The following is a 116,691-nucleotide window of genomic DNA, read 5'->3' on the forward strand; positions in this document are numbered from 1 at the left end:
ACAGAAACAGAAAATGTCATACACTTTCTCCTAACCATTTTACTATACCTTTGTAGGCAGGGATCAACAGTGAAGAGGAACACAATAATGCCAAACACATCTTGCTCGAGATGGGAGAGTTTTTCCAAATACAGGTAATTAATTTCACGCCTTCTTTCACGTCACATATTGGGTAATATGCTGCAGAATGTACCAAGTGTCAGGGTATGTGGTAAGTAGGGGTGGACCCAAAATGCAGCCAACACTTGGGAGATGGTGCAGACAGGTTTATTAAACAAAAGAACTTAAAAAACAAGCACAGGCAACCAGAAGGAACAGCAGGCCAAAACACGAGAAGCACAGGGGATGACAACAGGCAACATGAACAGACTAAGGACAAACCGGACATGAACAGCTTGGGGACGAACCAGACATGAACAGGCAACGCGACCAGATGATGACAAACCCAGAGATAAACAGACGAACCGACACAGACAAAGGGGAGCACAAAGACTATAGACACAGGAGGCAAGGGTGATTGCACACAGGTGAAACACATTAGGGCGGGGCAGACAATCACCACACAGAAACAGGACCAAGACAGGAAGCAAAAACACTGACACACAAGGAATCCAATTACAAAATAAAACAGGTAGTGCGAAAAGTCCAAACAAAACGAACAAAAGGTGTCTGCCATAGCAAACCATGACACCAAGTTAATAACCATCCCATGTATGTCATTTACAGGATGACTACCTTGACTGTTATGGTGACCCTGCTGTGACAGGAAAGATTGGTACAGACATCCAGGACAACAAATGCAGCTGGCTGGTAGTGACAGCCATGGAAATCATGACTCCAGAACAGAGAGCAGAGCTGGAGGTGGGACTAACAACCCTTTCGATTTAAACACTTAAAGATATGCTTTGATATTATGTGGCTGAGTTGCAAAGATTCTGTGGCTCAAATATATTCAGATAAACTAAAGAAGTACACTAAACTGTATGGCAGCTGATAATATTCAATCACTTGTCCAGATATACAAACAATACAAACAAAAATGCATTCAAATCTCTGCAGCAATAGAAACTTTTGTCATCAATTATTGTCTGAAATAAATGATTACGATCAAATCTGATTATTCGCTGAGACCAGGGCGCCCTTGTTTTTATCCTTTGACTCCTCCATGTTTCTGATGGCTACCCTCTGAAAGAAAGATAGTACAGTCACTCACTAGCATGTTCATTTTCATCTCCTCCTCAGGCATGTTACGGGCGCCACGATGAAGCCAAGGTAGAAAAGGTCAAAGCGCTGTACAACACCCTGCAAATGCCAACACTGTACCACAAATATGAAGATGAGAGCTACCAGCGGCTACAGAAACTCATCGCCTGTCACGCTCAAAACCTTCCTCACTTAGTCTTCCTCAACTTTGCCAAGAAAATCTACAAGAGGAACAAGTGAGAGGGAATGATGAATGATTGGAAGTTATACAAACAGTGTCAGGTGCATCAGCCTGGTTCACTTTTGACTCTTATCATGATGCACAAATGAACACCTCTCGAGATAAAGAGAGTTGGCCAGGGGCTCTCACCCAAACAGGACTGTGACATTTCAAAGTCCTGCTGGCAGTTTCTTAGCTTTTCAGTGATTTGTAGATATCTTTGATGTCTTTTAAGTTCTATTTATTGAAGCCAGTGCATAATGTACAGTGTAACCAGTCATTTATACGATAGGATAAATGACTCCGGATGACTCCGGGCGGACTCACATGTGGATTGATCTAGTTTTCATGTTTATCTGCTTTGGGGAAATGCTTGGCAAGATGAAGATACACATTAAATAATATAGCAAAATGGTTTAGTGATGGAAGAATAGATTTATTAACTGATAATAAACTAAAAGGGATAGTACAGATATGACAGGAGATGTATCCTGACTACGGACAGAGGTTCAAGCCTGATCAGCTGTGTTAATTCCATTTATTTTTATATTGCTCCTGGATGTTATTGCTTTTAATAAAAAATATATGTCCAGTATTTTTCTGTCTTTTTCATCTTATTGTGCATGTGTGTGTGTGTATGTGTTAGCTAAAATGTAAGCTAAAGGGTTAAAATTAGCTAAAACGTTTGCATAATTAATCAATTAGACAAAACAAAAGAAAATACTGCAACAATTTTGAGAACTGATGAATCATTTCAGTCCTTTCTTAAACAAAACTGCAATTAATTCTCTGCTTTAGGATTCTCAAATGTGATGATTTGATTCTTTTAATTTGTCATATATGAGAGTAAATTGAATATGTTTGGGATTTGGACTTTAGGTCAGATAAAAGAAGCTATATAAAGATATTATCTTGGGCTCTAGGAAATCATAATGGGTATTCTGGCTATTTTCTGATTGACTAAATTCATCAATTTATTAAGAAAGTAATTTTAAGATTAATCACTGATTAATATAAATGGTAGCAGCAGCCCTAGCTGGCTATAGGTGAAGTTTGCATGTTAGGTAATTTCCTTAAAGACAGATTAATGAATGCATGAGTGAATTGCTAATGGGATGATTTAAGACAAATTAAAGGAAATTAGGTTCTCCCTGTTAACACTCGGGCTCAAAAAATTAATTTTGGAAAGGAGGTTAAGCTGAAAATGACTTAAGATAAATTGAATGTGATGATAAGGCAAGTAAGGGGTGTGGTTTGGTTGGCATGGGGGGTGAGGGGTGGGAACGTTGGTTTGTTGGATGCTCGCGAGAAGACGGATGCTGAGGCTGTAAACGTCGGAGAGCCTCACATTCACACGGAGGACTGGGATGCGAGAGAGCCCGACGAGATGGAGACCTTCATCCATCTTTACCTGAACCTGATCGTGAGTCGAGTGCCATTTTATTTCACTGCTGTGTTTTTATTGTATGTTTTTAAATGAGCCTGCACGGTCGGGTTCGGCTCAGCAAAACCTCCTGTTCCCACACAGAGGCTGCGTAGATCTGGAAACGTGCAATTCGGCTCTTAACTGATATTTCTGCAACGCTTTTAATGCGTGAATGTGCTACATGTTATGCATGTTGATGGGAATTCTGAATATTATGTGTAACATTTGAGTTACAATATGGGTGGATGGGCCTGTATATCAGGGCGATGCGGTTGGAGGTACCCCCTCCTCCCCCTCCTCCTCCTCCTCGCCCTCCTCCTACCCTCCCTGTCTCCATCAGCTCTGTGGGATCAATAAATGCAGGGGTAAATACTGTGCTCAGGACGGGTTAAATTACATATGATGATATGATGTTTTTTTTGTTTTATTTCAAGGCTCTTTTGTCTTTAATAGCCATTCAGACGAAGGCCCAATGTAAGCAATCACTTGAGTGATTTGTATTCCTCAGTGATGTGAAGGGCACTGTGGAGGAATATATGAGCAATAGCCTTTGGTAGATGGGCTTTAAAAGAGGCAGACTTGGAGTTGGTCAGTGCCGCTGTCTGATTATTTCATGCTCCAGTTAGATTTGCCTTATGTTCAGTCATTGCTCTAGGTATGGTGTTTTTTTTTTTTTTTTTATAAAAAGCAAAACGTCATTTCTTTTTGATCTAGATCTTGCTGCCTCTTGTCTGCCTGTAAGGATGGACATGGCACAGATGGAGACAGCTTGACTACTGTAAACTCATGAATATCAGAGCTCAGTGAAGCTGAACAGAACAGATGAAGACGATGAGTGACATTTATTAGGCTACAAACTAGCTGATGATTATTATCATGGGGGACCATTTCATGTGATATGTATGTGTGTGGGTGTTTGACTTTGAATAGATACTGTATATAACACCTGGAAACCAAGAAGCACAACAAGGTGGACACATACATTGAAAAAAAAAAACTGCATACAAATGAAGCAGCTCTTCTCTTATGTACATACAATTATTTATTTACTGAACTATTGCAAAACCAAATTACTGTAGCATCTCAATGCTGTCCCCAAAATGGTGCTTCAAAATTTTGAATTCAATTACACATATTTTTATAATTATCATTAAATGTCTTGTTATGTGCATGCAACAGTCCAAAATCCAAAGATACTCAGTTTACTTTGATAAAATGCCATGAAAACAATTCACAATTGAGAAGCTGGAACCAACGAACATTTGGTATTTTTGCAACTTTTAGCAATTATTCAATTATTCTCATTACACACAATTGATTATGAGAATAGTTGTTGGTTAATTTTCTGTTGATTTATTAATTGACTAATCATTTCAGGTCTAATTACTTTCCTTGAGTGGTGATGCCTGAAGATGTGTTTTTTTTGTTTTTTTTTTTTACAGGAATGTGTTTGAAACAGTGTGTGCGTTCGTATCACCGCTGTGTCCTCCCAGGACTTGGGCTGTGATAATTATAAAACGGAAAGCCTAAAAGCAATTGGGTTTTAATGAATTGTCCAGACGATGGATTTTTAACTTCAAAGACTTAGCCTAATATAAAAACATCGTAGAGCAAGAAAATGGTCTTTGATGAGCAGAGTTTGCTCATAGTCGTTCACTGTGTGTCTCCTTTGATGTTACAGGATCTTGGGAGTGAAGCCAAGATGTGACCGTCACGGCGCGTCATTGTTTGGATCCCTCCAGCCTTTACAACACTTGTTTCTATAGCAACAGATATATCACAGTATCCTAAAAAGTCCCATTTCCACAATGCAGTCCTCTAGCAGTTCCTCTCAGCCTCCAAAGCCGCGGCGCTTTGACGTCAGCAGAAGGACCAATACCTTAGCTGCACCAAAGTCTCATGGCCCTGGTTTTCAGAGGGAGGATAAAAACATGAACACAATCACCACATCCTCCCCACGCCGGCCTACTAAAGGCCCCGCTGCACCCACCAGGACCAGGGTGGGAGTGCAGCCTCGAGCTCCAGTAAACCAGTCCAGGTTTTGCTCTCAGAAACAGGGTACCACCATCTCCAAAGCAGCTAAACCCAAACCCAAGAATGCTCGTGCATCTGCAGCAACCAAAATTGCACCTGCAGCTGCTCCGCCTCCTCCGCTTCCATCCGTTCTCCCTCTTGACCCGAATTGCAACGAGCCGAGCCTCCCGTGTCTGTGCTGCGATGGCCGCTCCCCACAGGACAACAACAGTATGTTCAACCATAACCACAATAACAACAACACCATCTCTCTCAGACAGCAGCTACAGCTTCCTCCTCCTCCGGCCCCGTTACCCCAGGGGCAGGATGGGACGGGGGCCAAGGAGCAACGTCAACCTCCATCACAAGTGCAGGCCCAGCTGGAGCCCTCTGCCTGCCCACCTGCCAGTCTGGAAAATGAAGACAAACATGCAGATGAAAGCGAGGACCTGGATAACAAGAAAAATTTAAAAGTAGAAGAAGAAGACGACGAAGAAGAGAGCAGTGGGGATATTGATATCGATGATGATGAAGAGGAGGCTGACAATGATGACGACGACGACGATGATGACACTCTGGTGCCCTCATGCTGTGACTGCCCCCCCTCCCTCCTGGAGTTCTCACTCTCCTCTTCTACCTCCTCATCCTCCACTTCCATCAGCTCCTGCTCTGATCTGGAGTCTGACTGTGCAGATCAATCCGCCTCCATCTGCTCTTCCCATGACCAAGAAAATCTCTCCGTCGCTATGTCCCCCAAAGACCATTCTCTTCCTCAAGCCCCTGAATGCCAGCCTCCTGCGCGCTCACCCCCATCCCTTCCTCTTAGTCGCAATCCCTTCTCCTTAGCATCACATTCCCCGATTCCCCCTTGCTCCCCAGATGAGGGCTACCCCTCGGCCCTGGACTCCCCTTCTCCTGATTATTTAGGAGTCAAAGGGGATTCTGAGGTCACCAAACTAGGTTTGCTCGACTTTCTAGAATCAGTAGGGGAGTTTGGGAAAATGGAGCGCTTCAGCCAGGTGATCCAAGTGGCTCGTTGGGATCTGGAGGGGGAACAGCACTGGGATGTTCTAAGGGATCGGTTAGATCACCTGGATCGCTTGGAGAAAGTCAACCGAGAGGTAAAACTGGCCTACATCGCCAAACTCCATGAGAGGGGATTTGATCTCGGAGACCTGGAGGAGCAGGACCTCTCGGATGTCATGGATGAAATGGGCAACATCGACATTCCCTGGAAATTGTATAAAAACCGCGGGGGAACGATGGGAGACTCTCAGGAGTTTTCAGATGCTGGGGTCGACCTCACCGCTCCATCAGACTGCGATGATCCCCTCGTTCCAGATTCCCTCACCCCTTCCCCCGTCGAACCGCCACCTAGGCCCCCGAAACCTCCAGCGCGTCACGCCAGCGTGAGCTCTTACCTCCACACCTACATCAATATCAGCAGGGAGACCACTTCCATGGCTGTCTCCACGTCTCCTACACTGTCTACTTTCTCCCCTAACTCATCATCCCCCACGTTCACCACTTTTAGGTGCGAGAAACCCCTACCTCCATCTCCACCATCAGTTCCTCCTCTCCCTGCCTCTAAACCGGTACCTTATCTCACCCTCTATACCACTCCTTCTCCACCTCCAGCTATCCCAACCCCAACCCCTCCCATCCCTCCCCCTCGGAAACGCCACCTTGCCAGGAAGGAGGCACAGCGGCTTGCTGCTCTTCAAGCCGAACAGGAAAAGACCCCGCTGTCCCTACCACCTCCTACCACGCGGCCACCACCTCTTCCTCCTCCACCTGTAATCTCTATCTCCACATCCCCCCCTGCCATACCACCTCCACCTGCCCTGCCTCCTCCCCCCTCCTTCCATGCCCTGGATGTAGAGATTCGGAAGTTATTGATGCTTGCAGGATTGACCCAAGCTGAGCTCCTCAAACTCAGCCCAGAGCTTGGTGTCTGTGTAGGAGGGTTAGAGGATGAGGGAGATGGAGATAATCGTCTTCCGTCTAGATCCATGGAGTCACATGAGTTCAGACTACAAGACAGGGAGGAGGAGAAGGAATTTGACACCGAATTCGTGGCTAGAGGTGGATGCAGCAGCAGAGGAAAGTTGGATGGAGATCAAAGAGTAGATATTGCTGAAGAAGGCAAAACGAGAGAGGAGAGCAAAGACACACAAAGGACCACCTCCTTCACAGAGATGGCAAGAAGAAGGAAGAGGAACGGTGGTGTGACTTCCGACCATTACTACAGCACTGGTCTTAGCAATACACAAGAGACTAAAGCACAGAGCATGAGCTTTGAGACTTTCCATTATCCTCCTGAGTTACCAGATTCACCTCCCCCTCCTCCTCCTCCTCGCCCCTTACCACCAATCCCCCCGTCTTTGCCACCCCTCAAAGTCAGCACTCTCCCTGCCAACTCTGCACAACCTGAGCGATTTGACTGGCTCATAGCGTTCACACCTGATTGTGACGCCCCGCCACAGCCTCTGGCCCTGGAAATGAGAAGATCTCACATGGAAACCCAAAAGAAGCCCAGTTCGTCAGGGTCATCTCCAGGGTCAGCGCCAAAGGTCACAACCTTCAAAGAGCTGCGTTTCCGCAACAAGAGCACTTGCCCCCAAACAAAGGTGATCACTGACCCAGACCCTGACCCCACAGTCATCACTCCAGATGCAGATATACTGTACAACCTGAAGTGGAGGAGAGAGAAGGCAGGCACCGATGGCAACCAGTGGGAATACACCTCTCAGGCTCAGGCCCTGTTCATGCAGCCGCCGCCGGCTCTCACCTCAATGGCTGCTCTGAAGGAAATGCTCAAGAGAGCTGACGAGGAGGGCGGTCAACCAGAGCTGTGCCCATCACAGAAGATTGGCTGCTCAGTCAGTGACAGCAGCCTGTGGACCATGGGCAGAGAGTGGGAGGGTGAGGAAGTTAAGAGGGAGGAAAAGGAAGGGAAGGAAGAAGAAAAAGAGGAGGAGGTGGAGGTGAGAGGACGTGCCGATGGAGGAAGGACTTTTCAGTCAAGAACTACAGGTGAGTATGAATTCCATGATAATGCTAATAATGACAAAGATCTTCGTTCGTGTATGTGCATTTTTGTGTGTGTGTGTGAAAGAAAATAAATACATCAGAGTAACTTAGTGTAACTCAGTGGACGACATGACCAACCTGAGATGGGCAGATGATGAGAAACAGATGGAGAAAGACAGTCAGCGTGTTAACTTTCTCAGTGGAGCACAAATAACATGCTTGGACAGAACAGTAGAAGGAAATAGAAAACCAAGGGAGATGAAAATGTAGACTCATTTATGGACATGATAAATGGAATGAGAGCGAAGAGATGGAGGACGAGCATGAGTCACAGAAAAGGATGATGCGTGATGATGTGATGGATAAATGATGACGAGGGATAAACAGAGGGTGATTTCAGATGGAGGAGGCAAGTAAGACAATAGAGGCAGGAGAAGAAGAAGTATGAACAAGAGGGAGAGATGGAGGGATAAAGACAGGGAGTGGGGTGGAGGTAATATGAGGAGAAAGGGGAGGTTGGAAACTTTCCAGCCAGTATTTCCTGTACTGGTTATCAGAGTGTGATGTCACCACTGCCTTATTCAATTATTCATCCACTCTTCAGACCAAGGGGAGGGGGATAATGGAGGCCCCGCTGAGCTCACTACCTTTCTCTTTCTCCTTTCTCCCTCCAACTCTCAGCTCACATCTCTCTTGTTTTATCTTTCTGTCTGTAAAATTCTATTCCCAATCTTTTTCCCCTTTGCAGTAGTTTTAAATCCCATCAGCTTTGGATGTTTACATGCTTTTCTCTTGCTGTCTATCCTGTCTCCTCACCATCCCCCCACCTGCTCCCCAGAGTGGCACAGATAGCTCAGATCAAGTTACCCATCTCAGGCAGTGCTGCAGTAGGCCACATAGAAATTAAGGATTAGATTGGCAACATCTAGCTACAGTAGGCTGTAGGTTCATTTTAAAAATCGGCTGTTAATGTTATTAGTGTAATAATTTCTGTGACATTTATGTCATTACTTTATTGTCATTATTTCACAAATTTCCCTGTGTATTCTAATGATCAGATTAATGAAAGTTATGTGCTGTGGAAGTTTCCCCCATATCACTGCATTGAGGTGTGGTGGCCATGGCATCAGTAGGTGTGTACACCTTTAAGAGCCAGAGGGGTGGATCTTAGTACATGGACCAATGGCTGAGAGCCAGTGTAGGGGAAAAATAGGAAGTATCATGTGTTGGTTACAGTTCAAAGACAGCCCAAGTCTAACCAAGGTATGGTTGCTTTCTAGCTCATTTTATAGCCCACAACTTAGCAGTCTGTCACAGGTAATTGAGTGTAATGAAAACTGTGTTGCCATAGTCTCTGAAGCAGAGACAGAGACAGTCACAGTGATTGAGCAGGAACGGGCAGAACTCTGTTATCTGTTGACTGACTCAGCATTACACTGTATGCTGTACCGGTGGAGAGGGGAGGGGTAGCGGGGAAGGAGCTAGAGAGAGATAGAAAACAAAGGCAGAGAACAGGAAGTGAGAGAGAAGGTGATCCAGAGGTGATGATGGCATGCACTGCAGTAAAGTATGAAACATTTAGCGTAAGGATTGGCACCCACTGTGGTGTCTTATACTTGATATTCATAACTGCATGTTATGTTATGAAATAGAAAGTGAAACCAGATGCTTTAAACAAAACCTGGATTGTTAACCTATGATAACCCTTGGATTAATAGTGGCATTTTCATTATGGTGAATGAGTGTTTCTTCTATTTCTACTATGCAGCTGTTAGACTGCTCATGAGTTATTCTTGCAGTAGTATCATTTCCTGTTGTGTCAAACCCTTCTAAGCGAAAGACTGTCGTTATTGCCCTTCATAAATCAGCTCCATTGACTCTCATACACTGTCAATTTGTAACTGTCAATCAACTATTTTACTTGTCAAGAAACTGCATTACTGCATGATGTTACATGATGATGATTTCTGCTGGAATACATTCATGAATGTGCATTTTTCTCTCGACTGACACTAACATTTTCTGCATCTCTCTCTCCTTCCCATTTCTTTGCCACATTTTTTATTACTTTACTCTTCTTTATTTTCCTCACCTTTCCATCCCATTCTGTTGTTTCCATTGTTTGTCCATGGTTCCGCTTCGCTCCCTCATATTACTCTGCTTGTGCGCCTGCCCTCTCCATTTGGACTGCTGCACCTTACAATTTTTGGCCTTTTGACCCTTCCCTATAAGCAGTTTCCTCACCCCCACTCTCCCTCGCCCAGTCCTCCCAACCCTACTTCCTCCACACTGCCCTCCCTTCCTTTCGCAGAGGCTACTGTAACTCCCAACCCTTTGCAGATCCAAGGCCCCACAACCATGTAGGCAGGGAGTCTACAGACAAACACTGCAGCACACAGTGGACCCCTGCTGCCAGCTCAGCTTGTATCCACAGAGATGATTCCAGCACTGATTTAAGCTGTGGGTTTAACTGCGATTCCCTGGCTGATCTCAGTGTAGACTCTCCTCGTGATTATGGGAATATCTCTAAGCAAAACACACTCTCGGCATACCAATCTATCAGCGATTCCAAAACTAACGACAGGGAGTTTGTGTCTGACTCCATTTGTAAGTTTGACTCTCTCTACCGCAGTGACTCAGAGAAGAAGCATGACACAGACATTAAGTCAGATACACCTGTTAGTGGCACCACTGAGGCACCAGGTTGCACCACTCCATATAAGAACATAGATGTCATGATGACACATTCAAACAGCATCAGTGCTAAGGATTCCCTGTATTCAGAAAAGTGCACACACTCAAACACTGACCACAACAGCAACAAGGCCAGGACATCCAAAGAACTTCCTCCTCTCCCCACTTATTACCTGTACCACCCTAAGAACTGCCCTCTGCACAGGGGTGCCCCTCCACGCCTCTCCCCTATCGGAGCCCTCTCCCCTCCCCACCGCCCCGGAGTGCCCCCCTCAGGCGCAGCAGGCTCCTGCCTCAGCTCCCCGCTTTTCCCCCGCTCGCACACCTTGCCTGCCCTTGCTGCTCCCCTCTACTATCCAAACCTCTACCCTCCTATACCGCCCAGGGCGCCCCCCCTACCCCCAAAACTCAACCAGGCTCCTCCGCAGTCACGCGTGGCGAGTAAGATTTCTCTCTCTCTTCTCCCTCCCTACATCTTACACTCTATCTCTTTGTCTGACATCTAGCTTGCATGCGTGTCTGTCTGTCTCTTTTACTGTCTGTTTCTGTCTTTGTTCTCTGCTCTGGATGTGGTTGCCCTCACACTTTTGTCACTTTTTCAACCTGGGGGATTTGCAGATTTGAAAGAACTGGGTAACTCTAGCTGCTTTATGTATCAGAAGCCTGCTCCCTGCAGGTCATCTGATACGTCTTATCTACACTGTCCTTTCAAATTTGCAAAAGGCCTTCAGAAGGGTAACAGCTGTTCTTGTTAGAGGTTGTCTAGAGTCACACTCATCACTCTCTCTTTGTCCGCTTTCTCCGCTATCTGTCTGTCCTTGTGTCCGTCTCGTCTTGTCTGTCTCCATGTTGTTGCACGCTGTGTGTGAAATTGACACATACATTTCATGCAAAGCACAACCCAAGTAGCTGGTTGGTGGTGTTGTAATGTAAAAAAAAAAAAAATTGAGGCCCACCGCATCTTGTTCATTATATGAATGTTTGCATCTATGTAACTGGTTTATATAACTCCATTTATATAAACATGAGTATGTATACAACAACCACCCTTTGCACATGTGTTATTGTATCTGAACTGATTCTTGTGGTACCTCAGTTGTTTCCCTTCTTGCTCAGCAGTTCTTCCTATGTATGCTTACGCTTATACTAAGTATGCGTGAGTGTTAGTGTGAGTGTATCTGTGGGAGTGAAGGTTAATGCATGGGATCCTGATGCAGACCCTGATGCAGACAAGAAGTTGTCTTCACAGATCCAGATGTTGAACGCTCACCACAGTGAAACAGTATTTGCAGAATGTGTTCACACACTGTTTGTTGTCAGTCGTACCATCTGCTTCTATCTGCCTTTATCCAATGCTTCTCCACTGCTTAATTGCTCTTACTAACAACATTGATATTTCAGTTACGGCATTTCTGTCTGTGGTGATTCATTTTGCTTATGTTGAATTTGTTTGTTTGTTTTTTTTTTAATTTTTTTTATAAACATTTGTACACTTAGTAATTGCGCTTTCACTGTCGCTGTCAGCTGTTCGCAGTGTCTCATTCGCTGGCTCCGTACAGAGGGGAGAGACGTCCTGGATGGGCGAAGATGTGAAGTTTCCAATGAGAGGTCTCGGCCTGTCCTCTCTGTGTCTGCAGGAGAAGAAAGGTGTGGGTTGTCCCCTGCCCAGCTGTGCATCGTTGTCTTTGACTCAACCAATGCTTTCTGTGTTTAACTGTAGACCATTGTTCTTCTTCCAGCTCTGGTCAGTGCGGTCAGTGTGGCGGTGGAAGCCATTTTGGCCCAGTTCAGCTCTTCTCGGACTGTAGTTCAGAAGGTCAGTCACCGCTGAATTTCCATCATTACGGATATTTCTTTTCTGTTTGAATGACTAAATTTTGTTGTTTTTGTTTGTTTCATGTGAAGAAGTTCTTCGTCCCAACAGATGTCATTCTTAATTACATATTATCAATGTCTTTATATCTAGAAAAAATGTCATGTTGTGATAAATGTCTTGTTTATCGCTGAAAATGATTTCCCTCCCTTTCTTCTTGTTCTGACTCCACATGTTTTGTTCCGTCTCTCTTCAGTCTCTCTCAGTTAACAAGGTACTAGAATATCTTTAGATAACCCAGTCTCGTAGATGCAATAATTTCTTTGTAAACTAACTCCAAACTCCCGTCCCAAATCACCTCTCATCACATCATACCAACCCTCATCGCCCCGTTTCTCTCAACCCCTATGTATGTGTCCCATTTTCCTTCCCTCCTTGTCTTGAGTCATCCTTTCTGATCTCTTCCCCTGTCTCTTCGTATCACTGCACATCTTTTTCCTCACCCTGTCCCATTTCACCCCCACCATGCGTTCCTCCCATGCTCCTCATTCCTCTCCTCTCCTCTCCTCCCCTCTCCTCTCCTCCCTTCTCCTCTCCTCTCCTCTCAGGCCTTATCAGGAGACAGCACTATAAATCCATCTCTGGGCCGTCTGGTGCTGCAGTGCCTCTGCCCCGCCCTGCACAGCTTGCTGACCGATGGCTTAAAACCCCACCAGAGTGACCTGATTGCAGGCAGGAGGCCAAACTCTGCCTGGGGCCTGGTCCAAGCTTCCACCAAGCCAGGTAGCATAGCAAGGATCATAGAAAAATGAACTTATTTAGACTTGGATAAGATTAAGATTTGGATGTTAGGAGGTAATTTCTGTGGGTTTTATTTCCTGGTAGATAATAATAAACTCATGACTTTGTCTGTTTGTCCACACATCACTCAATACTTGTTGATTTTAGTGTCTAAAATGCTGAATAAAGTGAACAGCAGGATGCAGATATTGATTTGCCTGTGAGTGCCAAGCATCATTGCAATTTTTCACTAAACTCTATAAGTTCCTCCGTTGAGTCCTTTCTCTGTCTGCACCTCTTCACGTGTATTTTCTCCTCTTCCTCTCAACCCATTTTTCAAGGTCCTAGAACGCAAGCCTTGTTCAATCTACAAGCTCGAGTCGGGGAGCTTCCCCAGCTCAGACAGAGCAAACACAGGTTCAATGCGTTCCTCCTTGGCCTACTGAAGTAAGTATTCCTCTCTAGTCTCCACTGGTAGCACAAATCAATAGTTAAAAAATACAAAAATAATTTTTCCACTCTATTTTGAATTCATTGCAGATTTCCTCTTTGTATTCTCAGTTTTCTTCTTCTCTCTATTTTTTCTTCCAGTACCAAGTCTCTTGACTTCTGGCTGTCTCACCTTCAGTCCTGCAGTGGTAAGTTTCCTTCACTTCCATGTGGTGACTGTTTTGAACGTGAATTTGAGCAACAGTGATTTCTTCTTTTCTCAGATGTGTTGGAGACATACTACCGTCCCACCTCCTTTATGCGTCTGTCCCTGACCACCTGCCAGCCTCTGTTCGAGGAGCTGCTGCTCGTGTTGCAGCCTCTCAGCCTGTTGACCTTCAACCTCGACCTGCTTTTCCAGCACCACCATTTGGAGCCAGACAGTCACAGCCCAGAGATCCCCAGTCCGCCCTGTCAGGATGCAGGGTTCCAGAAGTCCACAAAGGGGTCCCAATCCAAAATCACAGGCAGCAGATATATGGAAAGCCTCTCAGAATTAGACTTTGGAAGCCCGGAACGTCAGGCAGCTAAAGAAAAACCCTCAACATTAGCTGATCCAAAGAACGGAGGATCAGGGGAGTCGACACAACTCGGTGCTGCTCCCATAAAGGCTTCGGTCTCTCTCGGTCAGACAAGTCCTCAGCTGTTGTGGGTGCAGGAGAAGGAAATTGGAGAGTTACCTCCTCCTGATGTTGAGGAGGACAGCCTTGCTCAGCAGGCAGGACAGGTAGCCACTTCTGTGTGACTGTTCAGTATTTGTAATCATTTATGATTGTGTGATCCTGCAGGGCTGACATGTGGTTCTTTTTTTAAATCACAGGTGATCCAACAGGGTTGGGGGGCGGTGATGCGCTGGGGAGGTCGATTTAGCCAGAACCTGGCTGAGCTGAGCCTGTCTGCAGGGAAGAAGGAGGAAATGAAGACAGATTTGCCAGACCTCCAGACCCAGACAGGAAGTGACTACACTCCGGTTAGCAGTGGTGGTCAGGTTCCCTGGGGTTTTGGTCGGCTGTTTGGAGCCTCTAAAAGCCCCAACAGCCCAACAGGTCACACACCGCCAACCAGGTTAGTCAATGAATGTGTAGCATGCTGACCTGCTGTGATATACAGTACAATACAGCAGCTGATTTCAACGATTAGTATACCTTCAGCCAAATAATGAATAAATTAAATCAGCTACTGCTGATTGAAACTTGAAACTATTCAACCTCACAAATAACCTGCATGAATAGTCTGTTTGTGATTTCCCCGCTTTTTTTGTATTCTATACCTCTCCAGGCGTCCCTCTCAGTGGTTGGCTCCTGGTGTTACGGCACTGACCAGAATGGTGAGCAGCAGCTCCACCCCGATGATGAGGAGGGCCGCGGAGCCTCAGGGAGAAAGTGAGCCAGAGTCAGACAAAGAGGTCGACACACTGGAGATGAAGGACAAACCCCGACCACTCAGGTACAGGAGAAATGAAATGATGGAGATGGTGATATGAAGGATGGATTTTTGCATTTTTATTGGCTGAGACAGAATGAAATTGGGTGGGAAGTAATAGATCAGGCCGGGTCTGTCCTTCAATCCATCATGCCTTCTTCTTTCTAGTTGTGGCATGATTTGTCCATTTTAAAATGACTTCTTTGTCACATCAGGAGCACCAGTTGGTGTAAGGGACACTAGAGACTGGTTATCATTTTTGCCTTTGAAAGACTATAATTGGTGACTCACCAGTCTGATTTTGAGTGATCCTGCACTGTGACTCATACAAGATTGGATTACATCATAAGCCGGAAAAAAATAGTTGGTGTATCATGTAGACCATTTTGTCTGAGAGAGTCTCTGCTGTCTGTTCTCAGGTCAGTACGAACGCTGTGCGACCACACAGGGGCGGGTTCGGAGCTCAGCTTCTGCAAAGGCGAGGAACTCGTGGTGTTAGGAGGCGTCGACCAAGACTGGATTCGCTGTCGTCAGGGAGACAAAGAGGGGCTGGTACCTATTGGCTACACGTCCCTCATCATATGACTTCGGCACCACAACTGCTGCACTCAATCAATAAAAAAAATAAAATAAAAATATATATATATTTTAGGCGAGTATTGAGAGGTGATGGTGAGGCACCTCTACTCTGAAAGGGATATTTCACACTTGCTTGGTTAGAGTTTGAGTTGAGTTCAAACGCCATCTGTTATGCTTTACGTTCATCAGGAGCAGTCTGCAGCCCTCTCCCTTTATGAACATATGGGAGGCCCCCCCCCCCCATCACAATCCATCCAGTCTGGTAGCATTCAACTAATGGATTTTAGCAGCAGGAATGCAGCAGATGGTGTGAAATAATGACTCAAGTCAAATTTAGACCATTTCACACTGGAAGACCTTTGATCTCGGAGTGAAGTATCCCTTTAAATGCCCCTTTCTCAGTTTCGGCCTTCCTCGCCTTCAGCCACTGATCTGAGAAAAAATGATCACAGGGGAAATTCTGTGCAATCAACCACTAGCAGATTCAAGTGGTGTCAGATCAGCGGCTGCCTGTCGTGAGGAGGCGACAGTCGACAGCCTGGTAGTAACCGCGTAAATATCTCTTTTCGTCAGCCGCAGAGAGTCGTGGTTCGCAGGCTGTCGAGGGGAGAGAGCATGTCAGAGTACTGGGCCGTAGCTCCTGTTGCATACTGCGTAGTAATGTAGTGAATTGTAGCTGTGTAGATCTGTGTTCTATTGCCCTTTCACCCCTCTTGACTTCTCACCTTTATCGCCTGGTTCATGTGTGTTTTGACATGTTTCTGCTACTATATTTGACTGTATAAATATACATAAAAAAAAGAATATATATATATATATAAATATATATAGATACATAAATTGAGATTGTTATTACCAAGATAGATAGAAAAGATAGATGAGCAAGAGAAAGCAGGTAGTGAAACACAAGCAGCAGCTTAATACCGTGGCCACATAGAAGAAGTGGATGATTAATAATGAATGGATTAATTCTTTGTCTTCACATCTGCAACTTTCCACACACATTAAGTGGTTGTCATACATGCAAAAAGAAAGGTGTATGTGTTTGTTTTAAGTATGAAATCCAGTATCTTCCCTCTTGTGTGCTTTATGTATTGCCATTACCTTGACATCATATTCATCAAATAATTAGACATAGTGTTATTCATACCGTTAAACACTGTATGCATTGCAATGTGCCATGAATGCTTCGAATTAATGCCAGAAAATATCTTTCTGTCCCGACACAGTTATAGAGGATAGTATCAGACAACAGCAATCTGTAGCTAAGCTCTCCACTCGTCCAAAACCTCACAGGGCCAACGTGGGTCACAAAACTATGCTCAGCTCTTGTTCAACACTATCTGAACTTAAAATTATATGAGAAAATCCATGATGTATGTAATTCATAACTGCTACTGTAAAGTCTGTAGGTTTGGTGGCTGGTCTTCACCTTGTACCTCAGCTTTTGTATTTAACTTTTACCCCTTCCTGCCATGTTTGCTGATCATAATCATTGGTATTAATGATAGTGGTAGTAGAAGTGGTAGTGGTGGAAGTGATATGTTGATTCTAATGTTGCTCATATGAAATATGTTGCTTTGTGTCATAGATTTATTAGTTATTCTCTAGATTCTGTATTTATGACTATGCATATGGATAAATGTACAACTAAAATCCTTTTTTTGTTTGTTTTACAAAGCCATGATTATAATTTAATGTTCTCATGCAAGTTGCCACCTTAAGGCCTAAAGTAATATCTTAAATAGTTTAAAGTGAAAATAAGAGTCTGGTTAAAAAAAAAAAAAAAAAAAAAAAAAAGACCTGACACTAAAGAGCCTCCATTGAATTCAGCAGGAATGTTTCAGTGCTATCGATCAGGGAAAGCTCAGTCCTTCAAAGGTTCCTCATGTTATTGTGTCAATGCCATGTAGCATGAGATTACTGTCACTATGGCAACAGTCGAGTAGCATTATGTTAAACCAGTGCTCATAACTTGTAACTTGTGATCACAATAAAATGCCATCAAATGGATAATACCTAGGTGTTTACAAGAAATAACGTCTAGATAAAGATAGTATATGAGTTGACACATTAAGTTGTGTTAATGCTTTTTTTCTGTTTGTTTGTGTATATTCTTTTTTCCAAAAGTGAGATTATACTCTAAATGCGTTTGTTTGAAAGCTGTTAATTTATTGGATGTACTATTTATTGATCTTGAGGTTTTTTGAAAGGAATAGCTCTCTATTTGACCCATCGGGTGTCTCTATCTATCTGGGTTCTTTGTGTGTGAGTGAGAAAGTGTGTATGTGCGTGCACATGGCAGCATATGAGGCAGTGAAAGCAGCGAAGAGTGTGAGCACATCTGTGTGTCTGCACATCCTGCACTTTCACTTATGTGTGCATGTGTGTGTTTAACAATGGGTCCTGTACCTCCCTCTCCTCCTCTCTTTCTCTCACTGGTGTCATGTAGCCTGTAGACATCCCCCTGTGTCCTACTATTGCATTTAGTTGAGTGCCCCTCTAGTGTCAGTCACTGTCCACCTCCTGCATGTGCTTGTTTGTAAATACACCAAATAAAATGATCAGTATAAACCAATCTTGCTCAGCTGTTTGAGTCATATTTTTGCATTATAGCTCTTGTAAAAAAAAAAAAGCCTTAATCAGGAGTTAATATGATATGCCACTGTAAAAAAAAAAGAAAAGAAGAAAAACTATGAGACAATTCAAAATGTTCAACATAAACGACATGTCCTGTATTTGTTGTTGACTCAAATGTGACAGGAAGCTACCTGCACGTGTCAGATTGCAAAGGAAGTGAAGGCTCTTGATTGAGCTCTCTGCAAAACACTTAATACCAAACTAAACACTCTGTCCCTTTTAAGCTCGAGCTAGGGGAATACTTCAGGAGACTCCTCTCACTTCTTTGCTCAGATCAAAAGATCCAAGGATGCCCTCGGATTGTTGTGAAGGACAGGAAGAGGAGAAATCTCCTCAATCTCCGGAGTGAGCTGCAGCCCTCCCCCATCTTGTAACCGTGTTTCTTTGATAGTGTCCTCCATTGTGGGTCATTATGGAGGACAACACAGTGTGAGATATACAATCTAACACCACTAGATAGCACTGTTAGCTCAAGCTGATTAACGTCACTGCAGTACTCCCTAAAAAACACACACGTAACAAGAGGGAGGCTTTGTAACTGATACACAGAGAGTCTGCTGGGTTTAGTACTAGTAGACATAAAATGCTTTTATTATTATGGATAGGCAAAAGGTCTGAGCTGACATTCTATGGCGTTGAGTTATAACTGTTTTTGATGTTTTGTTTTTCAGATGCACATTATCAGAGGCAACAGGCAAAGGTTACATGTCATGCAAACTAGATAAATAACTCTTTATATGTACCTTTGCTATAAAGTTAATCATCCACTGGCAATAATGTAGTGCTCTTAGTTAAAAAAGGAAAGAGGAAAAATATACATACAGTATGTAAACAGTCAAAGAAATTGCACTTTCTTGGCTTGTTATTAGAAGCCACACTACTGAAAGAGAGCAGAAATTTAACACTGGAAAAACTAACTCACTGTCACTGATTGTCTGACCAATTTAAAAAAAAAAGTACACTCAGCTAAAAAAAAAGACAAATTATGTAATTCTACAAAAAAAAAATCATATACAATCATAGTCAATTTTAAGGAGAAATGTCTGATATATTGGTCAGCTGTATAACTGGTTAAAAACACCTTAGTAAAATGAAAGATTTGATTATTAACCTTTATGTATAATCCCAATAATATTGTCATGTATAGTACTAATTTTACACGCTACTGCTGATAGAAGGAAAACAGGTCTCTCTCTATGTACATTCACATGAAACTAAACGCTTATGGTTACTTCCACTAAGTGGATTAGCCCAATGCTCCTAAGATGAGAACAATCTACTATGCATCTGTACAGAAAAATGACCTCCAATCCTCAAATATTCACAACTTAAAAAAAAAAAACATAACAAAGGAAGTCCTTATATAGTCCTTATCAGAGGAGATATTGCTTTTAAAGACTGCATGAGTTCGCTTAGGTACGTACACAAGACAACATGGCACTTCTACAGAGCATTTGGGGCGAATCAATTCTAGTTTTCATTCCCTTTCCTCTCTCCTTTCTCCCCCCGAGGACATTCTGATTGTCAATGCTCTGAAGCAAAGAGCTAAACATTCTCAAAGGCAGTCTGAAGTAAACAGAAACACTTTTTACCCCTCTCCCTCCCTTCCCCAGGAAGCAATACTGAAAATAGTCAACAATAAACATTCCTATCGTGAATATATTTTATCCATTTCTTTAGCAGACAGTACTCAAGCTCTTTTCTCTTTTTTTTTTTTTCAAAAATAACTTCTTTCTTAAAACCTCATTAGAAATTCTCTTGCAGCGATGCCAAAATTCCTATCACTAAGCCCACCCCCTCCCCTGCCTATTCACTGGTACATAGCAGACACTGTCTTGGTAAAGTGAAGAAAAACCCTAACACTGTCTCAACTATTTCAACCAGCTCACTTCTCCTTGTGTCATTTCCCAAAGGTGCAATATGACTTTGAAAGCCTAACGAGTAAATGAGGGTTCAATTTTGACCTACTTAGGGCCCAGGCTACATTTTTGTTCCCCCGGGCAGCTCGTGAGCTCCTTGTCTCTTGGAAAACTTCAGAGCCGAGATGCTGAGTACTATATATGTTCACTTTCAATCTCCGAGCAATGTCTGTCTTTCCCAGTTTGCTTAAGGTGCTGAAGTAAGAGCGATCAAAGTGTATGTGTGTGCGTTTATAGTGTGTCCACTCAGCATACATACAGTCTTTAGTGTGCTTGTTCATCCAGCACTAGTGCAAATTCATTTCAGCTGGTCTGTTTCTTCCTTTCATCCGAGACAGTCTATCTCTGTTTCTCTCATCCCTCGCCGCTTGGACAAAAGATGCGTTGCCATGGTTCCATCCTTGGTGTGATGCCCTTCAGAGCGCTAGGTTCAACACACTCATCTGTCAGTGTGTGAGATGTCTTTCTTGCATTTTCAGTCACTATAATTCTCCCCCTCTCTTCTCCTTTTCCCGCTTGTTCTCTGCGGCACTACTACTGTCGGTAGCGGTGTTGTGACATCAGTTCGTGTCCATCTGTCCAGTGGTGGGCCTGGTCCCTTTCTCAGAGTGGTCCCACCTACATAAATGCAAGATACGATCAACAAAACAATGCATATACTTTGCCTCTCCGAGTCATCCCTCTTTCTGTATCTGATGCTCGACTTACCTCCCTCTGTTAGCTTATGAATGCTGCAGGGTCAAAAGTAAATCATTGAGCCGTCTCCTCCTCTGTTCTCTGCTGCAGACCTCTTCTTCCCCTCGTTTTTCTTCCTCTCCCTCCTCCTCTTCTCTGCTCTGGGTTTTGGTGTGCTGCGGTGAACAAGTATGTACAACTAATTGCGGGAGCAGATTTTTATCCTTGTGGAAATTTGCATTCATAAAAGGAATTTTTTTTTTTTCCGTGGGTAGTGTTGTTAACTCACACAGGGGCTGGCAGTGAGCAAGCTGGAGGTGTCCTGACTCTGATGGTGGGGGTCACTGCTGATAACCGTCACCTCCTCCCCCACTGGCTGATCTAAAGGTCAGAGGTCAAACAGTATGTTAGTGAATGCGTTAGAGGAAGAAAAGAAAACAGCACATCATCTCTTTTACAGATATATCTGTAATTATGCCAGTGTCCTTATTTTCCCTTGATTCCTATCCGCAATCAGTCAGGGAGCCTTTGATGGAAACTGTGTGGTTTCACTGTTAATGGGGAAAGTTGATGCCTGCTGGGTTGTTGGACACCAGCAGTGGATGACAGAAATGGGGAAACATTTCTGCAGGCTGAAATTCTGTGGTTGGAAAACTGCTTAGTTTGTGCTGTTGAGTATGATATGGAGAGACAAGCCAAATATGAAGATGACGGGCTGTGAGCAGAGCACACACACACACACACACACACGCGCACACATGCATGCATACATATAGTAAAAGACACCAACACGGGACACAAAAGGAAGTCTATACAGATGTACGGTAAAAATGAAAATGTATAGAGTTCAACCACGTACACGTATGCAAACACAAACACCTACAGAAACAAAAACTAACACACACACTTGCTTCATGGACCTGACTTGATGTGGCTGTCGTCCCCATTGGCTCCATCACAGGACAGACGTCGTGAGTCGCCCCCCTCCCCCTCCGCGTCTCTCTCTCTCTCCCTCTCTATCCTCAGTCGGATCTGTCTGTCTCTCACGAGCTCCCAGTTCCTCACGAGGAACACGTGGTGTTTCACCACAAAGCTCCTGGCCCGGCACACGGGGAGAAATATTAAGTGACATTAGTTCAGTAACAGCGCATCAAGTGGTTTATCTTGAAATGTGAATCGCTGTGTTCTTTCCATACCTCTCACTGCTGGTCAAAGGCTCCATGTCGAGATGAGGGAACAGGCTGGTGATGTCACTAGAGCTCTCTTCCTGCACAATAAAAAACAAATGGAGGGAGTTAGTTTTAGACTTTTAGAGAGCAAACTATTAAAAGTTACATTCTTGACCGGCACAAAACAACCTCAAACCACATTAACTCACCGCCATCTGGTGAGAGGAAACCGTCCTCTCCTTCAACCGGCCTGAGTGAAACAGTGAGAGAGAGAGAGAGAGAGAGAGAGAGAGAGAGAGAGTAAGATATTGTATGAGGATACTGACTGGATCCATCAACTAAACCGGAAGATAACACATCTAATACTGGCAACTCACAGTAACGTCGCTTCCTCTTCAGTGGGACAGCAGGCTGCCTGTGAAGCTGCCACCAAACAACAGGAGAATTACATCCGTGTATATTTGTAACAAAATCTATGCGTAATACTCTCCTCTCTCTGTATAATGGGGCACTACTATACCTGGTTGTGCTGCCACAGCCACATAACATCATAGGGTAACTGGAAATGAATCCGCTTCAGCCTCAGGTATTTCCCTAGAGGACACAAAGGCAGTTTAGATGGACGGACACAGCTACAACAAAGAACAGCAGTGTTTGCATTTTCTTATACACTCACCAACATGTATGGGAGCAGGTAAAAGGGTGTACTCGTGCTCCCCTGGTGTGTACTCCAAACTCTCTCTGCATATCTGCTGGGCTTGAGATGGGGGGCTAGGAAATACACACCGTACATAAATAAACACGAAACCTGATAACAAAAGATGTTCTCATAGCTTGTTTATGAAATCTATCAACTCACTCTGTAGTCTTGTAATCATCCGAGTAAAGACCTGCCATCAGAAACTTCTTCCTGGGAGGACCATCTGCTCTCTCCTCTCTTTGGATGGTTACTGGTTGGGACGGAGCCTGGTCCACATCTGATTGGCTAAAGCATTCAGGGGGGGTGTCACACTCAGGTTTATCCACGGCGACACTAAAAGGAAAGCATGAAGAGAGAGATAGAATGATAGAGAGGAAAAAGAGAAAGAAAGAAAAGGCACTGGTTTAGCACACAGTGCTGAAAACAATAGGTTAATATAGCAATAGTGAGTGGTTGTATTGAATTTTCAAATCAACCAGCTCAGGTGCTTTTTAATGCAGTTGTGAGCGTTTACCTCTGATGACAGGGGGAGTCACCATGTTTTCTCTTCCGTCCTCTCTTCCTCCTGGCCTGCAGCTCCAACTCTGTCACCTGCTGCACTGTGTCGCCTCCTCCATCTCTCTCTGGCGCTCTTTCTTCTTCTTTTCTCCCTCCCACTTCTCTTCCTTCTCTGCTGTGACTGTGTCCTGGCAAGAGGTCGAGTGATGACATGGAGGGAGCTGCGGATGAGTGTGTGGGGGAGGATACAGTGAAGGGCAGTGGGTGCTTCCTGGGCCGTCCTGGCCTTCTTTTGTTTTTGACCGCCACACTGTCTGGTGTTGGCACACTTTTCTGCTGCCCCCGGCTTCTTGAGTCACCTTGTAAACCTGCAGTCATTGAAATAGAAAGAGGGAGGGAGGGGTTGAGGCACGAGGGGGGAGGGGGGAGGGGTGGGGGTGTGTAAGTGGCAGAGGGGAAATGAGACAGATGTGGATCAGCAATTGAGGCAGCAGGAGGTGTGAGGTGAGGCCAGTCTAGGCTGAGTCATGCAGATGGGCCACAGATTAGGTGAGTCACGACACATTTCCTCTGACCAGATCACTTCTGGGAAATGCATTAACCATTGATTTATGTACACACTCACACACGCAGCAAAAAAAACAAAAAAAAAAAACAAAAACCACAAGAATGGACAAAAACACTGTGCGCCATGCATACTTTTTAACGTGAGCATGCACACGTATGCACTCTTTCACACAAAGTGTTTTTGCACATTCAGTTAATGTGGCACACGATNACACACACACACACACACACACGCGCACACATGCATGCATACATATAGTAAAAGACACCAACACGGGACACAAAAGGAAGTCTATACAGATGTACGGTAAAAATGAAAATGTATAGAGTTCAACCACGTACACGTATGCAAACACAAACACCTACAGAAACAAAAACTAACACACACACTTGCTTCATGGACCTGACTTGATGTGGCTGTCGTCCCCATTGGCTCCATCACAGGACAGACGTCGTGAGTCGCCCTCCTCCCCCTCCGCGTCTCTCTCTCTCTCCCTCTCTATCCTCAGTCGGATCTGTCTGTCTCTCACGAGCTCCCAGTTCCTCACGAGGAACACGTGGTGTTTCACCACAAAGCTCCTGGCCCGGCACACGGGGAGAAATATTAAGTGACATTAGTTCAGTAACAGCGCATCAAGTGGTTTATCTTGAAATGTGAATCGCTGTGTTCTTTCCATACCTCTCACTGCTGGTCAAAGGCTCCATGTCGAGATGAGGGAACAGGCTGGTGATGTCACTAGAGCTCTCTTCCTGCACAATAAAAAACAAATGGAGGGAGTTAGTTTTAGACTTTTAGAGAGCAAACTATTAAAAGTTACATTCTTGACCGGCACAAAACAACCTCAAACCACATTAACTCACCGCCATCTGGTGAGAGGAAACCGTCCTCTCCTTCAACCGGCCTGAGTGAAACAGTGAGAGAGAGAGAGAGAGAGAGAGAGAGAGAGAGAGAGTAAGATATTGTATGAGGATACTGACTGGATCCATCAACTAAACCGGAAGATAACACATCTAATACTGGCAACTCACAGTAACGTCGCTTCCTCTTCAGTGGGACAGCAGGCTGCCTGTGAAGCTGCCACCAAACAACAGGAGAATTACATCCGTGTATATTTGTAACAAAATCTATGCGTAATACTCTCCTCTCTCTGTATAATGGGGCACTACTATACCTGGTTGTGCTGCCACAGCCACATAACATCATAGGGTAACTGGAAATGAATCCGCTTCAGCCTCAGGTATTTCCCTAGAGGACACAAAGGCAGTTTAGATGGACGGACACAGCTACAACAAAGAACAGCAGTGTTTGCATTTTCTTATACACTCACCAACATGTATGGGAGCAGGTAAAAGGGTGTACTCGTGCTCCCCTGGTGTGTACTCCAAACTCTCTCTGCATATCTGCTGGGCTTGAGATGGGGGGCTAGGAAATACACACCGTACATAAATAAACACGAAACCTGATAACAAAAGATGTTCTCATAGCTTGTTTATGAAATCTATCAACTCACTCTGTAGTCTTGTAATCATCCGAGTAAAGACCTGCCATCAGAAACTTCTTCCTGGGAGGACCATCTGCTCTCTCCTCTCTTTGGATGGTTACTGGTTGGGACGGAGCCTGGTCCACATCTGATTGGCTAAAGCATTCAGGGGGGGTGTCACACTCAGGTTTATCCACGGCGACACTAAAAGGAAAGCATGAAGAGAGAGATAGAATGATAGAGAGGAAAAAGAGAAAGAAAGAAAAGGCACTGGTTTAGCACACAGTGCTGAAAACAATAGGTTAATATAGCAATAGTGAGTGGTTGTATTGAATTTTCAAATCAACCAGCTCAGGTGCTTTTTAATGCAGTTGTGAGCGTTTACCTCTGATGACAGGGGGAGTCACCATGTTTTCTCTTCCGTCCTCTCTTCCTCCTGGCCTGCAGCTCCAACTCTGTCACCTGCTGCACTGTGTCGCCTCCTCCATCTCTCTCTGGCGCTCTTTCTTCTTCTTTTCTCCCTCCCACTTCTCTTCCTTCTCTGCTGTGACTGTGTCCTGGCAAGAGGTCGAGTGATGACATGGAGGGAGCTGCGGATGAGTGTGTGGGGGAGGATACAGTGAAGGGCAGTGGGTGCTTCCTGGGCCGTCCTGGCCTTCTTTTGTTTTTGACCGCCACACTGTCTGGTGTTGGCACACTTTTCTGCTGCCCCCGGCTTCTTGAGTCACCTTGTAAACCTGCAGTCATTGAAATAGAAAGAGGGAGGGAGGGGTTGAGGCACGAGGGGGGAGGGGGGAGGGGTGGGGGTGTGTAAGTGGCAGAGGGGAAATGAGACAGATGTGGATCAGCAATTGAGGCAGCAGGAGGTGTGAGGTGAGGCCAGTCTAGGCTGAGTCATGCAGATGGGCCACAGATTAGGTGAGTCACGACACATTTCCTCTGACCAGATCACTTCTGGGAAATGCATTAACCATTGATTTATGTACACACTCACACACGCAGCAAAAAAAACAAAAAAAAAAAACAAAAACCACAAGAATGGACAAAAACACTGTGCGCCATGCATACTTTTTAACGTGAGCATGCACACGTATGCACTCTTTCACACAAAGTGTTTTTGCACATTCAGTTAATGTGGCACACGATCTCGAAGAGCTGAGCAGACAGAGAGAGAGAGAGAGAGAGAGGGAGAGAGAGAGAGAGAGAGAGAGAAAAAAAGTGTGTGTGTGTGAGCGTGCCCCTGCTAGCATGCTGTACTTTGAAACACATGTGTGTTTAGTTAGATGATGAGCTGATGGCAAATGTATTTCACTTCTCGCAAAAACAACATTTTCCCCTCACAAGCTCTCTTTGCCCCCATTCTGACCCCAGCGCTATTCCTTCATCAATCACCCCTGAGGTCATCTATCTTTTTGTTCCATTTTCCACAGTCCCTGACAAGACTGACCACTCTTTCCTTATTGGATTTTTCCAAGTCAAATAGGCCCTGTTGGCCAGCAGTGAGGGATAGGCCAGGCTTTAAATAGCCAATCTGGTGGTTAACTAATGACTGTGTTCACTGGGTAGCCCCGGGCTGCAACAGTGTGCGGTTTGCTGCAGACTGGGAAGATTTCAAAGATTTTCTGGCAGATTCCCATCAAGATGCTGCCCTCCTGCTATAACACTTTTTTTTAAAATTCCAACTGAGAGTGGTTGCTGAGTGGTTGCTGAGTGGTTGCGTTTGTGCGTGTGTGTCAGGCACATCCCCTGCACAGCACAGGGAGTCTGAAATTGGCTATAAAAAGAACGGAGTCTGATTTCCTCTCAGACACCCTCCAGGCTTTGATGTGTGGCTCAACAACACCTGAGAAAAAGCAATGCTGTCACTATATTGGGCAAACTCTTGGTGCCACAGTCTCGTCTCCACATTGTGCAAATATAAAAATCTGTCATACTGAGCAAGTGAAAAGAGGATCTTGGCATAAAACCTCTTCACTCAGCTTGCTGTCAGGATTTGGTTGCTACTGTTGTATTTCAATGGAAGTTGATGTTACATTTCCCATACTATCTAGATTACTGTCAGTATTCTACATATTCATATTTTCTGGAGATGAAAAAAGCAGAATACAACTGCGCATTCACATAACTCAAGGAGCATTTATCAGCACAGTTTCCAGCCAGTGAAATACAAACACTGCTCCTCGCTGCCACCAGCTTTAGTACTGATGCTAACATTATCTCACTATGAGCCATCACACAGAAGCACAGACAAGTCACGCATCTATTCATTCACATATCTATCGATGAGATCATTCATGCATCCTCACCTGCTTCTCTCCTCTCTCTCCAAGCTGGCTCGTCTCTCCTCCATGACCTGTCTTCACTTCCTGAATTCCTACTGGACAATCCACTCCTTGGACCCCTCCCACCTGTTGCCATGGCAGCGGATGTGAACAGGTTGGTGTGTGTCGGTGAGGGAGATGACCTGTACAGGTGTGACTCTTGAATATCCTCAGTGTCTTCGTCCTCTCCGTCTGATGGGATCAGTCCGCCTGCACGTTGCTCCCCGGTGAAAGTTCTCCAGCTGGGGTTTGAGTTTCCAAACCCTGGCCCTCCCAGACCCCCGAATTTCATCCAGCTCTGGCCCAGGCCGCCCCAGCCTCCTCCAAATGAAGACAGGTGAGAGGAACCCAGCCCAAGTGAGGTGAGAGATGTGTGTTTGTACCTCTCTGCTGAGGATGATGATGCTGTGGCAGCAGCAGCAGAGGAGAAGGAATCATTTCCGTTCTCACATAACCAAGGCGATTCTTTGGACAGCATGCTCCCCATTCCTCTTGTCCCTTTCCTTCCTCCTTCTCCTTGCCCCAAAATGAACCCAGACCGTGGCTTTGAACTGGCCAACCCCTCTCTCTCCATGCTGTCTTCCTCCTCATCCTCGTGTAACTCCTCCTCATCGTCCATGTCTCGCTCGCAGTGCCGGTGACGGTGTTTATGTTTGTGTTTGTGTTCGCTCCTCCCACAGCCACAGGAGAGGCTGGATGTGAACCCTGAGCTGAAATGTGGGCCTCCTCCGCTGCCTCCTCCCATATCTCCCTCAACCTCTCCTCCCAAAGTGCCCTCTCTCAGCAACCTGCTCCTGCGCCTGTGGAATCTGGCGGGGTTGAGGAGGAAGTGGGCATGGTGGGGCTGATGGGGCGCATACTGGTGAGGAGACGGAAGCGGGTAGGAGCTGGGGAGGTGGTGGTAAAGTGTTGTGGGTGGGGGATAGCTGCTGTAAAAGCCCATATTTTCAATGGTCTCCTGGAACTTTGACGGGCAGCCACACTGTCTGCGGTCCGGCTTCCTGTTACAATGCACTGGCTGGCAGGGGTAGAAAGGCTGGGGGGAGAAGGAGGGATTAGTAGGGTAAGACGAGGGGTGAGGCGAGTAGAAACCATTCAGGTTGATCCTGAAGATATTAGAGCGGAGAGAATGAGAGGAGGGGTGATGGCGCCTTCCTCCAGGAGCGTTCCCACTCCCGTCAAAGCCCTGTCCCAGTCCTGTCCTCACCCAGCTTCGCCGTCCGATATGGACCTCGCTGAATTGACCAATCAGATCTTCTAGTTCAGCCAGAAACTCTGGATCCTGCATGTGCAGCTGCTGGTGCTTCTTCTTATGTTTATTTTTCTGTCTCTTCAGTGCATTATGCCCAAGGCAAGGATAATAGTCTGAATGAGTGCACTTATTGTGGCCTGGGCAGGGGCAGGGGCACAGGCAAGTACAGGAAGAGGAGCAGTCGTACTCCCTCCGCCTGTGCCGGTGTCTGTCTCGGTGGCGCTCCATAGAACTTGAGTTGCTGACTGGGTTTGCATGTCTGGGAATATGAGAGGGGGGTGAGGAGACAGGGGAGGGACGGTCCACAAGAGAGGAAGGGTGTCTTTGTCCCCCGAGCATCACTCCTGACCCCTGACCCAACCTGAGAATGCCTCGAGGGCCCCTCATCTCCCCTCGCTCAGAAACACTGTTGTTATCCGTTCCAATTCCGCTATCGCTAGGCAGCGTCTCTTCGCTGTGTGATTCACTCCTGGGGGAGGGGGTGGCCTCTTTCAGGTGGCCAGGAGAGCCAGGTGTGTGATGCAGAGGAGGGGTGGGGCAGGAGAGCTTACATGAAGACTGGTGAAAGGGGAAGTGGTGCCTTCCCTGACATGGACAACTCTTCTTCACAAAGGGAGAGAGGGATGAGGAGGAGGGAGGACGCGGGGAGGTACAGGATGATGACGGGGAAGGGAGGGAGAAGGGGTGAGGGAAAAGTAAGGAAGATGTTGGTTCTGTGAGGCTGCCTTCACTGTAAGGACTCTGGGCCCCACTGGAGTGGGTAAGAGATGGGGAGGGAAAGGGGTGAGAGGAAGGAGGCTGGGGTTGGCTAGACGAGAAGAGTGAAGTTTCAGAGGGATTGGTGAACAGAGACGACTGAGCGGAGTTCTGGGAGCTGGAATTTAGGTTCGCTGTTTGGACTTTGGGCTTCCGTCCTCGCCTCTTGCCCATGTAGATGGTCCCCCTCTTACTCACATTGATCTGAGGGCCCAGCTTACTCCCAAAGGATGAGGACAGGGCTGAGAGCGTGTGTACTGTTGTAGCCTCTATTGATTTACACATTCTCAGAGAGGTCTCGCCATCTGCTGCCTCGCTTCCCTTTCCCTCCTTTCCTACATACCCAGACAGCATTACCTTGTGAAGTCTCCTCTTCTTCCTTTTCTTCATCTCATTAATCAGCCTCCTGATCTTTAGCTGCCTGTTCCCCTTTTCAGGAGGGTGAAAATCTTTACTCCTGTCTGTATCATCATTGTGATTCAGTGCATCTCCACTCTGGTCCTCGGGGAGGGGTCGTTTGGGAGGACGGCCACGCTTCTTGGGGCTGGACTTAGACGGAGCAGCACACTGCAGTATTGGACTTGGCTCCAGTACAGGGGCTTTCTGAACTCCGTTACACCCCAGAAGAGGCACCTCAGCTGGGATAGTGGTCGTTGAAAGTCTTGGGGGAGGCTCGTCCAAACTGGAGCTGTGGGATTTAGGGCGGCCCCTTTTTCGGGCTGGAGTTATGGTGCATCTGGACGCAGGGGGGCTAGGGTCTGATGTTGGGTGACTCTGCTTCGGGGATGGAGGTTTGATCGCAGAAGAGAGAGGAGAGGAACTGCTGGTTAAAGAGCTAGACGGAATTGGGTGTGACTCATCGGTCTGCTGAATAGTGGCCTTGGCAGGAAGGGACGTCTTAGGGTTCTGGGGAAAACTTAGTAAAGGATTATGTTGGGAATCTGAAGGGGCTTCCTGATTTTCCACCCTCTGAGCCCGGTGCACCAGCTTGGTCCAGCTGGGCCGTCTGGCTTTACGTTTCTTGAGCGGTCGGCTGTCTTGCTCTTGGGGGGAAGAAGGGGGAGAAACAGGGGCACGGGCAGAGGGAGTGGGCAGAGAGGGAGGAGCAGAGGAGGAGGGGTGGCTTGGAGGCACAGTAGAATGTCTTGAGACGTCTTGTTCTTTTGATTTACTGGTATCACCTGTTGTTGTTGCTGGCTCAGCTTGTTTAACTGGCTTGCAACTGTCATCTGTCTTGTCTTTTTCTTCTGGTCTGCCTGGATTCACCACTTTACAGATTTTATCTAGTTTGCCACTATCGACTGCTTCACCACATTTGACGTTATTATCTTCTGTTCTTTGTCTGTCTGGACTAAGCTTATCCCTCTTTTTCTCAGCCTTTCCTCTTTCAGTCTTTAGGTCATCCCTCCACATATCATCTGTCCTGTGTCTTTCAGCTTTTTCTTTAGCATGCCTTGATTTTCCATCCTTCCCTTTCTCCTTTTTCTTCTTCTTGCCTTCCTCCTTTCTGCTCTCACTCTTTGCTCTTTCAGCGTCCAATCTATCTCGCTTTGATTTTTTGTCTTTCCGTTTCTCTTTCTTTGCTTTCCTCTCTTTCTCTCTCTCTTTCTCTAGTGTGGGCTGTAGAGAAGGATCCTGATCTTGGGACTGGGAAGAGGAGCGATCCACAGTGGGGGAGGACTGTGGTTTAGGGGTAACTGAGGGAGAGGAAGGAGAGTCTGGCCTACTCTTATTGGACAGGCTAAGATCTTTGTGGGAGCTGGTGGAGACTAGAGGTCTTGTTGAGGAGTCCATGGAAGAAACAGCGGAGGAACTGCTGTGTTTCCCAACTTTGATTTTCGACGAGGTGGAAGTGCCAAGGATGTCAACAGGGCCTTTCCCATTCGATAGTCCCTTCTGTCTCGCTGTCTGGACCAAACCATTATGTTTCTTGGAGGCGTTTCCTTCATTTCTGGTCTCAGATGCAGAGAGAGCCTGGATGCATGGTGTGGAAGGAGTAGCTGAAGCGGTCTGGTCTGGTGCGGTTGAGCAGTGTCCTGCAGGAACAGGCTGGCCATTGACATTAGGAAGCTTCTCTTTCTTCACTCTCTCAGATGAGCCATTTGAATTCACCTCTGTCTTATCGGCCAGTTTGATAGGAACCTGAGGAATGCAAACATGCAATCTCTGTCATAGGCAGCAAAGGCTGTGACATCCATTAGTTTGCTGTAGACAACAGTGAAGGACAGTGGCGAAGAGACAATAACCGAAATGCTTTTGTTTTTGTCTGCCCATTAAAAGAGAGAGGAGGACAAAATGACTCAATCAGGCAGAGAAAAGAGGGCATAGTGAGGAGAAGGAGAGAGTGAGGTGATGGAAACAGGAATGGGGTTGACACAGAAAGGAGAAATACAAAGGCAGAGAAACAGAGAGGAAGGGAGTGGGACAGGGACAGAGGGGGAGTGAAAGATAAATGAGAGCAGGTAGAGAAAAGAGGGGATGTAAAAATAGAAGAGAGGGACAGATATAGAGAGCCTGGCAGAGACAGAAAGAGAGAGAGAAAGCTGTGCTATTGGTAGCTATAAATTGCCACTAATACAGATGAGAAGGCTTGACATTTCATACTTGTCCTGTAATTTTGGTATGCTGCAGCCTGAGTGGCGTTTGTGCAGCTAAAGCAATAAGCTTCCCCTTGGGTGATTGTCATAAGGACTGATGGACCAATGTCTGTAATAGCTCCAAGTGGTTGCTGTGCTGTTGTCCTATTTATAGGTCTGTTTATTTAAATGTGCTGCTTAAGCCTCAGTATTGAGACAATAGCTCATTTGACCTTATTACAACTGAGCACAAAGTTGGGCGATTTAGCACCCATAAGCCTGTCTGGCGGTTAACTACAAAAAGCAAAAGTCTTCAGTCACTGTACCCATTATTGTTTTCCATTTCATGCTGAATTCAACTAATAGAAGGTTAAATATTGGCGCCTGACACGAGGGAATCTGTGTGTGTGTGTGTGTGTGTGTGTGTGTGTGTGTGTGTGTGTGTGTGTGTGGAGGGTGTGAGGAGACATTGCCCTTGTCTTTAACTTACCTGTTTGGCAGACTTCGTCCCTTGGCTGGCTATGGCAGGGACTGAGGCTTGGGTGGAAGCTGTAGTAAATGTTGATGATAACGACAGTGGCTGCGATGACGAAGATGATGATGACGATGATAATGATGATGATGCAAGCGGTGGTGAGGCAGCAGATGCAGTTTGTTTGGATGTGGTCTGGACACCATCCAAGCCTGAGCGTTGCTCTCTGGTTGTCTCCTCTGGGGTAGAGCTGGTTTTACTCTGCTGCCCCACTCCTCCTTCACCATCCCCCTTCAGCAGTCCCCCCCTGCCTTGTCTCTGATAGGTCCTGATGGTGGGCTTGCAGACGTAGCTCTCCAAAATCTTGGGCGGTTTCTTGGTGCGTTTGGCCTGCAGTCCAATCCGGAGTCGTACATTCCCCTCAGGGCAGCTGGTCTCTCTGCCAGAGATCTGAAGCTGCTGCTGCCCTGCGCTTCCACAGCGCCCCTCGATGAGCAGCTCCAGCACTGCCCCCTTGTCTCCTTCTCTCTTCCTCCCGGCTCCTCTTTTCTCCTCCTCCTTTTTCCCTACGTCTCCATTCTCCCCTTCACCTCTTCTCTTCTTCTCTGTCACTTGGTCCTGCTCAGAGTCTTCAGGTGCAGAGGTGGGCTCCAGATTGGAGTTTGTGGCTGGAGGGGTTCCCCCCTTCACTCTCTGGTCCATCAGAGAAGTCAGGGGGGAGAAGCAGGATGCTGTGGGGTTCCCAGTCTAACACTCTCAAATGTACCCAGTGGGGTTAGTGGGGTCAAGGGCAAAGAGATGAATGCAGGTGTAGGTCAGTAGATTTCCAAAAGAATATCCTATAACAGTCCAAGCACAGTTGGGTGCCTTCATCCAGCGAAGGTCTCTCTCTTCTCTTTCAGGCTCGAACTGAGAGGGAGTAAGATTGAGGCACAGAGAGAGGGAAGGGACAGACAGACAGACAGACACAGAGAGAAAGATAGAGAGACCAGTGATTAGTCATTTCAGTGAGCTCAGATGCTGAATAGTAGCAGTACAGGCATTGAGGGGAAAGTCCCCTTCCTGCAGGCAGCTGTAGAGAGGTGCTAAAGTCTGTGTCCACAGAGATGATCTCATCGTACAGAAAGCCCAAGGGGCCAATCAACGCTGCTGATTCCCAGAATGTCGGCACTAACGGGAAGAAAGACCTACTCACGTTCTTCAAAAACACCATCAGCTAGTTTTCTCTGAAAAACTGTAAATAACAGCAGCTCTGACAGACTCCTTAAACCTCTACAGTTCTACTTATGTCCTAATCCTTACTCTGCCTCTTCTTTCCCAAATCAATATATCAATCAATCAGCTCCTGACTAATTCAAACACTTGATCCAGTCTCCTCCCCTCCTCTCCCCACTGTCTTTGCGCCTTCTGTTCTCAGCTACTCCCACAAGCACTTCTCCTCCCACCCTTCCCTCTGCTGTACTTTCTTTTCTCTCCGAAACTCCCCTTTTCATGTTTGGCAGAAAGCTTTTGCATGCATTCTCTATTAGTCCCATCCACTCTCTCTCTCCCTCTCTCTCTCTCTCTCTCTCTCTCTCTCTCTCTCTCTGTAGACCACACAGTAAAATGGTCAACTCATACACTGTATCCATGTTAATCAGAACCATATTTCCTCCTCCACTTCGTTCTTTTTCTCCTCTCCAACCTAAATCCCTCCATTCACGGTCCGACCGTTCCCCTCCTCCCCTTTCAGTAGTGGTAACACAAATCCGTAGGAAAGGGTAAAACTTATTTTTGGAAAGGAGTGCAAATTCCTCCTCCTCCCATTGCTTCCTCTAAGTCAAGTAAGCTTTTCATTGACCCCATTGTAAATGGACTTTTAATGTGACATTACAGCAAAGTAACACACCCTAAAATAACATTCTCCTTTCCACCAGAAAAACTTTCACTCTCACTCGCACCATGTTCAGCCCAGTTTCTAACCTAACGTATCAAAGGGAAGCAGCATCTTCTGTCACGCTTCCTTCATTACAGTCTCCCTCTCATTAAGGGAGACACTCATCCATTTTCTAATAAAACACACCCTGCCAAGCATTCTTGCAGATCTCTCCTGAGAGCCTCTTATGAAATAGCTCGTCTGTCCCTCAACGCGCTGAACTGCCCCCTTAAACTTACAAGAGCATCTCAGATAATGTTTTCATTTAAGAGCTCAGTGGGCTATCTCTCGTGCCTCTTGGTCCCTACACACCCAAACCCTTTCCTTGAATCATACTGAGCTCAAATCAACATCTGTTCCAGTAACTGCTGTTATGTAACCGTATTGGAAAGCATTTCCGAGGCCAAACCTCCTTACAATAAAATAAAATGAGCACAGAGATGGACAGTGGTCCTCTTAAATAACAGCAGCCACTTTTTGTCGTGACCTCTAGCCCAGACGCCTGACCCGCGAGATGAGAGAGCAGAGTGAAGCGGATCCAGGCATGAGGAGAAGCTTGAGTCATATAGGTCACAGTCGAGTTGTGCAAAGTGACTATAAGAAGAGAATATGAGTGGCAGGTTTTCAAACTTAAAAGGGCAAGCCCATTCAACATCAGTCAAAGTGCATACTAATAGCTTTTTATACTCTCCAGAACTATACCTCTAAAACATAACTCAAAATTATTCTAACATTAGACCAGAAGCTATTCCCAGTGACAGGATGATGGGTGGACTTGACACCGTAGTCAGTGTGGTTCCTCGGCAGCGCTGAGGCGACGATTAAATCATGATAATGGCCCACCATATTTCCAAGCCATCATCATCACCATCCCATGACGGTGTTATCATCAATAACTACAACACACCACTGTCATCTGCCTGACAACAGCAGGAGCACAGCAGCCCTGCCCCCTGGAAATTAGGGTGCTGTAGTGATGGCATCTCACACACATACTGAACCATGAAGGCTCACACGGTATAGGTGCAGCCTGAACTCCTCATATACAGGGGGAAGTTTCTCACGTGAGTCTCTCCCTCCTCCTCACACACACGCGCGCGCGCGCACACACACACACGCACACACACACACACACATTAGTTAGTGTATTAGAAGTGTGTTGGTCGTACATTGTGTACCCAGGTCGCAGCTGCGTAGGCTGACTGATGTTGCTACTGTAGATACAGTACGGGCAGTGGGGGTGTTACCGCACTGGAGCAACCTATCACTGCTTTACTGAGGACGTCAACAGGAGCTTCCTTCTCCATAATGACTTTGCGCACCTCTGAAAATCACTATCCGCCTGATGCTGTCGCACTTACAAATGATACACACATGCACGTGCTGTTGTTGTCGTCACTCCTGTCTCGGGAATAAAATATATCGCACATTTCAGCGTCTTAAAAAACATTCACAGCTGCACACTGAAACTCAACATGGAAGTGGGGGCTACGTAGCACGAAAATGTGCTTGCTGATGGTGTTTGTGATGTGGATTAGTCCCGAGCCACCTTTTTCTCTTCTATCTGTCCTCTGCTAGCCCTTCTGCTGGTGTCAGCAACACTGAAATAAGAAATATCACCACGCACGGAGAACAGAGGGGAAACACACTCAGCAACAAGGGATAAAATTAGCGCTACAGCGGATGCACGAAATTCTCTGTAACCTACTGTGCTTTGAGCTGGCTGCTGATGACAGGCCTGCACACAATAATACAGACTGCCATGACAAGCTGTAATAAGGCTACGTAGGCTACTTACCCGAGAGCGCGTCCCAGAGCCAACTGCGTTTAGGCAGGAGGTTAAGGTGTTGCTGTCCTGCTCTCCTCTTCGCACCAACAGCAATCCACAGCTTTTGGTGCATTAGATGTTGCTTTGATTACATAACTAAGGCCAGCGGAGGTTAAAACACCTCCTAAAACCGAGTTTCAGTCCCATCAGAGCGCAGAGCCTACTGTGCAACAACATTGGCGCGGGTGTTTTCATAATCATACACTCGACAGATCTCCGTCGGCGCGTCTCCGCAGCTAGGTGGCGGACTGGTTACACTCCTGGAGCTGTATTTCGCCACTTCTCTCGGGGAAAGTTACATCGCTCCCGCCTATGATAATGGCTCAGATCGGGCTCTCGTATGCGCACAGGCTGTTAACGTGTCAGGGCTGAGGGCTGAAGGCTGCAGCAGTGTGTGTGTGTGTGTGTGTGTGTGTGTGTGTGTGTGTGTGTGTGTGTGTGTGTGTGTGTGTGTGTGTGTGTGTGTGTGTGTGCGCTACAGTGGTTACAGGCTGACGGAGCAGAGGGGTTGGTGGATGTGCGGGAATGCAACTGCGTGGCCATTTTCATGTGGCCAGAGGAGGGGATAAAACGGTGAATACAGCACAGGATCTCATTGCGGTTCATAATAGGCGATTGGGGAGGGCTATTTAGACGCTTAATAAAATGGCGACGACTTGGCAAAAATAGGCTGCTGGTAGGATCCGAGGAGCAGCTGAAAAGTTGCATCGTGTAATATAATACGGGATTCATCTTACACAGTGTAAGAGAGAGGAAAGAAGGGCAGACTGGGCTGAGCACTTATTAAAAAGTTAATCTGTGAGATTGTTTATCATCTATCACGATGCAACAGAAAAAAGACTGATCGTAAACTGCAAGCAGTGTTTTTCATGCAGTGGGAACAACACATCTATATAGTGCACAACAAAACAATCTGATTATACATATTTTAAAAACATATTTTAATATAAAGATTAAAATAAAGTTATAGCTAATCGAAAATACTATTGATAAAACGATTATAGTAATTATAGATTTATACTTTTATTCAGTACTAGCAGTAGTAGGAGTAGTAATACCATCATTTCTGCTATTTTGTTGTTTATATGTCTATGCACAGAACCAGATTAACACACTATGGATCCGCAGTAAAAAAAAAAAAAAGAAAAAAAAAAAGCTTTTGGGCTTTTACTTGCCCCCTGTGCATTGTCTATGTACACTGTAACCTCCCAGTAAATATACAACACTATACATGAAGTTCACCCATACCCAGTTGACAAGCCGGAACTACCTGTACAGGGTTGCTGTTTGTCCAATAGATAGCTACCGACAATCAAAATGAAATATACAATTATTTAAAAATATGCACTAATGAAGGCGATATCACCTAAAAATAAAGTTTTTAAAGCTGGATTTTGATTTGGGTCCCATTATAAGACAGATCCTCAGCATGCTGTAATGATGCAGGACTTGCCATAAGGCCCCTAGTGTTTAAGTTAAGTAGAAACCAACTGACACCCTATCATTAGCTGTCACTGGTCCATGTGGCTCAAATCAAATCAGATCTTGATAAAGAAAAAGGCTCTGCTCACTTAGGTACAATAACAGATGTACTTAATCAAAAAGAACCACAGCTAGACTAAACTATCTAAACCACAACTAGATTTTGACACAGATTAGATGAAAATACACAAACACCTTTGTTGATATTGTATTTTAGCAGTGCATATTCCTAAGCCAGTTTGAATGAATTCAAATTGTGTATAACTTGTGCACAAAGAGTGAACTTTTTGAGCTCCTGTGGCTTTGAGCCTTAGAGGCAGTTTCTCTCTTAGCCTGGCTGGTAATCCAGCTGCTACTTTACATTTCACATACAGTCAATTATTTGTATGATGTTTGCTGTAGACTGTATGTGTAGCACACATCATGATTGCAAATTGTAAAGTTCTAAAAATGAAAAGGAAGATTAAAAAAATTGTCACACACACACACACACACATATTCACACACAGTGTGCAGTCAAATGCTTAGTTACTATATCCAGACTGTGCATAGTGCATCTAATGAAATAGAGAAAAATGCAAAGATATATTTTTTAGAATAGAACAGAATTTAAAGAGCAAATTCAGGTGATAAAAAGTTGAAAAAGCAAGTATGTAGTCCTAAGGAGTTAGTAGAATGTAAGAATTGAGTAAAAATTGAATGTAGAACATGGAATATGACAAACGCAGCAATATGGAGTGTGAAAGTGTGGTACAAAATGTGGATATTGATATTTCAAAAGCATAACAAATATAGAGGTAAGTGTAATGTAAGTTTGCTCTATGATGTTAGTATACACTGTTATTGTTATCTCCTTTGTAAAAGTGGCTTGTAACATTTTTTTCTTAATCTCCCTATTTCCACTACAGATCTAGTAGTTAACTCCCCCACTGGGCCTTACTATAGGTTTAGAAAATAAAAAGTGGGCAAAATCTCACAGGACTCCTGTCAAAACAGCCATGTTTAGTGCTTTTAAACTGGTTATTACGCACTGAACACCTCCACAATATGTTTACAGCTGTCATTAGTCTACCTGCATGGATTATTATTACAGGTGAAACATGTCAAAGTCGGATAAACTCCATTTTCCTCTGTTGTTGTCGCCTGGCTCCTCGCACCTGATTGGCCAAACAGATTTGTGATGGCGTCACGTCACTTCCTGCTCAGCGCTGCATGATGGCGGTGTCCATGGTGGCTCTGGCACATTGACTTGGCCTGGAGGTGTAAGGTTTACTCTCTGCCTAACGTAAAAGCCAGGACGTTTCTCTCTATATGACATTACCCGAAGACCTCGCCAGTGGACATTTAATGAGCTGAATGCAGGTAAACGGCTTCATGTGCTCACATAGGTCCGCACTGCTGATGTTAGCTGTTAGCTAAGGGTTTACGCAAGGTTACGGGACTGTGGTGTGAGTTTGCACATTACCTGCTGCTTTGGAGCCTGAGGTTTCCTGAAATATGACTTTAATTCATGTCTTCCTCCGTGTTTCAGATCATGGCGCTTCACAGACTGTCCTTCAGACTACGGCAAACGGTGAGGTCACTATTAGCAAGACGTTGAAGTGAGAAGCCGCAGACACATAACCTGTGGACTGTACAATGACAATAATCCCTTTTAGACATTTTGACCATGGGCAGCTGCTCTGTTTACAACGCAAGGGAGGAAATTATGTAACTGTGCATTAATTTACATGCCTGTCAATAAACCCTCTAAAGAAATCTAACCATGGGTAAGATAACTGGTGTAGTTATTTTCAAGGTTTGGTGTATAGTGTATCAAAATGTACTGCCTCATAGGTTTAGGTAAACTCTCATTTGGTAACTATGTAAAAATGGTCAAAAGGAACATTAAGTAAATCGTTAGAAAGCTTTCAACAGCTAATCAACAGAAAAATAATCACCAACGATTTAGATTTTTTTCAAGCAGAAATGGTTAAACGGTACCAAATAGTCTCCGATATCAGTCTCTCAAGTGAAATGATTTTCTGCTGAGAATTTCATTAAAATAAAAAAAATAAAAATTGTCATCTGTCATGTCTCTGCAAAGTACTGATGGGCATTTATGACATTTTTTGACTTTTAATGATCTAAATGATTAATTGAAAATGGTCTGCAGATTAATTGATAATGAAAATATAATGAATAATGAAACTGTTGAGGTATTTATGTACTCATTTAAGACTCAGCATCTTTCTTTTGAACACTCGGTGCGTCCATTCAGTCCAAGAGGAGCTGCAGAAAGATTCACCTGTGTGATTTAAGTTTGAAATGCACTTTAAATTTATCATAAAACTTGAGTTAAGCTTTTTCTGAAAATGCCTGTCAGATGACATGATGGATAAATGTAGATCACAGTACATGTTTACATTGAAGCCTTTTGATTTGGCTCAGTTTAAACTGAAGGCTTTTCATCAGTGTATTAAGGTATTGGATTCATTTTTTAGGTATTATATCTAAAAATATATTTTGTCACATATTAACACACATTACTATTTGTTCTATTTGTGTTATATTTCTTGACCCCCTGTATATATTGTGCTTTCAGTGTATGACTAAATATACCAAAAACACAATATATATAAATTGTGAATAAGAATATTCCCTCCACTAAACATTAACAGGTAACACATGTAAGGACCCTCCATACCAGTGGGTGTGGGCAGCAGCAGGAGGCTGTGGCTGTAGAGTCAGAATCTGAGCCATTCTCAGTTTTCAGAACGCAGGAGAATGATCCGGTGAGCAAAGTGTTCAGACAACTAATATCCTCACCGTGGTGTGCTATGATTGGTGATCTATGATTTTTTAGCTGGTGAGCTCACTGTTTGTGTCTCTCCAGGCATGTCAGTCTGAGAAACATATAGGACAGTATTACACTCTGCCCTCTGCACACATCCACACGCTGTTCCCTCGTGGCCTCCCCTGGCGTTATCAACAGCAGGTGGGTTCCTGTTTGTATCTCATGCACAATATATATTTGTTTTAATGGGTCATGGATAATATTTTATGACTTGGTAAAATGTCTACAATTAAGACATTTTTTCATGTATGATTTTATAGGTGAAGGCGTTCAATGAAGCCTGTATAATGGTGAGGCAGCCAGCTCTGGAGGTCATCTCGTACCTGAAGAAAACAGATTACAGCAAACCTGCACAGCGATATTTATTCTGTATCCTTCAAAAATACACAGTCGCCACACACAGACAGAAAAAATGAACACACTCCTCTTGAAGATCCTGATTTGTTGACTATTGTTGACCTTATGAAGTCGTTCAGACGGGTTGCAGGGCAGTGGGAAGACGATGTCTCTCTGTCACACACTCCACTTCTGCTACACACAGGGATGGCTGGTGCTGCATATTCCTGACGGTGAGACAACCACTGTCACACATAACAGATTGCTGACTGGTAACCAGAAAGTTTCAATAGTTAACCCCTTCTACGTCTTCTCTGTGTGTGTTTTTTTTTTTTTTTTTTAAATTATACAGCTCACATCTGGGTGAAGAACTGTAAAGAGCTGCTGCCCTCATCCTATAACACCTCTCGCTTTGACCAGCCATTACAAGCTGCTGAATGGTTACGAAGCTTCAGGACCACCAATGAGAAATTCCTTTCAACGGTAACAATTTTTAGGCAGTTTAGTTCATGAACATCAGTCTCAGTTGATATTTACATTTGCTGCAATTTTACAATATAAACTAAATGATTCTGAATATATGTATAAGACTTGTGGAGTTTTACAAGATTTGTCACATTATTAACAAGCGCTTAGGCATTAATGGGCATTAAATGAGCCGCCACTGCGTCTTCACAGCAGTTACTGATATATGTTAAGCAGTTAAACTGCTTGATGATACCACCTGAATCTACCCATGTGTAAAACTAAAAAGAAGGCGTTGGCACAGTAGCAACAGCAGCATGATGAAGGAAAAGTCTGACATTTTATTGTAATCAGTACAAAGTCAGACCCTGCTCTGTTGTGTGTCAAAATGAAAATGGATGGAACAGGTTTGCAGTCAATATAAACACCTTTATCAAAATACTGTCTGGCTTGTAATAAGGTAAATAGTCACATTATAGAGTAATCTGACAATGTTTGTTAAAGACAATCTAGGAAGTTAACTCTACTCAGCACTCACATCGCATTTTGCTCAAGAAAATCCCCACAAAGCAACACAGTCTTAAACATGTTGACACACATGCAAGTAATGTGACTAGAAAGGAAACACTGAGCAGCTTAAAGATTCTCGTTTGAGATATTAATGGATGTAATTATTGTCGTGGAACTAAAACATTTATAACTTTATATGAACCTCGATCCTTACTTCCCACATTTCCTCTGTGAGGAAAGAAACTCAGATGAGAACCTAGTCCATATAGAACTGGTCAGTGAAACTGTGCTGTTTCTTTCCTAGATAAAGACAAAGCATCGTTATGTGTGGACAAAGAGAGAGTTCACTGAGGAGGGAAGTCTACTAGGACAGTTGGTGGATCAGGTGAGTCCTCACAGTGTAGATGAGTGGGAGCCTGGATGTCCTGCCTTCAGCTCTTTATTTTTCTGCTTTTGATATTTTTGTTCACTGGAGATGTGGTTTATCTCCTCCTTCAAGACATTTTTCATATTTCTATCTGTTACCTACTGGACTGATTTCCCCACAGGGATCATTAAAGTTTCATCTATTACCTTGCCTGTGCTTAGTGGTGATCAATATTCGATGAGCTGGGCATGGTGATGGATCAGCACAATATTTTTGTACCACACATGTACAAAGGACTAAACGAGCAGCAGATTTATTTGCAGCCTGTGAATCTCTCACTTTTTGTCATTTTGCTCAGCTGTTGTTCAGCATATCATTTGCTCTAAGATAAGGGAAACGTTGGGATATTAGTGCTGCTACAGTGTGTCTGACCTGTCAGTGAAGCTATTTCTAGGTGATTGCTGGTGTTACTGTGAGCTTGTTGTGGTGTATAAATGTGGTTAGATCTTATACTGATAACCAGCCATCTGACAGGACGTTACTTGACAAAATAGGTTAGACTGACAGATGTTGTATTTTCTTTCTCACTGAATCTGTTTCAGAGCTCCAGTTTTGGCATCTGTACTGAACAGCACAAGATTAAAAGGACAGAAATTGTGCTATTTGACTATAACTCAGTTGCTCAGATTTATTGTTACTACTGTTACTATTTCAGTCCTTAAGATTTCCCCTACATAATATATCAGGCTTTGATGGAGTTTCCTTTGCCGTAGGGTATATCTCGTGTGAAGAGCAGCAGTGATGTGGTGGGGGCGGTGATGAAGGAACTGAGGCTGCAAAGCGGGCAGCCGGAGTCAAACTTCCGCCTGGCCGTGGCTGTGGATGGTGTCAATGCCCTGTGGGGAAGATCTACCATCAAGAAGGAGGATAAGAGCGCTGTGAGGAAACATATTCACAAAACTGTCATGCCTCATACTTGTCTTAATGTCTCTGTTCCACTTTCCATTGACAGGAAGTCTTATGTCTCTCCCTCTCTCGCTCTCTCTCTCTCTCTCTCTCTCTCTCTCTCTCACCACCATCAGGTGGATCCACATGAGCTCACTTTGGTTTATAACCTGAGGAAGATGATGAAGAACGACTGGGTGAGAAGAACACACTAAAGGCGTTGACCATAGCTACATGAGAATATTATGTTTCTTTTTCTTTTTTTTTTCATTAACACTCTCACTCTCCTGTCTCAGACTGGAGGCGCCATCATCGCCACTGTGTCTCAGACGGGGTCTCTCTACATTTCAAAATCTGCCTACTTGCCTCAAGAGCTGCTAGGAGAGGTATTGTACTTTTTTTTTTTTTATCCATACCAATTGCCTTCAAGCTCTGACAGTAGATTAGTCTTTTCTTCTCTTTCCCTAAGTTTGGTCATTAGTCAAGAAATTGCAATTCTGACCTGAAGGCTGCATCACTTCAATCATCAGGGTCAGGGGCATATAAGAAAAGCCTTGTGGAACAGAAACTTGACCAGAATGAATTTTCGAATGTGTTTCCATCTTGTCTGGTTTGTTCAGTTCGTTTTGTTGCTGAAAGCTGTACCTGTTGCCAGCGTTGTGTCGTCATGTTGTCGTAGTGGATTATAATATTATTTATTGCAGTCGTATTTATCTGATGTCTGCTGCATGTCAAAAGATCAATTTCCTAATGGACAAGTAAATCCATCATCGTCACCCACCTCTTCCATTTATGCTGGACAATGATTGAACTATAAAACTCAAAGTAGGGTCGTATACCAGAACTCGTCTCACCAAATAAAAAATGTTGATGTTATAATTGGACAAAATTAATCATTTAGACCTCTCTTCATGACCACTGACCATGTGGGCTTAACTTGAACTTGTCTTTTTTTAATGGGTTTATACACATCTAAAAATATGCATTACTTATTTCTTCCCACTGTGCATCTGAATTATATAAATACTGATATCTGTTTTTGTTTTATTATTATTATGATTATATTATGACAGGGCTTGTGTTGTATATGGACTTTCTTGTGATCATGCAAATGAAACTGACCTTGCTTGTGATCATGTTGCATCTCTGAACTTGCTATTTTAACCAATGATGGATTCTTCTGTCAAACACACCTGAAAACGACAGCTTTGATTTCCTGTATTTTGACTTCCTGTCTGTTCTGCTCATCAGAGGGGTTTTGACACCATGGACCCGTTTGTCCCAATGTCTGTGTCCAACTACAGCGAGAAGGAGTTTGAGAGCTGTTACCTTTATTATATGGACCGCCAGTGGCTGCAGCATCCACAGAGTAAATAATAATCATGTTGATTGCTTTGCTATTACATACTAATGGCATGCAAGTGCTGATTTACTAACTTGAATTTTTTTTTGTCCATCAGGCCGAACAGAAGAGGGGAAGAAAGAACTAATTTTCTTGAGCAACAGAAATCCAACGATGTTGGAAAGAATTTGTGCCTTCCTGTGAAGTCACAGACAGACTCAAACCACACACATACAAACACAAACATCACACAAACAATATCAGTGTCCTGGAAATACATAAACATACAAATGTCCATGTCTATAATGTGTAAATTATGATGCATGTGTGTTACTTTGATAATAAAATGTTGAACAAAGTAAAGAAGTACTGTCTATGTTTAATTATGAAAACAAATTTAGTTGGAATCCACTGGGAAGAACTCTTTTTTTTCTTCTGAGAGTGATACTGTTTATTAAATTCAAAATGCAATCTTTAATCACAAAACAGATGGATTATATTAATCCCAAAGAGAAATTGCACAGTCACAGCAGCCACTTCACAAAAATCTAAAATGGATGTACATACAGAAACCAGACAATTTAAGTGTAAATTACATCAAATAATTAAATAGACCAACTTAAATCATGTGACCATGTGAAACTGAAAAGTTTTTATTTTTGAACAGTGGTGTTATGGCCATTTATTTTTCTGCAAATGACACTGTTTGGAAACTAGAAGGAAAATTGCAGCAGAGATGGAGCAAAGCTGTCATAAGATAACTTATTATTAAAATATTTCCCAAAGCCAATTTTATTTAAGCAGCTCAATTGGATCAAAAACATTTGTAAACATTATAAAAATAATTTTGAATGTGATCAGAATAGTCCAAAAGGTCAATAAAGTATATTCTTTTTTTTTTTCTATGACCTATTTGTAGGTACGGCGCCACCTGGCTGCAGGGACAGATTGCTGCATGGGTGTTCACGTGACAGTTTACAAAGTCACATGACACATGCCAGAAGTCCATTTCCTCGCCGCAGCAAACTTAACGGGGAAGCGGTCTCCGGTATGGCAGACCGGACGAACGTGAGGTGACGGTGGAGTGTAGATATTTGAATTACCTCACAGGGCATGCCAGAGTTTCTGTCAGGCCCCTCTGAGGTGAGTTAATCTGCTGTGAAGTGCTCTGAAAGACAATGAAATGTGTGTGTGTCAGCTAAATAAACACAGCAGCTGGGTCATTGTTAATTTGTGTTTTGCTGTTTGACGCAGATTTAACCCGTGTTTAGTTCAATGTCACCTGGATCTACTTTGTTTCCAGATAAAATGGCGCTGTCGTTGCCAGCAGCTGTGCTTTTGGCTCTTGTTTTCCTCACAGCACAAGTGACCCTCTCAACAGGTAACACAACACAATACTATTACTATGACTTTCTTCACCAGGTCAGTGTGTGACAGAAAAATAACAATACCCTCTTCTCCTCCCAGAAAGCAATAAATGTGTTGCCAGAAACTTTGGCCATGACTCAGTGGTGTGTGAGTGTAATTCAACATACTGTGACAGTGTTGGGTCCGTAACCCTGCCTCCACTGGGTCAGTACTCCTCCTACCTGAGCAGCATGGCGGGCAGCAGACTAGAGCGAGGCCAGGGCCAGGTCCAGGTGAACAGCACGGGGGCAGGTGAGTGATGCAGTGCGCTTTTACTGTGCTGTCAGTGGCGTTGGAGCAGGTACAGAGTATCTCTCCTGTTTATGTGTCTCTGTCAGGCCTCAGGTTGACTATTGTTCACTACCAGAAGTACCAGAAGATCAGGGGATTTGGAGGAGCTATGACAGACGCAGCAGCCATCAACATCCTGTCCCTGTCTGCTGGTGCACAGGACCAGCTGCTACGACAGTATTTCTCCAGTGAAGGTACACTACACAGGCAAAAGTATGCGGCCACTTATTTCCACTGGTAGCTGCCTGTAATACCACGGTAATGCACCAGAGAAGCGTTATGTTCATGTTCTTCCCAGGTATATTCAGGAATTAGATACAAATTTATTATTCTTACTTGTGCATTTTTCATATATGAACATGTAGAAATCAGTGTTTGACACAAAGCAACAACTCAACATAACTTACAACATAAATTACATTTCACACAGTCTCAGAGGTGTCTATATGTAGCTAATTTGGGTGACACATCATCATCATAATAATCATTATAAGAATCCACATTGTCCAGTATAAGCAACAATCGATCGTTATTGGGGCTGGGCAATATGGTTTACAGCATTATCATGGTTTCAGTAAGGCTGTTTTTTTTTTTTAAGATATCACCATAATGTATGAAGAATCACTTAGAAAATATTCAAACTAATGTTGAGAGTAATGAGCTGATCCACTGTTTTCTCCCTTTTCATGAGACCAAACTCTCATGAAAATGTGTAGAACAAAAGCTTCAATATCCAATTCTGGGTAAGATTTTATTTTAAACCTCCCTACTTAGCATAAGCTCTATGGAATAATATAAATGGTTTGTAAGACACTATAATGTCGTTGTAAGCAGATATAAAGTGTGTTAATGTACAGTAATTACTAACAGTAATGATTTAAAACATTTCACGTCATTACTGTTTCTGTAGGCTCCATTAATGGCGGCCCACAGAAGGCGTTATAGTTGTTTACAAATGCAACGCTTACATCGGCTTACAACTATATTACAAAGTGATAATATCCATTAATGAACTTATTGTTATAAATGCTAAATAGTGGGGGTTAAAGTAAAGTTTAAAACAGAAATATGTTTTTATGAATTATAAAACACACACGGCAACATACTGTATCTGTGTACAGAAACAAAAGGACACCCATATTGATCACCCAGCCTTATTTGTTACTGCTGCTGTGTCTCTGGCAGGTATCGGCTACAGCGTGGTGCGAGTCCCCATGGCCAGCTGTGACTTCTCCACCCGTCTGTACACCTACGCTGACACAGCTGGAGACTACAACCTGGACAACTTCACTCTGGCCCATGAGGACATCAACATGAAGGTCTCTTTCTCTTTCTTTGTCTCACACACATGCGTCCATCAGTCCTTCCACTCTCATCTCACCTCTGCTTCTTCTCCTCAGATCCCTCTGCTGCAGCGTGCACAGGCCTTGTCTCCTCACCCCCTGTCCCTGCTGGCTAGCGCCTGGAGCGCCCCCGCCTGGATGAAAACTAATGGTGCACTGATAGGAAAGGGCTCCCTGAATGGCCATCCTGGTGGCAAAGAGCATAAAACATGGGCTCAGTACTATATCAGGTGACATATGGCTTTGCCTTAATGTGATGTCACACATTGGTAATGTTTGATACAAGGGAAATTTATTCTGATGGTTGCTTTAATCTTTCCTCTCAGATTCCTTGAGGAATATGCTAAATATAACTTGACCTTCTGGGCTTTGACCACAGGGAACGAGCCCTCTGCAGGACAGATGACAAACTACAGGTCTCTCCTCAATTCATTTTGCAACTGAATTTTAATACGAAACAATATTAACCATCCTCATGGCTTCACAACAGACTGAGAAGTGTCTTTGTCTCACTGCAGTTTCCAGGCTCTGGGCTTCACGCCTGAGGAGCAGCGGGACTGGGTGGCTCTGGACCTGGGCCCTGCTCTGCATGCTTCATCATACCCACACACTCACATCCTCATACTGGATGACAACCGCCTGCTGCTGCCTCACTGGGCCAAAGTGGTGAGTGCAAGGACAGAAGTAGTGGGAGAGGCCATACTAAACTTTATTATACCTGGGGCTACACTGGTGTTGCAGAAAACAAATCAGAACTCTTCAGTATAGAATTCATATAACAACAGAATTTGATAAAAGATAACATCTTAAGATCATAACTACTTTATGCTCAACAAAGTATAGAGGATTTAAGGTAAGGTAACAGTGTTTGAATGCTGGGGGAAATGTAAAATAAGTGTTGTTAGCTACCATTCACTCTGTGGTGACACAGCTGTGGGAATAAAGGAGCCTTTACATCTTCCTGTCCCACATCTTTGGGATCAAAATCGTTGTCAGAAGGAAATAATCTAGGGAGGAAACATCCTAAACCATTCCACAAGAGACGGGACAAAAGATTAAACAAGGCTCTGTCTACAAAACAGATGTCTGCAGAGTTTGCCAAGTTAAATTTAAGGCTTTTTTTCAAACCGTTTTATTACCGCACAATTTAATACCTCGTTTCACAGTCAAACCACCCAAAGGATGAAAGTATGACGGAAAACCAGTAGGAGCAATTTAGCCTAGGATTATTTATTATTATACCACTGAACTTCCCAGCGGTATATAACAATAATTCCTAATGATATAATCAGTTATATTAATGCGACCTGGATAAAAATGATAAATTTAATTTAAGCTTTTGCCAAAATCAACTCTTGCTCATTATGAGATGATAAGCTTTCTAGCTACTGTAGCTAGCAGTAGTGATAGTGTTTGCTGCAGCTCCAGTGGTGCTGACTGAAACATAAAATGTATTTTTTTAAAGAGCATCCTGCATGAATAATCCACTGTTGAAACAAACTCACTTTTAGTTTATTGGTCTATAAAGGCGATAGCCCACAATAAGATGCAAATATGTTTTTAACTAATAGGTCAAGGACACTTCAACATACTGACCTTCTGATTAGCGGACAACCTCCTGTGCCACAACCCATATCATTAAAAAAGGACATTGGTGCCTTTTTTTGCCTGCATTTGATGTGGAAATTTAGTTTTCACTCAAGCCTTTTCCTTCCCTTGTCCCTGCAGGTCCTGAATGATGTTCATGCAGGAAGGTACATTCACGGTGTGGCAGTTCACTGGTACATGGACAGCCTTGTCCCAGCTGGGATAAGCCTGGGAGTCACGCATCATCTCTATCCAGAGTATTACCTGTTTGGCACGGAGGCCTGTGCTGGGTGGAGCCCACTAGACAGAGGGGTGAAGCTGGGGAGCTGGGAGAGGGCTGAACAGTACGCACATGACATTATAGAGGTATGATCAGCTTATCTTATGCATGAGGGTTCTGCTTGTTCAGTCAGATCCACGGTAACAGATGTGAGATTTGACAAGCTGTGAGTTGTTCCAGAAAGGTGAGTCACCTACCCTGATGCTGCAGTGCAGGTTTACAAGTTGCACTCTGCTGCACATACTCTTCAGAAAGTGCCTGCAGGCCATCAAAGCAAGCTGGAACTGGTGTCTTGTTTCTTCTGTATTCTCAAAGGAAATTGGACTCTATCCATTCTATCCATTTTGCATGGGTGCATTCAGCCTCTAGATGTCTTGAGAATCAGGAGGGATTTGTTTATGTAGATGTGCTGTCCTTGTCACATGTAAACAAAACACCAGGCTCCAGTCTGATGGATTAATTTAAACAGAACAACACATCTCACTACAGTTACACAGCACAGACTAGATACTAAGCTGTGGCTGTTTTCTCCATGGCAGGACTTAAATCACTATGTGGTTGGCTGGACTGACTGGAACCTGGCATTGGACCAGACTGGTGGACCAAACTGGGTTAAAAACTTTGTGGACAGTCCTGTTATAGTGGACGCAAAGCGCGACATCTTCTACAAACAGCCATCTTTCTATAGCATGGCCCATTTCAGGTAGTACATGATGTTTGTTCACACTGTATGTCGTGTTTCACCTGTTCCGTCATCACAAGGTGTCAGTCCAAGGAGAACGACATAAATCTCCTTTTTTTACACAGTAAATTCCTGTGGGAGGAGTCTCGGAGAGTCGGGGTGTCTGCCAGTCAGAAAACAAACCTGGAATACACCGCCTTTGACAGACCAGATGGCTCAGTGGTGCTCATCGTGCTCAACAGGTACTGTACATTAAATCTGTTTGAATATGTGTGAGCGATAATGGATTGTGCTGAACTGTGGGTGCATGTTTGTTTTGTAGGTCATCATCAGTGATCCAGTTTGAAGTCTGGGATCCGGCTGTGGGCTACATCACTTCCACTGCTCCGGCTCATTCATTGCTCACACTTGCTTGGAACACACACTGACCATAAATGCACGGGGATATAGGTATATTTCTACCACCTGCCCTGCTTTTCAGCATAGCACAGATTGATTTCGTTGGTCACTTAAAATAACATTGACTCATTTGACAGGCAGCCAAAATCTTAATATGCCTTTTCTTGTGCACCAGTTCTTATCAGGGATGGTACCTGGAAGTAATGAATGTATCAACTCACCAGAATTACCTATGCTCAGGCGTGCCTTGTGATTTCCAGCTAATAAGACGCTTTGTGTCCTCACCATGTCAAATCTCAGAAGAAATCATATAAATAATGTACAGAGCTTGTATATGCCTTCTTTTGTTGCTATTTAATTTTTTGAATTTTAAATAAACCACACATTGTTCTAAAATATCCCATGTCACATCTAATGTTTTATGTATCTTTTGGTGCAGAGAGGATATAAGATGATGTGCATAAACAGGATTGTGAGCAATGAAAATTAAACTATGACAGTTTTTTGGTCAATTTATTAATACCTCATAGACATTTTTTTTTCATATATATAATATACAGTTTCAATAACCAGGTATTTCACATTTGTGTCTCCATTCTCAATGTTTTTTTTCCTTTGCAAACCGTAGGTAGTTGGGACTAAAATTATTTACATCAAAAAAATGTGATAAAAATGTGAAACAAAAGACGGTCATAAACAGAGGAATAAAATGACAGAGGGGTGCCATCTGTTTATAATATATACACCAGAAGGAATATGGTGAAATCATTATCATAAAGCATTAAATGATGGGCTGAGCGCTGTAGATTTTTTATTTCATTCCCTTACTGGTACGTTTGTGATTATTCTTTTCAGATGTAGAAGTGTCCCGAAAGATGTGAGGAATCCCTTGCTTTCATTTGATGTCAAAGCTTCCATTTGTTGCCATTAAACAGCAGCGACTCAACATGATTCCTATAAAATACTCCTGTGTTCTTTGCTGAATAGCAGCACTACAGAGGATGGACACAATAACTTTAACACCCTTACAATGTGATCCAATTAAACACCACCAGAATAAATAACCACAGTTCAATCAACGTCTTCCTGACACAATCTCAACAAAAATGTTACATTAAACCCTTCATAAACAGAACATTTATTGCAGGGCTATAGGTGTTCATGTTGTTAGGTCCAGGCTCTGTAAATGCCAAAAGTGAAATTAACCCCTACTGTATTCCCATATGCCGTACAGGGCTCAGTTGCAGGTTTCAGCGAATCATCGGGTGAGTAAAGAGGGAATGGTATGTGATATAAAGTCTGGCATTTCCCCACAAGAGTGTATTGCAGCAGTGCATTTCAAGAAAGATGGAAAAGGAGTTTGCTGGAGAGGTGGAAGTACAGAAGACATGGGCTTGATCATCATCAATCTAGGCTGGTTTGTTATTAGGCAAAAAAAAAAAAAGAGATCTAGCAGACCTCAATGGACTGTTAAGACGTCTGTTCAGGTAACTGTGTACATGGTTGAGGAGAAAGGCATTGAAATAGAAAAGAAAAATACAAAAGAAAAAAAATCAGACTGAGATGATTATGACTGCAACAGAGATGAAGAGCGGAAAGTGAGAAGCGTTTTTGTCTTCTCGGTGTGTTGTAGAATGTAGGCGTGGAGAACCGAGGGATGAGACAGGTGGGTGTCTCAGAAGGACCATCTCTCCTGTGTGCGAGGGTCCATAGAGAGGGAGGGGGACTGTGATGGGGGCTCGCTGCTGCTGTCTTCTCCGTTCAAACTCTTCCTACACACTGGACATGTGTCATGCTGCGTGGCCACAGAACAGAATGTACATTACATTAGCTTTGGGCAGTTTTCTCACAAGAGTTTTAACAAGTGGGCTCCCTATTTTAGTCCTGTTTTCCATGATAATTTGGTTGCGTGATCTTCCTGTCTGCTCAGTCAAATATACATCAGCCAATGTCAAATGACTAGCGGCGCAGGGCAAGTTCAGCATGGGTAAACTAATCCTGGATTTAGCATTAAACAAATGTTTTATTGATTAAACATAATCTGAACATGTATAATCTATTAAATATTTCTCTAATGGAAGCAAAAAGGGTTGGGCTTGTAATATTCTACACATTTTCTCACTGTTGATAAATCTCATGAGAGGACTCAAACCAACAATGGATGGATCCAACTAACTAACAAGGCCAAAGCCTGACACATCTTATTCCTCTGTGTCATAGCCGCACCGCCACACTGGACGACATGTTCCTTCATTACCATAAACAAGGGAAATGTTTATTTTGAGTTCATCCCACATGCATGGTCCTGCTGCTGTAAATACTCAGTTGGGCACCAAATGAATCCGCAACTGAAAATAGTCTCCATTAAAATCCACAATGCACTGCTACCCCACTTTGAGTAACATTTGCTAAAAACTGCAGCACCCAGCTGTTGTTAAATGAAAATAATTTATTCATGAGGCATTACTTAAGATTTATGTCTTCAGTGTCATAGACAGGACGTTGGATTAATGAATTGTTGGTTTTGGTCTTTTTATTGGATTTGTTGACAAGAACAGAAATATAGACTATTGCCAGGCTCACCCTCTATGAGGATTACCAAGTAGCCAAAGCATGTGTTCAAATTCGCTTTAGGTCTTAATATCATCATGAGCACTGTAAATATCTCATATACTGTACGCCACTACATGTCATTAAGGATCAGCTCATGAGTTCATTCTATTAAGTTCTGCTTTCTTTGTAGTGACTCACCATTTCCAGCCATGGTACTATACAGTCTGAATGAAAGAAGTGGTTACAGGGTAGCTGTCTGACCGGCTCTCCAACAGAGAAATCCTCTTTGCACACCGGACATTCCATACAGCAGTCTAAAGGAGAAAGGATAGACCTGTTTGTCTGTTTGTTCTTTAATCATTCACTGATTTCTGGTGGTAATCATCAGTCACTTTGACATCCATCAAATCATTACAATCAAAACAAGTTTGCATCATATTTAATTACTAAACACACTGAGACAAAAGCCTGAAAAAAGCACACAGACCATTATCCCAATAAGTCAGTTATCAGCAGGCCTGCAAAAGCTCAGCTCCATAGCTAACCACACAGTTACAGCTCAGTGGTAAAACAGGACAGCATATACAGAAGAGGAAGTCAAGAGGAACAGTTCCAAAACAGGACTGGGAGGAAAAAAACACTGGCAGTGAAAGACCAGTGAGCAAAAAGATGTAATTTATGTAACAAACGGATACTCTCAAGGTTAATGAACATCTCGTCCCAAACAGACACAGTTTCAGAGGCTTCTCTTGGCAGGTGGCAACAGCATATAACACAAGTGCCTGTTCATGCTCTATCTGAATGCTAAACAGACAGCATGTATTTACATTATGACAAATGTGTTATTAGCCATATTTTTTTTTTATTTTTTTTTTTTTTACAGAGGATAGATGAGGATATGTCCCCATGTATGCATATACAACTAAACAAAATAATACCTAATTTACAGAGGACTGGTGTTTATTGCTTTGCCCCTTGAAAGTGTTATTTCTGGATATTTTTATGTTAAAACTTATCATGCTGCAGTGACTTCTGTCTCAACTGCTGATTGCTTTGTGACTAAACAGCATATAGCACGAACAGCTTTAACAGGTAAGACAGCTTTTTAGTGGTGCAACCCAATTTTATTTTCTACTTCAAAACTAGCCACCTCTTTACGCAAAGACTTTACAACTCTTTACAACTAGCTCCAGCTTTGTATTTAGCTCGTTGTCCAGCTCCAGCTGCAAGAAATGCTGAAATTTTTAGTTAAGGATGCACAGCAAACAACACCTGCACAGATAAATTTAGAGAAAAACTACGAAGAGTGTCTGACCTGCTTGTTCCTGAGAGATATTGACAGTTGGGAGAGAAGAGATCTTCTCTTTCTCTGCTGGAGGAGGTCCTGTGTTTTCCAGCTGACATCGAGTCTACACACACACACACACACACACACACACACACACACACACACACACACACACACACACACACACACACACACACACACACACACACACACACACACACACACTTGTAAACTGAAGAGAAATTAAAAGGTGACACAAACGCAAAGTTGGTAAGAAGCTATATTAAGTTTGGTTTACCTGCGTTATCACGGCGTCTAACCCTCCCTGTCCCCAGGCGTAATCCCCTGGGTTAGAGTGCAGCATCCCCGTCCTGAAAAAAACACAGATGACTCAAGCTGATAAGAAATAGCTGTAAGACTGTGACACTGGCAGTACCACTGAGGAACTACTCTAATGTCATCTTACCATGAGAGCGGAGGTGAGCCAGGGACTCCAGAGTTGGCAAAGAGGCCAGCAAGAAACTGTTGCACAATCCTATCACACAGAGAAAATACACAACACTTAATGGCATTGCCAAAAATAAGAACAGTTAGGATTGTAACAGCATAAATAGCACAGTCATTATTATAAGTGGGTGTATGCAAGGCAGACAAGAGAGCCAAGAGGATGGTGATGAAAACAGAAGACAGTTACTCACCCTTCTACAGCAGGCGAGCGGTCTGGCCTGCTGCTGCCTCTGGACCGGTATCTCCTCTGGCTGTGCAGGCGAGGGGGGCGTCCTGGCCCCCAGTGTTCTCCAGCTCCTAGTAGACCCCCCATGGGTCCCCCTAGGCCTGCTGGGACTGACCCCCCAATTGGTCCCCCTCCTAACCCCCCCAGGTCGCTGAGACTTCCCAGGCGTCCTCCAGGGAGCCGAGGTTCTGAGTCAGGGGTGTCACTGTCTGTTGTAAATGGCCGCTCCAGTAACAATAGGTGCCATAGCTACAGGGACGTTGGGATATGACAGAGGAGGAAACAGGAGGCCATTGGAAGAAAAAAGGATTTTTAGATAAAAAGTGGGATTAGGAAAGGGAAAGCAGGGAGCAAAATGGGATATGAGAAAATGCAAAAGCAAATTAAAGGGCCAAAGGAAAGGTAAAAGGAGAAGGGAGGGGAAGAATAAATCAAAACACATCAAATGATTAAAAATCAATCCTCTTTGCCCCCTTCCCCACCCTGTTCCCCCCAGAATCCCTCAGATCAACTCGTACCTCTGCAAACTGTGTGGCTGTGTCATCTATCCCGTTAGCGCCACCCTCTAGGAGACTGAGGGAAACAGTGGAAACAAGGGGACAAAAGACACAATATTAGCAACATTCACTAAACCCTACACACATGTTCAAGTTGAGTGTTGGCCTGGGACAAAACTGCACAGTGAGCCCTCAAACTTCAACAGCATAACATGTAGGTTCTTTGTAAATAAGATGAAGAAAACATTTAAAGGTCCCTCAGCATGCTTTTGTTCCAGACAAACACTAACAGGCCTTAACATCTCATGCTGTCTACAGACGAGATGTACAGTAGATAAGAATAATACAAGTGTTACATGTTACCTGGAGTCTTCTGTTACTTCCTCTATGAACCCTGAATCACATCTTGGACAGATGTACTCCTGGAAAGAACAACAACAAAGACTGAGTCATTCCCTAGAATGCCCTAGAAACCAGGGTCACATATTTGTATGTCTTGAACCTGAAGCCATCCAGTTGACAATGATATAAAGTAGTGAAAAGCAGGAAATTCTCCCAAATTTCTCAAATTAGTAATTACAATAAAATTGCAGTTAAAAGAACAACAAAAATCAAGGTTGATATTTTTGTTTTACACATGAGAAAAGTTTTGTCTGATGTAATGTCTGGAAAATATTCTTCCATATTCACCCAGCCCTAGAGGGGGAACCATAAACTCATTGTCAAGACCTTGTGCTGACTGGCTTTGTCAACAAAAGAACACTTTGACAATTTGCCTTTGAGAGGATAATATCAACCAGATTTGTATGACTGCCTGTATTTTATGAATGTAACCCAGGAGGTAAAGCTGGTCTGCCAACCACACCTAAAGTGTGCTGTGTTTTAGAACCTGCTGTAACACAATGAGGAAAACACTCCACTGCCACCTGGTACAGCTGGATCATATGTTGTCCACTCACTGTAAGCCTGGGTTTCTCAACCTGGGGTCATTTACTATACAGACAGAGTTTAGACTGATATATTTGTTTTATAGTGTGTTAATGAAAAAAGTAGGTCACAAAAATAACAGCCTCTCATATTATATTATATATTTGTATTATATTCTATTTGGAGCTGATTGAGTGCTTTTGAAAACAGAATACATATTAATACAATTTTCAAACTCATATGGAAATTTAATACCTTCTATTGGATGGTTTACAAAACTCTGTGGCTCTGAAACCAGAGTCGCAAACAAAAATGGTTGAAAAACTCTGCCATAAGTAAAAACAGCTCATGTCAATCGTATGTCATTTGCTCAGAGGTTATATCATCTGTTGTATAAAAGGACACATGACTGAGAGATGGTCCTTTGGATATACTATAGAAGTGTGAAGTGATAAACTCGGGTGTTGCAGTCAGTTGGCTCAGTGAAGACATGCCACAGGATTGAGTGTGCCTGAGACAAGCAGGCCTGTTTAGAGTCCATGACAGTGCAGGCAGGAATTATCCTCAACCATATCATAAAAATAAAGATTCAGTCTGCAGTCAACAAGATCCTCTGGTGGACTGACTGACAGACACAATGACTGCCAGCCATATGGGCAATGCAATATACACTTGACATACATACAGTTTTTTAGGTATATTTTGTATACCATATTCATATCAATCATTGCAGACTAAATACATAACCTCTGAGGGTGTAGGCAGCTATTAATGCTTATTTTCATTTTTGGTTCTGCCAGTCACTTAATTGTTTAATGGATAAATCATTTGGTCAATATAATTTAAAAATTTTTAAAATGCTTATCACAGTCTCTTAAAATACAAGTTGCCGTATCAGATGAAAACCAAAGATATAAGGTTAACTATTGTGGAAGTGTATGAGAACCAGAAAATCCTCACTTGTGAAATGCTTGAAATGGAAAGAAATCTGACATTTAAGCTTAAATAATTAATCATTTATTAAACTTGTAGCTGATTAATTTTCTGACAAGTGACTAACCGATTAATCAACTAATCATTTCAGCTCTAGTCAGTAAAAGTCAATACAATCATACCACAAACAACAGCTTCCAAAATGACCACAAAGTTGACTCAACACCTCTCTAAAACAGAGGTGCCTAAACATTATAACCTATATGAATCTGGGATTTACTGCAGGGCTGTTGTGTTAAGACTAGATTAGTTTTAGCTAGGTGTACCTGACAAACTGGAAAATGAGAGTAAATGTGAAACTTTCACAACTGTCTACGATGTAGATAATAGTTTAAAACATCCAGAAATGAATAAAAGTCTGTAGAAATAATAGGTCACGTCAACGTCCAGACATTATATTGGTCACACTTCTGACTTTAAAACTGAAACTAAACATATTTGTGTTCTAGAAAATTCCCCAACTCCTCCTGTCAAGTGTGTTTTACCAGAAACAACTCCTGAAAATGAAGATAGCCTAATATCATCCAACTAATAATACAGTAAGATGTAAAATTAAATGACAAAGTAATAACACAGACCTTTCTCTCAGCTGTTAGTGTTGTTTTGTGCATAACACAACAACCCTAAGCTGATGTCAAGTGTCGAGTTTCCTGGCAAAACTGTCTTTAACATGTAATCTAATAAAACCTGTCGATATTTGCTTTTGATGTCTTATTTTTGACGAAGACATCTGCGAGTGTCACGAGTTTATTTAGTGAGTTAACAACAACAAACGCCGCTAACTGCTAACAGGCTAGCTAGGGTTTAGCTGTAGCAACCAAGCGAAACAAACGGTATTTTGGACAAAGACTGACTTGTCAACTACACGTATTAAACAAGAGAGTGTGACGGATAAAGAGAGAAAATCGTCTGCCTTACCGGGAGTTTGGGGTTTACTTCTCCTTTACAACAGTGACAGAAAAATCGATGCGGGGGAACAGCCGCAGCCTCCGCCATCTTCCCCAGACCAGCACACAAACACTGACGTCGGTCCTCCACAAACGGAGGACAGCTGTCCGCCTCCAGCCCGGCATGCACCGCGCCTCCGCCGGGCAAACCCGAGTGAGTGGAGCCGTAGAGCGGAAGTGTTCATGTGTTGATAACGAGAAACCGCATGTGTTCAAGCTGTAGTCTTTGGGATGCTTGAAAACGACGATTGCCTCTGTCCAGAAAGGTTTGTAAAAATATTAGTGAAGCATTAGACGTTTTGGATCACATTATCATAAGTTGTATTAGCCATTAGCTAAAGTGTTTGGCTTGTCTGGTCAGTATCATTTCGTTCATTTCTAAGCGAAGCTAAAAATAATCTTACTGGAATTTTATTCTTTTAAAACAGTCAAACTGTTTATTGCTGTTTGTTGTGTGTAGACTTCTGTTTATACTGTCACTTCATCTATGACAAGCCCTGTCATTTACATACCTACACTGCCAAGCACAAGTTTCTGAACTATACTTATAAATACATTAAATAAGTTTTAGGCACTAAAAGTCAAGTGAGGATGCTTTCAAAAATAATGACATGACCAGAAAACTTCATAAAGAAGTTGTAAACAGAAAAAAAAACCTAAATCAAATCAATATTTATTGTGACCACCTTTTGCCTTTAAAACAGCACCATTTATCCTAAGTGCACAGTTTTTCAAGATAGTCAGCAGCTGTGTTTTTGCAAGCATCTTGGAGAACTTGCTGAAGTGCTTCTGTGGATTTAGACTGTCTCAGTGTCTAATATCTCTTCATGTAATCCCAGACGGACTCCATGATGTTGAGGTCAGGGGTCTGTGGAGGCCAGAGCATCTCTTACAGGACTCCTTGTTCTTCTTGTCTCTTAGGACAATTCTTTATGTCTCCGGTTGTATGTTTGGGCTCGTTGTCATGCTGCAGACTGAATTTTGGACAGATCAGAAGCCTCCCTGGCGCTATTGCATGATGGATAAGAATTTTAACATCTAAAACAGGGCACCAGGCAATTCCCGTCTATAGCAGTTCGATTCGGGTTAGGAGGTTAGGGGACTCTTAAAATATATGTATTAACAAAAGAAAGGTCAAAATAAAACAGCAGAGGCCAAGATGATCTAATTTTTTTCATATATGAACATAGTAACCAGTGTTTTTCACATAGCAACAATAGCCCTCCTCGAACATAATAAAATTAAATACATTTCACTTTTAAAAATCTTACTATTCAGTGAGTGACCCTTTAACGGGCACACTCTCTGGTCCTAACGATGCTTTTAATTGGTGCTTTATTAAATTCAGGTGTTCTGGAAAGGTTGACCAGTCAGCCTAAGCCCACAGTACATATACTGCATATTAAAAGCACAGCTGTGTTATATTGATTATTGTGTTGATACAGGTGCTGAACATTTGTTTGTAAAACTTGTAGTGAGCCTAAACATGAGCCATATAATCCGTGCTGTGTGTGTGTGTGTGTGTGTGTGTGTGTGTGTGTGTGTGTGTGTGTGTGTGTGTGTGTGTGTGTAGATGACGGCCCAGGAAGTGCGTCTGTGCGGTCTGCTGCTGCGGGAGCACTTTGGAGAAGTGGTTGCAAAAGTGGGAACACACCTGCTCAGAAGTGGAGCACAGAATTTAAGAACAATTATTCATGAGACTGGCATCTCTCTGGACCTGGTACCGCTCCTATTTTTACTATCTCAATGTTTTTACCATCCCCACGTCACACCATGGAAACATTATTATGCTTTATATATTTAGTATTATATAAACTGTTTAGCAGTTCACCCTTCGAGGTGATGTTGGCGGTCGATCGATCCATGCTAGATGTAATATCAGTGTGTTTACATGCACTGTAGTTACCTGATTATTCTGCAGCAGTAGTGCAATAGTTGTTTTTTTTTGCATCATTTGTTTAAATGCAAAACCTGGTATCTTTTTACCTGACAGTCAGTTACTGCTCCAGAAACCTGATTACAAGGTCATAACCTTAGCTAAGGTAGAGGTCAGTCTTTTATTACAGGAAAATCTGATCACCGACAACACTGATGTTTTAATGGGATTCTTGAAGCAATACGAGTAGATCAATACATGCTAATACATTACGTCCAATATGCAAATACATTTTCTGCTTTAATTTGATAAGTGAATTGTTTGTGTGCTTGTAAAGAGAGTCATTCGTTCTATCTCAATGCAGGTAAAGAAGTCTCTGTGTGTGCTTGTGCAGCATGGGACCTGTGTGTTCAGCGCAGGTCGTAAAGGACCTGGGAGTCCCACAGAGTATCAGACCAGCTGTGATCGAATACTGAGAATTCTGCGTTACCCACGCTACATCTACACGGCCAAGACACTGTACGGTGACACCGGAGAGCTAATCATAGAGGAGTTACTACAGAGAGGTCACATGACCATGAGCAGCACTGTTAAGACGGTCGCCGACCGCCTCACGCAGAACATGGAGGGTCTGTATCTTGATGTCTGATGACAGTGAATGGAATGTTTTGAAACCTGAATTTGGTTAATAACTCATGGTATCCATGAGTCCAAATTTGGCAGCCACCGTGGATGATTGCATTAGGCCATGACACCCGTCAATCAACAAAACAACTCCCCAAAAATATAGTTCTTTTTAAATCTTAGAATCTAGGTCCTCCAAATCACCACCATATGAGAAGGGATTTTGAATATTGAAACTTAAAGATATAGATAGATTGATAGATACTTTATTTATCCCCTAGGGGAAATTCATGTAAAATTGAAAAGCTGAAACAAAATTTAGTTGCATTTTTCCCATGACTTCTTTAGAGTTGGAGTTTCCTTAGAGCAACTTGTGGCCTTGCGAGCAACTGTCGATTAAGGCTTAGAGTTAAAGACAATGATTCGATGTTTGGATTTGTGCTGGATGTAATGATGGAAAGTCACTGTTTGCAAGGTCACAGCGGTGTTCTCCTTGTATTTCCTGTGGTTGTAGAGGGGCGCAGCATGGATTACAGTGAGGTGTCTTCTGCCTTCTCCAAACTGGTGGAGACTCATTTTCTTCAGCGCTGTCCTCCGCAAGCGGGAGCAGGAACAAAGGAGAGCTCCACTCCAGCCACCCCTGCTACCCCAGCTGCCCCGTCTGCCCCCGCTACCCCTGTTAGCAACACCCAGCCCACACCAGAGAGCTTCCCCGACTGCTACAAGGTGCCACACATGACACTCATCGGGCGAGGCAAACGCCAACTCTCCAGTGAAGATGGAGAGGACCAAAGGAATGCAAAGAAGGCTAAGTTAGATTTAGAGGTGAATCTCTTTCCCCTCTCCTTTATCTTACATGTTGTATTGTATATCTCTTTCTCTGTCTCCTTCATATGCTCTCTGGCTCTCTTTTGTTCAGACACATGGTGATGAGGGGATTTACTGGCAGGTGAATTTTGAGAGGTTCCATCTCCACTTCAGAGACCAGGCCATCATCAGCGCTGTAGCCAACAAACTGGACCAGGTCAGGTTTACACACGGAGGCTTGAGACAAATTTTTAAGAACAACTCAACAAAAAAAAAACAGTGGGCTCTAGGGCTTTTACCGCTTTGTAGTGATCTAGCCACAGCTTCAAGTTCCACTGTGCTGATTGGTAAAGAGAGTATTAGAATCTGTTAAAGTAGAATTGAGTTCAGAGGAATGTAGTGAAGTATAAAATTCCGTCTTGTTGATTTCTAATGGCTCTGACGGGACACTTGAAATAATCTTAATTCGCAGAATTAATTGAGACGACGACATTTGATGCTACTGATGTACCGATAATTTGCTTGTTCCATCTCCCTGTTCATTAAATTTGGACAGAGAATGACGTAGAAGCTCGGTAGTGTATTGTATCTTTATATATTTCTGGAGATTTAGAGATTGCATAAGGAGAGTCTAAACGAGACATATGTTGTGCTAGCCGAACAAGTTTTTCTTTCCTAAGAGATTATCTCACCCCTGATGAACGCCTTCGTGGTTTCCCACAGTAAGGAAGCTGTAACATCTGGAGTATTGTTAACTTTTAAAAACATTCCCAGAAACAGGCACGGTCTGATAAAACAATTGGATCTTATTTACAACCAGAAAACAGATGCAAGCAGTCTGTTATCCACCAAAAAGAAACCAATGTGTGTGAAAGTGTGGTGGACTTGGGAAAAAATAGTATTCCTTTTTAGAAGGATAAATGAACTGCCAGGGTTCAACAACATTAAACTCCTCCATATAAGTTTGAATTATTTTAGCAGATTTGGACTGAGCGCTTGGGACAGAGGGAGATCGATCCAAGTAAGGATTCAACCAGCAGTTAAAATCTCCACCCAAGACTAACTGGTGTGAACATTAATTCGGTAACATTGGAAAAAGCCTCATCATCCCAGTTGGGAGCATATACATGAGCCAGGATTACATTAATTTCATAAATCGATCCAGCAGTAATAATAACTCTACCAGTAGAATCAGAGACAGTTTTAGCATGGACGAGAAGGGATAGATTTATATGTAAAACAATAGCAACCCCTCCTGATCTGCTGGAAGTGGCAGAGAAATATACTGTACCTGTCCAATCCAACCTCGCCTCAACCTGCAACTACCTATATTTCTCAAGTGGGTTTCTTGTAAATAAATTATATGAGCACCAAGACGCTGTAAATAATGTAAAAGCTTGCTGCGTTTTATCGGGTCGATCAGGCCTTTGCAAGTCAGACTGGTGAATTTAATGTTGATGAGGTATATATTCTGGAAGGAAGAACAGATGCTTCAACCATCAGTTTAGTTTTGAGGAAGTGGAGAAATTGTCTCGGTCAAGCTACAGTACATCTAAACACCGAGCATGGCTCTTTTCCACACACGGTTAAATTGGTATTATGATTGTTTGTGATTGCGATGATTTATCATCTTTCTAAATCTTTTCCCTTTTACAACTCAGACTAGCAGTGAGATAGTGAGGACTATGCTGAGGATGAGTGAGGTGACGACTTCGCCCACAGCCACCTGCACAAAGCCCCTCTCGGCCAATGAGATCTTTCGCTCGCTCCCGAGCAGCTATAACATCGCCAGACCCATTTTAGACCAGTACCTCACTCTGCTGGTGGATGACCCGGTATGACCTCCGCAAGGCACGTTACACGTTTGTGTTCTTCATTTTTATCCACAAGAATTTTTATTTAGATCCGCTTGTCCTTTTTTCTTTTTTTCTCTTTTTTATCTGTAGATGGAGTTTGTGGGGAAGGCTGGTGAGAGCGGAGGAGGGATGTATGTTGTCAGTATCCTTTTTATTTAAGCATGTTTTCATGAGTTGCCACACTGGTTTGTACCATTGAATTCATGAAACACAAGGTGTTGGTGCTTTTCTTAACTCATCTCTCAGATCTGCACAGAGCACTGGCCAATCTGGCACGGGCCACACTTGAGTCTGTCGTACAGGAGAGGTAAGTCTGTGTGTCTGTGTGTGTGTGTGTGTGTGTGTGTGTGTGTGTGTGTTTGAGGTTTTAAATTATTCTGTCATCAAAAACTCATTCGTTTATTCACTTTTAATCTGTCATCAGATTTGGCTCCCGGTCAGCACGCATTTTCCGTCTGTTGCTAAGGAAACGTCACCTGGAGCAGAAGCAGGTGGAGGATTTTGCCATGATTCCAGCCAAGGAGGCTAAAGACATGCTCTACACGCTGCTTTCACAGAACCTGGTCCAGCTACAGGTATGTGCTTGACATGCTAAGATGCTTTCGCTGTTCCTTTCTTTGCATTCAGTTGTTCTTACCAAGCTGTTACCCAACTCAGTCTCTGATTCAGCAGTTTGAAATCAGAAAGGATGATGGGTTGTGGATTGTTTCCAAAGCATACAGTAGGTTTTGGATTGATGAATGCGTTTTCCCTTCATTCCCACAAGAACTTGAACACACCATGGAAAAGCTGCCAAAACTGTCCTCATTCTTAACTGCTACCACACATGATTTGTTACTTTGGTAAAAAATAAGGGGACATACTGATCGCTGTGATGGCTTTAAATATACGAGGCAGGTTTCAAATCTCTTCAAGTCAATTTTCTTAGTGTATTAACATGAGTGGCTGCCTGGAAGGAAGTAATCCAAAAAATATGTGATCCAAAAACCTACTTTGAAAATTATTTGGCACACATGTTTAAGATGCACTAAGTGAATGAGATATTTTAAAACCACACTGTAGCCTAATCTTTCATTACTGGTTGTTCTGTGAACAATGATGCAGGGAGACTTTAATAGAAGTGGCCATCTGTCTATTTCACTGACTGACTGACAGTTGGAACTGACACACTTAGATGATTTGAGTCATCAAATTAAAGGCAGCAGACACTGCTTATTTAATCTTCCTACACATCATCTCTGAATAACTGTTATATATATTTTTTATTATTCTTCAGGAAGTCCCAAAGACTCCTGACTTTGCTCCCTCTCGTACCTTTTATCTTTACACCGTCAACCAACTCCCAACTGCAAGAATGCTGCTGCAGAACTGCTACAAGGTAAAACAATGAACATAAGTTATTCTCTTCAGTTCACACAAGCTTCTGCCTTCATTGATTTCTTGTCGGTGTTGTACATTTATCTCTGTGCAGACCGTGGCCAACCTCATAGAGAGACGCCTGTTCGAGTCCAGAGAGAGCAAGTGAGTGTCTCGTTATATCCTCATGTTTTCTGTGTGTCACTGCCTTTGCCAGCCTGATAATTTGACGTGATCGGTTTTAAAAAGTTGTACGGCTCACACACCGTGCCACTTATGCTTGGTTTCATGTTTGATTGACAGGCGTCTGCTGGAGAAATCCCAGCGAATCGAGGCCATCCTGGCATCTCTGCAGGCCAGCGGGGCCGAGCCGGAACAGCTGACCGAGGTTGAGGAGATGATCACTGCTCCTGAAAAGCAACAGCTGGAGTCTTTACGGGTCCATATCAATAAGTAGGAGCACAAAACAACACTACAATTCTCTTTTACACAGATGTCTGTCATCTCTGTGATCTGGCAGTGTGACCATTTGCACTATTTTCCTTTTCTTTTTTTTTCTTTTTTTCTTCCAGGTTAGATTCAGCAGAGAACCAGGTAGATGAAACCATCTTTCTTCTAGAGTCCTACGTCAACTCCACTGCCACATCCACAGGTTGAGTCGGATTTATGAGCGTTGCAACTCACCCATCATACTTAAGAAGATTTTGCTCTTACTTTTTGTGTATGAATGCCATCAAATGCGACTGCTTTAAAGTTTATAGCTAGAAAGTTTCAGTTTGGAATAAAGTGCGTGTTTTTACTGCTTGCATCAGCAAATGAAAAAACTGAGAACATGAATACTTTTCAACACTTTTAATTTCATTACAGAACAAACACAAAACTGAATGACAAACATAGGACAAAGTGATTGCTTGAAATGTAAAACCATGAAGATTTCTGTATATTAAATAGAAGTATTGTGGTTTAATACACTTTGGTTTTCCTTAGAAATTAGAAAAAGATTATTTACACAAGTGCTCCCAACCCTGGAAATAGTGGGTAGTGCATTTCTGTTTGACCCTCGTGATGCTTTCTTTGGTCCTGAAGGTCCCTGTTGCATCTGTGTCACGAGTCCAGTCCCAGGACTATCTGTGTGCCTGGTGGGAAGTGGACTCGGCTCATGTGGTAGTTGTCATAGTAAATGACTGTTGTCGTGGCAGCAAATGTTGGGCTCAGTCCTCATGGTTTTCATCCTCTCCTCTGTGTTTGCGTGTGAAGAACCCCAGCTGATGGGAAGTGAGATAAAGATTGATATTCTGTCCAAGGCACATCCTGGTATTTTCTTTGTTACGTAGATTTGGATAATGCTTCAGATCACAGCCAGTACCAATGAAATGTTTTCTAGGTATCTGCCAGTAGGCACAAGGGTAGAAGTACAGGGTATAAGGGGGTAACAAATTTGTATTTAGGTGGGGCCTTTATAAATGTAGTACTTTTTAAATTGCTTGTTTGTTTGTTAGTATTTGTATTTGACTTCATACTTGTATTTGTATTTGACTTCATACTTGTATTTGTATTTGACTTCATACTTGTTCATGATGTGAAGATATAACAAATATAAAAGCTGGTCTAGGTTCTACATCAGTGCTGTTCATCAGATGGATCTTAAAGTTCATCCTTTTGTCCCAGGATTGGTATGGAAGAAGTATGTTATTGACCCCCCCCGCCCCCTCCCCAAATAAACTATATAACACTGTAATTTGCTGTGATCTAAAGATATACATAAATTTGAAGTGAAATGTAACATGTACCTTCCACAGTGCGAAAATGATGAGGGCCAGTAGCAGTAAACCTCCAATGATGCTGCCGATCAGAATCCAGAGCGAGATGGGAATAGCTCGGCCCTTTAGCACTTCCAGTACAGTCTAGAGGAAAACACAGGAAAGGAGAGTTAAGAGAAAGTACATTGTATTCTCATTGTGCCACTCAAAAAACCAGTGTAGCCATCTCACCTCCCTCCAGACTGTTCCTGTGTCCAGAGTGATGAGGTTAGTCTCCTGAGCTGTGAGGCGATAGGCTCCTATTATCCTCACTGACTTATATTTGGCCTACAGAAAGAGACATGGTGGTGAACACCAATGTTTGTATCACAGGGCAGAAGGATTGTGTGTGAGTGTGAGAGAGAATCTCACTTTTCTGAAAAAGTCATCGTGCACTCTGCGGCTGACGCGAATGACAGCAGCCTGCCCTCTCAGAAGTTGCTGGACTTCACACACAACCTCTGTGCACCACGACCTGCTACAATTCTAGACATGTACATAGAAATACACGCACATATTAACATGTATGCTGGTGCTGCACACTGCTCAGTAGCTGCTGTGCTGCCCGGGGCCTCACCAGTATGTCATTCTGCATCATGTCTTCAGGATGAAGGGGTCGTACGTCTCTCTGTCTGGCCTTCAGCTGGGCCAGATCACTCAGCACGCTGCAGTTCACTCCTGTAGCCTATGGGACGATTTAAATTTGTCAGATATGATGGAAAAGAGAGATACAGACACTCGGGCAGAAGAAGTACTCACGTTGTATGAGAAGACATCAGTGATAGTCATGAAGACACTGTCTCCTGCAGCCACAGAGGGCAGATGCAGCCTCAACTCCAAATTACTCACAGCGTAACAGCCGAGGTTCTGCAGCTACAAATGTAAACAAATAATGCTCTGATTTTGCCCCATCTTTTTTTAATGGAAGTTTCACAAAACTTTTTTTTTTTTTTTTAAATGAGCATGTGAGACATACCCTGAGGTGCGTGTAGAACTCTGGTCCTATTGCCTCTGACACTGTTCGAGTGGGATGAACCTCGTATCGGTTCAAATTAGAGTCACTGCACAGAAAAACGGGAAAAAACCGAACATAAACACTCATATGCATAAAAACAAGGAGAAACTAAAATATCTTTATGCTGTGCACACATACCTGCTGACAAAGAGGTCTGGTTCATACTGAACAAAACTCTGTAGCTGAACACTGTTGTCCCCCAGAGTATCCTCTCTCTCCACGCTGTCACTGTAAAAGAACCAGATGGTTACACAAACTGGTTCCTTTCAAAGAAGAGAAAACATTATCAGTGTGTTCTTGTGGAATCAAAATTACAAATGAAATGTTTATTGGAGTATCTCTAAAATGTGTGCATGATGGAGTACGCAGAACATGCTGCTTTGGTGATCTACCTGGCAGCATTGAGCTTCATCTGGACTCGATTGTGCAAAGATGTGCAGCTGAACTCAAATTCCAACATGAAGTTGACCTGCAAACACAGAGGAGAAGAGGCGGCTGATGTGACACATTTCAGCTGGAGGACGTGGAGTATGAGTGGGCCGAGTCGAGAGTGATGGAGCCTTTTCCTTGGCATGGACGTACCTTTGACTGGGAGCGAAATACTGGATAGCTCACATTACACGAGTGGCTGTTAGCACCAAGCGCTGTACACTCAATCTTAAAGTGGGCATCCTCCTACGATAAAAGAGAGATGAAGAAAGAGAAGTTGTGTTAGGTAGCACATGTGGATGCATGTGTATGGTTAGTAACACGTGGTGCTGCATGTGTTTAGCGGTATACGACTGTTGTCTACCCGAATGCTGAGGCTGGAGAAGTGCAGGTTGCGTGAATAGTGCAGCGTCAGGCTGGTGTTGTAGGCGTTTTCCAGTCTGTTCTGGAGCTGTACCTCCACCGCCAGACGCCTACGAGGGCTGCGAATCACATAAGGCTTCTGTCTGTGGAGACAACACAATGAAAACTCACTGAAACCCCAACAGCTGAGAAGATGCAGCGAAGAGAGGAATGTCTCAAATCTGTACCTCGTCCCAGAGATGTCCATATGAGCCTGCAGCACCAGGTCTGTGGTGCACACGTCATCCTCACCACAGTCTTTAAAGAACGGGATCTAGAGAGGTACAAGGTCAGAGAACGGCATGTTTAATGGAGAAAAGAGGAAGGAAATGTCATCCAATAAGAAATCTTGTAAAGGTAACAGTCAATATTATGCCACTCACAGATTTCTTGACAGTGGTTGGCCAGCCTTCATCCAACACCGGACCGCTCTCAGTGTTGTTGATCTTAAACCGCAGCGAGAAGCTGATTGGACGGATGTAATCTGCTGTGTCCTACATCAAAGATAGAAATAAATAAAGTGTCACTCTGTCTGTCCTGATGCATGTGTATAGAGGCTGGAAGGTGTTTTTGAATGTGGCTGGTGTGTGTACAGACGCTCACATAGACATGGAAAGGCAGTTTGTAGCAGAGAGTTTGTCCTGTGTGAACTCGGACTGCCAGCTGAGTCTGTCTGTGGGAGCTGTCATCAAACAGGGCCCGGGCAGACAACTTCCTGTCATCCAACATCGCTGACACCCACAGATCTGAGGAGGGAGCCGGTAATTGAGACAGATGGTGAGTGTAGGAAATTTCACATTTTTAATAATAATTTGAGTGCCTGGCCAATTTACAACACTTATATTTCTCATTATAAGGATCCGAGACTATAAGCCTGTGAATTTGGGGTTTATGGAAAATACCAAAGCTGTTGCTATGTGGTCCAGGGGAGCGGGAGACAGCAGTGAAGCAGGCAGTGGCATTCAGACAGGCTGATTCTCTGCCACCCCTCTGGCAGGTCTTCTGAATGACGTTGATGGAGTGCGGTTGGAAGGACAGACTCACATTGATCTGGACTATGCTTCGAGAGCTGCGGACAGGAGGGACAGTCATTGAAAAAAAAAAAACAATAAAAGTGTTCGCTAGAAGCTATTTTTTTTTTTAGCAAGTAGATTATTTGAATTTACATAGTCAATCCAGTTCTTTTGTATTGTTTATTATTCTTAATGTGGAAGCTTTCTGGCTGTAGGTGATGCATTTAATGTATTGCCTAGATTCATTATATCCCAGTGCTTGCAGCTATAAAATAAAATCTGCACAGGCAATGACTTTCCCTTTTCCTCGTCTGTGTCTACCCACCTGAGCAGCACAGCACTGCCCTGCGCTCCCACTGCCAAGTCTATTAGCTCATCTCCATCCAAGTCCAACCGAGCACTCACACTGCGGCCAAAATACTGCAGGGAGGGAGAAATCGATGACCCTGGAATACGCTGTGAGGATGGGAGAGGCAGAGCCAAAAACAAAAGTTAGTTGATAGTTGATTTCTGAAATGCGCCGGCGAGCTTGTAGTTGTAGGTAAATGGCAAGTACCTGCTTATAATTGTGGTTGATGTAAATACCGTCTCCATGGTAGACATAGATGGCCCCCCTGTGCTCGTCCTCCAACGGGGCTCCAACCAGCAGGTCAGTGAAGTTGTCATGGTTGAGGTCAGGAGTGGCTGCCAGTGCATAACCAAACCTGGCATCCTGGGACTTTTCCTCTGACTTCAGAGTACCATTTAACACAAACACCTCTTCCTGAAAGATAAGAAAGAGGAGGGAGGAAAGGTGAACAAGTTGGAGGTAACTTGTTATGGAAACCTCCCAAGAATTTGATAAACGTTGTGTGTTCTCATAATGACTGTGTAATCATCCCCATGGAGAGGAGTGATCGGCGTCACTGCTGTCTTACCCCACTGAGGGTGTAGATGTAGACTCTACCGGCCTCCTTGTTTCCTGAGCCGAGGTACATTGGTGCAGCAACCAGAAGGACATCAGTGATGCCATCCTGGTCGATATCCAGCCCACACACCTCACTGCCATAGTAGGATCCAATCTACAGACAGAAACATGTTATTACAGCTTACTGCCAGTAGATGGAGTCCTTGCTTTAACCTCTGACAAATGAGATTCCCGCTGTTTTCTGCTCAAATAAATGAACAAATGAAAGTGACTGAAAGGAATGAAGAGAGACCCGAGCAGAGTGCGTTACCTGTTCTCCATTGAGGGCCTGTACAATGTTGACATCGCCTTCATTACTGAGTTCAAACAGGATGACTTTGCCTTTGTGTTTGAAGCGGGGAGCCCCAGCTACATACAGTCTCCTCCAGTCACCAACTATCACAGATGACACCGTGTAGCCTGAAAACATGTTTACATACATGTCATTTACACACTGCTGCTCAAATTTTGGCCTTCAGTAAAGAGTTGCAGAATCATACCTGATGTTTATGTGTCGTTTAATCCACTTACTACAAAGTGCATGTAAAATAACGCTCAGATAAGTAATGTGTCACATCTTGTTTTCATTTTCTGTCAATGTTTACATTTATATGTTCATGCGGTCTAAAGCTTGGTCTTGAAAATCCCACTGGGGTGGTGTGTTTAGGTGCGCGTGGAAAGCTCCGTCATTTGTGATTTGAGAGTGGGCTGGAGAACAGGAGTGCATTCACAGGTTGCGTTTTCAGAAAGTTACGTTGAAAGAACAACAATAAGTAAACAAGGATGTTTTGAAAAGTATCACATGTATTTTGGAGCTTATTGGAAAGAAAGAAGTTTCTGTTTTGGAAACAGTTAAAGCTAGTTCACTGGAGCACCAGACACTCAGGAGCCACAGAAAGCCGCAGGTTCACTGTTCGGCAGTTATTTTGCGATAACTTGATTAAGTGCAAGTTTGGACTATGAGTCAAAATTTAGTTTTACTGTTGGTGATATTTTAGCTGATATCAGGCGTACATAGTACATTTTCTTAAATATGTTTTCATTAAGTCAAATTATATCCAAACTAATTTGTGGGCAATTAAGGAGTATTGTGTCTGAATTGGGGCCCGCGGCTCATTTTTGCACTTCGAGATTAGCCTGGTGCCAGACCTCTGAATCACCACCCACATCTCTGATTTGTCCAGTGATGTATATAGGGTGAATAGAGATGAAAAAGAATAGAATAGAAAATTAGAATAGCAGAATATAAATAATATAATATTAAGCGCTAAAGGAAATAATAAAATGAAGTGAAACAAGATGGCAACTCAATCTGATTATCAGGCTACTGTGAGGTTAATCCAGCCAGTCTCTCATGTTGGAGCTTCCCAACAACATAAATGCACCACTGTAAAGGACAGACTCCTCAAGTCACTCCACAGAAAATCTGTGATAGTAAAGCATCAGCACATGACAAACATCAGTAATGATCCTTTGAGTACTATGTTGGGTGCATGACATGTTGGTACCTAAATAAGCAGCATGATTTTTGAGCTCCAGTGGAAACTCGCTCTCAAAAGCCTCTCTAGGCGGCATGATGCGTCCATTGGTCCCCTCCTTCAGCACTCCACCATCCCAATCATAGGCACCAACCATCCCAAACAGAATGCCATCCTGAAGAACAGAGCAGCGCATAGGTGAGAAACACAGGCAAAACGCTTTCACTTCACACACAGATGAAAAACTACAGGTTGGACTTACATCCAGCATGTGTGTGGAGAAGCCGATCTGAGACATCTCCATGTGGAAGGAGCTCTCATTGTAGCCCAGTGTGCCTGTAGGTGGACGGAGACAACAAGTCAGCGCTCTCCGTCGTCATGTTGTTCTTTACACATACCCTCCCTTCCTTCCTCTCACTCTCAGCATCTGATCTAGATGGCATCATTATCACCCTCACCCTGAAGACCACAGGTGGCAGATGTGCCTCGCCCTTTCCTTTCCTCCTGTCCTTTCCTCTCTGATTTCCTTAAACATTCACAGGGTGGCATCACCTTTCATCAGCCTTGCTCTCATGTTCCCGCAACTACAGTGATAGCTGTACACTCCCTCTACTTTTCCTTTTCTTGCTTTTTCGGCAGGACCGCTGTTTATTTTTTCACATTTTTCCCTCTCTTCCATTTTCTGCGCTGATCCCTCTGCACTTCTGACTCACATTCCTGTGCTTCCATTTCTTCTCCTTTCTCAGACATTACCTCCAGGTTTTGTTTCCTCTATAATGATCAATCTGATTGAACCAATAGTGTTATTGGGAAAACTATGGGTTCAATTTTAGTTTTTGAGTTTATTTGCTTTAATTGTCATACACTGTAAATAAAACCAACTAACTAACTTAGGTACATATTGCCACCATATCATTTTGTATATAGAAATCCAATATTTTACAGATTAGTTGCATGACAAACCAAAGCTGTTAATTAAAGCTGTTATTTTTTCTGGTTGACATAAATAAATCTGTACTTTAAAGCAGAGAATGTGTGGTTGAAGTGGATCATCTAAATAATAGTCAGTATTTGGATTTGGTCATTTCCTGGCATTGATACATCTTACAATGACTTACATAATGAAAAGTGTCACTGTCCCAGCTATATACATTATACAGTAAATATCTGTATTTTTATGCTTTTGCTTGTGACAAACAAAATACAACGGTACATATGCCATCATGTGACAAAACTATATATGAATTTTGATTTGAATTTTGAATTTTTCTCCTGCAACACCAGTGATCTTCGGTGCTAATCATTAACAAACTGTTACACTGCTGCTTTATTTCTTTCTTTTGTTTTTGTTTTGTTTTTGTGCATCTTTCATTCACCCCCTGACTCCTTCCCTGTTTCACACACCTTCCAGAGTGAAGATGCGGTCTCCCAGGGCATCCACAATGTCATTGAGCGCGGCTTCATCAGTCACGTTGAAAAAGTATTTGTCATCAGGGTTGCTGGCGATATACTTGATCTCATTAATGAACGTCTCAGGGTCCTGCTGACGACGGATGTAATGACCCAGAACCTGGAGCCCAGCGTGGGAAAAAAAGAGAGAGAAAATGTCTGTGAGAGCACACTCAAAAACACTGTGAATGAATAAGCAGATAACACAGGTTCAATAAAACATTGAGGGATTTGTGCTGGAAGCAGAGAAAGGTAGTGAAAGTGAGAAAAACAGAGCCTAAACAGATACTTTGGCATGTATCAGAGCAATTGCTTCTCCACCTTGAAGAGAGAAAGAGAGATATCACAGAGCCTGGAGTTTGAGGGAAGACAAGAGAGGGCCAACACCACCCCCTAATCTCTGAAGTATAGCACACAAGTAACCTGGAGCTGCAGGATTTAACTCTCCAACATGAAAATAAACACACTTCATAGCTGTGTCACTGCCTGTGTAATTTACCAGTAATTAAGCAATACCTAAAGGCAACAAACTGACTACAAAACATAAGACAGAAGGAAATGGCAGCCACCAGGGATTTGTAAATGAGGTGCACAGGCCTGGCGGAGAGGTGAAGAGATGACTGATGCACAAGATATATTGTAGCAGCAGCGGCCTATGGCTTGACGCCTGAAGTACAAATGAGAAAATTCCATAAGAGAAACCAAACCCAAGAATCTCCCCCTGTGACTCCAGCTGCCAAGCAAACTAAGGAAATCCTCTGTTTTCAAAGGGTAAGGGACGGAGAGGGGTGTAGTGTGTAATGCGAAGAGAGTCGACTTATAAATATGTACATTAAGATAGAGGTAAAAATTCCACTCAGGCCTCCAACCGCTGGTGGCTTTTACATGGTCATGAACACACAGAAAAATAAAGAAGAAATCAGAAAAATCCTGTTAAAATGCAAAACAAATTTATAGATTTTAACTATATTTTTATTTTTTATATTTTAATTATATTTAAATAGTTGTAAAGAAAAAAAAAAAAGTTACAATACATACTACACAGTTCTACATGAACTGCTCCCACACAAACACACATTTCTAGCCCCTGACCTGCACTGATGTATAAAACAGTTTGCATTGCCTGTGCTCTTTTGAAAGCTCAGCCCTCCCTTGTGAGCCATTTTCACTGCACACACACACACACACACACACACACACACACACACACACACACACACACGCACACAGGGGCAGCAGCACAAAGAGCAACATCAAAACATGGCTGCTGTTACAAGCACCACTTACCTGTCATCACTTTGACTTTTTGGGCAAACACTTGAACACAAAAAGCAGCTCATTCTCTGTTGTTTTCATCATCCATTTTTGTTTGTTTCTTTTATCATTCAAGGCTGTGTGTACAATTACCTTCAGTTTCTGCATCTGGCTGTCAGTTTCTTTATCTCAAACCAAACTTCTGTTGACCTAACACATGTCAGATAGTTCAAGTAGTTATACCCAAACCCACAGTGATATGACCATAACAGCGTGTTTTAACACAGTTAACCTTTAGTCTCTTCCTGTTTCCCCCCTTTAAAGCTATCCACTGTGAGATCTGTGGGTTCTCCAGAGTAGTACGGACAGTATTAGTGGCTCTTGAATCATTCATGCCCCCCTCAGGACGAATTGTAATAACTTTGGTGATCCTCTGACTTTTCAGGGAGCGCCACCATCAGATCAAAGTTTCCCTTCATCTAATACTTTGGTTTGTAACCACATACCCACAAAACTACTGGCACTAATTCCCATCAGCCTCAGCTACACTTTGTGTTTCATACTCAAATGTTAGCATGCTAACACTCTAAAGATGGGGGGGTCTTATACCTATTTACGATCAGCATGCTATTGTGAGCATGTTAGCATTAAGCTCAAAGCACTTCTGTCAAGCATAGGCTGTACACTCTTACTTTGATTACTTTGGGCACTACAAACAACTTCTTCATCTCTGTTGTATTAGCGTGGCAGCAGAAATCTCAGAGGACATCTCCAAACCAGGGCAAATAAAGCCAAAAACAATCTGCATGGTTTGAAACCACTAAAACTAAGTGTGAGCTGTCTTTAAATTTGGCTGAACCGATGCCTAAGACACAGAGTGCATTTAATTTCCCAAGATGTATTCCTTTAGTGAGGCAAAAAACAAAAAACAAAACATGGGGGCGCCCCAGTGGCTCAACTGGTAGCGCATACCACTTAGGCTCAGTCCTTACCGCAGTGGCCATGGGTTCAAGTCTGACCCATGTCTGACTGTATGTCATCCCCTCTCTCTCCCCAACTGTCACTCTCTCACTGTCCCTATCCGCAAAAATTGCCCAAAACAAAACATGGTCTATAACAATATGGTAAATACAAACCTTTCATTTTCTATGCTAAATCGTCCAGACAGATTCCCAGCACACAAACTTTATAATGATTCCAACATCCGCACAAACACAGACTTGTAACTGAGCTTCTCCATCTGTCGGTCACTTGGTTTATCTGATCTTCACCATCTACACATATTCCTATGGTGGCACTTTTTTGGCACACTCTCAATGGTGGCTCATGTTCTCCTCTTCTGTGGTTCCAGTGGAGTCTGAAGGTTCCCCAGTTTCTCTTGAGGGATAGGGAGGGGTCTGCGAGCAGTCCTGCCACTAGAGTCTGTCTGCTCCTCTGAGTCTGAAACCATACAACCACTCAGTGCGTTTCTGTGTGTAGAGGGGGTCGGGTGGGGCTGGAAAGGAAGAGTTTTTGTTCCCACTTGGCTATTTTAGTAGACCCAAGGGGTTCATTTGGTAATTTGGAGATGTTATTTTTGTGGGAGTGGTGGTGGTATTGTGCAGTTGCCTGAGGGTGTAGAGTATATGGTCAGCGTACCTCTTTCAGACAATGTGCTGGAATGTCAGGGAACATTTTAAGCATCAGGAGAAAGAAGAACCCGGAAATTATGATATTTCAGCTCCTCCAAGACAATGACCCATTGAGACACGATGAGATGTACTCACAGCAATGGCGTATCTCGTAATGTTTCTGTTCTCGCACTCCGTCAGAGCGTCTGGTAGCTCCTCCCCATCGTGTGACTCTCCATCTGTGACTACGATCATCACCTTGGTGGCGCCCTCCCTCGCTCCACGCTCAGCGCTGAACGCCTCTGTGCTACAAAGATGGAGAGAAAGTGAGACAGACAGATATATCAAAAGATGTTATTCAATCATGCCAATTATGAAATCCTGGCTGAACTCAATTTGATTTGAGACAGAGAGCATGAGAGGAAAAGAGAAGAAAAGTATGAAGTTAAAGGATTGAAAGGGCCAAAGGGAGAGAGAGGGCACCAGGGAGTATCCAGTCAGTTTCCAAAAATCTCAAATAAACGTCCTCCATAAGATAACATACAATTTCAAGTGCTTCTCTGAGAAAATGAATAGCTAGTAAAACAGTGAGACATTGGATTTGAGTCGCTTCCCATCAAGTATAAATGGTTCAAAACACAACTGGGCCTTTCCAAGACTATATTGGTCATGCTTGACACACATACATTAGCTGCCAGTTGACTCGAATTGGTCACTGCAATGTGCATGTGTCACTGCATACAGTGACCGCATCTGTGCATTCCCATCCGGTTGTGCCATGATAGAGAGGAAACCTTAATGACAAACACACACCAACAGACCCAGGCCGCACCCTGTTTGTCTGCAGGAAACCTGTTCTCAGCAGGACCTGCTTCAAGTGTTGAATAGGGTTGGTAAGCCTCAGACCAACACACACACACACACACACACACACACACACACACACACACACAACTGGGAAGAGTAGTCACTGCTAGTGAACTCAGTCATTTTCAGGCCTAACTCCAGCCCTTGCCTAAATATAACATTGTGGTCAGCCGCAAGAAACTCAGAGTTAAAAACAACTGTTTCCCCTATGCAGTCTGCAAATTACATAGGGTGCAGAAAAGGAGAGGACAGGAGAAAACAGAAGAGAGGAGTCAAAGTAAAAGAAAGGAGAGGAAAAATAGATGACTAAAAGAATGGGGAAGATGATAAAAGAAGTAGGGAGACTGCAATCGTTGACAGAATGAAAAGATAGCCAGAGAGAAGGGAGATGAGCAAAACAAAAAAATACAAACAAAGGTAACTGAAAAGAATAAAATGGGCCTGTGAAACTATTTTAAAAGAACTGAAAGAATGATAAAAGACAGTAAAATGGAGCCAAACAGTAAAACTAATAAGTGCAAATCCTGCTTTGATGTGGTATTAAGTTCGTGTGAAGTGTTCAATGAAATAAAACTGGTAGAAGAAAGAAAGAAACCAAAGAGCGAGCAGGGCAGTAGAAGAAAGCGGGGGATAAACGACGAGCCAAGACAGATATAAACAGGTAAAAAAGGAAGGTAGAATAAAAACAAACAGAGGAAAGCACAGAAAAATTAGGATGAAAGAAACAAGGAGATGGGAAAGAGGAAAGGGGAGATGAAAGAGGAGAGAAAGTGAGTAGGGCTAATTGGGAGGCCTGGTTGTATTTACTAGCCATTTTATGGAGTCACAGTAGTACGGTAATGACACAGCGCAGCGGCCTGTGTGTGTACTTTCATGTGTATGTGTGTGGGTGACTGAGAGTGTCTCAGACGGGTGGAGCAATATAAAAATCAGTGGCTAATCCAATTGTAGAGGGTTGTTTGATGTTCATGCATGAGTCTGTCATCTACTCTGCCTTGAAACTGTACAACCTACAGTCCATTACTGTCATTTACATGTCGACATTACACTTTGCCCTGGTGCCCTACTGCACAGGAAGATGAGTGTCAAAACAGACGTGCCGTTCTTGGTAACTGTGTGTACAGTGTGAGGAGACACAAAATGCATTTAGTGTTTGTGGTGTTCAGTGTGTGTGTGACCACAGGGGGTGGGGTGGGGTGGGGGTGGGGGGGGTGGGGGGGGCGACTTGCTTGAGAGTTTCCTTTAAAGGCTGAGACCAATTCGCTTCAAAGTATAGGCCTAATAAAGAAAGCAATAATTTGACAACTTTGGAAACACATTTTTTTTCACTTTCTTCAGTTGGACGAGAAGATTGATACCACTCAGTCTGTATATGTAAATATTAATCTACAATCAGCAGCCTTTAGCGTAGCTTAGCATAAAGCCTGGAAATAGTACAACACAACTAAGCTTTGTTCAACTGTAATGAAATCCGCCTATCAGCACCTTGAAAGCTCCATATTTAACATGTCTTGTTTGCTTAATCCGTACAAAACTGAACTTTAATAATGACCCGCTGCAGTGTCACTGGGGGTTTTGTGCCAGACTATTTCTTGGCAGCAAACCTGAAGCTTTAGAGGTGAGCAGATATTGTTACCTGCGGACAGAGCCTGACAAGACGAGCTGTTTCCTCATGTTTCCAGTCTGTACGCTTAACTAAGCTATGCTAAGTTAAGCTAACTGGCTGCCTGCTGAAGCTTCATATTTCCCATACAGACATTAAAGTGGTATCGACCATCTCATCTATCTCTCAAACAGAAAGTAAACAAGAGAGTCAAGTCTCTTTAAACTGTTATTTTCTGCGGTTTTACAGTGAATTTTTTTTTCTTCTATTGCAAACTGTTGCTGCTTTTTATTGTTTTCCATTTTTTTCCCCCATTTGTTTTCCCCTGTCATCACTACACTTTTAGCATTTGTGAATCGAGTTACATAGTGTAGCAGATACAGGTGATACGAGTGGTTGTTTTTCTACTGACTTGGCTGAGATGACAATTAAACTACCATCCGTTTCCGTCATCTTCCAAGAAGACCCAGACAGTCAGGTCTTAAGTGAGTCAGAAATCGGATCAGACAATTTGAAGTCTAAGTTTTCTGTGATTTTACCTGACTAAAGTCCAAGTGTAAAGTTTCAGGCCAGCTCTGTGTTAGTGTGTACTGATCATCTTGACAAGAATATGAATATCAAAAATCTCCAGAGAGAGAGAGAGAGAGAGAGAGAGAGAAGGACCAGTTTGCACGTCTTCTTTTCTTTTAAGAGCTATTTTAGCTAAGTGCTCGGGTTTAGGGTTAAGTTTATAATAAGGACAGGGCTAGGGGTAAAGGTTAAAAGTCAAACATGCTGTTAAAGTTGAGGTTAAGGGGCCACGGAACGAATGCAGTCAATGCCTTTGATGAGCATAAAGATTAAAACTATATGCATGTGAATTTGAAGTGTATGGTGTCAGTCCCTGATGTGTGTGGGGGTATTCATCCATGCATGTGTGTACTGTACATGTCTGTGTGTGTATTTTTACAGCTGTAGCAGCACTACTTGGCTGACCAGGCTGGGTCAGGCCGTGCCACACCTGCAGCCGTGCTGAGCCAGCAGCCAGTTGGTCCAGCTCAGCTAATCTCACTGTTTTTCTACCCCGTCACTTTCCTGCCCAGTACCAGCACTGCTATCTGTCCATCTGTCTGTGTGTATGTGTAAAGGGGGAGTACATATGTTTGTATAAGTCTTAATGTAAATTGTTATATTTTGATATAACCTCCTCTTGATATCAAATCAATCTAAAATTATTTTAGAAACTGTAACCTAGGCCTGATTTCTTTACTCTGGCACACACACCAGGATGAGAAAACTTTCAGTAGCTTGGGTGCTATATTTCTTTTTTAGTAATGGGCACTGATGAGTCTACCGACACAGTGTTTTCACCATCTGTCAGTGGGGGAAGCCAGTGACAGTAAGAGGCAGGGAGTGGACAGAGTGGGTAGTGGTGTTGTCTGATTTTCCTGTCGCTGGCGTTTTAAGGCCACAGTTACACAATTTTAATGGCTCCATTTTCCAGTCACTGCTTTTCAACTACCTTTTAAATGTTCCTCCTAAACCTCTCCAACTTTTACCTTTAAATGTACCAGAAAACAGGAACTCTCCAATTACCTGTGTGTGTGTGTGCGTGTGTGTGTGTGTGTGTGTGTGTGTGTGTGTGTGTGTGTGTGTGTGTGTGTGTGCGCGTGTGCATGTGTCAAAGTAGAATACCTCTCCAAGACACACATCCCAAAATGGAAGTCGTGGCCACACATCAGGTCTGGGTGTGGTGCTCTATGTGGGTATGACTTTAATAAAGCAGGAATTTTATTTTGAAAAGAAAGGGATATTTTAAGACTTAGAGATTTTCACTGACCCTCAACCTATAGAGTTGTTTCTTTAGACTTGGGTTACAGTCTTAAACACCCCCAACATATTTCTATGAAGAAAAGTCATGAAGGTGATGACAGACCAAGCAACGATACAGCCAGGAGTAATGAAGAGGAGAGAATTTGAAGACAGTGGTGTAAGAAGTACTGAGATTCCCTGCTTGAGTAAAATTAGCAATACTACATTGAAAAAAATTGTATTACAAGTAAAAGGCCTGTATTTCTAATTTTACTTAAGGAAAAGAACAGATATATGATTTTTTTTTAATCCAAGTAACAAGTTACTTGGATTCAAAAAAGGAGAAACATTATCATTCATTCAGAGTTGTGTTTGTGTTCACCTGGCAAAGTCTAATATTCACTTTTCTTTTAGTTCTCCTTTGGTTTCCACCAACTTTAGCTGCTAAATGCTCCACTGTGTTCACCAGCTAGTTTCTAACTAAGTCTGTCTGCTGTTTGGTGCTGGGTGGGTAGCATACAGTGGCCTTGTCAGAGCTTTTTAGCTGCAAACAGCTGCCTGCTACAGCTGGAAATGTGTTTCATGAGAGCAGTGCAACTGAACCAAAACAGTAAAGTTATGAACCATAATACCAAAACAATGGGCTGAAAGATGTTAAAATGACTTGATAAAGCGGAGGATTTATCATACTTATGTATAGGTCTGTCACTACAAGTTACTCCTTTCACATTACATACAGTCATGTGATCCACTGTTAAACTAAAAATATTAGTGTTATCAAAACATTGATTAGAGGAGCTCTAAGCACTCCATGATGTTTAATCTAATTCTTCTGATAGTCTGGTAAACCATAAATCAAAAGCAGCCTGATGGGATTATACTGGAGCATATCATTAGAAAGAAGAACAGACTAGAGGCAAATAGACCTGATTATCATTATAACTACAAATTATATACAGATATTTTTGGAGAGAACTAGAAAGATGTTACACCAAAATCTAAACAGCCAGAGAGTTTCCATTTACCCAGCCAAATCTACAGTATGTTCTAATACAAAGAAGAGGAAGGATTAGCCAGTAAGAGTGAAGTAACAGTGATTGATGGGCCTACCAGGCCATGTGGATGGCGTATGCAGTGCGTGTCTCTCGTCCCTCTTGACGGCTGATGTTCTTGGCAGCCTCTACCACCTCCTGTGTGGTCTGGTAGTCCTTCAGAGACCACTCGTGGACTGCTACCTCGCCATACTGAAGTATACCAACCTGAATGCACACACACACACACACACACACACACACACACACATACACACACACACACACACACACACACACACACAAACACGCAAGCATTTCAACAATGCCACATGTTCATGGTTGTGCTGGCACATAGTTGTGGAAAGCAACATCTGAGACTCATGTTTCTGGGGTGAACTATCTCTTTAAGTACCAATCCTGTTCTTAAAGCAAACAGTGCACTTGGGGAATTTTTGAATTCATTCAAAAACCAGAGGTATTTCCTCTTCACCTCACATTGCCTGCTACCCCCTCTCTCTTTTCAAAACCCAAACCCCCTCTCACTCCTCTTGTTGTTTGGCTCAGAATAATGTCCCAAGATCCCCCCCTGCCAGCTTCCATTCCTCCTCAACCTCAAGCTAGCTCAGCTCATGTCGCTTTACATTACTACTGCAATTCATTCTGGTCATATTTGCCAAACTGGTTCTTTATATGTGTCACACTGTGCATGTTTTGACTCAAGGGACTAGCTTGTCTTAATGTTCTGGGCAACAGCTAAGGGGTTCCAGAGGTTTAAGTGCGAGACAAAACTCAAATTCAAACCCGCAAGTTTCCATTACCAATGTAAATAATATTTATAAGCAGCGCAAACAAACGTCGATTTGCACTTTTACCTGCATCTGGTCCGAGCTGATGTGGAACTTGCTGAGGATGTTGCTGAGGAAGTTCTGGACCTCATACCAGGGGTAGATACTGTTGGAGCCATCCAGCACGATCACGATGTCCATGTATGTGGAGCACCCTACCACATGTGGGAGTTCAAAAGTATTTGGTTAGCTAAGACAGGCCAGTGCAGCATGTTTCTCTGCCTCAGTGTGTGTGTGCGTGCATGAATGTGTGTGTGCGTGCATGAATGTGTGTGTGCGTGTGTGTGTGTGTGTGTGTGTGTGTGTGTGTGTGTGTGTGTGTGAGAGCAAATGTGTGGTTACTTTGCGCTGTTGGAGCGATGGTCTCCCGTGGTTCTAGGTCATCGCTGACAGAGGCACAGATACCAGTGCTGAACATAGACGTACCACACTCCTGAGACCACAGCGGGGCACATGCCTGCCAAACCACAGGCACACACACATACATACACACACACACACACACACACACACACACACACACACACACACACACACACACACACACACACACACACACACACACACACAACAGCATCTGTTTTACAGGTGAAGCAATTTCGGGAGCATTTACAGTCAATTTGAGCAGTTTACATTTCTAATTATTTCTGTTCCGCTCTCGAGACGTGTAGGTGGTTATTTGGTTGTTATCAAAGGGTTTAAACACGTAGACATATGTCACCGGGTGACCCAAGTTTAAACACATAAAAAATACAAAATGAGGATAGACATGGAACAAAAAGAAAACAAGTCATAAGAAGGAATAAGTCATGGAAAAACTACAATAGTGTGGTTTAGGTCACAGAAAAATGAGGGAGAGGCAGAGAGACTATTGTTGACATGTTGGCAGTCACTGTTGTCATGAGTGGTTTAACAGAGCTGGAACACCAGACCGGTAGAGCAATTTAAATCTGATTGTGCTAAATGTAAGGGGGTGAGTGTGGGGTGGGGGGAGGTATCACATTTCAAATATTTCTGTCTTCAAAGCATGCCGTTTATTTGGCTTTCATACTAAGAGGGAAGAATATGGGGAGAGTGTGGACAGAAGAGATAAAAGAGAAACTCATGCATTCAGCCGAGAGACAAAGGAGGTAGACCAAAAGTGGGGTGAAATGGGGTAGAATGAGAGAAAGAGAAACATCCTGGTTTTGCTTGCCCTGTCATTATGGACGGGTTTCTCCTCAGGAACACAGACAGGCAGGGAGGAAAGGATGGAGAGAGGGATGAGAGAAAAGGAGGAAGATGGAGAAAAGCGAGAGAGGTGCTATGGCTTTTGGTAGGTCTGTCATTAACAAAGGGCCGGAGACGCATTCCGATCCTGTTATAGACCTGACCGCTGGGGTTAAGATACACACACACACACACACATTAAAGTGGGTTATGCTGGCTAGCATTCATGAACTGTGCACGACTGCACACCCGAAGCAGCAGTATAAACCTGGCAGACACTAAAACACGCCAGCACGATTGCCTAACACACATATATACAGTATATGCACACATATTGAAAGAGTAACTAACATGCACACACACATACTGCGCGCGCACACACACACACACACACACACACATACGGTTGCAAAAGTGTGTTTGTATGAAGGCCAGGCGCCTCGGAACTGGAGAAATCAGGATTGGAGAGCAACAACAAGATGTGTGTGTCAGAGCTGTATTTTGGAGATACTAGTCACAAAGTTATCATCACACCAAGCTCAGCACAGCAGGGACTGACAATAATAATGTCCCCCATTACAGGAAGGTAGACTACAGGTGGATGCCTGGGTGGAGGTGGAGCTAAAAAGATTAATTGATTTATCAGTTTGTCAAATGAACAATTTGAAGATGACACCTCAGGCGATGACACCTGGCTCTTTTCTTTTGCAAGTAGGGGATCAGTGAACTGCACATGGTGGCATCTAGAGTCAAATAAAAATACACCAACGGAAATGATTCATTCAAATTCAAGTCAAACAAACAATCTGCTCTCACCACATCCCTTCAGGATCCCACATACAGTATGTCTCACAATGCCCACGTAGCAAAAATAAAAATCCCCGTTTTCCAGTGTTTAGACTACATACCAGGAAGCCATCAGGTGAGTCTGGAGTGAGGGTCATTCCCAGGTGAGAATTCCTCAGGTTTTTGGAAACGTTCTGAAGAGCAGTCTCACCTGAGACAGATGGACAGACCAGTTTAGCATGAAGTGACTTACAGTATGTCTAAACTTGATGTGAATTTTTTCGGGGATAGCCCATTTTGTTCAGGTTATTCGTTTCTCTTACCTAGATTCACTTTCCTGCAGTTTGAGTTCCTCTCCTCTCCCACAATGCATTTATACACGTCTCCTTTCCTGTTGTTGGGCGGCCCATCCCAGGGGGCACCAACCAGCATTCTTCAACATAATGACAAAGCCCATTATCACCAAAACATCATCACGCACCCTCTTTGTGTAAGAATTATGACAGTTTAATTATGTTTATTTTTCGCTGTCTCTCTTTCTCCCTCACAGTCTCACACACACTTACGACTTCTCTCCATCCACTTCATGCTGTAAAACAGAAAAGCCAAACAGCGCGTCCTCTGGACCCGTGAAGATGCGTGGATGCTTTACATCTATGTTGAAACACTGACACAACTCTGGAAGATATAACAAAACATATTATTACACAGATAACAAGTAACAAAGAGACAACAAGTACAATGTTTTTTTTTTTAACTGGCATTCCCATAACCTTTTAAACACAACTGACTGGTTGGTCGGCCACTAAAAACTCTTACTGTGCAGCCAAACTTCGTTCAGTCACACAGAAGTCAATTTTAAATTCTGGTGAAGATCCCAAAGTTTCCAAAAACAACAAATATGATATAATCTTGAGGACATGTATATAAAATGATTCATAAGGCATCAAGAATATTTCCATTTGATGAAGTGCTGCCTCTGCAGAAAACAATGAATCTTCAGTTTGAATATTTCAAACATTGCATAGCTTCAAAGAAAAGTTCGAACAAGCTGATACAGAATATTGATGACGGACTGTCACACAGTGTGGAAGTAGATTTCTTTTTTACAACGTTAAAGCTACTTAAGGGGAATTAAAAGGGGGAAACTGGATATTAAAGGACACACTTATTCACTTTCTCGTAGAGAGTTGGAGGAGAAGATCAATACATTTCTCACATCAGTCCATTAAATATGAAATTATGGCCAGCAGATGGTTAACTTTGTTTAGCACAAAAACTGGAAACAGGGAAACGGCCACCTTTGTCCGAAGACGCCAAAAAAAGCCAACAAGCTCCCTATAACGTATCACAGATTAGGACTTTATATCTTGTGTGTTTGATACGTATAAAAACCAAAGTGTAAAATTAATATTTGTTTATTTGTTTGTTTTTTAATGACTTCGAATTTAGTGAGCAGACATGAATGGTATTGCTCTTCTCTTCTCTCTCACATGAAGAAAAATGGAAAGTGGAAAGTGTTTTTAGCAAAATTTCTAACTTTTCCTTTAAAACAGTATAAAATATGATTTGACACATGCATAACACAATAGCCATTAAAGTGATTTAAAAACACGCAAAACATGAAACTGTAAACTGTAAACAACTGATGTTACATCTACGGTGCAGAGTTAGATTATTATTTTCCCTCTTGGCCTTGGAGAGTGGGCTGGGAGAGAGAAGAGGAGGGGGGTTGAAAATGTGGATAAACAGAGTGACCAAAAGCAATCTCTGAGGAAAAAGGGAGTTCAGTCTGAGGGGAAAGAGGGAGAGGAGAGGGGAGAGAAGAGAAGAGGCAAGGCAGAGAAGGGTGTGGGTTAGAAAAACTATGGAGTATAGTAAGCCCCCTGTTATGACACACAAGCCTGCCCTTCATACATAGAGAGAGAGAGAGAGGTGAGGTAGACAGAAGACAAAAATGGTTGTCAGACAGTTCACTGAGTTGTGAAAATTTAGGTGTAAACTGACGAATGAAAACTAGTTCTAACTGGCAAAACGAAAGACACAGCTTGTTTTTTCAGTCTGCAGGAAAATGCTAAATTCCAGTGACATAAAGGTACATCAATTAACTGTTTCCTGCTAGGATTATCAGAGTGAAACTAAATGAATGAATAGTTCAAAATCAATTATATCCAACTAAGGATAGACTCTTTAGCTGTAACAAAGACTTCACATTTCAAAGTAAATTTTGTTATAAGTTCAGTGCAGCCCAGAATTAAATTTCCTGCACAAGTCGCACAACTCTTCTCTATTACATTATACTTTATTCATCAAACATTTAGGGTGACCTTGCCCTCCTGGTTTTAATTAGTCATGCTATTCTAAATATGAAGCTATAGCCAGCATCCAACAGGCTATATGTTGACTAGCTTAGTGTAAAGACCGGTAACATGGGGAAACGGCTTGTCTCTGTTCAAAAGTAACAAAATCTACCCTAACCCCAACCAGCACCTCTAAAGCTCATTAACGTGTTGTATGTATATCGTTAGTTTAATCTGTAAAAAACTGAAGCATTAAAGTGAAAATTCACTGTTTTATTGGGGGGGGGGTTGTTACTGTCACTGAATAAGTATATTTCCCAAATATCAAATGTCAAACTATTCCTTTAATGTTTTACAAGAAAGCTATAAATGACTTGAAGTCATTTATATCAGCTGATTGCTCTTACTTACTTTTGATACACTCACGCCAAGACTGTTTGCTGTCACAGCTCCCTCCTTCAGACCAACCTTTTCTTTATGTGCTATATTTTTGGTACTGTAATGTAACAAAGATTTAATCTTCATATAATACAAAGGGGTATTTATTCTTCAACCAGAATCTTCACTGCTGGACGGATTATTCAAGAGCTCCCTGAGAGAGCAGAGTCTTTCTCTCCAAACCTGACAATTCCTTCCACGAAAGTCAGTCTCAGAAACACCATGAAGCTCTTCACAGTAGGTATTTAACTATCTGTATATGTGTATCTACTGTATGCTATTTGTAGCCTTGAAAAGCAGGGTGTGTTTTGTTAAAGGGACTTTTTAAATAAATTTGACTTGACATGTAATTTAGCAGCATCCGGGGGTACAGTAGCTCTCATGCCGTACATAACTCAGTGATACCACTGGAGAAAAGTAGTCCAGGATGGGAAACAAGACCAGAACACTGCTGCTGTGATTATACACCATCTACTCACACACTTGTATACAGATACTTCCCCACAAATACACACAGACAGTTACCTCAGCCAGGCCAATCAGAGGGGGGATTCCACTTGGTTTTTGAGTGAGAAACTAGATATGTTCACCGTTTCTCTTCCATCTCTACTCCTGCATGCACATACTGTAATTTCTTCATCTTGCTCGTTCACTTTCTCATTCTTACAGATGTTTTTCCTGTAATGTCATTGCATTTTCAATCAGGTTTCATGCTTTTTATTGTTCCCAGATTTACTCACTGGACACCCAAAGCTACAAGGATGTGGGTTTTTGGATGGCAATGTTGGTCCTTCAGTTGGTCTTGATTGAAACATCTCAACAACTATCACATGTTGGAGATGCCCTGACCTCTCGTCTAGCACTACCATGAGGCTCATAAGTTTTGTGGTTTTGTGTTAAAGGTAGAGTAAGTGATTGTAATCTAATACACTCTTTTAATCAAATTAAGTTAATATCTCTTGATGGTTAGCTAGCTATCCCTTCTCTGTGTGTACTGAAAAAAGACTCAGGTGTTCCTACACAGCCCTGGCTCTGTGCCATCAGGTCAAAATTTGAATTGGTCCAGTCCTTTGGTTTATGACTACATATCTAGAACTAACAACATTTCCATCAGCCTCAGCTTTACTTTGTGTTCAGTACTAAACTAGCTCATTTCAATATGGTAAATTGCTAAACTAAGATGGTGAACATGGTAAACATTATATCTGCTTAGTATCTGGATGGTAGCATGCCAGCATGAGCGTTTTGTACCTCTGTGCCTAAATACAGTCTCGCAGAGCCGCTAGTATGGCTGTAGTCTCTTAGTCTTGTTTCTGTTCATCTTGTAGATCTGTATGAGCTCCCAATATTTCAACCTCCAAACCCCCAGTGACTTTGAAAATCGGCCATCTCTCTGATTCTACACAGATGTTTAATACACTCCACCAATGGGAATATGCGTAGGCAAGGATACAATAATTCCTTAACACTAAATCTCCCGTTTTCATGGCTAGAATGAATAAAAATCTCTCTATCCCAACTTGCTGCAATAAGTTATTCCCTCTTATTCTCTACCACCACCCTTCTTACACACAGCTTTGTTAAATTTGATTGTTTTGTCTTGTCTTTTCTTGTGGCAACATCATCCACCCTTTCCAATTCCAAATTTCTGTCCACAACAAACCAAGCCTCTGATAACAACCTCTGCTACTGATTTTCTCCTTCATCCTCCTAGTTCACTCATTCTCTCATAAACCATAAATTGCTCCCCCTTTTTTACCCTCTCTCCTATAACACACAGAAACACACACTGTAACTCTACCACAAGGCCCCCCTCTCCCTTGCCAACCCCTCAGACTCCCACAAAACGGTACCATCATTCCCTGTTTTCCCTGTCCTGTCCTCCCTCCTCTGGTTTCATTTTCATTGGGGTTTATATATATGACACTGTACCGCAGGCTGTCTGACCACCCATCGCCATGACAACTGACGGCAAACATTTATCAAGCCAAACTGAGTCCAGATTCTCTCAACCACACATTCAGCTCTGGGCACTACTGCTGCTCAATGTGTATGGTTGTGAGTGTGTAGTAGGCTATATACATATGTGAGTGTACATGTTTAGGAAAAGAAACTGAACTTCATACTACAATGTACAATCTTCCTGGTCCTTTGCTCAGTGTCTTTAACTTACATCGCTGACTTATAGCACCTCTGTGAAAGGTCCAGCAGTAGAGATGTCTGCTTGATTGTCTGTTTCTATCATCTTTATTTCTGACTCATAATGTTTCCCGTGCACCCACCCCAGCTTCACCTCTTCTTACTCTTTCACAGATTTTCTCTCCATTATCTCAAACGTGTTCTGTTCTCATCTCTGTCACCCTCTCGTGGGGAATGGGGGTGGAAGAAAAGGAAGAGGGGGAGTATAGGAATGAAAATCAGCAAATGATAGGAGAGTAAAAAAACACAAGGAGATAGTTGGGAGTATAATAGCAAGAATTTATGAATGACCGGTGAAATGGAGTTCAACACACATAGGCACACACACCTGTGTTCGACATCTCAGTAAAGCATAACAGAGTGTAACAGACATGGGATTCCTGCTGCCCACATCAGGGGAGCTCTGCTGAAACCATTAACATTACACACATACTCCCTCAACTACATGCTCCTGTATGACACATGCACAAGCTAAAAACATCACACACATGCAAGAACACACACACGCACACACACACAAACTAAAATCACATAAGCTAAAGCACAAATTAAAGCACAGGTTAGGTGGTAAAAAGAGGGGGAAAATTACCCTGTACATGCTTGATTTCAACAGCTAATGGAGGGTAATGTATAAAACCATACGACAGGCAACATTTGGTTGCTGGTATGTGTAAAAAGGTGTGTGTGCCTGTGTGAATAACCTCAGTGCTATATGCATTCCTTGTTAATTACTCAGCTACTGAATGAGAAGCACTTTGCATATAGCCTGGATAATCAGGCTTTAGTCTAAAGTTCAAATTTGGCACAAATGCCAACATCTCAATCTATAGATCAACTTCAGACACTGTGTGTGTGTGTGATTCAGTGCAGATATGAACTCAACATGCCTTGCACAACATAATATCTCACCCTGTTGATCTAATTTTTCTTAATGGCTGCATGCTGTAATGCAGCAGTTTAACCGCTGCATAAGTTTTGGTAGACAACAATGGTCTTTTTCTTCAGTTTCTTCCTGGTGAGCAGGAATGGCTCAATGAGGTGTGTGAGGCCGCTCTGCCTCAGTGAACATGAGTAGTTGAGGGTAGCTGATGTTCATGTTATATGGAGAAAAGACTCGTGGCACCGACGCCTTATTAAGGGCACGTTAGACATCAAGTCTAAGAGATGGAAATGGCCGATGTGACCCGTGAGGTCGTGTTACACAGCTGCCAGGGTTAGAAGGTGTCAGCTGTAAGCGGAGATGAACCAGTAACCTTTTGGCAGAGGATACATGCAAATATCTCTGATGGCTCCAGACATCTTCTGGTAGCTGAAGGCCTCCAAAGAGAATGAAATACTTCCTCAGTATGGACATCACTGATAGATTTACTAAAGGATTAGACTTTGAACCAGGAACCATCACTTTGTTGGACTCATGCGCAGCTTCCTATACGTTTGATCTGTTTGGCAAATGGAGTGTGGCCATATGTTTTAATACGCCTGCCTCTCTGCTGCACCGCACACAGTCATGTTAGGAATGTCTTCAAGGTCAGTCGTTTACTGTCACACAGAACAAAGCTCTTTGGGACTCGGGGAGGCACGTGTGACTCCATTATTCACATATGTTGTCTGTTAAAGAAGAAAAGTTGTGGAGGTTAATGACCATATCACCCAGTTAGACAGCACTGGAGGGCAGGATAGCAACTGGGCAGGGAAGAAGCATCAATCATGGACGAGCGTTTGACTTTTCATAGAGTTTAAGGAGCTTTAGGATTAGTGACTGGAGTATTTGCCTTCCTGCTCAGACTCAAATAATTTTTTTTTTTTCATATGTAAAAATTAAATTGTAGTTGATTCTTTTGAATGAAAAATTTGGGAAAAACATAAATAACACTGAAAAACTGGACTGAAAAGTAGTTCTTACCTTTAAAAAGGAGGAGGAACCCCAGGCACAACAGGTATTTACGCAACTCCATTTATGAAGCAGAGTGAAAGCAGTCTCTCTTTCTTCTATTTTTGTTCCTTTTTTCCCCTGTTTACAAAGTGGTCTCCCCTGAGCTGGTGGAAATGCAGTACATTGGCGTCCACCACACACACATACACACTCACACACACACTCACACACACACGCACGCACAGACGCGCTCTTTCAGCTCTCTCTTTCCCCCAGAGATGAGTAAAATCCTGTCAAACGGTGCTGCAGTGGCATGTCTGCTGTACTTGTGTGAGGTTCACTTCAGGACCGATCCGTTCACAAAACCAGAAAGGGGGTTGTCAGATATAGATTAAGATAAAAAAAACAATTAATAAAAAGTATTCTTGTCCGTGGTTTTTGGCGTGTTCGCGCTTAAAGTCCCTTAAGGAATATTTTTTACTGACACCACGCTGGATAGGTATTGTGATGTCTTAAGGTTAAAATGAAGCAAAAAAAAAACTTAATTGACGCTTCAGTGACCCATGTTTCGGGCGTGAAAATCACTGCACCTGTCCCATCAAACAAGAGGCCGCAGTTCAGAATCATTAAACCATCACTAACGTGTAACACCTTCCCAAACAGTCAGTCAGCAGCGCGCTTTATCCGACTCCGGAGCGCGTCTTTGAAGATCAAACTCTCCTGTGGACACAAACTCCGTCCATCAAGCCAAAAGTTTGAGGTGAGTTGCTGAGCGCGGTTCCTCTGATAACTTGTTATCCATGATCCTGTCCGGTGGTTTTCATAATTTAACTTCAACCCCCTTTTTCCCCGTGCGTTCCTGTCGATGTAAATATGTGCCTCCAGTAACGGATTTCTCTCACTTTGAAATGAAAGAGCGCATTTATCCTCAGAGTTCCCCTCCCTCCATCCGTCCTCCTCCATCCACCAGACTCCTCTCTGAGCAACTGGTTCACATTGACAAAACCTCAAACCCACATCTCTCTCTCTCTCTCTCTCTCTTTTTCAAACACTCAAGATTTCTCTTTCAAAATCTTTCAGATTGCCCACTTATGTCTTTCTTTAAGATGTATTTCACAAATAAGATCTCCAACTTTATGGAACATAATTAAACCTTTTGGGACCACTTTAGGTCACCTTATGTAGTTTATACTCTGTAATTAATTGCTCCATTAATGGTTGATAAATATAAGCAAAACATTCACAAAATCGAGGTTGCCAGGTTGTGAAAAATCGTGCTCCATGTTACTCACATTCTAAGAAGCCACAATCAAACGTCAAGCACTTGCAGTTATAAATATAAATACTAATAAATCATTAAGGTCTTTGACAACAATCCTTGAAGTCTAATTTCAGTTCAGTTACCCAACTACCCACTTCTGGAAGTTAAGTGGTCGAACAGTCCAAAATGACAGAGCAAGACAAGTGTCAGCTGGAAGAGGACTTGCTGGAACCTGGCAACTCAAAAGTTGCTCTTAGTCATGGCTTATAGTTTATGATTCATTAATTATGAATAAATCCCTTAATTACAGCTTACGAAGCCTCTGTAAAGGGTGTCAGAAATAAAGAAAAAAGGGTAAAGGCTTGAATGCTTGATCCCAGTGGCTCAGTTATGCATTGGGGGGCATCTTCTAGGCATGGTCTGGGTCCACTGACTTGCTAAACACAGGTGTAACTAATAACACAATCAAATGCTACAGTACATCACAATACTTGCTGGAAAAGAGCAATCGTTAATACTATTCACACCACCTGTGTTTTCTCTGCTATTAAAAGTCAAAATGTCTGATGTGAAGAAGATCTATGAATCTGATACATATGGGGAATGATGCTCTGATACTCATAAGCCTATCAAGATTCAGGTGAGAAAAATCAATTCAATGGAACAAAAAAAAAAAGAAAAAGGAAAGAAAAAAAAATTGGTGGAGTTTATAGAGCAAATACTTCAATGTCTCAGGTTTAATGTCAACATAAGAGGATAACTTTGTGTCTTTTGTGTGAAAAAACAATTGTTTGGGCTGAATTTTACTTTTACTCTAAGAAATGTGCATTCATGTTCTTCATTATGTGATTTTTATTAGTGATTTTCAAGAGATTACTTTAATTCTATAATGAAACCAGGATGACAATGCATCCTGGTTTCATTATAGTATTGTATAGGTATTGTTAATGTGTACATATTAATGTTTCATTATTAAAAGGAATAGAAAGGGGAATAAATGCAATGATGTAACACAATTTAAAAAGGCATTTAGCTATTCAACATCCATGTGATACATGGATAATGACTTACCCTTCATCTGCCCTGCTTCTTGTAAAGCTCTTGGGCGCCACTCTCAGGCCTCAACAGTTACTCCTCCATGTGTCCACAGTGGTACAAGACACAAAGATACAATTACACCAAAAGGGAGTGATTACAGTCAGTTGCTTTAGTGATGCTATTTGCTGGACATTTATTTTAAATCACAGTATGGCTACAGTCACATGTGTTTATGCAGAGAGGCATTTTCTTCGTTAAGTCAGTGACACTGCATCTCTAAATTTAATAAGAGCATTAACCAACATCCAGTCATCACCAAAGTGAAATCAGTTTGAAGTTGGATATTCAACAGACACTCAGTTCAAAAGACCCCCACACATTTTAGAATTATTTTTGAACCAGTAGGTCACATGACACGGAAGCTAATGAAGAAAAAGATATTAATTGTAAGATATTGATACAATATTATAAAAATATAGATTAAGTACTAACACACAATATAAAGGAGTGTGCCCTGATTGGGCCATGTAGTAACACATTAGAATAGATTTTTAACCAATAGGTTACATAACATGGAAGCTACTGAAAATGTATGGTGTATGGAAATAGTTTTGAAACTTTTCAAATTACATTTTTATTTATTTATTTTTTTACTATTAATCATCATGCAAGTCAGAATGAAGGTACAGAAGAAATGTGTCTATGAAATATTTCAGTCAGATTTATTTACAGATTATGCCTAACGCAATTTTATCATGGTTTGGTAGGTGAGCTCTTGTAACCGTTTCCAGCCAGCGAACATCGGTTGCCTGGAGGTTTTCAGCACTGAATATCTGTTGAATATCCAATGTGAAACTGATGATACCGCGACCCAGAAATCCCCTGACGAGAGGCATTCTCCACTCTGCTAAACTCTACTCTGGTGCCGTTTCATAAGCTCCTGCCAAACTCGTAATGGCTGTTAAAGGCTATCATGTAGAAAAGATTAACATAACCTTGTCACTGTTATGGAAGCTTTATAGTATTACAACTTTCTTTGCGGCTGTTTAGTATTGCTGTCGAAGATTAACTTCCTTCCACTGGTGGCAGTACTGCTCAGCAGCACAGTTAGCTATCGAACGAGGAAAAAATGTCTATGCCATCTTTGATTTAACGCTGGCCATTTAAACCTACAGAGCAAACAACCACCTTTCCATCAGTCAGTGTTATATTTTATCATTAACTTCTTATTTATATTTCTTAAATTATTCCAGCAGTGAATTAAATTAACTCCTAATAGATTGAAATGTTCCGTTTCTGCTGAGAAGCATCAGGGAACGTTGGCTAGCTGCCTGAACGCTACTTTCCCAGCACCGAGGTGAGTGACAGGTGAACAGCCTGGGACATTTATGATATTTTTAAGAATTGGTCGACCAAACTAGGGCAAAGCATTTGGGAATATTGGACTTACATTTCTCCGGGTTCTAGAAAGAAGACTTGAAGTTACTGACCATGTTGCATCCCTTTTCTGATAGATGTGTACCTCGGCTAACAACTTTCGAGGCTACATGCTTATTGCTCATTTCTGTGAGTTTGCTTGGAGTTCTTCTGACCCCTAGAGGCCGTGAAACACTAAAGCAGGCAGTAACTGTTGAGTGAGATGACCTTGTGAAAGCCCTCTGGGGTTCATAGATTTTCCTGATGTTAAAGAAATACTCTTATTTTGCTAGCTGTTTCCCGTGTTTCGAGGCTGTCAGTAAACAAATAATGCACTTAATTATGAAGCAGGATGTCCGGCTGGTATGAGGATTTATGAGTATGCCATTGGTAGTTCTATGATAGTGGCTCTGTGAGGTTGTGATGAAATGCCTTGTGATTATGCTGCAAACCAGTTTCCCCACAAATAAATATTGTGATAAGCTAAGTTAGCTGGCTACTGATGGTATCTTCATTTTAAATGTAAAAGTTAGTTGATGTTAGTTGTAAGTGGGGACAATCTTCAGAAAAAGGCACAGAAGTGTGTCCTGAATGTAGGTCTTTTCCTCTAAAGTGTTAAGAAAAGCATGAAAAACATAGTATAGTCCACCTCATTGCACTGCTCATGTGGCCCTAACTTTAACTGAAGTGGGCAAACCCCAGATCCCCAGGCCTCCCAAAAGCCCCAAGGTCACACCATATTATTTGGGTACATTTCTTAAATTATCCTTAATTGTGCAAGACCAAATGTGATACAGAGAGATTTTATGAATTTATTATTATTTGTTCAAGTCAAGAATTGCATTAATGTAAAGGCCAAGGTCCTTAATCTTGTCCCAATTGTGCTTGTAGTATATCTGTTGACAGGGGAATAAACATCCTGAATACAGGAAAATACATTTTGGGACTGAATAATGGCAAATGATCAACTGGGGTAGTTGGACGCCTTCTGGAAAATTATGTTTTTTAAGAGTTTATTTCAGCTAGAAAAATTGGTGTCCCTCAGTTTTCACCCAAAAGGCAAATTAGTTTCACCTCTTTTGGAAATAAGGACACAAGCATTGTCAAGAATATAACGTTTAATTACAGCCAAATATTAATTAGTACACTCATCAATTTTAAAACTGAATAGACAAAGCAGAGTGGATCAAATAGTATCCACCACTGTGGCAGGACTATACTCTAGGTTAGAAATGCCTTTGAAAAAGTACATTGTTAATGATTTATCAACAACTTTTATAGTAGTCTGCATGTTTTGTGTTGTTGTGTTTCATGCAATTTTTGATGTTCGTGTGTTAGCCAGAGAGGTTTTTCGGTGTTATGCTTGCAATTTTCAATGAAAAATGTGAAACAGCATTTGCATTAAAATGTGCTACTCTTGGATGCTGCTAAAGCAATTTTCAAGTGACACCACTTGGTGCCGCTCTGTTTCAACTAATGTATTTTCCAAGCCTGCCTGAACAGCCTCGGTGTGCTTGAATATTGTTACAGCTGCTTTTACAGCTAATTGCAAAGATCACCCAAGGCCAATTTGTGACTAATGATGATCAACTGATGTCAGATTCATATTATGCTGAATTCCTCCTTTCACATTTGTAGTTATGTTGCTGAATGGCTTCTTCTGTCTCTTGTAAATCAGCTTTCCCAGTCGAGGCTCATCATGTGGTGATGGATTTCAGCCAGGACCGGGACAGAGAGTGCAATGAGTTTGGAGAGTACAGATGTAAGTGGCCAACACATTTTGAAATGGGAAGAACTTCATTAGCTTTGATTTATGAATCCAGTGGGTGGAAAAGATTATGATTACTGGATAATTGACCTCTGTCTCTCCATCATTGCTCTTACAGTAACTGCCTAATTGACATTGGTCTACATCAGTGTCCTTGTTATTATTGCCTTCCTCTTCTTCTTTTTCTTCTTCTCTCTGATATTTCTGTCTTCCTTCTATTGGATCTTAGTTGTTTCAGTTCATCGCAACCACAGATAATCTCATGGGCAGCATTTGATGATATATAAATGATCTACTATGATTTGAAGAATAGTACTCACACCAAGAGACACATAAACTTTTTACATTTGCTGTGACCCACATTATCATTTTTTGGCAGGCGGCTGTCACTGTAACACGACTGGGAGCATAGTCGTGCTGAGTGGCAGCTCTATGTAAAGTCAGATGAGCTAGCTCACATGCAACCAAACCTCACTGTACACAACTACAGATTCCTGCACTGAGGTGGAACCCATGTAAGAGCCAAAACACACACACACACACACACACACACACACACACACACACACACACACACACACACACACACACAGTCTGTTTCACACTAGTGGGAGCTATGTGGGAGCCCATTAACATGAGGCATAAAATCTAGTTCTGAGTTTCACTGCAACACAACAGTTTTAATGTAGACTAGATAAACTTTAATAGTGTAGATTACTGTTTTATACTAGTTCTCTGATGCATGTTTGATGACTGCTCCTGTGCATATTATTTTAATATGGAATCATGCATTTAAAAAACATTGTGAAAGTGCATGCAAGCAGCAGCAGAGATTGGATTTTGACATCTAATCCTCAGTGTGCCCACTTTTTCCTTTCAAGGGAAGTGCACATTTTCAAGAAGAGCAGCAAAAGGAATCTCCACTGGGCGTACTACATTAGTTGGCATGTCCATGGGATATTTTGCCTGCTGGATGATCAGTAAATCAACGTCAGACATAGAGCTTGGCTGTGTAGATGGATAGATGGAGGGCAGTAGGAGACCATAGCACCAATGTGTTACATATTATCAGTGCAGTACAGTGGCTATGATTTGTGGATAAGATAGACGGTAGTGACAATGTAGTGTTAGTAGACGAGCCTGTTTTCTATCCGTCACCAGGTGCTCCTGAGACGTCATTCTTGTTGGGTTTGGCAGGAGCCGTGCCAAGATTTTACACCAGTGGTTTACATGATATTTTTCTGCCAGTGTGCGTTGATATTTCTTAAGAAGACAGACTGTTTTTTCCTCTCTCACACATACAGCAACTTGTGGGTAGCGGCTTTAGGGTTTTTTTCGGGCACACACGTGTTTCAGTGTGTGTGTCTGTGTGAGTTTGCATGAAGCAGTCCATGTTTTTTTTTTTTTTTCTCTTTTACAAGGTGTGCTTCCTCCACCCTGTTTCTCAAATCACAGTCCTCTGCAACCAATCAAACGACACCACAACACACCTCAGCCAGCACTACACTGTGTCCAGCTATGACATGCTGGTCTCCGGTATGCTTTGGCTTGGCTGCCGTCTGGAGCTGGTCAAAAGAGGAAAAAGATGGAAAGGGTAAAGGAGGGAGAGGAGGAAAGAGGAAAAGAGAGACAGGGTGACAAGCTGAACCTCATGTGTGCAGTAATCAGATGCAGGCTCTTTAAAAGTAACACTGATGTAACTCCAGCTATTACTTTTCCTTTTAAATTTTCTAGATCTTTTACCCCTTTTGACCCTCTTTGATTCCCTCGAGGCTCACAGGGATCACTTGAAGCTTAATAGATCGAATGCATTCATCTCCAGGTTGTTCTGAGTAAAGAATCAGTTGATCCATAACAAAAACACAGTAGCTGTGGAGGATACATTTATACTAACAAAACAAGTCCTGGGTGAAATGGGAATAGGCCTGCATATGTGTGCACCTGAGTGTGTGTGTTCCTTTGTGCATTGGTGTGTGTGTATATTTACAGTGAGCTGATACTATAAAAAAAGGAATGAGTCATGGAGTTATGACAGTTGATCACCCTGTAATGCCTGATGATCCTCCCGGGCGCCTCCCTTCTTACTCTCTCCTTCTTTCATATTGTGTACATGTTATATGATCAAAGGCCACCTACATCTGTGTATAAAATACAGTTATATTTTCCACAAAAGTGTTCCCCAACTTTCCTGTTTCAATATGACAAGACCCCAGACCAAGCTCACTGATGCTTTTTTGGCTGAATGGGAGTAAATCCATGCAACCAGGTCACAAAATGCTGTGGAAAGTGTGCTGCCAGAGTAGCATATTAATGCTTGTGGTTTGGAATGAGATGTTCAACAATCAAGTACAGCTGTACTGTTGTGGTGATGAAGGAGAGGTACTGGGGAATATTGCAAGCCCCCCACAGTTAATGTGATAGATAGATAGATGATGTGAGAGAGAGCCACTTTGTTAGGTACACCTTTGCAATCTAATACAACCACTCTGTCATAAAATCAAAAAATTAGAAATGCCTCCATACAATGTAGTCCAGTACAACACCACCATTAACTATGATCTTAGTAATAGTTTTTTTACACATTTCTGAACATTATAACTGTTGTATAGATAGTTTTTATGACAAAGATGCTGTACTGAATTGCAACAAATTGTACAGGTGTAATGAATAAAGTGGCCAGTGCAAACAGAGCTGACAGCCTAGTGTCGAAATGTTGTGGGAAAAATGTAAGAACAATGTGTGCAATGTTGCATATTGTATGTATGTTTTTTGCTAGTATGGAAAAAAATGGATCTGTTATTTATCTTTGCCCGAAAAGTTTGTTGAATTTTTCCATTTTTTGGGAGCTTGCAATATAATCAGTTTGTGGGCCTTGCTTGTACTCTGTCTTCAAACAGCTTCTTCCATCTCCCCTATCTCCATCTGCCTATCCAGAGGTCAGCGTTTGAGTCTGTAATCAGATTTATTATTACATTCTTCATCTCTACAAAGACTTCATTCAGCCTACCTCTGCTAAACTGTAGGAACATTGTCCCACAGTTAGTGCAAGAGGAGGATGATGATGCTCATGCCAGACAAGTGATATCAGTTCGGGGATTCTCTGACGGTAGATCTGTAGATGTCTGAGCAAAGTACATAATTAACCTTTAGATTGTGTGTTAGTGAATGAATCATCTTTTATAAAATTAGACTAGGAAGTTATAGGAAACTTTCGACCTTACCTCATCCCTTCTTTACTTTCTGACTCAGCCTCTCCATGTCTGTCCATTGCGCTCCTCTTTGGTTTTATTTTCCCAAATGGAAGGATTCTCTACCCAGGCATTAAAGAGAAGAGGTTTTGAAGGCTGTTGCTTTTAGTGTCCTGTGTGGCTCAGGGGGCTAAGGTGCCAAACCAAGCCTTGACTGCATGCCTTTCCCACTCTCTCCTGTCTTTCCTGTGTGTAATTTAATTTTAAAATCATATGTAAAACCTCATTTCTGTGTGTGAGCGTGTGACTGTATAAAATTGGTGGTCTACGTGGATGTCAAGAAGGCCAGTGTGGTTTCTGTGATTTATTTTCTCTACTTTCTCCCGTAAACATTCAAACTATAACGATGTAAGAGTGGCAGTGTGTGTGTGGTATGCCCTCATGTATACTATTCTTGACCAATGTTTTACAAGAGGCCTCAAAGGTTCCTGGGTGGTCTAATTGCGCTTGCCACAGGAGATTGGTGCACTTTTACCACTGTAAAGTGTGTATGACTGTTGTGTGTATCCGTTTGAGCAGGCTTGCAGGTGTGTGTGAGTGTAAATCAGTATCCTGAACAGAGACAGTACAGTATGTGAGGGTGTTTAATGACGTTCACCTGTCATCACACTGTCACATGCATGTTCTTTCTATGACTATGTGTGTGTATGTGCAACAGCTAACTATCATGAAGATATGTGGGCTTGTGCCTCTTTTTACCCATCATCCTCTCCCGCTTTGCCACCTGCAGGGCATTTTCGTTACAAGGCCTCCCACTTCTTTACTATCTAACCCAGAATGTACTTGACCCACATGGCAATAATTGCTTCAACCAGATCACAAATCACCCATTTTGCCTTTTGTGACAAACGCTCAAGAATGCAGACAAGTACACACACTCCACTCCTACCTTCACGTAAGTCTTCAAACTGTTCAAACTGCACCCTGACTCAGCCATGGCCCCAGGGCACCTAAAGTAATCTCCTCTCACATAAATGTTGGGTTTTAATCAAGATATCTGCTAATTGCCTTTGGTTACCTTGTTAGACATATTAAAGGATATCAGATTTCTACTTCATTTTGATGGATGATGTGCATTAGTAATGTGTTGGTGTATTCATTCATCATACAGGTGTTTTTTATTTAGTTGGTATGCGTGCGTGTGTGCGTGTGTGCGTGTGTGTGTGTTTACTCTTTTCTATGGTATATCCCTGTGGAGTTCTTGGCTTATGGAGTGTATGGGTTTATGAGAGTATATTTGTCCCGAAATTGCCAAACTCTTCATGCGTCTTCTCTTTCTCGTTACGTCGTTTTCTGCAAAGCCAACAACCTGCAGTGATAACAGTGCTGTCAGGATGTCACAGCGAAGATGGTGTGCTCAGTTTGCTCTTTGTTTTTGCAGACTTTCTTGTGGTGCTACATGTTTTAGGTGTTTTTATAGGGCTTTGTGCACCATGCAGTTTGTCTGAAGTGTTTTATGAGCTGCATGTACAGTGTGAGTGTTTGATGGTATGTGTGAAGAGTTCCCAGAATATGTGTTTTTAGTTTGGTATGTGAATGAGTGTGTGTGTGTGTGTTTTTTTCTTTCTTTCTTTTTTTTTTTTTTTTTACAGGGGTCCGGTGCAGGCCAGGCGTTTTGAAGGGGGCCAGACAGCTGCCTTTTACTGCCCCAGGGGGTAATAAACAGAGAGGGAGGGGTAGTTATTTACCCCTTTTATTAGGGCAGGAGGCAGAGGAGGATACTTTATTGGGGTCACACTGTAACTACACACAGCTGCAGGGCAAGAAGAGACATAAAAAAGAGATAGTTTGTGAAAAAAAATTTCAGCATCCCCAAATTCCTATCTCAGGAATCCATCCTCATCTAGTTTTTACTTGTTGTATTACTGTATGTATATGTGTACGTGTGTGTGTGTACGTGTGTGTGTGCGTGTGAATCCCAGGTCATCCATCTTTCTCCCCAGTCCCTTTTCCATTTCCAGGTCCCTTAACAGCCCACTCCTTGTTAAGCACATCTGCTGTCAATCAGCTGTACCCTGTAATCCAATTGGCATTTCCTGCTGTTGGGGACACGCCCGCTGATCCTCAGTCTCTGACCATTTGGTGATTGGCCAGATAGTTGACTGTCTGACCCAAAAAGGTCCCAGGTTGACCTCTATTTGTCTCACTACCCTCCTTGGTTACCATAACAACAGATGTTCCCTCCATGAGGATGTTTAAAGGAATATGTTGACATACAGGTATCCTGTTTCTTGCCCAGAACCAAAGAAAATATTGATGCTGTGCTCATATCTGTTTACTGTACAGACTGAAAGTACTGATTGATTGATATCATTCTTCTTGCTAACTACTGACAAGAAAACATGTTTCCCAAAAAATCAAACCACTCCTTTGAATCACTGAACTAACCATCAAATGAAATGGAAACAGAGCAGGGTCTAATAGTGGCATTGTTGCTCCTGGCTCTCTGTGTGTTGCTTCACATGCCAAGAGAAAAATTGCAGGGTGAGCAGAGCCACATGAAGTGTGTGATAAAAGTGAGCAGACAGAGAAAAAAATGAAATGGAAACATTTTCCGCATTGACGCATAGTGATAGAAGAAGAACGAGGGCATGTGGCACAGAGATGATTGACAGAGAGAGAAGGAAGGCAGGGATGGGAAGACAGAAAAACTGAGAGGGAGGCTAGTAGGGAGGGGACAGACGAGTTATTCTAGTTGCAGACAGCTGACAGAAAGCCTAAAATAAGATGGAGCCATCTAATGTGCCCATATTCTACAGCTACACTCACAAACCATAAAACATATGCACTGTTGAATGCTAAATGATTTTCTGTACAGCCAAGAGCCATGAGCCAAGAGTTGACGTCAAACTGAGTTAATATCATGCTTTATTGTTTTCCCATAGAAAGTGTTGTTTCCTATGATCACATTTCATATAAAAGAGACACAAAGTAAAAACCTTAGCAGTATTGTATCAGACTCTAATGTAGTAATAAATACAAAATGTCATCATGAGATAGAAAAGGTTAAAGTTGTGGGACAACGCTAAAGCAACAGAGAGGAGGGACACATCAAAACTGACCTGAAACTGGAAGAGCTCATAGATTGGTTTACACATCTACAAATATAGTCTCACACCTCTTCTGCTGCCACACACACACACACACACACACACAACACACACACACACACACACACACACACACACAATGCCAACTACATGAGCTTCCCCTAAGCAAATCTAACAAACAATGCAACATACATTTTCCTGTTTAAAACCCGCTGGTCACGTTTGAGTGAGCTGAAAAGACAGACACATAACTCAGAAACTAAGACTATTGTGTAGATATGTGACATACTAGATACAATTACTAAACTTATTATGTAGTGAAGCTAAGAGAGATACTGGAATAAAACTAAAGACTGCTATCTCCCAGCGCTGCCTTGACAAAAGGGAGTAGTGACACAAGTAGTGATGCAGGAGAGGGGGGCTGGAAGGAGGAAAAGTGAGAAGTGCTCTTGTTCATTGTCGTTCATAGACTCTGGTGCAAATCACATCATCAGCTCTCATGGTCTGAAAAGAAAGAGGAAAATTATTTTTATTATGGATGCTTTCATGCACTGTGGCAAAAATACTGGCACAGTTAGTTATCTTATTCAGTGTGAATTCATATTAAAAGTTAAGTATTTTGCAGAACATGCATTTAATGTTGATACTCTGAACCTCCAAACTGAGCAATTTGTAATGTCTCCAGCAGTTAAGGCCAATATACTCTGACTGTGACAAACTGCTTTGGACTTGATTCTTACCATGTCAGGAGTCTTAGACCCTCAAGCAAGCATTGCCCCATAACTATTTGCTCTATTTACAGTTTGTTCAATTGAAACACAATTTATTCCAGAGAGGACTGTGGAGGATGTGTGTGTCATCTCTGGTTTACCTGGTTGGACTGGTTTACCAATACTTCTTAAAGGTTGTTTCAGTCAGCCTGAAGTCTCAGCTGGGGTTTCTTATTAAATACAGGTCTGTTGCTGGGTGGGCACCTTATCAACCTTCACAGTCAACATCACTAATGTAATTATTGGTGAAATTAACATTAACAGCATAGATGCTGTCTGCACACTCACTTTCGTGACTTCAAGCTGAAGCCTGTACACGTTTTGTAATCTCGACAAATGTTCTTTCATCCTCGGCCAGGAGAATAATTAGATTGCCGTTATCGTGCTATAATTATACATTCAAAGGCTACACTTTAGACTATAGCCTGCAACTTGCAGTGTAATCATGTTTTACAAATGCGGGAACTGATAAAATACTTAGTGGCAGCTACCAGTACTAAAAAATGTCAGTACAAGGGGGAAAGACCAGAATTTACTGAAAATTAAATAATGATAATAATAATGAAAAATAATCATTTTCATGTTGAAAAAAATGCACTGCAAGTATTTTTAATTACCAGGTACTTTTTGAATGTTGTTGCAAGATACAGTAATATCTGGGTGTCAACTCGTGGAATAAAGTCTTTAGAAGTTTTTAGATATGGCAAACAGGGTGTTAAATAACTACAATGTACATTCATTTCGTTACTCAGTATGTGAGATATGGTTGAAAGCTCAAAAAAAAAGTTAGTCAGTGGACCTGGAGTTAAGTTTTTCTTTTGTCTTATTGTCATGCTACTCTTTTCAAGGTCAAGTATTAAATTCAACATTTTTTTCTCTGGGAGGAGTTAAATAATTTCAAATCCAAAAATGTAATCATGTGACCCAAGTCCAAAACTACAGACAGATACACTGTAATTTCTGCTTTGTAGTCTACAGTGAAGTATAAGCCTTGTTGGTTTCTAAACTCTGGCTTAGTGGATAATTTCTGTGCTTTACCAGGATCAGCTTGCCGTCATTGGTTATCTCTCGGGTCCAGGATGTCTTAGGCCCCTCTCCTTTCTGCAGAGTCTGCTCACAGCTGATCTTACTGTCTGTTTCCCAAAGTGGAAAACTCTGAGGACAGAGAAGGAGAAAAAAACATTAGAGGCATGTTAATTGTTGGATGTATAGATGAATGGATGCACAGATGAATACAATGCCATCCAATGGGAAGAGGGGGTACACAGGGAGTGGCTAATAGTGAGAGAAAACAAGTAAGGTGGAGCAGGGCGATCACTGAGAGGTGATAACTTGTGATGCGCTCATCATTTGTACAGCAGAGCGCTGGCTGGTTGCATGTGTTTGCTTTGGAGACGGCCAAACAGAGGCCGTCTATGGGAAAACGGGGAGAGCAACGTGGAGAATTAGGGAGGGACAGAGGGCAGGAAGGGCAAGAAGGGGGAATGGAGGGAAGACGGGAAGTTGAAAGGGGTCGTTAAGAGTGTGAAGGAGCGCAGTGTAGCATGATAGGCCTTCAGAGACCAGGAGGGGTAAAGATATGCTATCAGTCCAAATATGATGAAAAGCCAAATTAAACAGATTGATGTAATCTGGACCGCTCCCTCCCCATATGCCCATTACTGCTGTGTGTGTGTGTTTGGTTATAAGTGTGTGCATATGCAGAGAAAGTAGAACTGAGAGAACATTTAGGAATCGGTCCGTGTCCATGTGTTGTGTACCGTGCAGGGACGTCCGTCCACCGTGGCCTCATTGAACTCCTGCCCCACAGTGAAGGTGATGTGGGTGGTGCGGACTGTGGTTGAGGTTTTAATAGATAGAGTCTCCTTGTCCTGCGTGATCTCCACCAGTGGCTTGGAGGCTGCCTTCACCGCGATCTTGCGCAGCATCACGTTCACATCTAAAACACAAGGAGATAATGATAAAGACTATAAGAAGAGATGTGGAGCTCATACAAACAACAACGCACACAAGGACACAAGTAAACACTTTCACCATGTGCTGTAGCTACTTTGAATATTCCCATGCAAGCAGTACACACCTACAAGAGGTGAACTAAGTTCATGAGGACCGTTGTGTCACACAGTATTGGTTTATAGGATAGCCTTAAGGAGCAAGGCAAACTAAACCTGTTTGTACCAAATTATGCAAAACCACTGGCCTTGGGCTGTGTGTGTATGTGTGTGTGTGTGTCTGTGTGTGTGTGTGTGTGTGTGTCTGTGTGTGTGTGTGTGTGTGTGTCTGTGTGTGTGTGTGTGTGTGTGTGTGTGCGCGTGCGCACGCGCTGTTTGTTCAGTATTCTCCTGCACACTCAGGGTAAAAGGAGCAGCCTTGCATTGCACAGCTCTATCCAGCAATGATGACAGAGGAAACAATGAGGTCATATGACAAAGCATGCCCAGCACATCTGCATTCCCCCCAGACTTGATCATCTCACACACACACACACACATACATATACACTTACACACACACACACACAAACTTACAACTGTGATTCGTGACTCAGACTGACAGACTTATATGGTGACTCGTACTCTATGGTCTGTAGTTTGAATATATTTATAGTTAAATCACTTTTTTAACCTTCCACAAACACAGAAAGCAAGAAAGCACCCATATTCACACAGAGTGATACAGTAGTCTGACAAGAGTTATAGTTGTAGTATATTCATCCCCTCTGTGTGTGTGTGTGTATGGTAATGTATGTGTTTGTTATAAAATACAGCAGGAAGCAGGGAGAGAGCAGGGATTTAGATGATGCTAAGCCACCTAAACTCTGATTAATTATCTTTTTTGCACAACTTACAGCTCCTAGTTCAGATATTGCAGTATAAGTATAAGAATGAGAATAAATATTTTGAGAGAAAATAGGAGAGGGGAAAGCTTTGTCAGATACTGTGTATCTGAAAAAGGGAAGGAGCGAAACTGATGATACAGCGTGGGAAAAGAGATGAGCAAGGAGCAGATCGGTGTGGAAGGAGGAGAGAGGAGGGGGGAGCCAGACAGATGAGGGGCAACGGTCTGTGTGTGGTGTGTGAAGATCTCTGTCCAAGTGTGAGGGGAAGTGTGTGTACGTCGTTCAGCATGTATCTGCCGTCGAGTTGGGTTTCGCACTTCTCACCTCTCTCACATTCCCACCTGTCACCAAGGGTAAATATATACACACTCAGAAATGCACAGTCATTCAGCATGCATCAGGATGTCCATGCTGTTCACTGTGTGCACTGCATGTAGAGCGCACACAGCACAGTATGCATGTGCATTGTCATTGTCTAGTGTGAATTTCATGCAAATTGCATTGTGTAAAGTGAAAGTGTAGGGACATCGCTAAAAAATGAAACACTTTAGGCACTTTGTTTCTTGTTTTTTTGTTGTTGTTTTTTTGTGCTGTGCTAAAATGCTTTTTTTAGGAATTTGTACTTTTCCTCTGCGTTTCACAGGGAAATACTGAAGTTTGAGAAATATAAGCTGTTGATAAAATGTGACGCATTGTTATAAATTAAACCATCCAATTGTACATAAAGTAGTTAAAGTCCCATCATTACAATTAACAACATTAAAATGGTGGTTGCATGTTTATACAATATAATAATGATTCAAATATGGGCCATTCTGTGTAGTGTGGAGTGTAAAATTCATTTCCACCCATTTTAATAATCAATTATTCATTTAACTTGGGCGAAAATGTCAAACATGTGCTTGCTCCAGTTTTTAAAAAAGTTATTTCTGTTTTATACAACTTTAAATGACAAGTGTTGCAAACTAGCAATTATGAGATGTCAGAATGGACTCTGGAAAATTGTGATGAGCAATTTGTACCATGTTGTCACGTTTGAAACAATTGAAATGATTTATCAATTAATTGAAAGAAAAATTTCACGGATTGTGGAAATTAGAGTTAGTTGCAGCCTTATAGACGGGCTTCCATTTGGCAATTGTTGAGTAACAAAAATAATTAAAAAATTTAAAAAATCAATTAATTTATTTTATTAATTTTTTGTATAAATAAGGGTGAACTTTGAACGGTGAGTAAAATTGATCTGGAGTTGAACACAGTACATTGTTACAAAAACCTTGCTGCAGAAATCTTTGTTGAAAATGTACTGCTTGAGGAAAGTGTCCTTGCTAAAGGTTTAGATTATTTCAGGCAGCAAGCTGACCTGCAGACAGTAACTGACCTCAGTCTGTTGGCTTGGACACAGGAGTAAATTGCTGGCCTGTGGACCATTTGGGAGCCACAGAGGGAGCTGAAGCTTCTCAAGTAACTGCCAGTTGTTGGAAGTTAGAAATTACCTGGAGAGACTTTTGCAAACCTGCAAAAGTCTGCCCACATGAGGACACACACACTCACACAGATAGACAGACGGTCAGGGTCAGGGTCAGAGGTCAAAGAGCAGAGGGCAGAGGAAGCATTTGGGACACGGGGAGATGAGGGAAGAGGGGAGAAGAGCAGGAGTGAGGAAAGGAAGAAAGGATGGAGGGAAGGAGGAGGGTGGGTGCTGACAGGCTGCGTCCAGCTGCGCTCTGCCCCCCAATGAAACCAGGGGCCATTCCTCCCTGTCAGTCATACCAATGCACAGGGACATTATAGGAACATGCTGTGATACATGTCTTTGGCTGTGTGTGTGTGTGTGTGTGTGTGTGTGTGTGTGTGTGTGTGTGTGTGTGTGTACTCTTTTAAGAAAAAAATTCTTTTTCAAGAAATAATGGAGCAACTGCAGGAGGAATGCAATGTTAAACTCCGCTGACACACACTCAGACTCAATCTTACTCTGCCTCTATCATTCTCTCACACACAGACAGAAGGGGATGGAGATGAACAGAAAGAATTACAGGCACATTAAAGGCTAATTGGTGCATCTGTCAAACAGGAAAATTGGAATTTGTTTTTTCTGGCTCAGTGGTGATGTGTCTATATTCAGAACAATAGTGTCATTTGACAGCTATTTATTAACCTCCATAAATGTGTGTGTGGGTGTGGGAGAGATAGAGACATGATGATATGAATTCCAGGTGTGCACTGGCAAGTCATCCAATGGGAATTGGCTACTAACGACAGACGGCTCTGACTCTGCGCGCCCGCATGTATACACACACACACACACACACACACACACACACACACACACACACGCACTGACGCCTGCCCAGACTACAATTGTAGCAGTGATGGGGCACAGACGCAGACCAAACACTGAATCTCAGCAGCAGGTGTTTGTTCTTAGCCCCGACTGTCACTTCAGATAAGGATGCGACTGTCCTGCACTGTATCGTGTCATAACGGTCCTCATCAACAGAGACACACACACACACACACACACACACACAATCTGGGTCTGTGACACAGACAGATGTGCCGCCGTTTGTCTCTATTGTGTTAGCAGGGGAGGCCAAAGGGGGAGAGGAGAGAAAGAGGGGTGAGGCTGGCTAGGGGCCAAGCACAGAGTTTTGGGTTGTGCAGAATGACAAAGACTCCCCCCTCCCACCACCACCACCCACTACCCACCCATGCGGTACAGAGGGTGATCCTCGCTGGTGCACGGACACAGAGAAAGATTTGACCTATAATGTGCTGAGAACGCCACAGTTTGAGCTGACACATCTGATCTGTGTCATCATGCACAGAAATAAAAGCTTCGTGAGAAACCACTCTTGCGCAAAAACAAATGAATCAAGCTGCTACATTAGGCCATGGAGAGTTTTTAATTATAACTTCCATCACTTACTCAACGCTTTCAAGAGCTCCTCGAAGTTTTCAGAGCTCTTCATTTCCCAGGTGCCGGAGAAATCGGGGATTTTGCGCTCCATGCTATAGGCTGCGGGTAGTTTGCGGATAAATGTAGGTGAACTGTCAGGTCCAAGTCTGGCCCCTGCGCTGCTGTTCGTGCGCGTCTGTGCCTCAAAAAGCTTCACTTGTCCCGTCTGGTCTGGGTGTGTGGGCGCGTCCGTCGGTCCGACTCTGTCTGTCCAGTTACTTCTGCCCTCTTACAGGGATGAGTGGCCGACTGTCAGGGCTCTTTTCTCATCTATGTGCCGGCGCACGTTATAAGGTGCTGCGCTCCAAATGAATGGCACGGAAAGCAAAGGTACTTGTGTAGGGATGCACACGCCCCTTTCTATACGGACACGCCCCGGAGGGCCAACTGGCACGGACCTCAACCTGACCACGCCTCTGCAGGCAGCATGTGCGCCGCAGAGCTGCCCCACTCGTCCAAGCGCGTACCTTGAATCAGCGATAGTGACCGCGCTCCGATGGTCCTGTGCGCTTTGGAGAAGCCACTGAATATAATATATAAAATATTTAGGTGTATGATGTGTTTTGCTATTGAGATACAGACAACAGTGCCTTGGTTGAATGAATGACATCAGTGCAGTGAACGTTATTAGTGCAAAAGAGGGAGGATGTAGCCAGGCCAGTCTGTTGACAGAACATGTCGTCTTGGCAGGGCGGTGCGAAGGAAGAACCAGTCAACTGCCAGACCGGCAGACTGAATGGATGGCAGAGCGGTGTGTGCGTGTGCGTGTGCGTGCACTTGTGAGAAGAGAGAGAGGCCACGTTCACCCCCAGCCTCCTGTGCGCCACCGCGCTGTGTCATAAAAATAAAAGCGGTGGTAATGGGATACAGCTTCTGGCCTCGACCGGTGGACTATCCATTTAACGGGGCCCGCGTCAGAGGAAAAAACACCACGAACCCATGAGGGGGGAGGACAGAAAGAAGGAGATTAAAATAAGAGGTGGGATTGGCGCAGGTCGGCGGTGTCTGCTCAGAGCTTTTTGCCTCCCGCTGTTCGGACGGAAGAGAAGGGAGCAAGGAGGAGGAGAGGAGGAGACGCGGGGGCATTTGGAACAGCGCGTCAGACAGGCCAGGGTCAGGGGCCCGCGGGGTCGGAGGTAGTCCTATAAAGAACACACACACACGCATTGTATGCATGCGCACACGCACGCACGCGCTGATGATGGATGGTAACGGGACAAAGCCGACGTTAACTATTGACTCTTGATGGATGATCCCATCCGCTACACTGCACGGCGAATTAGCGCGAGGTAACCCGGGCGACTTGCAGGAAGGAGGGGAGGAAATCAGGAGAAGGTCCCTCAGTAAGCCATATAGGCTTCACGCACACACACTAATACATCGGCTCAGTGTCAGACTTATACAAAGACACACTGACGAACAATGGTAGGCTATATAACAGTCTCAGATTGATATAAGGTAACGCGATATGCGCTTTTACGCACAGACCTGTATCCAAATCCAGCGGTTTGCATCGGCCGGCGGGGCCGTTTGATGTGAACAAAGCTTGTTCACATTGTTTCCTTCTTACACACACGCACACACACGCGCACACACACACACACACACACACACACACACACACACACACACACACACACACACACACACCTCTTTGGCCACACACCATGCCACAATCACAGCATGTCCTCACAAGTTCCTCCTGGTCCAAACAGCAGAGGTGATCCTAGCCATATCAGAGCTATATTCCCACTACAGTCTCCCATTATCTCTTTTTTTTCCTGTCAGTCACTCTTTGTCGCTGTCTTGCATTTGTTAACCCTTTAAGGGTTTGCTCTGACGGTACTGAAACAAAACAATCTGTCAGATGAAAGCAGAAAAGTATCATTTACAGGCCAGGTGGGTCCAGATCTAATGCAGTCTAAATGTTAAAGCACAGCATTAGTCTGACTTACTGCTGCCATGGTGGTCTGTCGAACATGGTCTGTTCAGAAAAAAAGGGAATTGATCATGCCCCCAGTTTGAAAGTGACTGATGCAAACACAAAGGTTACAATAGAGAGCTGTCTGTGTTGGGGGAAAATTCATCTTCAGCCTCGCCGCAGGCCTTTAGCATAATACCATGAAAAAACAAGAAATGCATCAAAGGCCACTGAATCAAACAGGCATCCGTGCAGTATAGCACACTGACAGCCTCACCCATCTTGTGTGTGTGCTGTGCAGAGGGCAGGCTTGATAAAGAGCTCTGAAATGTGTGTGATGCTGTATGTCAGCACGTGATGACAAAGCACCGCTCAGTATTCAGATCCATTCAACCATGCTCTGCTCCTCTCAACCTTTCTCTCTCTGCTCATTCCTTCCCTCCATTTCCCCCTTTTCCTTTCTGCCTCTCCTTTACCTCACGCAACTTTCTCTCCCCCACTCCTCACCACCCTTCTCCTCCTTTTCTTCCTCCTCCTCCTCCTGTCAAGCTTTTGTTCTTTTGTGCTGCTCTGACACATTCCTCAAGCACGTTGAAGAGAGGGAGAAGGAGAAAACAGAAGGGGAGAGGATGGAAAGGAGAAGAAGAAAAGGGGGGAAAGTTAGTGAGAAAGTTAGAGACTGGAGTGCAGGTCATTTTTTATCTCCTTGTTGTGGAGAAAAGGATAGGGAGAGTGAGTCAGCAAAGAGAGACAGAGACCGAGAGAGCTAGGAGATCAAAGGCAAACAGATAGTGACAGAGACGGAGAGGTTGAGAAACAGTGAAAGAATGAAGACGACAGATATGTAAAGAGAGACTCCTCTGTCTTTGGAGGCACAGGAAAGTATTAGTTTGCTTCTCTGCTGCCAACTTTATTTCACTCATCTTCATTTCCTTATATTCTCTTCCAGCTATTTTTTACACGAATACTGTTCACTTCTTTTGTTTTGTTATCTTCATCTTTCTGTGTTCTCTCTAAAAACAAGATCTTTGTTGGTAACTGATCTCACAACTGCCAACACAAAGATTTACAGGCTGTACCACGTGTAAACGAAACAAAGTCTATTATGACTTGTACACAATAATGATCGACTCTTACCAGCCTGAGTTCACAGCAAAGACACTCAGCGTTACTAGGAAGATTAAGGGGAATAAACAGCAGTAATAATATAGAAGAAGAAAAGGGGAGTTTTCCCTTTTGGGAAACCTGATACTTAAAATAATATTTTATAGTGTTGAAATGATTAGTTGAAAGAAATTGCATCGCTGACTGCTTGGATAATCATGGTGTTTCCAGCCTCTCCAAATTGAGGATTTGATGTATTTCCCTCCTTTATATCGTGTGAAACGGAATCTATTAGGTTTGGACTGTAGGTCAGACAAAAGAAGTGATTTGAAGGCCACTCCTTGGACTTTGGAAAACTGAGATGTGCATTTCTCTCTATTTTCTGACATCATACAGACAAAATGGTTAATGAAAAAAAAAAATACTTGATGAAACAACAATAACAAAAGTTGATAGTTGCAGCCTTGACATTTAAAGATCTCTATATTTGATGTATTTCCCTTAATTTCTTTCTGCTATAATTTAATCAGACAACTACAAATTCATAATTTTCAATATATAAATAAAATCTGTACTTGAGATCCAGTTAAATCAGTAGCAGTAGAGAGACCATAATTATCTGTATTTCTCTCTCTCTCTCTCTGTCTCTCTATTTGGATTTGTGAGGACTGTGCCTCATTCAAATCAGGCTGAGTCTTGTACCAACACTTTCACTGAGGTGAAATGTACCATATCTCCTGCACACTTACTTCCTCTTGTGCAGTTTATTGTTTCCTATTTCCTCCCCTCATTCAAATGACACAGATTTGAACCATATCTGAGCAACATCCAGACTGTCCACAGACTGTTTATTATCCCAAAGAACCACTATCTCGGTGTGGAAGGGGAAACTTCACCCATCATACAACCACTGTTAATGCTAAGGTTGCCTATCTACCAATGGCAAAACATACAAATGGCTCCCTTTAGTGTAATATGGTGGCAACTTGTGCTGTGTGTTTAATACAGTGGTGTCCTATCCCAAATGTGGCCCCTATCACATACATGTTGCAATCACAGTTTTTGAGAAGGAGCAACATGTCTGCACAAGTTGGAACTTGTACGTGTGAACGTGCGTGATCAGCCTGTAGTAAAGTCACACTTCAGTGGCATTCTCCACTTAATCATCCTGATGACCTCCAGTAAAAAGCGCTCACCCCAGTAACCCTGGTAATCCCAGATGTGAACTTGACCCTGGCCTTCCCCATCGCCAACTCCTGGAAGTCATTATCACTGGCCTTTACCCTCAGAGGAAGCCACTGGACAAGAAGTGCAAATGCATGCAGACAAAAGTGCCACCACAGATTGCTGTATCTTTCTCTTATGATTTAACTCTGCGTCTGTGTAATGGTCAAGGCCTCCCCAAGGGGTTGTAAAATGAATCTGACAGGTCGAGGGAAGATTAACTGGACAGGAAAGAAGAAAAAACATTTCTGTGACACATAGTGGTGTCACTTTCTCTAATCTTTGCACTTTCCTTGTGAATTACTGGACAGATCTACCTCTTACATTGTGCAATGCAAAAACCAGTCACAGCTCAAAGACATATATCACGTCTGACACATTCAAAGTGTGACACAGATGCAAAAGGATGTTGGAGTTTAAGAGGTCACAAGCCAAAAGGTTTGGGAGCCACTGCTTTGTGTGATGTGCACAGCAACTGCACAACAAACAGCCACAGTGACGCACACATTCACAGCCAAAAGTGTGTGCAGCACTGTGGGCTGCTGGCATGCTGACCGACCAAACCATGTGGGTTTGATTAGAGCAGAGGAGATGGCAGCGTTTAACTACATATGTGGAAATGAGAGGCAGAGCATGTGAGAGACCAACGAGCAGACAAGGAAAAGATAAGAAATGAGGAACTGAGAAAGAGAATGGAGGCTTGTGTGTTTTTGTGTGTTTTTGGTGTTGTGCATGTCATACGTGTAAACCCCTGTCTGCCAAAATCCCACAAAAACTGGGGCAAAAGTTCAAGACCAACCTCGTGTGAATGCTGTAAACACAGGATGCCTCTGCTTTGTCTACATAAATGTGCTCATGCAGGCTCCACCAGACATCTATTACTCATTTATTATTTTTCTTGGATGAAGTCGTATCTTACAGGAATCAAACAGAAACAGTCAGATACAAATTATTACTTCATAACCTGCCCCCACACTCACCACATCACATTACCCAGAATTTCTTTTATTTAAAGTATCAGCATATCAGATTGCAGTGTGGGTGTGAGTGTGTACATGAGTCTGGCTGAGTCGTCTTGTGTACACAAGACGAAACCTCCAGATGCCTGGGCAGTTGCTCCCAGACGCCTGTATTACTCACACTCTATTCCTTTTGTCTTTCCGCTCCCCCCACCCCCCAACAACTCCTAAAATCTCTCTGCCCTCCCGCTCAAGTCTTTGTGGTTCTAATTATCGCGCTCATTTGTTATGAGCTGGTCTGGACAGAGGGAGAGGGAGAACAGAGAGAAGTTAGAAGCTATCTTGAATTTGGTCTTGTGTCCGTCCATCTCTTCCAAACTTCCCTTATGTTTTTGCAGTTTGTCCAGTGCCACCTACAGTTTAACGAGGCCACAGGCTCCCCTGAGGCACTACGTGACAACAGCACTGTAAAACAGCATTGTACTAGCTGACTGAGGCTGAATTGCTTTAAACTTGACAGGAAGACGGAGGACAACAGAAGGGAAGAATTTAGAAGAAAAGAGGAGAAAAGGGAGGTCAGGTATGTAAAGAAAGGAAGTGAAGTAGATGGAGATGTTCATGAGGAAAGTTGTGTGAAGTTTCGTGAGTCAAAGTAGATGGGAGACGATGAAGGAATGAGAGAAAGCTGAGAAAAAAAACAAGCCCTGGTTCCCATACTTTCTCTGCTTTTCACCTTATTTTATGTCCATGTGTTTTGTTTTTCTAAAAACCACCAAAAAAAAGTTCAATAAAAGTGCAGCTCTGGTTTTATCGTGTCACCCCTCCTTCTTCTTGCATCCTACTGCTCTGCCCCCTCCACCCTCACACTGCCTCTCACTCTGCACTCATTCTTTTATTCTCCTGTAGCCTTTCCTCTTCGCCCCAAGTCAACGATTGTTGTTCACTTTGGCATTTTCCTCAGCCATGATGGAGTGAGTGTGTGTGTGTCAGCAGTCACTGTGTGTGTGTGTGTGTGTGTGTGTGTGTGTGTTGAGCAGATGGTGCTCTTCTCTGTGTGACTTTGTGCATGTCTGTGTGTGTGCTGATGCCTATGTGCCTGTATGAGTGCATTTGTACACATGTGACTATGTATACTGAGTGTGTGTTTGTGTGTGTGTGTGTGTGTGTGTGTGTGTGTGTGTGAGAGAGAGAGAGAGAGAGAGAGAGAGAGAGAGAGAGACATTATGATGTCATGGATTAGGTATGGCCATAGTTAACTTCAATGGTGGTCAACTTTTGGTCACTGTTACTGTATGTGACCAGTGTGAGTCCCTTAAGTCTCAGAATTACCTGATGAAATGGTGAGATATTTATGTGTTATTGTTTTTTTTATTGTCTTGAATAGCACTCAGCTGACTTATCCTTCCCTGTGCCTCTGGGCAGAAAACAGAAAAATAACATTAAGTTTAAGTGCGTCCTGTGATTTCTTCATGATCTTGTGACTTTGCCAAAGGCCAGTGAGAAAATGAAAGGATAAGAAAGCTGAATTACAAACTAAAAAAAAAAACTGTATTTCCCTGTCTCTGCAACAGAATCTCAAGGCGGAAAATTACAGAAGCTAACTACAGAGAAAAGGAAAGGATGT

The 116,691-nt window shown here is 42.9% G+C and overlaps 9 protein-coding genes across 12 annotated transcripts in view; 5 read left to right on the plus strand and 4 right to left on the minus strand.

Moving 5' to 3' along the window:
- The window catches only part of fdps (farnesyl diphosphate synthase), a 10,795-nt gene extending 8,792 nt beyond the window's left edge, over positions 1 to 2,003 (plus strand). Inside the window, exon 10 of the mRNA XM_022756730.1 lies at positions 1,243 to 2,003. Within this exon, the coding sequence (XP_022612451.1) occupies positions 1,243 to 1,443 (201 nt within the window). The 3' untranslated portion in view covers positions 1,444 to 2,003. The remainder of the gene's footprint in view (positions 1 to 1,242) is intronic.
- Positions 2,004 to 2,766: 763 nt separating this feature from the next.
- Positions 2,767 to 18,250, plus strand: rusc1 (RUN and SH3 domain containing 1). Of its 3 annotated transcripts, XM_022756726.1 has the most exons (13): positions 2,767 to 2,846; positions 4,531 to 7,898; positions 10,131 to 11,030; positions 12,114 to 12,236; positions 12,329 to 12,405; positions 12,659 to 12,676; positions 13,011 to 13,185; positions 13,524 to 13,629; positions 13,774 to 13,820; positions 13,896 to 14,398; positions 14,492 to 14,736; positions 14,950 to 15,117; positions 15,513 to 18,250. In XM_022756726.1, exons 2-13 carry the CDS (start codon positions 4,658 to 4,660, stop codon positions 15,676 to 15,678), a joined length of 5,769 nt encoding a protein of 1,922 aa, XP_022612447.1. In that variant the 5' UTR covers positions 2,767 to 2,846; positions 4,531 to 4,657; the 3' UTR covers positions 15,679 to 18,250. The 3 variants fall into 3 exon arrangements, with proteins under 3 accessions (XP_022612447.1, XP_022612448.1, XP_022612449.1); XM_022756727.1 differs by lacking the exon at positions 12,659 to 12,676; XM_022756728.1 differs by lacking the exon at positions 10,131 to 11,030.
- A 624-nt stretch (positions 18,251 to 18,874) lies between these two features.
- ash1l (ASH1 like histone lysine methyltransferase) lies at positions 18,875 to 33,556 on the minus strand. 2 transcript variants are annotated; one of them, XM_022756734.1, is made up of 13 exons: positions 32,717 to 33,556; positions 27,628 to 31,792; positions 25,707 to 26,058; positions 25,352 to 25,525; positions 25,169 to 25,263; positions 25,013 to 25,086; positions 24,870 to 24,915; positions 24,702 to 24,742; positions 24,520 to 24,590; positions 24,244 to 24,419; positions 21,196 to 21,287; positions 20,940 to 21,082; positions 18,875 to 20,849 (listed from the first exon to the last, which is right to left on the minus strand). In XM_022756734.1, the coding sequence occupies exons 1-12, from the start codon at positions 33,398 to 33,400 to the stop codon at positions 20,954 to 20,956; spliced, it is 6,099 nt and encodes a 2,032-aa protein (XP_022612455.1). In that variant the 5' UTR covers positions 33,401 to 33,556; the 3' UTR covers positions 18,875 to 20,849; positions 20,940 to 20,953. The 2 variants fall into 2 exon arrangements, with proteins under 2 accessions (XP_022612455.1, XP_022612456.1); XM_022756735.1 differs by lacking the exons at positions 18,875 to 20,849; positions 20,940 to 21,082; positions 21,196 to 21,287; ... (4 more) ...; positions 25,013 to 25,086; positions 25,169 to 25,263 and having other exon boundaries at positions 25,515 to 25,609.
- A 5,574-nt stretch (positions 33,557 to 39,130) lies between these two features.
- dap3 (death associated protein 3) lies at positions 39,131 to 45,076 on the plus strand. Its single transcript, XM_022756755.1, has 13 exons — positions 39,131 to 39,285; positions 39,455 to 39,496; positions 40,584 to 40,697; positions 40,799 to 40,900; positions 41,020 to 41,128; positions 41,236 to 41,328; positions 41,448 to 41,578; positions 42,375 to 42,455; positions 43,211 to 43,375; positions 43,520 to 43,579; positions 43,679 to 43,768; positions 44,634 to 44,751; positions 44,843 to 45,076. Exons 1-13 carry the CDS (start codon positions 39,280 to 39,282, stop codon positions 44,926 to 44,928), a joined length of 1,197 nt encoding a protein of 398 aa, XP_022612476.1. The 5' UTR covers positions 39,131 to 39,279; the 3' UTR covers positions 44,929 to 45,076.
- A 650-nt stretch (positions 45,077 to 45,726) lies between these two features.
- Positions 45,727 to 52,157, plus strand: gba (glucosylceramidase beta). Its single transcript, XM_022756475.1, has 12 exons — positions 45,727 to 45,867; positions 46,028 to 46,105; positions 46,192 to 46,383; positions 46,470 to 46,616; positions 47,608 to 47,741; positions 47,823 to 47,995; positions 48,092 to 48,181; positions 48,284 to 48,431; positions 49,494 to 49,718; positions 50,172 to 50,335; positions 50,440 to 50,556; positions 50,637 to 52,157. The coding sequence occupies exons 2-12, from the start codon at positions 46,033 to 46,035 to the stop codon at positions 50,740 to 50,742; spliced, it is 1,569 nt and encodes a 522-aa protein (XP_022612196.1). The 5' UTR covers positions 45,727 to 45,867; positions 46,028 to 46,032; the 3' UTR covers positions 50,743 to 52,157.
- A 104-nt stretch (positions 52,158 to 52,261) lies between these two features.
- Positions 52,262 to 58,724, minus strand: rnf115 (ring finger protein 115). Its single transcript, XM_022756476.1, has 9 exons — positions 58,623 to 58,724; positions 56,148 to 56,206; positions 55,806 to 55,860; positions 55,253 to 55,536; positions 55,021 to 55,089; positions 54,853 to 54,925; positions 54,582 to 54,675; positions 53,465 to 53,580; positions 52,262 to 52,508 (listed from the first exon to the last, which is right to left on the minus strand). Exons 1-9 carry the CDS (start codon positions 58,698 to 58,700, stop codon positions 52,389 to 52,391), a joined length of 948 nt encoding a protein of 315 aa, XP_022612197.1. The 5' UTR covers positions 58,701 to 58,724; the 3' UTR covers positions 52,262 to 52,388.
- A 102-nt stretch (positions 58,725 to 58,826) lies between these two features.
- On the plus strand, positions 58,827 to 66,139 carry polr3c (RNA polymerase III subunit C). Its single transcript, XM_022756478.1, has 13 exons — positions 58,827 to 58,917; positions 60,225 to 60,371; positions 60,892 to 61,156; positions 61,666 to 61,976; positions 62,071 to 62,175; positions 63,620 to 63,793; positions 63,905 to 63,956; positions 64,061 to 64,121; positions 64,239 to 64,389; positions 65,091 to 65,192; positions 65,286 to 65,335; positions 65,474 to 65,623; positions 65,743 to 66,139. The coding sequence occupies exons 2-13, from the start codon at positions 60,225 to 60,227 to the stop codon at positions 65,825 to 65,827; spliced, it is 1,653 nt and encodes a 550-aa protein (XP_022612199.1). The 5' UTR covers positions 58,827 to 58,917; the 3' UTR covers positions 65,828 to 66,139.
- Positions 66,140 to 66,235: 96 nt separating this feature from the next.
- Positions 66,236 to 91,592, minus strand: itga10 (integrin subunit alpha 10). The gene is made up of 30 exons (XM_022756477.1): positions 91,541 to 91,592; positions 85,267 to 85,378; positions 85,024 to 85,133; positions 84,823 to 84,911; positions 83,048 to 83,162; positions 82,733 to 82,860; positions 81,937 to 82,085; positions 76,722 to 76,872; positions 73,657 to 73,822; positions 72,515 to 72,588; positions 72,283 to 72,427; positions 71,046 to 71,194; positions 70,746 to 70,889; positions 70,385 to 70,591; positions 70,154 to 70,284; positions 69,718 to 69,884; positions 69,419 to 69,561; positions 69,199 to 69,309; positions 69,004 to 69,089; positions 68,778 to 68,919; positions 68,567 to 68,659; positions 68,377 to 68,453; positions 68,123 to 68,212; positions 67,946 to 68,030; positions 67,729 to 67,842; positions 67,547 to 67,654; positions 67,342 to 67,455; positions 67,162 to 67,257; positions 66,961 to 67,074; positions 66,236 to 66,435 (listed from the first exon to the last, which is right to left on the minus strand). The coding sequence occupies exons 1-30, from the start codon at positions 91,590 to 91,592 to the stop codon at positions 66,382 to 66,384; spliced, it is 3,516 nt and encodes a 1,171-aa protein (XP_022612198.1). The 3' UTR covers positions 66,236 to 66,381.
- An 11,500-nt stretch (positions 91,593 to 103,092) lies between these two features.
- LOC111230160 (cellular retinoic acid-binding protein 2-like) lies at positions 103,093 to 110,147 on the minus strand. Its single transcript, XM_022756767.1, has 4 exons — positions 109,830 to 110,147; positions 105,822 to 106,000; positions 105,100 to 105,216; positions 103,093 to 103,795 (listed from the first exon to the last, which is right to left on the minus strand). The coding sequence occupies exons 1-4, from the start codon at positions 109,909 to 109,911 to the stop codon at positions 103,745 to 103,747; spliced, it is 429 nt and encodes a 142-aa protein (XP_022612488.1). The 5' UTR covers positions 109,912 to 110,147; the 3' UTR covers positions 103,093 to 103,744.
- Between the last annotated feature and the right edge of the window lie 6,544 nt (positions 110,148 to 116,691).

This window comes from Seriola dumerili, unplaced genomic scaffold, assembly GCF_002260705.1.
Source record: "Seriola dumerili isolate Sdu_G_001 unplaced genomic scaffold, Sdu_1.0 BDQW01000258.1, whole genome shotgun sequence".
NCBI lineage: Eukaryota > Metazoa > Chordata > Actinopteri > Carangiformes > Carangidae > Seriola > Seriola dumerili.

What these genes read in the sequence shown, in the direction of transcription:
- rusc1 (XM_022756726.1), top strand. Translation starts at nt 4,658, where the DNA reads ATGCAGTCCTCTAGCAGTTCCTCTCAGCCTCCAAAGCCGCGGCGCTTT. An exon ending in TCCGCAGTCACGCGTGGCGA is followed by an intron (nt 11,031 to 12,113) that starts GTAAGATTTCTC and finishes TGTCGCTGTCAG; the next exon opens with CTGTTCGCAGTGTCTCATTC. An exon ending in TTCCTCCTTGGCCTACTGAA is followed by an intron (nt 13,630 to 13,773) that starts GTAAGTATTCCT and finishes TTTTTCTTCCAG; the next exon opens with TACCAAGTCTCTTGACTTCT.
- itga10 (XM_022756477.1), bottom strand. Translation starts at nt 91,592, where the DNA reads ATGGAGTTGCGTAAATACCTGTTGTGCCTGGGGTTCCTCCTCCTTTTT. An exon ending in AAATCATGCTGCTTATTTAG is followed by an intron (nt 71,195 to 72,282) that starts GTACCAACATGT and finishes ACATGTTTTCAG; the next exon opens with GCTACACGGTGTCATCTGTG. An exon ending in ACCACATAGCAACAGCTTTG is followed by an intron (nt 69,562 to 69,717) that starts GTATTTTCCATA and finishes CTCCCTCCTCAG; the next exon opens with ATCTGTGGGTGTCAGCGATG.
- gba (XM_022756475.1), top strand. Translation starts at nt 46,033, where the DNA reads ATGGCGCTGTCGTTGCCAGCAGCTGTGCTTTTGGCTCTTGTTTTCCTC. An exon ending in ACAAGTGACCCTCTCAACAG is followed by an intron (nt 46,106 to 46,191) that starts GTAACACAACAC and finishes TTCTCCTCCCAG; the next exon opens with AAAGCAATAAATGTGTTGCC. An exon ending in GGTGAACAGCACGGGGGCAG is followed by an intron (nt 46,384 to 46,469) that starts GTGAGTGATGCA and finishes TGTCTCTGTCAG; the next exon opens with GCCTCAGGTTGACTATTGTT.
- polr3c (XM_022756478.1), top strand. Translation starts at nt 60,225, where the DNA reads ATGACGGCCCAGGAAGTGCGTCTGTGCGGTCTGCTGCTGCGGGAGCAC. An exon ending in CTCTGCTGGTGGATGACCCG is followed by an intron (nt 63,794 to 63,904) that starts GTATGACCTCCG and finishes TTTTATCTGTAG; the next exon opens with ATGGAGTTTGTGGGGAAGGC. An exon ending in GAGTCTGTCGTACAGGAGAG is followed by an intron (nt 64,122 to 64,238) that starts GTAAGTCTGTGT and finishes ATCTGTCATCAG; the next exon opens with ATTTGGCTCCCGGTCAGCAC.
- rnf115 (XM_022756476.1), bottom strand. Translation starts at nt 58,700, where the DNA reads ATGGCGGAGGCTGCGGCTGTTCCCCCGCATCGATTTTTCTGTCACTGT. An exon ending in AAGTAAACCCCAAACTCCCG is followed by an intron (nt 56,207 to 58,622) that starts GTAAGGCAGACG and finishes TGTTCTTTCCAG; the next exon opens with GAGTACATCTGTCCAAGATG. An exon ending in GAAGTAACAGAAGACTCCAG is followed by an intron (nt 55,861 to 56,147) that starts GTAACATGTAAC and finishes TGTTTCCCTCAG; the next exon opens with TCTCCTAGAGGGTGGCGCTA.
- dap3 (XM_022756755.1), top strand. An exon ending in GGTGCTGCATATTCCTGACG is followed by an intron (nt 41,329 to 41,447) that starts GTGAGACAACCA and finishes TAAATTATACAG; the next exon opens with CTCACATCTGGGTGAAGAAC. An exon ending in AGAAGGAGGATAAGAGCGCT is followed by an intron (nt 43,376 to 43,519) that starts GTGAGGAAACAT and finishes CACCACCATCAG; the next exon opens with GTGGATCCACATGAGCTCAC.
- LOC111230160 (XM_022756767.1), bottom strand. Translation starts at nt 109,911, where the DNA reads ATGGAGCGCAAAATCCCCGATTTCTCCGGCACCTGGGAAATGAAGAGC. An exon ending in GGAGCTCTTGAAAGCGTTGA is followed by an intron (nt 106,001 to 109,829) that starts GTAAGTGATGGA and finishes CTTGTGTTTTAG; the next exon opens with ATGTGAACGTGATGCTGCGC. An exon ending in ATGACGGCAAGCTGATCCTG is followed by an intron (nt 103,796 to 105,099) that starts GTAAAGCACAGA and finishes CTTTCTTTTCAG; the next exon opens with ACCATGAGAGCTGATGATGT.
- ash1l (XM_022756734.1), bottom strand. Translation starts at nt 33,400, where the DNA reads ATGGACCAGAGAGTGAAGGGGGGAACCCCTCCAGCCACAAACTCCAAT. An exon ending in GAGAGAGAGGAGAGAAGCAG is followed by an intron (nt 26,059 to 27,627) that starts GTGAGGATGCAT and finishes CAATGACTGCAG; the next exon opens with GTTTACAAGGTGACTCAAGA. An exon ending in TTTCCTCTCACCAGATGGCG is followed by an intron (nt 24,591 to 24,701) that starts GTGAGTTAATGT and finishes TTTATTGTGCAG; the next exon opens with GAAGAGAGCTCTAGTGACAT.